This window comes from Schistocerca gregaria, chromosome 4, assembly GCF_023897955.1.
Source record: "Schistocerca gregaria isolate iqSchGreg1 chromosome 4, iqSchGreg1.2, whole genome shotgun sequence".
Lineage (NCBI taxonomy): Eukaryota > Metazoa > Arthropoda > Insecta > Orthoptera > Acrididae > Schistocerca > Schistocerca gregaria.
This window is the reverse complement of record NC_064923.1, coordinates 328,084,444-328,228,622: the sequence shown is the minus strand read 5'-3', so window position 1 is coordinate 328,228,622 and position 144,179 is coordinate 328,084,444. Positions and strand designations below refer to the sequence as shown.

The following is a 144,179-nucleotide window of genomic DNA, read 5'->3' as shown; positions in this document are numbered from 1 at the left end:
CTATAGTTGCAATGTAGTTTGCTAAAGAATGCTCAAGATTAGTATTAATGTTGTGATTAGGGCAGAGTAATAAGTAATATTTCACATGTCACTCTTTGAACAATATTAGAAGCCCTGTATAAAGTGTTCTGTTAAAGTGTAAAGGTAGAGCAAATAATTACTTGATGAAACTGGTCTATTACATGTAAACGTGACTAGTGCTTTACCCTTCACATAGCCACACCATACTCAGCATTATCTATATCTGAATGTTCCAATAAAAGTTTACTTGCACGAGTTATTTACAGAAGCATTCAATGTAACTAGAGCTTTGTCAGTTCAGTCCCTGTCATTTCCAACATTTTTATGAGGCATTTTCTAAAATAAGTATTTCTTTAAAATGATGAGTCAGTCAGTAATGATCAAAAACAACTTCCTCTGTGCCAACCAGTGTGGAGTCTGAAAACATTAATCGTGTGAAACTCAGCTTTCACTTTCCTTGCATTACATCCTGAAAGACATGAATCAAGGCAGTCACATAGGTATGGTATTTCTTGACTTCTCAAAAGCATTTGACTCAGTTCCACACATACAATTATTATAGAAAATATGATTGTATGCTATCAAGCAAAATTTGGAACTAAATTGAAAATGTCTTGGTAAGGAGGACACAGCATGGTATCTTGGATGGAGAGTCACTGACAAGTTTAGAAATAAGTTCAGGTGTGCTCCAGAACAATGTGTTGGAACCTTTGCTCGCAGACAATATTAATAGCAACCTCAGACTTTTCACAGATGTTGTTGTTATCTATAATGATATACTATCTGAGAAGGCTGCACAAATATTCAGTCACATGTCTGCTTGTGTCTGTGTATGTGAGGATGGATATGTGTGTGTGTGTGTGTGTGTGTGTGTGTGTGTGTGTGTGTGTGTGTGTGTGTGTGTGCGCGCGAGTGTACACCTGTCCTTTTTTTCCCCTAAGGGAAGTCTTTCCGCTCCCGGGATTGGAATGACTCCTTACCCTCTCCCTTAAAACCCACATCCTTTCGTCTTTCCCTCTCCTTCCTGAAGAAGCAATCATCTGTTGCGAAAGCTATAGTAATTCTGTGTGTGTGTGTGTGTGTGTGTGTGTGTGTGTGTGTGTGTGTGTGTGTGTGTGTGTGCGCGCGCGAGTGTACACCTGTCCTTTTTTTCCCCTAAGGGAAGTCTTTCCGCTCCCGGGATTGGAATGACTCCTTACCCTCTCCCTTAAAACCCACATCCTTTCGTCTTTCCCTCTCCTTCCTGAAGAAGCAACCATCGGTTGCGAAAGCTATAGTAATTCTGTGTGTGTGTGTGTGTGTGTGTGTGTGTGTGTGTGTGTGTGTGTGTGCGCGCGCGAGTGTACACCTGTCCTTTTTTTCCCCTAAGGGAAGTCTTTCCGCTCCCGGGATTGGAATGACTCCTTACCCTCTCCCTTAAAACCCACATCCTTTCGTCTTTCCCTCTCCTTCCTGAAGAAGCAACCATCGGTTGCGAAAGCTATAGTAATTCTGTGTGTGTGTGTGTGTGTGTGTGTGTGTGTGTGTGTGTGTGTGTTTTGTTCATGTGCCTGTCTGCCGGCGCTTTCCCGCTTGGTAAGTCTTGGAATCTTTGTTTATATATATAATATCAGACTGTGAATGTGGCTCTCCAGCAGGGATATGACTTCCTAAAATCCTACCCCGAAATGAGATCCATCCTTCATGAAATCCTCCCCACTCCACCAAGTGTGTCTTCCCACCGTCCACCTAACCTTTGTAACCTCTTGGTTCATCCCTATGAAATCCCCAAACCACCTTCCCTACCCTCTGGCTCCTACCCTTGTAACCGCCCCCGGTGTAAAACCTGTCCTATGCACCCTCCCACCACCACCTACTCCAGTCCTGTAACCCGGAAGGTGTACACGATCAAAGGGAGAGCCACGTGTGAAAGCACCCACGTGATTTACCAACTGACCTGCCTACACTGTGACTCTTTCTATGTGGGAATGACCAGCAACAAACTGTCCATTCGCATGTATGGACACAGGCAGACAGTGTTTGTTGGTAATGAGGATCACCCTGTGGCTAAACATGCCTTGGTGCACGGCCAGCACATCTTGGCACAGTGTTACACCGTCCGGGTTATCTGGGTACTTCCCACCAACACCAACCTATTCGAACTCCGGAGATGGGAACTTGCCCTTCAGTATATCCACCAGGCCTCAATCTCCACTAATTTCAAGTTGCCGCCACTCATACCTCACCTGTCTTTCAACAACATCTTTGCCTCCACACTTCCGCCTCGACTTACATCTCTGCCCTTGCTCTTTGCCTTTAAATATGTCTGTGTGCGCGCGTGCGCGGATATACCTATCCTTTATTCCCCCTAAGGTAAGTCTTTCTGCTCCCAGGATTGGAATGACTCCTTACCCTCTCCCTTAAAACCCACATCCTTTCATCTTTCCTTTTCCTTCCCTCTTTCCTGACGAAGCAGTCGCTGGTTGCGAAAGCTCGAAACTCTGTGTGTGTGTTTGTGTGTTTTATTCATTGTGCCTATCTACCGGCACTTTCCCGCTTGGTAAGTCTTGGAATCTTTGTTTTTAATATATTTTTCCCATGTGGAAGTTTCTTTTTATTATATATATATATATATATATATATATATATATATATATATATATATATATATATATATATATCACACGCACAACAATGATTAATGTGCCCCAACCTATGTTGTATATGGAGCCACCATATGTATTCCCAAAACAAAACCTAACCTTTATTAAAAATGCATTGAATTTAACTTTGCTATAATCCCTAACAAATTATTAACATCTGAAAAGAACAAATTTAAGTCAATCATATTGTGGGTAGAGCGAACCAAAGACTGCGATTCAGTGGCAGAACACTTACAAGGTGCAACAGGTCTACTAAAGAGACTGCTTACACCACCCTTGTCCACCAGTATTGCTGTGTGGGGGGAGGATCCGCATCAGGTGGGACTGACAGATGACATCAAAAAAGTACAAAGAAGGACAGCTCGTTTTGTATTATCATGAAATAGGGGAGATAGTGTCACAGACATGATATGTGGAATGGAGTGGCAATCATTAAAACAAAGGCGTTTTTCATTGCGACGAGGTCTTCTCATGAAATTTAAATCACCAGTTTTCTCCTCTGATTGCGAAAAAATTCTGTTGACACCCACCTACATAGGGAGAAATCATCATCACAATGAAGTAAGAGAAATCAGGGCTTGCACGGAAAAATTAAAGTGCTCATTTTTCCTACGTGCTGCTCCAGAGTGGAACGGTAGAGAGACAGCTTGAAGGTGGTTGATTGAACCCTCTGCCAGGCACTTTATTGTGAATAGCAGAGTAATTACATAGATTTTATTTTATTTATTTATTATTTACATGTCAAGTTCTGTAGGACCCAATTGAGGAGCAAATCTCCAAGGTCATGGAACGTGGCAGTACATGAACTTACAACATAAAAGTAATAACAGATAAAAATAAATGTTCATGAACCTGAAAGAAAACCAGTCCTTAAGTTTAAGCAAACGCTGTCAGCAATACAATGAGAATCAGCTTAATTTTTCAAGGAACTCCGACAGAATAGAAGGTGTGACCCATGAGGAAACTCTTCAGTTTTGATTTGAAAGCACGTGGATTACTGCTAAGATTTTTGAATTCGAGTGGCAGCTTATTGAAAATGGATGCAGCAGTGTACTGCACACCTTTTTGCACAAGAGTTAAGGAAGTCTGATCCGAATGTAAATTTGATTTCTGTCAAGTATTAACTGAGTGAAAGCTGCTTATTGTTGGAAATAAACTAGTATTGGTAACGAGAAACGACAATAAGGAATATCCATATTGAGAGGCCAATGTCAAAATACGCAGACTCGTGAACAGAGGTCGACAAGAGGTTCATGAACTCACACCACTTACTGCCCGAACTGCCTGCTTCTGAGCCAAAAATATCCTTCTAGAATGGGATGTAGATGTAGAATCAAATAACACATTACGAGATACAATATTGCGAGAAATTTAGACAAAATACAGTTATTTTTAGTGTATCACTGATGAATATAATCTTAGTTCTAGTGTTTATTTGTGCAATTTGCTTTTGTGTTAAGCATAGGTTATCTCATTCAAAAGAGGTCATCATCGATCATATATCTATGGAATGGATACGAACTAGCAGTAAGTATTGTAAGTAGAAAGTGTAAACAGTGTGTTCAATCAGTACAGAATGACAAAGTAGATTAATTAAGCAAACTAACATTCAAGACTTAGGTTGAAAAGTAACCCAGAAAACATTTTTAGAGTACCATTTTTTAAATGCAAGGCAGCTATAGACTAACTAGTGATAAGTGAAAGAAAAGTAAAATTTGAGACAAATCTTTTAAAGAGGAGGGATGTGTTACAGCACAGAATGGTAAGGGGTAGAAATTAGAAAAAAAAATGTTAAAATTCACTCAAATTGCCTCAGGCAAATTCAAATCACCCCAGAAAGAGAGGCAGAAGCAGGAAGCAAGGCATTATGTTGTAAGTGGGTCAGGCTGACAACACTGTTTGCTGAGTAAGGCATAAGCATTCAGTAGAAAAGGACATAAAATCAGAGGATTTGAGACAAGCACATTTTTTGGCTCATGAGGCATGTTGCAAGAAACTATCAATTTCATAAGGGCACATAGCAAGGGACTGACACAGCTGTTAAGGGTCTGTCAAGTGAATAAAACAGAATAAGGAAGATATATTCAGTCATTACAAACTGAGATTTGCTTGAAAGCCTCAAGCTATCTCCATTTAAATACTCTAGCTCTCCTGTTCTTGTTGTGAGTTGATGATTGGAATCAATGGCATTCACAGTAATAACACTGGATTCCATGATTACGGTATTGTAGTGAATCTATGTCCAAGATGCTGCAGCAAAGTCTATGAACTAGCCAAAAGTCTACTCAAGATAATGACCTTCACTGGATAAATGTCATGCTACTCATCACCTACCATCCAAAAAGTAATGGAGAAACTGACTGCCTTATAACAACACCAATTCACAGATTGCTGCCAATACCGGCCTTCAATACAGAAGCCAGTACAGGGCCTCTTGGGGGTCCACATTCCTGATTAACCCTCACGTGCCTTTGGGCACTGAAACCAACCAGGGATAGGGAGGAGATCAAACAACCATGACTACTGACATATTAGAATCATCTTAGAATTCAGAGTGGGACCAAGTAAGTTCCGCAACCAGCCTGAGAACGACTTTGTTCTGGGCAGCCACTCTGCCACTCACTGGTAGCCATCATGCTGCCAGGGTTGCTGACATCACCTCCTGAATGTGTAGATGCGGAGCTGACTTGACAGATGTCAGCTAGAATCCAGATGCAGGTGAATTAGCAGTAGACAAGGCTGCTGCAGAAGAAAGATAACTAAGTAAACATTGTGAATAAATAATTGACACACACACACACACATACACACAAAACTTATGCAAGCTTTTGGAGCCAATGTCTCCTCCTTTTGGCAGAAGAGTTGAAGGGGAAAGAAGACTGGTGAATGAAAAGGACTGGAGAGGTTTAGGAAAACCTGAGTCAGGGGAGGCTTACCAGACAGGATGAAAAGGAAACACTGATCGTTGGCGACTCCACCAGATGCGATTTGAAAACCTTAGAGCTTAAACATAGAAGACAAAGTAATATGCAAGATACAACGTGCATGAGTTAATAAGAATGAAAATCTAAGAGCATTGTATGTAACAGAGGTTGGGACAGTAAAAAATAGACGGATCAGGAAATGAAAGATGTAGAAAACTAAAATGGAGCGAAGAAAATAGTAGGTACTCTGAAGAAATGCTGAGACCGAAGGAATTAATGTAAATTAAAGCCAGGAGGGAGATGAGAACCAAGGACATGTAGTGCTAGTTTCCACCTGCAGAGTTCTGAGAAGCCAGAGTCTGGGAGAAGAATCTAGCTGGCACATGTGATGAAACAGGCACCAAGGTCACATCTATTATGTATGTTTTGCCAGTTAGAGCGCTGGTGTAGGTGGTGGTAGGAGGGTGCATAGGGTAAGCCTTGCAGCAGAAACAATCATAGGGGTAGGAGTCAAAGGGTAGGGAGATGACTACAGGAAGAGCTATTCTTGGTGTGGTGGGCAACATCTCAGATGGAATGGAGCTCATTTCAGAGCATTATTTTAGGAAGTAATGGCCTTGCCCCCACCCCATGAACCATGGACCTTGCCGTTGGTGGGGAGGCAGTTCCTGAAGAGGGGCAGCAGCCTTTTCAGTAGTTGCAAAGGCAACAGGCTGGATGATTGACTGATCTGGCCTTGTAACAATAACCAAAATGGCCTTGCTGTGTTGGTACTGCGAACGGCTGAAAGCAAGGGGGAAACTACAGCCGTAATTTTTCCCAAGGGCATGTAGCTTTACTGTATGATTAAATGATGATGGCGTCCTCTTGGGTAAAATATTCCAGACGTAAAATAGTCCCCCATTTGGATCTCCGAGCAGGGACTACTCAAGAGGATGTCGTTATCAGGAGAAAGAAAATTGGCGTTCTACGGATCGGAGCGTGGAATGTCAGATCCCTTAATCAGGCAGGTAGGTTAGAAAATTTAAAAAGGAAAATGGATAGGTTAAAGTTAGATATAGTGGGAATTAGTGAAGTTTGGTGGCAGGAGGAACAAGACTTCTGGTCAGGTGACTACAGGGTTATAAACACAAAATCAAAGAGAGGTAATGCAGGAATAGGTTTAATAATGAATAGGAAAATAGGAATGCTGGTAAGCTACTACAAACAGCATAGTGAACGCATTATTGTGGCCAAGATAGATACGAAGCCCACACCTACTACAGTAGTACAAGTTTATATGCCAACTAGCTCTGCAGATGACGAAGAAATTGAAGAAATGTATGATGAAATAAAAGAAATTATTCAGATAGTGAAGGGAGATGAAAATTTAATAGTCATGCGTGATTGGAATTCAAGTGTAGGAAAAGGGAGAGAAGGAAACATAGTAGGTGAATATGGACTGGGGCTAAGAAATGAAAGAGGAAGCTGCCTGGTATAATTTTGCACACAGCACAACTTAATCATAGCAAACACTTGGTTTAAGAACCATGAAAGAAGGTTGTATACATGGATGAACCCTGGAGATACTAAAAGGTATCAGATAGATTACATAATGGTAAGACAGAGATTTAGGAACCAGGTTTTAAATTGTAAGACATTTCCAGGGGCAGACGTCGACTCCGACCACAATCTATTGGTTATGACCTGTAGATTAAAACTGAAGAAACTGCAAAAAGGTGGGAATTTAAGGAGATGGGAACTGGATAAACTGAAAGAACCAGTGGTTGTACAGAGCTTCAGAGAGAGCATACGGGAACAATTGACAGGAATGGGGGAAATAAATACAGTAAAAGAAGAATGGGTAGCTTTGAGGGATGAAGTAGTGAAGGCAGCAGAGGATCAAGTAGGTAAAAAGACAAGGGCTAGTAGAAATCATTGGGTAACAGAAAAATATTGAATTTAATTGATGAAAGGAGAAAATACAAAAATGCAGTAAATGAAGAAGGCAAAAAGGAATACAAATGTCTCAAAAATGAGATAGACAGGAAGTGCAAAATGCCTAAGCAGGGATGGCTAGAGAACAAATGTAAGGATGTAGAGGCTTATCTCACTAGGGGTAAGATAGATACTGCCTACAGGAAAATTAAAGACACATTTGGAGAAAAGAGAACCACTTGTATGAATATCAAGAGCTCAGATGGAAACCCAGTTATAACCAAAGAAGGGAAAGCAGAAAGGTGGAAGGAGTATATAGAGGGTCTATACAAGGGTGATGTACTTCAGGACAATATTATGGAAATGGAAGAGGATGTAGATGAAGATGAAATGGGAGACACGATACTGCGTGTAGAGTTTGACAGAGCACTGAAAGACCTGAGTCGAAACAAGGCCCCCGGAGTAGACAACGTTCCATTAGAACTACTGACGGCCTTGGGAGAGCCAGTCCTGACAAAACTCTACCATCTGGTGAGCAAGATGTATGAGACAGGCAAAATACCCTCAGACTTCAAGAACAATATAATAATTCCAATCGCAAAGAAAGCAGGTGTTGACAGATGTGAAAATTACCGAACAATCAATTTAATAAGCCACAGCTGCAAAATACTAACATGAATTCTTTACAGACGAATGGAAGAACTAGTAGAAGCCGACCTCGGGGAAGATCAGTTTGGATTCCGTAGAAATACTGGAACACGTGATGCGACTTATCTTAGAAGCTAGATTAAGAAAAGGCAAACCTACGTTTCTAGCATTTGTAGACATAGAGAAAGCTTTTGACAATGTTGACTGGAATACGCTCTTTCAAATTCTAGAGGTGGCGGGGGAAAATTCAGGGAGCGAAAGGCTATTTACAATTTGTACAGAAACCAGATGGCAGTTATAGGAGTCGAGGGACGTGATAGAGAAGCAGTGGTTGGGAAGGGAGTAAGACAGGGTTGTAGCCTCTCCCTGATGTTATTTAATCTGTATATTAAGCAAGCAGTAAAGGAAACAAAAGAAAAATTCAGAGTAGGTATTAAAATCCATGGAGAAGAAATAAAAACTTTGAGGTTCGCCAATGACATCGTAATTCTGTTGGAGACAGCAAAGGACTTGGAAGAGCAGTTGAACGGAATGGACAGTGTCTTGAAAGGAGGATATAAGATGAACATCAACAAAAGCAAAACGAGGATAATGGAATGTAGACGAATTAAGTTGGGTCATGCTGAGGGAATTAGATTAGGAAATGAGACACTTAAAGTAGTAAAGGAGTTTTGCTATTTGGGGAGCACAATAACTGATGGTGGTTGAAGTAGAGAGGATATCAAATGTAGACTGGCAATGGCAAGGAAAGAGTTTCTGAAGAAGAGAAATTTGTTAACATCGAGTATAGATTTAGGTGTCAGGAAGTCATTTCTGAAAGTATTTGTATGGAGTGTAGCCATGTATGGAAGTGAAACATGGACGATAAAAAGTTTAGAGAAGAAGAGATTAGAAGCTTTCGAAATGTGGTGCTACAGAAGAATGCTGAAGATTAGATGGGTAGATCACACAACTAATGAGGAAGTATTGAATAGGATTGGGGAGAAGAGAAGTTTGTGGCACAACTTGATCAGAAGAAGGGATCGGTAGGTAGGACATGTTCTGAGGCATCAAGGGATCACCAGTTTAGTATTGGAGGGCAGTGTGGAGGCTAAAAATTGTAGAGGGAGACCAAGAGCTGAATACGCTAAGCAGATTCAGAAGGATGTAGGTTGCAGTAGGTACTGGGAGATGAAGAAGCTTGCACAGGATAGAGTAGCATGGAGAGCTGCATCAAACCAGTCTCAGGACTGTAGACCACAACAACAATAATGGCCTTGTCACAGTGGATGATTGATATATTCAAGACCATGATAGTACTGAGTGACAAGTGGTGTGGTCCAAAGTTAGTTGTTGGAGGGATCAGCAGTACCAAGACTGAATATGATGGCCTGGAAATCTGCTTTGAACTGGGCTGCTGGAGTAATAACGTCTGATGAAGGCTGAGACAAGAACACTTGTGTGCTGCTGTAAAGAGTCTGCATCCAAACAAATTTGTTTCCCTTGAATACCAAGGCAGGGATGTTTGGCACAGAAATGATGTGAACTGTCAAAATGTAATTACTGCTGTTTGTTAGTAGGATTAATGTGGACCGAAGTGTGCAGCTGGCCTCCAGTGAAGATGAGATCAACATCAGAGAAAGTTGTATAGGATTTGGAATAGGACCATGAGAAATTTAATTGGGAGAAGGTATTCAGAGATTCCATGAACTTTAACAGGTCAGCATTGCCATGACTCCATATTGCAAAGATGTCATCAATTTATCTAAACCAAACCATGGGCTGAAGGCTTATGAATCCCATGAAAGCCTCATTACCAACAAACACTGTCTGCCTGTGTCCATTCATGCGAATGGACAGTTTGTTGCTGGTCATTCCCACATAGAAAGCATCACAGTGCAGGATCACCCTGTGGCTAAACATGCCTTGATGCACGGCCAGCACATCTTGGCACAGTGTTACACCGTCCGAGTTATCTGGATACTTCCCACCAACACCAACCTATCCGAACTCCGGAGATGGGAACTCGCCCTTCAGTATATCCTCTCTTCTCGATATCCGCCAGGCCTCAACCTCCGCTAATTTCAAGTTGCCGCCGCTCATACCTCAACTGTCTTTCAACAACTTCTTTGCCTCTGTACTTCCGCCTCGACTGACATCTCTGACCTTAACTCTTTGCCTTTAAATATGTCTGCTTGTGTCTGTGTATGTGCGGATGGATATGTGTGTGTGTGTGTGTGTGTGCGAGTGTACACCTGTCCTTTTTTTCCCCTAAGGGAAGTCTTTCCGCTCCCGGGATTGGAATGACTCCTTACCCTCTCCCTTAAAACCCACATCCTTTCATTTTTCCCTCTCCCTCCCTCTTTCCTGACGAAGCAACTGCCAGTTGCGAAAGCTCGTAATTCTGTGTGTGTGTTTGTGTGTTTTGTTCATGTGCCTGTCTGCCGGCGCTTTCCCGCTTGGTAAGTCTTGGAATCTTTGTTTTTAATATATTTTTCCCATGTGGAAGTTTCTTTCTGTTTTATTTACATCGTCATTAATTTGAACCCAACAATTACGTTTGTTATTGTCTCTGTTGCATTTCGAAATCTTCTCTATCGTCTTACTTTCTCTTTTCGTTTGTACAAGAAGTTCCACTTTGTATTCATCTTCCATTTTTCCGTAATCTACCATACATTTTATCCTGCCTAATTATACTCAATTCTACATCTACTTACATACACCACAGGCCACATGGCCTGGTGCATGGCAGAGGATACCTTGTATCACTACTGGCCATTTCCTTTCCTGTTCCACTCGCAAACAGAGGAAGTGGATAACTGCCATAGCCAGAAGAATTACTGATTTCTGTAATTTCCAACAGCTGGTTTTGCAAAAGTGATGTCTGCTGATGAAGTGTGCAATGTGCTAAATAAACTGCTTGGGTTAAGGACGAATTTTATTAATGTCTCAGTAAATACTTGCTTTCAGGTATCCACTCTTTTTGCCCAATACTTTCAGTTACTATCAGAAAGAATTCTTTGAATTTAGTGGCTAAATGATCTGGATCTAACTTAATATCTTGCTGATACTGTATTCAAGCAATTGAGTATCTGTGTCTTATGGAATTTCTATTTTTCGTGCCTAATAATACAAAAGCAATTGCCTTGACCTTGTTCACATATTTTTGAACCTACTGTGCATAGTGCATGGGTTACAGACAATGCAATGAAGAATTTTGCAATATTCTACATGGCTTATCTTTTTACTAACATCCTGGTATATTTTGCATTGCTGGTGGTAACAGAATTTTGGCTCATTCTCTAGATTAGATAGAATATGCTCACCCCAAAACAAGCTAGTTTAATCCTGGGCTTTGTATGTTCTTGGCTTTTTGCTTTTATTTGATTTAACATTGGCATGTTGCAAGAGAAAGAAAGACTTACAGTGCTGTAATACTTTTAGGACAAAGTCAAATTTTCTGTTCATGCAATCTGCTTTCCTTCTACATCTACATCCATACTCTGCAAATCACTATGAATGGTATCACATATTAAGGTTTCTGCCCACTCCATTCACACAAGATTGCAAGAAGAATGACTGCTTACATGCCTCTGAGAATTGTATAACTATTAATAACTAATCTAACAGTCTTGATACCTTCCAATCCTTCCACCCAGGTCAGGTCATGGTGCTGTACCACCAGTGCTGGCGGTATGGCACTACTCAGGTGACCATTAGCTCTCACCCTCCAATCAGATCATGTGAAGTTTATTTACAGTGGGCCTGGGAGGCTGCTTTCGCACATTGTTCCCAGCCTTGGCCCATGATGGACTGATCCACAATCTTGACATTCAAGAGACTGTAGTCTTCCATTATACCTCCCCATATGTGGACCCATGTACACCTTTCTGAATAAACCATGGACATATTCTTATTAACCCTAAATTCTCCTCCTAACTCAGACTTCCACTGCCTAGTGTGGCCATTCTGCATGTGTGATCCGACCTGTAAACTTTTAGCCTATTCATGGCTGCTATAAGACTTCTAGAATGGTACTTTTAAACAAAACACACTGTTTCCCTATGGCACAAAAGCTTGCTGGGCAGCCCTGGCATGCCATACTTTCATATGTATTCTGATTTCACTAGAGCATGCATATTGGTGTGCACACTCGGAGGCAGCAAACAGTTTCTTGTTTTTGCATGGTTGGGTGCCACTTGGTGGGCATGTGTTGCCTTCCATTCAAATTGTCTAGATGTGTCACTGATGTATGGGCACGCCATGTGTGCATGCCTTGTGCATGAGAGTATCTGACTACCTCGACAGCTGCCTGCTTGCCCATCCAGCACGTAGAGGGTCTTGAGACCGGCTGCTGCTTCACCACGTCACCCACGCATCATCAAGCAGCAGTGCTCTGCTGCTTTTGCCATGAGATTGTCCTCATTTGTAGCCTCAAGATGCCAAATGTGGGCATTGAACTGTTGTTATTCTAGGCCACTGTAATGATTGCTGAGCTAGAAAATGGAACAAGACCACCCAAGAATATCTATTGTTTTAAAACATAGCTTTATTTACAGCTTCACATTGTCAAAAGAAGATGCCTGGCTATATCCACTTCTATTGAAACAGAATTTGCTTGACACTATTTATTTCTTACTGCCCATTTGTTGCTTTTTTTAACTGAAGTGTCCTGCTATGCCATTTATTTTATGTAGTTGTTTACTCATGAGGAAAACAAGGATTTGTTGAGGGAAGATATTTTCTTGGTGGACCCATTAACAAGAAATGAACATCTGGAATGGACCCCAGAGATGCCACTCATGTAACATAGTAAGGATGAGGTGACACCATGCCGTGTCATATGATGATGATATTTATTATTATTATTATTATTATTAGAGGTGAGGGGCACTCAACATCCAGGTCATCAGTGCCCTGATGAAAAATCAGCATCTCATGGGTGTGGATGGGACCTGATAGTTCACAAAATTACACCACTCTTGTAACACTGAAATCAGTATTGGCAAGGACGGTGGGCAGATTTCCACAGAGACTGCCCTGCTTTTCACAATATATATATATATATATATATATATATATATATATATATATATATATATATATATATATATTAAAAATAAAGATTCCAAGACTTACCAAGCGGGAAAGCGCTGGCAGACAGGCACATGAACAAAACACACAAACACACACACAGAATTACAAGCTTTCGCAACTGGCAGTTGCTTCGTCAGGAAGGAAGGAAGGAGAGGGAAAAATGAAAGGGTGTGGGTTTTAAGGGAGAGGGTAAGGAGTCATTCCAATCCCGGGAGCGGAAAGACTTCCCTTAGGGGAAAAAAAGGACAGGTGTACACTCGCACACACACACACACATATCCATCCGCACATACACAGACACAAGCAGACATATTTAAAGGCAAAGAGTTAAGGGCAGAGATGTCAGTCGAGGCGGAAGTACAGAGGCAAAGAAGTTGTTGAAAGACAGGTGAGGTATGAGCGGCGGCAACTTGAAATTAGCGGAGGTTGAGGCCTGGCGGATATCGAGAAGAGAGGATATACTGAAGGGCGAGTTCCCATCTCCGGAGTTCGGATAGGTTGGTGTTGGTGGGAAGTATCCAGATAACTCGGACGGTGTAACACTGTGCCAAGATGTGCTGGCCGTGCATCAAGGCATGTTTAGCCACAGGGTGATCCTCATTACCAACAAACACTGTCTGCCTGTGTCCATTCATGCGAATGGACAGTTTGTTGCTGGTCATTCCCACATAGAAAGCATCACAGTGCAGGCAGGTCAGTTGGTAAATCACGTGGGTGCTTTCACATGTGGCTCTCCCTTTGATTGTGTACACCTTCCGGGTTACAGGACTGGAGTAGGTGGTGGTGGGAGGGTGCATAGGACAGGTTTTACACCGGGGGCGGTTGCAAGGGTAGGAGCCAGAGGGTAGGGGAGGTGGTTTGGGGATTTCATAGGGATGAACCAAGAGGTTACGAAGGTTAGGTGGACGGCGGAAAGACACTCTTGGTGGAGTGGGGAGGATTTCATGAAGGATGGATCTCATTTCGGGCCCCGAAATGAGATCCATCCTTCATGAAATCCTCCCCACTCCACCAAGAGTGTCTTTCCGCCGTCCACCTAACCTTCGTAACCTCTTGGTTCATCCCTATGAAATCCCCAAACCACCTCCCCTACCCTCTGGCTCCTACCCTTGCAACCGCCCCCGGTGTAAAACCTGTCCTATGCACCCTCCCACCACCACCTACTCCAGTCCTGTAACCCGGAAGGTGTACACAATCAAAGGGAGAGCCACATGTGAAAGCACCCACGTGATTTACCAACTGACCTGCCTGCACTGTGATGCTTTCTATGTGGGAATGACCAGCAACAAACTGTCCATTCGCATGAATGGACACAGGCAGACAGTGTTTGTTGGTAATGAGGATCACCCTGTGGCTAAACATGCCTTGATGCACGGCCAGCACATCTTGGCACAGTGTTACACCGTCCGAGTTATCTGGATACTTCCCACCAACACCAACCTATCCGAACTCCGGAGATGGGAACTCGCCCTTCAGTATATCCTCTCTTCTCGATATCCGCCAGGCCTCAACCTCCGCTAATTTCAAGTTGCCGCCGCTCATACCTCACCTGTCTTTCAACAACTTCTTTGCCTCTGTACTTCCGCCTCGACTGACATCTCTGCCCTTAACTCTTTGCCTTTAAATATGTCTGCTTGTGTCTGTGTATGTGCGGATGGATATGTGTGTGTGTGTGTGCGAGTGTACACCTGTCCTTTTTTTCCCCTAAGGGAAGTCTTTCCGCTCCCGGGATTGGAATGACTCCTTACCCTCTCCCTTAAAACCCACACCCTTTCATTTTTCCCTCTCCTTCCTTCCTTCCTGACGAAGCAACTGCCAGTTGCGAAAGCTTGTAATTCTGTGTGTGTGTTTGTGTGTTTTGTTCATGTGCCTGTCTGCCAGCGCTTTCCCGCTTGGTAAGTCTTGGAATCTTTATTTTTAATATATTTTTCCCATGTGGAAGTTTCTTTCTGTTTTATTTATATATATATATATATATATATATATATATATATATATATATATATATTGTGAAAAGCAATGGTCACACATAACACTCCCCTGTGGCACGCCAGAGGTTACTTTAACGCCTGTAGATGTCTCTCCATTGATAACAACATGCTGTGTTCTGTTTGCTAAAAACTCTTCAATCCAGCCACACAGCCGGTCTGATATTCCGTAGGCTCTTACTTTGTTTATCAGGCAACAGCGCGGAACTGTATCGAACGCCTTCCGGAAGTCAAGAAAAATAGCATCTACCTCTGAGCCTGTATCTAATATTTTCTGGGCCTCATCAACAAATAAAGGAAGTTGGGTCTCACACGATCGCTGTTTCCGGAATCCATGTTGATTCCTACAGAGTAGATTCTGGGTTTCCAAAAACGACATGGTACTCGAGCAAAAAACATGTTCTAAAATTCTACAACAGATCGACGTCAGAGATATAGGTCTATAGTTTTGCACATCTGCTCAACGACCCTTCTTGAAAACAGGGACGACCTGTGCTCTTTTCCGATCATTTGGAACCTTCCGTTCCTCTAGAGACTTGCGGTACACGGCTGTTAGGAGGGGGGCAAGTTCTTTCACATACTCTTTGTAGAATCGAATTGGTATCCCGTCAGGTTCAGTGAACTTTCCTCTGTTGAGTGATTTCAGTTGCTTTTCTATTCCTTGGACACTTATTTCAATGTCAGCCATTTTTTCATTTCTGTGAGGATTTAGAGAAGGAACTGCAGTGCGGTCTTCCTCTGTGAAACAGCTTTGGAAAAAAGGTGTTTAGTATTTCAGCTTTACGCGTGTCATCCTCTGTTTCAATGCCATCATCATCCCAGAGTGTCTGGATATGCTGTTTCGAGCCACTTACTGATTTAACATAAGACCAGAACTTCCTAGGATCTTCTGTCAAGTCGGTACACAGAACTTTACTTTCAAATTCACTGAACGCTTCACGCATAGCCCTCCTTGTGCTAACTTTGACATCGTTTAGCTCCTGTTTGTCCGAGAGGTTTTGGCTGCATTTAAACTTGGAGTGAAGCTCTCTTTGCTTTTGCAGTAGTATCACAGTGGGTTTTTCCTGTCCCTCAAAGTTTTACTCGGCACGTAACTGTCTAAAACGCATTTTACGATTGCCTTGAACTTTTTCCATAAACACTCAACATTGTCAGTGTCTGAACAGAAATTTTCGTTTTGATCTGTTAGGTAGTCTGAAATCTGCCTTCTATTACTCTTGCTAAACAGATAAACCTTCGTCCCTTTTTTTATATTCCTATTAACTTTCATATTCAGGGATGCTGCAACACCCTTATGATCACTGATTCCCTGTTCTGCACTTACAGAGTCAAAAAGTTTGGCTCTGTTTGCCATCACTAGGTCCAAGATGCTATCTCCACGAGTCGATTCTTTGTTTAATTGCTCGAGGTAATTTTGAGATAGTGCACTCAGTACAATGTCACTCAATGCTCTGTCCCTACCACCCGTCCTAAAAATCTGAGTGTCCCAGTCTGTATCTGGTAAATTAAAATCTCCACCTAAGACCATAACATGCTGAGATAATTTATGTGAAATGTATTCCAAATATTCTCTCAGTTGTTCTGCCACTAATGCTGCTGAGTCGGGAGGTCAGTAAAAGGAGACAATTATTAACCTACCTCGGTTCTTGAGTGTAACCACCACCCATAATAACTCACAGGAACTATCCACTTCTACTTCACTACAGGATAAACTACTACTAACAGTGACAAACACTTCACCACCAGTTGCATGCAATCTATCCTTTCCAAACACTGTTTGTACCTTTATAAAAATTTCGGCAGAATTTATCTCTGGCTTCAGCCAGCTTTCTATACCTATAATGACTTTAGCCTCAGTGCTTTCTACCAGCGCTTGAAATTTCAGTACTTTACCAATGCAGCTTCGACAGTTTACAATTACAATACCGATTGCTGCATGGTCCCCGCATGTCCTGACTTTGCCCCGCACCCTTTGAGGCTGTTGCTCTTTCTGTACTTGCCCGAGGCCATGTAACCTAAAAAACCACCCAGCCCACGCCACACAACCCCTGCTACCCGTGTAGCCGCTTGTTGCATTTAGTGGACTCCTGACCTATCCAGCGGAACCCAAAACCCCACCACCCTATGGCGCAAGTCGAGGAATCTGCAGTCCACACTGTCGCAGAACTTTCTCAGCCTCTGATTCAGACCCTCCACTCGGCTCTGTACCAAAGGTCCGCAGTCAGTCCTGTCGACAATGCTGCAGATGGTGAGCGCTGCTTTCATCCCACTAGCGAGACTGGCAGTCTTCACCAAATCAGATAGCCGCCGGAAGCCAGAGAGGATTTCCTCCGATCCATAGCGACACATCTTTGGTGCAGACATGACCGACCACCTGCAGATGGGTGCACCTTGTACCCTTCATGGCATCCGGAAGGACCCTTTCCACATCTGGAATGACCCCCCCCCCCCCCCCCCCCCCCCCCCCGGTATGCACACGGAGTGCACATTGGTTTTCTTCTCCTCTCTTGCTGCCATATCCCTAAGGGGCCCCATTACACACCTGACGTTGGAGCTCCCAACTACCAGTAAGCCCACCCTCTGCGACCGCCTGGATCTTGCAGACTGAGGGGCAACCTCTGGAACAGGAAAAGCAGCCATGTCAGGCCGAAGATCAGTATCAGCCCAAGACAGAGCCTGAAACCGGTTTGTCAGACAAACTGGAGAGGCCTTCCGTTCGTTCAGCCCTCCGGAATGTCTTTCGCCCCCTGCCACACCTTGAGACGACCTCCCACTCTACCACAGGTGAGGGATCAGCCTCAATGTGGGCAGTATCCTGGGCAACTACAGTCTTAGTCCGATAGGGGGATGCATGGGACAAGCTGGCTGTACCCGACAAACCCCCATCCAGACCCCCACAGTGATGCCCATTGGCAACAGCCTCAAGCTGTGTGGCCGAAGCCAACACAGCCTGAAGCTGGGAGCGAAGGGATGCCAACTCAGCCTGCATCCAAACACAGCAGTTGCAGTCCCTATCCATGCTAAAAACTGTTATGCAAAGAATGTCTGAACTAATCTCCAGAGAGCGCAAACAAATCGACACAAAATTTAAATGGTTATTAAAATACAAGATTGCCTAGTAAATGCAGTAATGCTCCTACTTGCGCACTGCTGACACACTGCTCGGTGGCAGAAGGAGACTACGCGATTTTACACTATTCAGGTACTAAAATGTGGTGCTACAACTCTCAAATACTATAATACGCCTGAAATTTATGAATTAAACAATGCAAGTACTAAAAACACACAAAGAAATTAAGAATTAAACTATGTAGCAAATGAGTGAGCTAGGAGTATACGACTTGCTGCTGCAGCTGCTTATCCAACGGTGGCAGGGAGCACACATCGGATGAAGTGAACACCTTATTGCTCTAAGTTGGTCCGCAGCTCGTCGTCAGATTGCAAAAGAAGATGACAGTGAAAGATGATGTCCTGGGTAACATCGAGACTCTTGTGGGGAGTGACAATCATGGGAATGTCACCCAACTTTTCCCAAGAGAGCAGCACCTGTGACTGGGCAGGAGATAACATTTTAATCGGGGGGGGGGGGGGGGGGGGGGAATCACTCTTCGTGTTCGAGATGGCTGCAGCTTCTCTGTATTTGTATTCAATGTGTTCAACAAAAAATAAAATATGGATGATGATAATAACAATAAAATAAAGATTTTGTTGATCCTTGTCATCTAGTCCTGTGTTTTTCCCAAGGCACGATCGGGGAAAGCAATCTGATGGGATCATACTTTATTGCATCATATAAGACCTTAAATTCGAAGAGTCTGCTGGGGCCATGTGACCACCAGTGGGAGAAAGTAAGTCACTTCCAGTGTGAACTGTCCACCATAGTGCCACTCACTCTGACCGGGGAGGGGGGGGGGCTCTCCTTATGGGCACCACCCAGCCACAGCAACAGCTACCTGGCCAGTAATCCATTGCTGAAAGTCCCTGTGTCCTAGTTGTGATGGGTACACACTCCAAGGCACACATGGAGTATGCAGTGCAGTCACCAACAGTGCGATCCCTGTGTGCTCAAGGGGGGTCTACCACCATCCAGGTACCTAATGACCCCTGCCACCCCCAACAACGGTATGGCTATCAGGCTGGGTTTTGGGTTTACTATGACAACAGGAAGGAAGGGTGTCAGGGTGGAAGGGCACAGAGGCAGAGAATATATCAGAGTGGGTGACTTTCCCTGCGCAACACGCATTTCTGCAAAATTTGGAAAATATGGCAGGTCAAACCCAATAATTGAGACCATATAATTGTTAGGCTAATGGAAGTTGGAGATAGGGCCAGGAGTTAAATTGGAAATCATGAGCAAAATTGTGAACTAAGTCCAGATAGGGTCTGAACCAAAAGGACCATCAAGCAGAAAGTCAGAGGTGTAAAGAGATAGTCAAAGTGTAAGTTTGTACCTCAGAAAGAGGAAGTAGTGCTGCAAAGCTGGGGCCCTGTGGTAGACAACCACGTACTCACCAAAGAGTGGTGAGGTCTCTTGGGGGTGTTTAATAGTGCCAAAGTCTATCTGTAATACTGCAACAATGTCACGATAGCAAACAGGCATGTCATAATGGGATAAGCACAATGCATGCACATGTCGCGGACCATTATTGGTAACCAAAATTAAAGAAAGACGTCTAAGATCATGTTCAAAATTATCTTCTGTGCACTGGGAGAGCAAAGAGCAAATTTACCTCTTCAAACATTTTCTGAGACAGTAGGGCCTTTTCTAATCTTATCACTCGATTTAATCACAGCATTATCTGTAATGGTCCAAAATAACTTCTGTTTTATGTATCATTGACCATTTCTCTTCCTATCTTATTATAACACATATTGTAGACATGGCTGCTGAAAGAGTTGTGAAAGCATTCATCAGTCATTTGGTACTACAATTAGGAAGTCTAGAGGCTACTATAATAGATGAACTTTATGTCCAGTCTTAAGGTATAGGTATGTCAACGTCATAGAAGGAAGTAGCGATGTATGCCATTTCATTTTGAGCAATGACAGAGTTGAATGCATTCGGGAAGCAGTTCTTAAAATGTTGTCTTATTACATGAACAGCTCATGCTCAGAGTGGGGGAGCATATTGCCACTTTTAATTTCATTGTGCTATGGGTTGACTCCCTTTGAGATTATTTGGACACAAAATGTTTTCCTCATTCAAGATAGAGAAGCTGCTGCCTGGAATAAATTCCAGTGAAGTCAAGCACCTGGCTGAAAGATTAAACTTCATTTTTAGGAGTGTTCAGCAGAACAATGCAGCTGTAACATGGAGGCAACAGCTCAGTAGTTAGTTAAAAGAATGCTAGGATGTCGCTGTACCAAGTAGGAGATTATGTATGGCAAACTGCCATGAAACTGAATCGAACTTAGACATTTACAAGCCCCTGGGATGGACTATTTCAGAAATTGTGTTTCACATTGACTGTCAGTGCTGAATTACAGCTCCCAGATTGAAGGATTGTAGTTCATTTAGATCAGTTAACCAAAGGACTGCATCCTCTTGGGCAAAATATTCCAGAGGTAGAATAGCACCCCATTCAGATCTATGGGTGAAGCCCGCTCAGGAGGAGTCATCACCAAGAGAACCAAAATTGGTTTTCTACAGATCAGAGAATGGAATGTTAGGTTCCTTAATTGCACAGGTAGGTTAGAAAATTTAAAAAGAGAAATGCATAAGTTGAAGTTAAATATAGTGAAAATTAATGAAGTTCAGTGGCAGGAGGAACAGGACATCTAGTAAGGTGAATATATAGTTATAAAAACAAAAACAAATAGGAGTAATGGAGGAGTAGGTTTAATACTGAATAAGAAAATAGGAATGCTGGTAAGCTAATATGAACAGCACAGTAGATGCATTATTTTAGCGAAGATAGACAAAGCCAACAATCACAAAGTAGTACAAGTTTATATGCCAACTAGCTCCACAGATTATGAAGAGATTGAAGAAATTTATGAGGAGATAAAAGAAATTATTCAGATAACACTGTTCGACATGGGTTCTATTTCTGATATTAAAGTGTGTGCTTCTAGGCCACTTGACCGTGGGAAATTCAAATATGTAAACAAAATATCGTTGTTAGGGATACTTTTTATGTAATTCACAATTCATGGCAAACACAGAGACGTTATAGAGATATACGGGTATGTTGCCGCATCCAGTAGTGATACAACGTGATAATTTCTTGTGCAACAGCAGATGGAAAGAATCAGACATCATTAGGTTATCCCCCTCCACACCTAGGTCATTAAGACCACCTGAAACATCTCATTATCTTGAACTGCGACAGCCGGTCGCTGTCTCGGCATAAAGCTTCATGCCTCCTAGGGGCAGGTGCATCGAGTTTACAATAGTGGTGTTAGCCGCAATTTGTGTCAGTCTTAACGAGTGGGTGTTTTGGCTGACAAGTAACTGTCTGTCATATTTCTGAGCACGGTAGAATTTTTTTGTTCCTGTGTGTAAACTGATTGAGCCTGGTGCTTGTTTTTAGACATCAGCGTTCCTCTAGTTCCCTACTATTAATTTAATACAGTTTTATTACCAAAGTGGTATTTTTAAATTTGCAGAAATGCCACATCATCAGGGATGTCGATATAAGCCGGACAATTTCTGCTACATCTGTGGGAAGTTCACTTTTGCCAGAAATAGGAAAAAAATTTCTTCAGTTGTAAAGAAAGCATACAAACATTACTTTAGAGTAGAGGTAGGAGACCAAGATAAAGAATGGGTACCAGATTTCTGTTGTGCTACATGTTACTGCAAACTAATTCAGTGGTGGAAAGGTAAAGAGAATGTGGCGTTGTTTGCTGTTCCCATGGTGTGGAGGGAGCCTAAGGACCATGCTACTGATTGTTATTTCTGTCTAACAAAAATTCAGGGTTGTACAAACAAAAAGTCGAAGAGGCACATTGTTTACCCAGATCTTCCTTCAGCGAGAATACCAGTGCAGCATTCCGTCAACATTCCAGTACCTTCAAGAGCTCAAGGTCAAATTCCGAGTGACAGTGAAATAAGTAGTACTGAAGAAATCACAGACGATGATTCTTTATATCACTGCACAAGTAAGTCATCGCCACATTTGTTAACACAAGCCAATTTAAATGATTTAGTACGCGATCTAGGACTAAGTAAACAAAAGGCACAGCTGCTTGGTTCAAGATTACAAAAGTATAATCTACTGTACCAAAGTACTAAAATCAGTGTGTTCAGGCACAGAGAACATGCCTTTATTTCTTATTTTTCAACTGACAAGCACTGACATTTTGCAATGATGTTGCTGGCCTGATGAAAGTGCTGAACTTATATTTCACAGGAGTGGAGATTTCTCATAGATGCATCGAAAACAAGTCTGAAGGGTGTTTTGCTCCATAACGGAAATAAAATACCCTCTGTTCCAGTAGCTTATGCTAGTTTGACAAAAGAGAATTACGAATTCATACAAAGGACACTAAATTCATTAAAATACAATGAACACAAATGGAAAATATGTGCAGATTTCAAGGTAATTGCTATGCTACTGTGAATGCAACAAGGCTACACAAAGTATGCCTGCTTTCTTTGCGAGTGGGATAGTCGAGACCGAAATTCTAACTACGTGAAAAAGAAATGGCCTAGGCGAAGATTGAAAGTTAGTGAAAAGAATGTACAACGTGAAAGTCTGATAGCTCCTAAATATATACTACTTCCACCGCTTCACGTCAAACTTGGCCTGATGAAACAATTCGTGAAGGCCATGGATCAAACAGGCTGTGAGTTTGCATATCTAGTTACCAAATTCCCCCATCTTCAGCTGCAAAAATAAAGGAAGGTGTATTTGTGAGCCCACAAATCAGGGAGCTGCAGAGAGATGCAAATTTTGAAGCATGTTTAACTGATAAAGAAAAAATCGCATCGGACTGTTTCATGATGGTGTCGGAAAACTATCAAAGCATATCAGGATTTGGGGTGCAATATGTCTTTGAAGGTACAAATGATGGGCTCTCATCTGGACTACTTCACAGAGTTGTAGTGACGTATCGGATGAACATGGGGAAAGATTCCATAAAGACATTTCTACCATAGAAAGGCGCTATGAAGGGAAGTGGGTACCTTGTATGTTAGCAGATTATTGCTGGAATATCATTCGAGAGAAGAAAGATTCACAATTCAAGAGAAAAAAGTATTTGTCAATTTTCTGTAATTTCTCATGCAAATAAATGCTTCAAAGTGTATACACAAAGGTGACTGTGTTATATGTTAGATCCATTAATGTGGTGAACTTATAACATCATAAAGATGTGCATTTATTTGTCGAATTTCACCTCACGTTTGCTGCACTATATCAGAAACTGAAAAGAGAGATAAAATTGCGATAACTCAAACTATCCCTGACAGAAAAAAACTAAAAACAATTTTCAATTCAGCACTCAAAATACAACTAGGATCACAATATTTTTTATCAGAAATAGAAAAAAAAAGGTTTTTTGTGTAGAACAGTGTAATTAAGTGAGATGAAAATTTAATTGTGATCAGGGACCAAAATTCAATAAAAGGAAAAGGAAGAGAAGGAGAAATAGTAGGTGAATATGGAACTGGGGAATGGAATGACAGAGGAAGCCACCTGGTTGAATTTTGCACAGAGGATAATTTAATCATCACAGATACATGGTTTAAGAATCATGAAAGCAGGCTGTATACATGGAAGAGGCCTGGAGACACCTGCAGATTTCAGATTGATTATATAACGGCAAAATAGAGATTTCAGAAACAGATTTTAAACTATATTCCAGGGGCAGATGTGGACTCTGACGCAATTTATTGGTTCGGAATTGTAGAGTAAAACTGAAGAAACTGCAAAAAGTTAGGAAATGAAGAGGATGGATAAATTGAAAGAACCAGAGGTTGCAGAAAGTTTCAGAGGGAGCATTAGGAAACAGATGTTGAGAACAGGGGGAAAGTAACACAGAAGATGATGAATGGTTAGCTTTAACATATGGAATCGTGAAGGCAGCAGAGTACCAAATAGGTAAGAAGACCAGGCCTAGTAGAAATTTGAAAATGAAACAAATGAAGAAGGTGAAAGGGAACACAAACATCTAAAAAATGAGATTGAAGTGCAAAATGGCTAAGCGAAAATGGCTAGAGGAGAAATGTAAGGATTTAGAAGTATATTTCACTTGGGGGAAAAATAGATATGACCTACAGGAAAACTAAAGAGACTTTTGGAAAAAAGAGAAGCAGCTGCATGAGTATCAAGAGTTCAGATGGAAAATCGGTCCTAACCAAATAAGGGAAAGCTGAAAGGTGTAGGAAGATGAACTTGTAAGCAATATTATAGAAATGGAAGAGGACATAGATGAGGATGAAATGAAAGATGTGATACCGCAAGAAGAATTTGTCACAGTGCTTAAAGACCCAAGTCAAGACAAGGCTCTGGAAGTAGACTACATATGTCACAACTACTGGTAGCCTTGGGAGTGTCAGCCATGACAAAATTATTCCATCTGGTGTGCAAGATGCATGAGACATTCTAAATACCCTCAGACTTCAGGGAGGATTTAATAACTGCAAGAAATCAGGTGCTAACAGGTATTAAAATTACCAAACTATTACTTTAATTAGTCATAGTGTCAAAATACTAACAAAAACTCTTTACAGAAGAAGAGAAAAACTGGTAGAAGCTGACCTCGGGAAAGTTCAGTTTGGATTTCAGAGAAATGTAGGAACATATGAAGTTATACTGACCGTAAGAAAGAGTTAGAGAAAGCTTCTGACAAAGTTAACTGGGATACTCTCTTTGAAATTCTAAAGGTAGAAGGGGTAAAATACAGGGAGCAAAAGGTTACTTACAAATTGTGCAGAAACCAGATGGCAGTTCATAAATTGAGGGGCATGGAAGGGAAGAAGTAGTTGAGAAGGGAGTGAGACAGGGTTGTGGTCTATCCCTTATGTTATTCAATCAGCAAATTGCAGTAAAGGAAACTAAATAAAAATTTGGACTAGGAATTAAAGTTCCAGAAGAAGAACTAAAAACTTTGAGGTTTCCTGATGACATTGTAATTCTGTCAGAGACAGCCAAGGACTTGGAAGAGCAGTTAAATGGAACGGACACTGCCTTGAAAGGAGGATATAACAAGATCATCAATAAAAGCACAATAAGGAGAAATGTATGAGAGAGAGAGAGAGAGAGAGAGAGAGAGAGAGAGAGAGAGAGAGAGAGAGGTTTCTGTAGTCATTCTAAGATGATGAGGCTCACACAGGATAGAGTAGAGAAGAGAGCTGCTTCAAACGAGTCCTCAGACTGAATACCACAATCACAACCAAGCATAAAGGAAGCAATGAAATCTTTCATTTTGGATCCCTCAAAACCCAGAAATGATCATTCAGAGCAAAAGCCAATGTCCACTAAAACTGTTATATAGCAACTGGCAAGTTCATGTCATTAAAATTTACATTCTGCTCCTCCATCAACTTACAGTCTAGGGATTGAGCACAAATTTTATCCTAAGTCTTAGGTGGGAAGTAGAGTTAATATTTTCTATATCAATCTACTGTTTATCCATACTGATTATTCTGTTGTCTTTTCACATCAATCAGGCCTTCGTAGATAGAATTTTTTGCTTAAGTGTTGCATTTATGACATTCTTGTAAAGTTGCCTCTGGGCCTTACAGTTTTTAAACACGTTATTTTGCTAGCGGTACTGCCTGTGCACAACCGCTTCCCCAGAGGGTTGTTGCTGTCTGTTGTCAACATCTGGACTTATCAAATAGTGTCAGCCACTCAGCTGATGCCTTTTGTCCACAGCACAACACTGTGTGTTCAAATGATGAGGCATTACACATAGCTGTTTCAACACCACCAACTGATGAGACTTCGGTGCCAGTTGAAATAGCTGTGTATAATGCCTCATGTTCTAATATGGTTTGTTCCTTTGTTCCGTAGGATCACTGCTTTTACATTTGTATGTCCACACTCCTCATTATTCCAAAATTAACTGGTATGCTTTTTCAGCCTCATTTCACATTTTTACTTATTTCTTTATATTTTATTATCTACCTCTTATTTCTGCAGATTCCTTAAAAACAACAAGGCAGCCTTCTCCATGATAATGGCTCATGATCTTTAGTAATCCAAATCTTCAAATTCCATAACACAGAATATAACTCCGCCATACCAGACAATGGAAAAAACTATGTAGCAACAGTGTCTCAATATAGCAAAACAATGCAAAAATATGACAAAACCATTCAACAGCACTCCTATTGCATGGTTTTATCATATGTTTGTATTATTTAACTATCCAGAATGAGATTTTCACTCTGCAGCAGAGTGTGTGCTGATACTGGCAGAAGTAAAGCTGTGAGAACCGGGCACGAGTCTTGCTTCGGTAGCTCAGATGGTAGAGCACTTGCCCGTGAAAGGCAAAGGTCCCGAGTTGAAGTCTCGGTCGGGCACACAGTTTTAATCTGCCAGGAAGTTTCTTATTTAACTATGTTGAGACACTGCTGCTACATAGTTTTGACCTTTGTCTGGCATGCTAAAATTATGCTCAAAGTTTAAAGAATTTTAAAACTTGATGTACAGAAATGCAGATCACAAGCCATTATCACAGAGAAGGCTGTCACGTTGTTTTGAAGGAATCTACAGAAATAAGATACCACTTTTTGCTGAACCTATCTGTTGCTCAACCTCCATTGACATAGCACAACCTAGCACTGCTCCATGTGCCTGGTCTCTGAGCAGACACTGGCACCACAATTCACCATCTTTTGTGGCTTCTGCTTGGAACATACTGAAGGCAGTTTGTCTTGATGCAACAAATTCAATTGGTACTCAACTGGTAGTCAAATTAATATAACCTTTGTTCTGCAGCATTAGAATCTGCTAGTTATACATCGTCCCACACCCCATTCTGTTTTAACTGTGTGTTTTCCCACTGGAATTCTGATCCACATACATACCAAGTAACGGACTTCTTCAAAGCATTCCATTGCTATATCCTGGGACCTGCATTTCGGTTCTCTGCACTGTTGAAAGAAACTGACTGACACTATCAAACTATTCCCATTATTCACTCTCTTAGTAAAGATCCTGCCTTACTTTTGGATGCCAACAACACTGAATTGTTTGGTTCTTTTGATTAGTTGATGGCACATAAGCACCAACAAATCTTACTAGATTGAGCTGTTGCCCATATTACAGCATTCTATCATAATTGACTTAATACAACTGTTCCTACAGTGACTTCCACCCTGCTTGCCATACTAAGCATGACTATATACTGATATTTAACATGCAGTTTATATATTAGAACACACACAATCACTCCACCTGACCACTTGCTTTAGCCAAGTTCCAGTGCAAAAGTTACTGGTGATTTATTCTTCTATTATTATACGAAATATTAATTTGGTGATCTCACTTGGGATTGATTGTTTCCTTTTAATAAAAACTATTATTTTGGATTTGTCTTATGAATCACTTACTGTAGTCACATTATTATGCTTATTTGTTCATCCGATATTGTTTTATTTCTACAATCTTTCTATTAAGCGTAACTGAACTTATTCACTTTGTCCTTGCAATCATGTAAATTTGGGTTAAAAGAATGATCCTTCAGGTGTCCTTTGCAAATGATTATTATTTTTTTACAACATGCATCAATACAATGAGAAGCTTCACATTTTGTAGTTGTCAATAGAGGTGTGCACTGAGCCTGCACACCCTGCCTAAGACCGCAGCCATGACTGCCATGCTAGTGTCGACTTGCGCCGCTGAGTCAGCCAGGCATGCCACACTGGGGCCTGCCACACCAAGCAGTGCCCCACCAGAACCTGAGTCCGCCCGGACACCTGTACGTCTCAGCTGCTGCTCACATCACATGCCCAACAGCCACCACACTTCTGCGGCCCATATGCATGCAGTTTTTTACTTCACACAGTATTTACTGACACACTGATTAACCTCCAGCGTTACATTAAAATAACTGATGGCTGTAACATCAGGAACAAGATGGATACTTAAATCTCCACCATTGCTTGTAATTATTATATCAACTTATTGTTGAATACATGCAAAAAATTCTATACCTCATGATGCAGTTAGCTTTATCAATTGTCACCCTACTAATTACCAAATTTTTGTAATCCTATATGAGGAATAATAAAGTAGTGAAGGCAGCAGAGGATCAAGTAGGTAAAAAGACTAGGGCTAGTAGAAATCCTTGGGTAACAGAAGAAATATTGAATTTAATTGATGAAAGGAGAAAATATAAAAATGCAGTAATAGAAGCAGGCAAAAGGGAACACAAATGTCTCAAAAATGAGATCGACAGGAAGGGCAAAATGGCTAAGCAGGGATGGCTAGAGACAAATGTAAGGATGCTGCCTACAGGAAAATTAAAGAGACCTTTGGAGATAAGAGAACCGCTTGTATGAATATCAAGAGCTCAGATGGAAACCCAGTTCTAAGCAGAGAAGGGAAAGCAGAAAGGTGGAAGGAGTATATAGGGGTTCTATACAAGGGTGATGTACTTGAGGAAAATATTATGGAAATGAAAGAGGATGTAGATGAAGATGAAATGGGAGATACGATACTGCGTGAAGAGTTTGACAGAGCACTGAAAGACCTGAGTTGAAACAAGGCCCCCAGAGTATACAACATTCCATTGGAACTACTGACGGCCTTGGAAGAGCCAGTCCTGACAGAACTCTACCATCTGGTGAGCAAGATGTATGAGACAGGCGAAATACCCTCAGACTTCAAGAAGAATATAATAATTCCAATCCCAAAGAAAGCAGGTGTTGACAGATGTGAAAATTACCGAACTATCAGTTTAATAAGCCACAGCTGCAAAATACTAACACGAATTCTTTACAGACGAATGGAAAAACTGGTAGAAGCTCATCTCGGGGAAGATTAGTTTGGATTCCGTAGAAATGTTGGAACACGTGAGGCAATACTGACCCTACGACTTATCTTAAGGAGAAAGATTAAGGAAAGGCAAACCTACATTTCTAACATTTGTAGACTTAGAGAAAGCTTTTGACAATGTTGACTGGAATACTCTCTTTCAAATTCTAAAGGTGCCAGGGATAAAATACAGGGAGCAAAAGGCTATTTACAATTTGTACAGAAACCAGATGGCAGTTATAAGAGTCGAGGGGCACGAAAGGGAAGCAGTGGTTGGGAAGGGAGTGAGACAGGGTTGTAGCCTGTCCCCGATGGTATTCAATTTGTATATTGAGCAAGCAGTAAAGGAAACAAAAGAAAAATTTGGAGTAGGTATTAAAGTCCATGGAGAAGAAATAAAAACTTTGAGGTTCGCCGATAACATTGTAATTCTGTCAGAGACAGCAAAGGACTTGGAAGAGCAGTTGAACGGAATGGATAGTGTCTTGAAAGGAGGATATGAGATGAACATCAACAAAAGCAAAATGAGGATAATGGAACGTAGTCGAATTAAGTCCAGTGATGCTGAGGGAATTAGATTGGTAAATGAGACACTTAAAGTAGTAGAGGAGTTTTGCTATTTGGGGAGCAAAATAATTGATAATGGTCAAAGTAGAGATGATATAAAATGTAGATTGGCAATGGTAAGGAAAGCGTTTCTGAAGAAGAGAAATTTGTTAGCATCGAGTATAGATTTAAGTGTCAGGAAGTCATTTCTGAAAGTATTTGTATGGAGTGTAGCCACGTATGGAAGTGAAACATGGACGATAAATAGTTTGGACAAGAAGAGAATAGAAGCTTTCAAAATGTGGTGCTACAGAAGAATGCTGAAGATTAGATGGGTAGACCACATAACTAATGAGGAAGTATTGAATAGGATTGGAGAGAAGAGAAGTTTGTGGCACAACTTAACAAGAAGAAGGGACCGATTGATAGGACATGTTCTGTGGCATCAAGGGATCACCAATTTAGCATTGGAGGGCAGCGTGAAGGGTAAAAATCGTAGAGGGAGACCAAGAGATGAATACACTAAGCAGATTCAGAAGAATGTAGGTTGCAGTAAGTACTGGGAGATGAAGAAGCTTGCACAGGATAGAGTAGTATGGAGAGCTGCATCAAACCAGTTTCAGGACTGAAGACAACAACAACAACAACGAGGAAATAGCAAGTGTTTAAAAGTTTGTTGAGGACACACTGAAATTAGTTTATACTACAGCAGAACTGTTCTCCCACATTTTGAAGGTGTCAATGACGAGGCCTTGTTCTCTGTATGTTGTTTTGCAAATAATGCAACTGTTCACATAAATTTATGACTTTTCACTACTATATGATAAAACACCGAGGACACTAGTGTTGATAAAATAGAGCATAGCTAATTAACATTGCATTTACCTCAAAGGGCAGCACATCTGGAAGATGCTGGGCAAAAAATTTCCTCTTTTTTTTTTTTGGTTGAGAGGTTTTGAAGCACTTTCTTTCAGTAGTGCTGCTTCCCGCATATGTTTGACAATATTGAAGCACACAGTCTTCTTTAATAACTGCTTCATTAAATAAATATACAGGAGTACTTACCTTACTATCAGTTACATTCTCAACACAGTGTTCCTGTAGCTGGTACACCCATGGAAGGAGCAATAGCAGTATCAAATTACTATCAGCTTCCATAACCTTGGCACCCCCTTGAAATACTTTGCGAAAATAAATTAATTTGCACTTGTTTGAGAACTTGGATTATCGGGTGACCGATTTTTTCGAAATTCATTTTAAACTTCAGGAATTTGTTACTCTGTATAAACATGGATTTTAGCATGATACACAATGTATTCCAGCGAGTCTCAGCGTAATGCTTCACGGTAAACTACAACCATTCTTCTTTTAAGTAAATTGCAACATTTTTGTCAATTCCAATGATGTGTGGACATTATGGCAATGTCCCTGCAACCATTTTTCCTCAACAGTGTAGCATAGAACAGTGTTGAAGTAGTGATTGTTGTATGGAAGCTTTTTAGGGATTTTTTTCACATTTGCCTCCTGATCAGTAACAAACATGACCTTGAAGAGATGGCTTATAAATCCCCTACCTTGCTTATATTAGTTACAGTTTCATCCCATATATTTGTACAACTTTTCTCCAACAAGCAAGAACTCTGCTACAAACAAGGCCTGATTTTCACACTGCAACTCTCAAAATAATGAATGCATGATAAGAGTAAAATAATGCCTTTTAGTGTATGCATCTATCCACATGTCCATTGTACATGTGCCTGCACCATCCTCCACGTCCACAGTCACATGGTGTGCTGCTGCTATTTCCTCTTCATGGTGAGAAATTGTTGGTGTGTGAGGAAGCACATCCCGTGCACTTGCAGCGTTTCTGTTTTTGGCAGTGTCTGTGAAAGTTGTGGAAAGTCTTCTCATGCCCCTTCGATGAAGGGCCACAGAGCTCTTGTGCACATTGTCACATATTTCTCCAGGACAATGGATTTTGCTGACACCAGAAGATTGCCATACTATTGATCTATTAGGAGAAGCTTTGCAAATATTCAAGTGTCACAACAGGGTCCATGAGTTTTCCTGCATGTGACAGCAAGTTCTAGTTGCTTTCAGTATGGTGAAGAAGTACACCACTGATGGCATAAAAGACTTATAAAACTGTACTGCAAAAGACCTTCTTTGAGGAAAATAACCCAGGAATGTCACATGAAGAAATATATAAAAAATATGGTATACAAAGAGATTGTTGAAACATTTCTAGATGTAAAATGTAGACCAAAGCATAATAAAACCTAACTACTAAATTTGAAATAAAGTTTCATAAGAGAGCTCAGAAAGGCAGAGGCTTTAGAGCAAAGTGGAAAAGAGAAAGGATGAATTGTATAAGACAATAAAAAGTTGGTTGTGCAATGTTCATTATTGTAACATGCATTACTGTGTTGCATTCATTATTTTATACACTGGAGTGCCAAAGAAACTCGTATAGACATGCATATTCAAATACAGAGATATGCAACAGGCAGCATGTAGCACTTTGGTCGGCAACGCCTATATAAGACAATTATCTGGCGTAGTTGTTAGATCGGTTACTGCTGCTACAATGGCAGGTTATCAAGATTAAGTGAGTTTGAGCAAGGTGTTATAGTCAATGCGTGAGTGATGGGACACAGCACCTCCAAGGTAGTGATGAAGTTGGGATTTTCCCATATGACCATACCGCGAATATCAGGAATCCCGCAAAACATCAAATCTACAACATCACTGCAGCCGGAACAAGATCTTGTAAGAATGGGCCCAATGACAACTAAGAGAATCATTCAGCATGACAGAAGTGCAACCTTTCTGCAGATTTCAATGCTGGGCCTTTAACAAGTGTCATTGCGCAAACTGTTCAACAAAAGATCATTGATATCGTCTTTCGGAGCCGAAGGCCCACTTGTGTACCATTGATGAGTGCATGACACAAAGCTTCACACCTCGCCTGGGCTCAACAGCATCAACATTGTACTGTTGATAACTGGAAACATGTTGCCTTGTTGGACGAGTGTCATTTGAAATTGTATCCAATGGATAGATGTGTATGGGTAGGGGGACAACCTCATGAGCCCATGGACAATGTATATCAGCAGGGGACTGTTCAAGCTGATGGTGGCTCTGTAATGGTGTGATATGGAACCCCTGATACATCTAAATATACACAAGTATCCTGTTTAATCATTTGTGTCCATTGATGTCCATTATGCATTCCGATGGACTTGGCCAGTTCCACCTGTACAATGCGACACTCCACATGGCCTGGATTGCTACAGAGGGGCTCCAGGAACACTGTTCTGAGTTTAAACACTTCCGCTGGCCACAAACCTCCCCAGACAGATTTATGGACAGCCCTGCAAGATTCATGGTGTCAATTCCCTCCAGCAGTACTTCAGACTTGAGTCGAGTCCATGCCATATGATGTTGCAGAACTTCTGCATGCTCACAGGGCCCTACACGATATTAGGCAGCTGTGCGAATTTATTTGGTTCTTCAGTGTAAATCACTCTTCAATTGATTAAATTGCTAGTCGATAATCCAATGTAAGTGTTGACGGGCCCAGGCAAGGTGTAGAGCTTTGTGTCGTGCAGTCATCAACAGTACATAGTGGGCCTTAAGGTCCAAAACCCCATACTGATGGTGTTCTGTTGAATGGTTCTCACATTTGTTGATGGCCCAGCATTGAAATCTCCAGCAATTTGCAGTAAGGTTGCACTTCTGTCACATTGAACGATTCTCTTTAGTTGTTGTTGGTCCTGTTCTTGCAGAATCTTTTTCCGGCTGCAGCACTGTTGGAGATTTGATGTTTTACGGGATTCCTGATATTCACTGTACACTCACGAAATGGTCATATAGGAAAATCCCCCACTACTTCACCATCTTGGAGATGCTGTGTCCCATCATTTGTGCGCTGACTATCACACCATTTTCAAACTTACTTAAATTTTGATAACCTGCCACTGAAGCAGCAGTAACCGATCTAACAACTGCAACATACACGTGTTGTCTTATATAAGCATTGCCGAGTGCAGTGCCATATTCTGCCTGTTTACATATCTCTCTCTATTTGAATACACATGTCTAGATCAGTGTATTTTAATTTTTGCAACTTTTCTTTGGTCAGTTAAATAGTTACAATGTTACTTGGAGGACATAACCAGTGGTGCTAACAAAGGATCTGAAAATAAATTTTACTTACAGTGCTTGCATCCTCCCTCATTATGCTTAAAACAAATGGTTGTCTTTCAAAATTCTGTTCCGTGTTTTCAATCTGCCTTATCACCACGTTGGTAACAAACTGGTGTCACCATAAGATGTTGGACACTGAGTTCACATCATTCTAAGGGAATAAAAAATTATTTCCTTTATTAATTTAAAACACTAGACATGTATTGATTTTTTCAGTTCTATCCTAATCCTTGTAGTACAAGTGTTCCAGTTGATTGTACTCCTGAATCTAGCTTTGGCCACCTTTGCAGTGTCGTCACTGTCAAAGTCCTGTGTCCATAACTGTAGTTACTGTATGATGGTGTAACAATTACACTCACATTCTAAGAATAAAACTGTTAAAAGAAATAAAAATACAGCATTGTAAAATGGAAATCAAATGAAGTTACCACCATACATAAGGCCCTATCGAGATTGTTGAACTCCCATGTGATGAACTCTGTCAGGAAGGAGATGTACAAGGCCCCAAATGCATGTATTTTTTATTATGTAAATTTTACAAAGCAGCCACCTTTTTCGCCCATCACCTTTTAGCTGGCGCAATAAGACTCAATTGACCCATGCTGGAGTAGGCAAAATTGGTGTCAGCAAAGCTGCCTTGCCAATCAAAGCATATCACAGGATCATCTGACTTGTGAAACTGAGGCCTCCTGGAGCTGCAACCAAAAACATCTCTTTTATTAAGTCACTTATGTGTTATGCAGCTTTTGATATTTCAGCACAAGTAAAGTGATGCAGTACAGCAGATTAGTGTTCTAGACTTGAACACAATCAGTCCAGTTCCACCATTCACACCCACCTTTGAAGCTATGCTGTGGATGTGTGGTAAGTAGCTCTATTCAGTAAAGCCCCTCTACATGTGTCAGCAGTTCCCAAATGGAAGAGATTTATGGAATCTGCCAGTAACACAATTAAAGGTGAGCGAAATGCAGTAAATTTCTGGTCATTATCAATTCACCAACAAATGACAACACAATTATAAGCCATTACAATATGCTGTCAGTGATAGACAGCAGCAAGGTGTCATATTTGCCAATCCAATCTTTATCCCAACAACATTACACACTTATAAATTATACAGTTTTCAGCCATTGTTTCTAGGACTGTGTTTTGCATGAAACTTCACTTAACAACTGCAAATAAGTAATCATTTAATACACTGAAAATAGCTCCACTATATAAAAACATTTCACTAAAGTTATTTTGTCTAATCACATAAAATAACTGGACAGAAATGCTGAGGAGGTATGGTCTGTGCAAAATGAAAAAAAGCCAGCAGCACCTATGCCTTTTCTGGAATAACGTTACTGCTGTCATGTAGAATGATTAGGAATCAATTTCCCCTGTAACAGTGTGCAGAGATTTATGTACATTCTGTCCATATCTGCTTCTTGTATTAGTATTATTAGTAACTCATGTCTGAATTCCGTGTAGGGCGAATGCAATTTGTGGAAAATAAAACATCCCTCGGGCATGTCTGTGCACTATGTGACCATTGATTCATAAGGTGTTCTGGGGAGGGTTGGCATAAATTTTGTGAAACACAATGTAGTTGATTCTTATGACATAGTGGGGTAGATAGAATGGGGGAATCACCTGCTCACTCTTCAGTTTGCATACCTGTGTAGGGGAAAGTGGATGATCACAATCTGGTGACTCACCTTCCTTAGTTGCACTTCTGCCCTACACTCTTGTGCACTCTCTCCCTCCCCCCCAGAACAGAATATGTCCCATAATATGGTTCTACTGCACTTAGGAGTGGTATACAAAATTTAATGTTTGTTCTTAATCCACTTCATTTAACATTAATTTTATAGGATTAAAATACTATTTTAATAACCCACTGTTCTTCCATCCCCTGAAACACAGACACACTTAGTTCTAGAGAAAAAATGAATATGACTTTTTTGTAGGAAATGTAGTTTAATTTTGTCAGGGGAGACATATATGTTGGGAGTCGTAGTTTTTAAGTTATTCAACAAAAATATAAAAAGCGACCTTTAAACCCCCCACCCCTACTAGCAGGTATTTACAGTATGCTGTTCATGACACTCCTTCCTACTACTGTGGAAAAATTCATGACTGCATGACATTTTTCCCCTAATTTTCCTTCGTTGACTAGTCTACAGTAGTTGGTCTAGGGGGGGGGGGGGGTTTAAGGGGAGGCAGTGACCAGGGGGAACTCAGTGTACTACATCCATCTGCCTAACCAACAAGTTTGAGTTGCTGTCTCCCAGCGAAACAAACTGATCACCAGTCATTGTGATAAACTTCAGCTGTTGAGAATCATGCTGCAACCCATGCCTCAGGGAAGCATGTACAAAAGGGTGGAGCCTGGTAATCACTGGCAGTTTGAAAGTGTAGTGAATAATAATATCCCTTTGCAAAATGCTAGCAAGTGACAAGGAAAATCACTTTGTTCACTCAAGATCTATGTCCAGTGGCCTCATTCAACATACTGAAGAGGTTGTACTGACAACCACAAAGGAAAGAGAGTGCAGTCAGCTGCAGATTATGGTGCATGTTTTGATAACAGTTGTTCTCTGGGCTGTCAAGTCATACTTTAATCATTTTAGTGACTGGCACAGAAGGTTGAGGCTACCAGCGTTGCTCACGGAATTTCAACTAAGCTCACAATCTGCAGCATTGTAGCCAGAATTGATTGTGACTCCATAGTTCTAAGTCAAGAAGAAGAGTGGTTATGAGTGGTGGGCTCCATATGGTTCCCAAGTTGCGCAGCAACCATAAACCATAAAATTACCAAATAAGTAGCAACCAGTCGCAAAAGGACTGCGACTGGTTGCTGCTTATTTGGCAATTTTAAGAGTGGTTATGTCACAAGCTAGGCTGCAACTTATTAGGTTTGTACTGTAAGTTTTGGAACTATAGAGTCAAGTGTGCATTACATCATCAGGGCTGTTACCCATGTAGATGACTTCGTGAGGTCCACAAAGGGTTCATTTTAGATTGTGCAAGTCTCCTATTGGTCTCAATAAGGAAAGCTGTAGAGACCCTGAAGCATTAGTGTACGATTGAAGAAATTCCCTCAAAGATGATAATGTCAATATGCTGTGGATGAACTGCCAAAGAATTTGCAATTAAGTGCCATAGTTGGAAGTACTCTCAAAAGCAATGGTCTTCACATAGTACTACGTACAGACAGGAGGCTAAAGTTTGCAATTGCCAACAGTAACATTTTTTAGGTAAAGCTTAATGCATACCAAAAGGGTAGATCAATGGAAAATGGAGGTGGTGTATGTCATAGTAGACAAGAAATTCAAATCCTTCAAGATAGAAATTGAAGCTGCATTTGAAATTGCTTGGGCAAGACACACAGTTGAAGGTTAGAATGAACTTTTAATTGGGCCCTTCTATCAACCAGCAGATTAACCTCCGGATGTAACTGAAAACCTCAGCTCACTGTATGTATGTTCCTCAATTATACTGTCAACATCAGAGAAATTTGAATCGTCCATCAATCAGTTGTTGTGATTAGGGCTTTATAAGTGGTGAGTGTGACAAGGCATCCTGCAAAACAATACTAAATGCTTTGTCTCTAAAATGGCTAGAAAAGATAGTTCGGAAGGCAACATGTGATGAAAACATACAAGATTTAATGGCCACAGACAGACTTGACTGCTCTGAGAATATACATATTAAAACTACTATCACTGACCATGATTCAGTCACTGAAATGATGATCAGCAAAGGACAAAAGGCAGTAAAACAAGTACAATGATTTCCACATACTTTAAACTAGACAAAGAGGCAATAGAGTCATAGCTCAATGAGGAATTTGAAAATGATCACCTCTGGGCATAAGCCTATATTGGTATTGTGGCTCTGGACAACACGGGAGCTTTGTAAACAGTTTACAGTTTTTATATCTTCAATTAATAGAACCGTTTTAATGGGAGAGACCACTCCATCACATGCAGTCTCTGCCAAGGGAAAACAATGACTGTACACAATGAGTATAAAACACGAGAGAGAAGGCGGTGGGCGAGAGAGAAGGCAGTGGGCGAGGAAATGAAGTACATTTGGTTTCCAGAAAGGTGATGCATAAAGTCTTCAATGACTACTGTACAAGAATCTTACTAAAATATCTCTCATAAAATTCACAGAAATTCTAGTCATATGTAGGGGCCACTAGTTGCACCAAAGTTAGTGTCCACACACTCATATACGATAGAAACTGAAATTAAGGGTGGCAAAACAAAAGCAGAACTCAGAAATTCCATTTCAAAATGTTCCTTTACAAACAAGGCTCCAAGAGAACTCTCCTAGTTAATTCTTGCACCATTGCAAAGACGAGTGATGCAGATATTATTGTCAATGGTTTTGAGAAAAGTCGAAACTATTAGAAGTGAATTGGTGTACACAAATCAGGGCCTGCACATGAACGGAAAAGGGGGGAGGGGCATTATCACAGAAGAATAAATCCCTGTGATTACTAGAGTAAACGAGACACATTTTTTAAGGTTACAGTCAGGTTATAGAAAGGTGCTACAGAAAGAAATTGGAGTGGAACAGGACCATAACATACGTAATAGTTTGCAGAAAAATAAATGGAGAAGGTAAATTTGTGTGTAAATTTCAAACAGAAAAAGGAGTTGCAACATGTATAAAAGTTGACACAAAGTCAAAAATGTTCAAAAAATAGTTTTTGTGATGGTCAAAACCTACAAACACATGCTTGTAAGTCATTGCTGCAGAATACTTCTCTGATAATTGTCTACAGCTCCTCTCTAAGAAACTTTCAGCTATTTATGAGAAATCGCTGTGTGTTATTGACCTATCTGTCAGACAAGAAGAAACAATAGCTTGTGGAGATTTCAGTGTAAACACAGACAGGGAAATTAATTAGAATTATTATTTGAGTGCTTCAATCTGATATCAGTGGTCAGTTTTCCAACTTGTATGTAGCAAGATGATAGGACACTGATAACACTTTTATAAGCAGTGCTGAGGTTGAAACAATTAATGCACACCCAGTTGTTATTCATGATACGCAATTTAGAGAAATAAACAATATGGCACCTTACAGTGCTGAGACAGGTTCATACAAAAAAAAGTGAGGCTTATTAATGAGAACAGGATACAATTTTTTACAGAAAGTAAAAGAGGTGGTATGAGATGAGGTGTACATAGAGATGCCAGTGCCAAATTCAATTTATTCCATAGTAAATGTGTGTTGACATTTGAAAGCTGCTTTTGTTAAAAAGCAAGATCCATTAAAAAGAAAAAAAAGTCATGGATAATTAAGGAAATTAAAGTATCATGTAAGAGGAAGCGGGAACTACATCTAGACTGCATCAAGTCAAGATTCAACATTACTTGCATCCTACAAAACATACTGCAGTGCAGGGTGTGGCACATAAAACCAGCCCCATCATATGTAATGATAGTGTTGCAGTACATGTGCATGAACTAACCATTTCCACTGATGTACCAACATTGCATGGAACTTTCTTAAGTAAGGCAGCTGCAGCCACATCCGATGAAACTTGTCAAAAGCAACTGAGGAAAAGGACACACTATATGAAGTGAGGTTAGCGAGAGAATGAGATAAAACCTTATTCGTTACTCGAGCTTGTTGACACTGTTGAAGTGTTCTTTCACACTGGACCTTTCGTAAACACAAAGAATTTGTTTCAGAAGAAATTTACAGGGCATTCTGTACCAGCAAAAAGCATCATACAGGAATTGATTGAAAAATGGTGGCACACAGGATCAGTCAAAATGCTCCCAGGAACAGACCATCACCTGTTGCACACCTAAATTAGAGTGTGAGGTGCCAGGAGATAATGACAAAAATTGAGTCAACAGATTCGAGAGAGAGAGAGAGAGAGAGAGAGAGAGAGAGAGAGAGAGAGAGAGAGAGAGGTTGAAGCTGTGTTTGTGAAGTTAAACCGTATCGGATAAGTGTTGTGCAATAACTGAAGGAGCCTGACCTGCAGAAGAGTGTGCTTTTCTGTTCATGGCTGTTAAGAAATGTTGCTAGTGGAGTCTTGGACCCACTAAGACTCATTGTGAGTTATGAGGCATGGTTCCACCTGCCTGGGTACATAAATACCCAAAACAACCGGTACTGGTAAACAGAAAATCCACACACAATCCACGAGGTACGTTTGCATGACGAGAAGATTGGTAAGCCATTTCTGCCACATGTGTTATGAGACCGATATTCTTTGAGACAACAATGAAAAGTGACATGTATTTTTGAATCCTGGAGGAGCTTTATTCAAACTTGACAGAAGAGGAGTGTCAGTTATGCTACTTATGGAAAGGGATAACTATGCTGTCTTGCTATAGTAAGGGGAGCCATCTGTGAGCCAAATGCAGTTGAAGGCCCTGAGTACATGTTGCCTCTGGATAATGTCCAACTGTTTAACTGTTGGATCATCTGGTTGTGGATGGAATATGACACTGGGGCTGTCATGTGAGATGGTAAGAACCTGCATGAATTTCCATTCAGTGATGGGTTCCTTATATTCTTCAGCTTAGTTTAGGTTGAAACAGAGGGGGTTCCTTCAACTCATTTATGTTGGTTATAAAGGTAGCAGGATAGGAAGATGATGCTGATACTGTTGCAATGTGTGTCACGAGGTGTTCTGCAAGGACCGATGGATCAGTCCTTTAAGACCCCGGACAGGTGATTGTCGTTGGCAGCCCAGAAGGTTATGAAGCTTGGACCAAACCTGCAATGAAGAGGCGTACATCCTCAGGGATAAAACACAGTGCCCCATCGTTCTTTTTTCTCTGTTTAATAAGGTAGTGGGCCTTAGCACTGATATATTTAAAAGGAATTAGGTGGATCTGCGGAGAATGTCATTTAAATCGTTGCAGCGCCCATCAGGGGTCCTGAATAGCGACTGCGATGTCTATTGTCCATCATGGTACTGATCGATGATGAGGGGGACCTGTGGAAAGGGTTATAGCAGTGCCAGTGGTATGAAGGATAGTATCAGAGACGTCCTGAATGACCGCATCAATGCAATCTGAGAGAGAGATGTTAAAGTGCACAGGTGACACCAATTGGCTCTGCGGAATGGCCAGCATGGGGAACAGTCTGCCTGGCGGCTGCAGGGTAATCATAGACTCGCCAGAAATTAGTCACTGTCCAAAGATCATCATGGGGTGACCACTGTACAGGAACCACGAGAGTAGGTGAGGACATCATGAGGTCGATAGCAGAAAAGGGGCCATGAGTGGCACTGATGAGGGTAGAAGAACCATAATTGAGCAGATAAATTGAAGTCTGTAATAATTTGGTCAATTAGAAGACTCCTACCCATCGAAGTGGCACTCCACCAGGGGGGGTTGGTGTGCACTGAAGTTTCCAAGGAGGAGATGTGGGGGATGGGAGCTGCTGTTTAAGGTAAGCAGTTCAACATAAGGATGTGGCCTACCTGTAGGGAGGTAGACATTGCAAATGGTGATGGCTAAGATTGTTCGCATTTATACCACTATTGCTTCCAGGTTGGTATGAAGAGGGTTCAGTCACTAATGACATAGGTGCTATCCCAGAGCCCGTATGGCTCCGACAGAATGCCCAATAACCAAGAAACATGGGAGAGTGGTCATCATGAAAGCAAGTTTCTTGAAGATCAAGACAGAATGCAGAATAAGAGGTAACAAGGTGTTGCATTTCCGGTAGGTGACGACAATATCAACTGCAGTTCCACAGGATTAGCAAGTGCCGAGAGTCGAGGTTAGACATAAAGAATCCGAAGGGAGGTCATGTCACTCCATCATGGTAATTACTGACAAGGATGGGGTGACATCCATAAGTAAGATGTAAGATGTCAGACTCAGGGTGTGAGGGGAGAGAGATGGCACCTCCGGGGGGAACCAGGGATGAGGAGTGGCACCCTGAGGGGAGTGTGTGGGAACTGCAGGGGATGGGGAGGGGAGTGAGGGTGTGTCTGGAGTAAGGAAGAGTGAGGAGGGGAAAGGATGTAACATAGGCAAAAGTTGAAGAAAGTGACATTGGATGGAGTCTGTCATATTTTTGGCAAGCCTCAGCAGAAGATAGGCAATCCAGGGACTTTACTCATGGATCTTCTTTTCTCTTTTGCAAGGTGGGCAATCTGGTGAGCTTGGAGAGTGGTGGTCAAGACAGGAGTGGTTGTCCACAGTCACCACACAGGGGATCTGCTGAACAGTGGGGAGACATATGCTCAAAACGCAAGCACCCAAAGCACTTCATGGGTGGTGGGACGTATAGCTTCACGTCACAGTGTAACACATGACCTTGACCACCTCTGGAAAGGAATCCCCTCAAAAGCCAGAATAAAGGCACTGGTATCAGTGTGGTTGATGATCCTTCTGCATACATCGAACAAGTGAATACCTTGTTGCTTCAGAACCCCTTAGTTCCGCATCAGTTTCCAGGATGAGTTCCCGATGAAAAATCACTCCCTGGACCTGACCAACAACAAGAAGCCCAACTGCATTTTACTGGGAGACTCCACTTTGCCAAACTTATCTTTTCTCCACAAAAACAATGGCTTTGTGGCAGAGAAAGTGTTCCCATTCGTTCTAGCACAGACCAGGTAGTGAGGAAGTGTTCAATCCCAAGATGGCGAGCGTGGCCCTCCTACATAGGTGTAGCCAGGGAAAGAAAGGCTGCAGGTTCATACGAAGCAGCATTCAATGAACATTTACCACTCTGAGAGATGGAATTTTGAGAATGGCCAGATTTTTGCATCTAGATGCTTCATGCACCAAGTATCTGCACTTATATTGCCCACTCTGATCAGGGGCTCTCCCCACGGGCACCAATCAACATTAGCAAGTGCTGCCTGACACAGTGGCCATTGCTGGGAGTTCCGATGCTTTGGAATGACAAGTAACCACTCTTCGCACTCCTTGGCATACATGGGAAGGTAACAGCTCAAGTATCAGTAGTGTGATGCCTGTGTTGTCAGGGGACACACTGCCAGATGGGTATATAACAGTCCCACCACTCTGACTGGCTACATGTGCTTGTGACCTACATGATTACAGTGGGGAAGGAAGAGGGGAAGAAAGGGGAGGACAGGAATGTCCATGCTGTAGATGCTAGGGAGGAAGTTTTTCCCCAAATGGCTAAAAACAGAAAATTTAGAAGTGGAGGTCAAACACCAAATGGGGAGCAAAATGCCAAAAAGGATGCAAGAACAGCCAAGAGGAACAAAATTGCAAGCAATACAGGGAACAAGGTGGCTAGTCAGGCCAACATAAATCAGAACACAAAAAGAGGGGAGGGAGAGGGCAGTGGGGAAGGAGCAAGGATGGGGAGGGTGGTGCACAGTGAAGGAAATGAAGTCAGGGAAGGAAGAATGGGTTGCAATATCTCGAGGCCCTGTGTGTGTACCATGCCCATTATCATGAAAGAACTGAGAACTTGCTGAAGGCCTGAACACTGCTGAAATGTTCTCTCTCTTCAGGAACTAGCTAATCTTTCCCAAGACCGGACCACAGCAAGGCAAAAATGCAAGTTTCTTGCCGTCTTCTTCAATGGCAGTTTGTTGTGCATCTTACCAGAAACAGCCTGTGATACCTTGCCGTGACTTTAGTCATTCTCCTGGAAGACTTTTCATTGGTGGCTTAGTTCTTGTGGCAGGTTTTCAGCATCTAAGATGACTTTAGCATGATGGACAAAGGTGTTCAAAGTGCAACGTTTTTGTGGTGGATGGCAGTGGCCAAGAGCGTAGAGATATTGATACGTGTGTAGGTTCCCTGTAGACACTGTGGCTGGGGTTCCCATTGGTTTTCCAGTGAACAAAGAAGTCAAGGTAGGGTAATACATCATTTCTATTTCCATAACAAACCTAACGAGGCCGTGAATGTTGCTCAGGTCTTCTTAGAATTCTCACAGTCCATGGGGCCAGAAGATACAAGTGTCATTGGTGTCATGACAAAAGTGACTTGGTTTAATTGGGGCCATGTCCAATGTAACGGTTAGCAGAAAACTGAGAAGATTTTATTAACTGAGATCACTGTGAGACCATTATTAATGCTGTCAGTGACTCAGAAAGGAGTTCAATATGCGGCAACAAAATTCTTTGATGATTTGCCCAGTAACATGGGTCACAGACAGAAAGGAAAATTTTAAGTCTAATCTTAAGTCATTTCTCCTGAATAACTACTCCTATTCCATGGAAGAATTTCTATTTAAAGCTGGTAGCATATATATGTAACTAAGATTCGTTGCACAAATAGGAGCAACAAAAATGAATTGTTCGTTAATGTTAACACTAATCATCTATAAATATCCTGAAAACTGATTTGTTCCACATCATTTTGATAAGAGACTAATTAACTGACTAATGCTCCAGAGCCTTAACATAACCCTTATCAAATACTATATAGAACTTGCAGCTAGACTGGCACCTTTTTTTAAATACAACACCCCTGTAGGTCTCTCAAACAAAAACCTGTGTCAAAGTTGGAAGAAAGCACACCCTATACCTGCCTATGAGAAAAGAAGTAATGCACAAAGATACCTTCAGTAGCATAAATGAAGTATTTTGAATAGAGTAACTTTCTCCGGTCAACAATGTACAAGCCCAAAAAATGAGGGTCATACGAAACCCTATCTGCACTTTCTGAAACATGTCAGTCAAAGCAATTAGACAGATACAGTATTTATTGAGTTCCAATATTGTCTCAATACCATATCTACACCACTAATCTAAAGTATGATCATATAGAGTATTAAACAAAATTTGTGACTGGACTGCCCCAAAAAAGTTTGTTCAGATCTTTGCCGTTCATGTTTTATTTTACTGATCTGGTAGATGATGTTGATAATAGTAACCTCTGGCTTTTTTCAGATGATGTAATGAATTACCGGATGAGAAAAGCTGCACAAACATTTGTACCGATCTTCCCACATGGTACAAAGAGTGATAACTTGCTTCAACTATTCAGAAATGTGGACACCACAAAATGCAAAAACATAGCAGCCTTGACTACAATAGCAACGAGTCACAACTGGAATTAGTCAATCTGTACAAATACACGGGTGCAGGAATTTGTGAGAATATTAAATTGAATGATCACTTAGGCTGCCATAGGTAAAGCAGGAGGCAGATTATTCGTTCATTTTTCCTGTTATCCTACCAATGAATCAGTCAGTCAACAAACGAGATTGCTAATCCATCACAAAATATTGTTCCAGTGTGTGGGATCCGTATCATATAAGATTAAATGATGATATCCAAGGTAGAAGAACAACACAAATGGTCACATGTTTGTCTGATGCCTGGGCGCATGTCCAGAAATTCCGTAAAAGAAAACCTGAACTGGCAGACACTAAGACAGATGTCAACTTTCCTGTGGTCTACTTCAAGATTTGAAGAACCAGATTTAAGTGGGGAATCTAGGAATATACTATAACCCTCCACACTCCAATAGAGACTGTGAAGGCAAGATTAGATTAATTACAACACACAAACAGAAGTATTTATACAGTTATTCTTCCCAGACTCTATATGTGAATGGAACGAGAGGAAATTGTAACATGTAGCACCAACAGTTGGTATGGTGTTCCCACGCATTTCAAAGTGGATTTCAGAGTGTTGATGAGAAAGTAAACTCTCGAATTGTCAAAATTTGCAGTTCCTTGTTTATGGATAAAGGATTATCAAAAACAGAAATTACAGAATGGAGCAGAGTTGACATTCCCTTCAATACCCAGATTTCTCTTTCTAGGAAAGAAATAGCTTTTTGATAAACAATACATTTCAAACAAGTGTCCATCTTTTGTATAACTGTTGGGATTCTTCAGTAAAGAGAGAGACCGCTGATGAACGCAAATTGTTAAATCAAATTTTGTGCACCCTCTGGTTGAAGTCATATTTTTTTTTTTGATTAATGTCACATTAAATTTTATACCCCCCCCCCCCACCCCCCACCCCACCCATGAACCATGGACCTTATCGTCGGAGGGGAGGATTGCGTGCCTCAGCGATACAGATAGCCATACCGTAGGTACAACCGCAACGGAGGGGTATCTGTTGATAGGCCAGACAAACGTGTGGTTCCTGAAGAGGGGCAGCAGCCTTTTCAGTAGTTGCAGGGGCAACAGTCTGGACGATTTACTGATCTGGCCTTGTAACAATAACCAAAACGGTCTTGCTGTGCTGGTACTGCGAACGGCTGAAAGCAAGGGGAAACTACGGCCGTAATTTTTCCCGAGGGCATGCAGCTTTATTGTATGATTAAATGATGATGGCGTCCTCTTGGGTAAAATATTCCGGAGGTAAAATAGTCCCCTATTCGGATCTCCGGACGGGGACTACTCAAACGGATGCCGTTATCAGGAGAAAGAAAACTGACATTCTACAGATCGGAGCGTAGAATGTCAGATCCCTTAATCGGGCAGGAAGGTTAGAAAATTTAAAAAGGGAAATGGATAGGTTAAAATTAGATATAGTGGGAATTAGTGAAGTTCGGTGGCAGGAGGAACAAGACTTCTAGTCAGGTGACTACAGGGTTATAAACACAAAATCAAATAGAGGTAATGCAGGAGTAGGTTTAATAATGCATAGGAAAATAGGAATGCAGGTAAGCTACTACAAACAGCATAGTGAACGCATTATTGTGGCCAAGATAGATACGAAGCTCACACCTACTACAGTAGTACAAGTTTATATGCCAACTACCTCTGCAGATGACGAAGAAATTGAAGAAATGTATGCTGAAATAAAAGAAATTATTCAGATAGTGAAGGGAGACGAAAATTTAATAGTCATGCGTGATTGGAATTCAAGTGTAGGAAAAGGGAGAGAAGGAAACATAGTAGGTGAATATGGACTGGGGCTAAGAAATGAAAGAGGAAGCTGCCTGGTATAATTTTGCACACAGCACAACTTAATCATAGCAAACACTTGGTTTAAGAACCATGAAAGAAGGTTGTATACATGGATGAACCCTGGAGATACTAAAAGGTATCAGATAGATTATATAATGGTAAGACAGAGATTTAGGAACCAGGTTTTAAATTGTAAGACATTTCCAGGGCAGATGTGGACTCAGACCACAACCTATTGGTTATGAACTGTAGATTAAAACTGAAGAAACTGCAAGAAGGTGGGAATTTAAGGAGATGGGACCTGGATAAACTGAAAGAACCAGAGGTTGTACAGAGTTTCAAGGAGAGCATAAGGGAACAATTGACAGAAACAGGTGAAAGAAATACAGTAGAAGAAGAATGGGTAGCTTTGAGGGATGAAGTAGTGAAGGCAGCAGAGGATCGAGTAGGTAAAAAGACAAGGGCTATTAGAAATCCTTTGGTAACAGAAGAAATATTGAATTTAATTGATGAAAGGAGAAAATATAAAAATGCAGTAAATGAAGCAGGCAAAAAGGAATACAAACGTCTCAAAAATGAGATCGACAGGAAGTGCAAAATGGCTAAGCAGGGATGGCTAGAGGACAAATGTAAGGATGTAGAGGCGTATCTCATTAGGGGTAAGATAGATACTGCCTACAGGAAAATTAAAGAGACCTTTGGAGAGAAGAGAACCACGTGTATGAAAATCAAGAGCTCAGATGGAAACCCAGTTCTAAGCAAAGAAGGGAAAGCAGAAAGGTGGAAGGAGTATATAGAGGGTCTATACAAGGGTGATGTACTTCAGGACAATATTATGGAAATGGAAGAGAATGTAAATGAAGATGAAATGGGAGATACGATACTGCGTGAAGAGTTTGACAGAGCACTGAAAGACCTGAGTTGAAACAAGGCCCCCAGAGTAGACAACATTCTATTGGAACTACTGACAGCCTTGGGAGAGCCAGTTCTGACAAAACTCTACCATCTGGTGAGCAAGATGTATGAAACAGGCGAAATACCCTCAGACTTCAAGAAGAATATAATAATTCCAATCCCAAAGAAAGCAGGTGTTGACAGATGTGAAAATTACCGAACAATCAATTTAACGAATTGAAAAACTAGTAGAAGCCGACCTCAGGGAAGATCAGTTTGGATTCCGTAGAAATGTTTGAACATGTGAGGCAATACTGACCTTACAACTTATCTTAGAAGAAAGATTAAGGAAAGGCAAACCTACATTTCTGACATTTGTAGACTTAGAGATAGCTTTTGATAATGTTGACTGGAATACTCTCTTTCAAATTCTAAAGGTGCCAGGGGTAAAATACAGGGAGCGAAAGGCTATTTACAATTTGTACAGAAACCAGATGGCAGTCATAAGAGTCAAGGGGCAGGAAAGGGAAGCAGCGGTTGGGAAGGGAGTGAGACAGGGTTGTAGCCTGTCCCCAATTGTATTCAATTTGTATATTGAGCAAGCAGTAAAGGAAACAAAAGAAAAAATTGGAGTAGGTATTAGGTCCATGGAGAAGAAATAAAAACGTTGAGGTTCGCCAATGACATCGTAATTCTGTCAGAGGCAGCAAAGGACTTGGAAGAGCAGTTGAGTGGAATGGACAGTGTCTTGAAAGGAGGAAATAAGATGAACATCAACAAAAGCAAAACGAGAATAATGGAATGTAGTCGAATTAAATCAGGTGATGCTGAGGGAATTAGACACTTAAAGTAGTAAAGGAGTTTTGCTATTTGGGGAGCACAATAACTGATGATGGTCGAAGTAGAGAGGATATAAAATGTAGACTGGCAATGGCAAGGAAAGAGTTTCTGAAGAAGAGAAATTTGTTAACATCGAGTATAGATTTAAGTGTCAGGAAGTCATTTCTGAAAGTATTTGTATGGAGTGTAGCCATGTATGGAAGTGAAACATGGACGATAAATAGTTTGGACAAGAAGAGAATAGAAGCTTTCGAAATGTGGTGCTACAGAAGAATGCTGAAGATTAGATGGGTAGATCACATAACTAATGAGGAAGTATTGAATAGGATTGGGGAGAAGAGAAGTTTGTGGCACAACTTACCAGAAGGAGGGATCGGTACGTAGGACATGTTCTGAGGCATCAAGGGATCACCAGTTCAGTACTGGAGGGCAGCGTGGAGAGTAAAAATCGTAGAGGGAGACCAAGAGATGAATACACTGAGCAGATTCAGAAGGATGTAGGTTGCAGTAGGTACTGGGAGATGAAGAAGCTTGCACAGGATAGAGTAGCACGGAGAGCTGCATCAAACCAGTCTTAGGACTGAAGACAACAACAACAACAACAAAATTTATACTCAAACACTTTGGATTTTTTTATTTTTAATAGCTGAAGCATTCAAAGCACAAATTAAAGGTTGTACTTCGCTATATGGCACGTTTTATTTCTGAGCACTTAAACATAAAATAAAAATGCGGTAAATACTATGTAAAAAGTTTCTTACATTCATGAAACTATAATGGGATTTGTGCACCTATGGAATAATGTTGAGTGTCTCTGAAACACATTTTTGCAAGTCGAACAATAAAGGTCTTTTCCTGATAACAACAAGCTGCATTTGTTGACATTCTCTCACTGTTGTATGGCCTAGTGTTTTGCAGTGAGGATTTGAAGATGTTAGTGTTTATTTTTATTTAAGAAAATAATCTCTGAACAATAACAGATATATAAAACAGTAACAATAGGTAAACCAACCCTCATAATGCCAAGGAGACCAATTCATGTTTAGATACTTTTGCATGAAAACTGATCATAAGACTATAGCAGGACATTTATCTAGTGTCGGGGGTAGTACATGTTCACCATTAACTACCAATTAATCAGTAACATAATTTAAGAAAATAAGTAACAACTCTCACAAATAACACTACTTGAATCATTTAATTACTATCCGAATGGCTTTCTCTGTTTTACTGTTCTTGATACTTCACATTATCATGTTTTATTTCGTAACATGGAAGAGAGTTTTGATATTATATTGCCTCCAAAGCCACTTTCAGTATTTGACCAAGAAATGCCTCTTACTGTTTAGTGAAATACATTGAAAAGGTTTTTGTACTAAGTTATGTGCAATTTAGTGCTAACCATTCATGTCTTGAACGACACTTTTCAGTCATTAATTATTAATTCAAAATTAAGAAGTCTCCATCAGAGCACATGCACACAATCTGTTCTTTGACTGATAACATATGTACTTCATTGGACCCATTATGAGAGTCAAATTCTTTTTTCTCATTTTAAATACAAATGATTTCTCTCTCATCATAGCACATAACTGACAGAAAGGAATATGAGGGAAAGTAGTGACAAGAAGTGTTTTTGACAGATATCAGTCACATAAATTGGGGAAACATCGCAATTTATGTTTCAGTGTAAAATGCAAAATCGGCATTAAACAAGGAATTTGAATTCAAGAGAACAGTAATCAGTAGTCAGTTACTATAAAGGTTAGTTAAGGCCTGTTGGCAGGATAATAAGCGTCAACTAAAACTTTCTGCAAATACAGAATATATTTACAAATTCACGCACTCTCTAAACTCACCCACAATCGTGGAGAAATTGTGCACCACATTGATGTGAGCATTGGTTCTCAACTTTGTGATACAGTGTCTGTATGTCACACACTATAGAATTCAAGTTTTTCAACAACGGAGGCCATGCCAGAAATAGTCCGTCCTACACCATTAACCACTTTTTCTTGCACTTGTAAACTACAGCCTCTCTTCTCTTCCTATACCATTCGTCCTGATAATTTCTTTCTTCTGTCTGCTTGTACCTTCGACTCTACAATTACATTATTTTATTTTATTTCACCAGGTCTTTACATTCATTACTTCTGTCATGCCAGTTTGTCATTGTCTTTCAACTATTACCGTACTTCCAGAATGAGATTTCCACTCTGGAGCGGAGTGTGCTCTGATATGAAACTTCCTGGCAGATTAAAACTGTGTGCCCGACCGAGACTCGAACTCGGGACCTTTGCCTTTCGTGGGCAAGTGCTCTACCATCTGAGCTACCGAAGCACGACTCATGCCCGGTACCCACAGCTTTACTTCTGCCAGTATCTCGTCTCCTACCTTCCAAACTTTACAGAAGCGCTCCTGTGAACCGTGCTGTTCTCATTTCACAGATCTAAGCCCGATCCGTGTTTTTCCCTTTTGACATGCATGCTGCATATGTTAATAATGAGAAGGGGAACTTACTTTTTCCTTAAGGACGTCACTCATGTTTTCACTAATGAAATCATTACACTAGCATAAAAAAGTGTGTGTATGCTCCTGAATTTGAAAACAGGGAGCACCACACAAAAAGGATAGACTGTAATGTATCAATTCAGGATGTTAAATGGAATCTTACATCTCCAGCAGCATAATCAGTGCTGTCTGGAATCTTCTGATGCTTTTCCCCCCCTTTGTTGGAGAATACCATAATGGTAGCATTTCTTTGCTTATGTTATTAGAACTTGCTTCAAATTGCTCAGTAAAATTCCTTGTCTGCAGCACTTACATTGCTCTTGCCAATTTCATCTATATTTTTACCTTCAAGATTTTCCTTGCCTTCACAGATTACCTGTATATAGCTTTTGCAATGCTTAACACTTGGTTCTATAGTTCTTTTACTAGTCATCTGTTTCTCACCTATGCTTATACCTTCTATTAACTTTTAATTTTTAGGCATTTTTCACATTGTGGAAGTTAATAAATAAATTGCAAAAGATTCATGTCTGTCATAGTACACTATAGTTGTTACACTGATCACTATTAGGGCAAGACAGGATCACATACCTTTTCCACACTCTTATGTAAACTGTTATACACATTATTTCATAGATGTGGGCTGAAAAAAGAATATGCTTACATAGAAACACACACTCACAAATAGACTGCCTTCAATAAAATTTTTTGAGCATAGTTATCTGTTGCAGAATAGTTTGGTACTAGAGATCATATTAAATATAATAATCTTGTTTAATCTTGAGACACATCTGAATTCAATGACAACAGTAGTTAACACAAGGGACTAAAATTTGAAAGAAATTATGATTTACACTTCATACATATAAGTGATATACAATGTGTACAAGGAAGTGTTGCCTTGTACTAAGCACAAATGTGTGTACATCTTTATCAGCCCATTCATAAAGATAAGGCGACTTCTCCAGTGTAGATTAACAATTTTTACATTTTACATCCAAGCAACTGTTCCACTTCCAGTCGTGGAACTCTACACTCACACATGTTATACAGGAACAAACAGTTACACAATCAAATGCATTTAAGGCATGTATCATGTAAATGAGCACATTAGACAACCTAAGAAACTGCAGTACTTCCACCACAACAGCCTGACTTAGTCTGCTCTACTTCTTCATCATCCACAACAACCACATTTCGGCGCACACTGCCAGAACGCCCCAATGAGCCTGCTTTCTGTATGTCCTGTTCATTAGCGCGTTCCATCATTCGCTGACTTAAGTCCAAAAACATTTCTTCGATTCCTCGATTCAGTTTTGCTGATGTACTGAAATGTTTTGCTCCAACTGACTGTGCATACCTGAAATCAATTAGGCAATCATCATCATGATTCACACTTCAAAATAAGATTACCAAAAGGTGCATTGGCCTTTACAAAACAGTGCATTTTTCTTATGGGCAAATGTCAAAAAACCCAACAAGTTCTTTTCAACCAAGAATGGCACTGAATGTCATTTTACAGCTTCTGCAGTAAAAAAATGTGTATTTCACTTGTTTCTTCTCATCTAATAAGTCTCATCCTGTTACACAAGGACTTACCACCGTGATACAACCCCCTTATATTTCAGTTTAATGACAAAATATATATGAACACACAGGACTGTGGCTGTACCCCTCCAGTCACAACTATACAAGTTTAAGTACTGTACATTGAAAAAAGAGTGTAAATATAAAAATTTCATAGTGACTGAAGTACATAGCATAAGCAGTCTCATATACTCAGAACTGGACACTAGCAGAAATCTATCTGTAACTTAAAGAAATGAAAAAAAAAACCTGTTTAGACTATGGAAAATGCTTTCCTCTTTTGACTTCTCATGTTAACTGACTTGTATATTGGTTCTTACTGTCAACAATCAACAAGAGTGGTCCACAAGGGGTACTAGATCTGCGAGAATGACAAAACTTACTGCATTCTGTGGCACAAATTATAAAAAAAAAAGTATCTTACATTGCTTCATTCTTGACATTTATGGGAGTGGGCAAACAACTAGAGAGCTTATTGACTGGGCCTGGCCCATTTGTGTGCAGAAGCACATTTTACTGCTAAAATAATGTGAAAATAACAACTGTTCTCACATCACTAAACTGTTTTTATGATTTGACTGTGCTGTGCAGATTTTTGTGCTGTTGTTATTTTGTGGTATGTGGCCACACTGAACACACTTATAAAGTGACAGATGGGAACACGTAATGCACCCAGAAGCACTGTCAAACATGTTAGTTTTGGTGCTCGGGGGTTATGGTGTGAGGAGTTAATAGTGCTGCATGCACTGACTGACCTTCAAATCTTTGTACACTCACCAATCAACATTATTGTGGCACTGTGGGGAGAGACACAGTAACACGTCCACATCCACCAATGACTATCCATCAGTTATCAACGAACTGGCGAGGCAATGGAATGCCACACCGAAAGGGCTGTTTACTAACCTTGTGGCTAGCATGGGAGCACACTGCAGAGCATGCACTGCTGTCCATGGTGAACACACATCCTATTAAGAACCATGTCCTGCTTTTGTAAAGTCCAGTGGACCATGATGAATTGGGTAACATGTGTAATAACTGTCTCTGAATGAATGTTCCATTTCTGTTCATCTCATGTATTTCCTTCAGTTACCTTCTGTATTATACTGTATCAGTTCTTTCTGTGAATGGTCCAAGTTCCATTCAATTACAGTACTTGTCAGTGACATCATGCAGAAGTTACTTTCTTCCTTAAGTTTTCCACAACAGTGTACAAAAAATATCTTGTGATCATGTGAATCAACCACAATTAGTTTGACAATCAACTATAATGTACCTCAAGTTATCAATTTTGATAACAATTTCAATATTTTCAGCAAAAAAGATTAGAACAAGAAATATTAAAGCCATATGTTGGAATCACCTATCAATAAAAAGATCTTTCATTATTTTACTGCTCCATTAACAATCAAATTGTTTTATTTATAAAAATCACATCACTTGTTTCAAACATAAAAACTGTGTATGAAATGGTTAACATTATATTTTACTTATTTAACTGTTTGTATAAAAAATTGCTTCCCCAAGAAACCGTATTTTTTTTTGGAGTTGGGAGGGATGGAGTGGGATTGAGACAAGTTAAAACTACACACTGGTTGCCAAACTACCTAGTTACACTGCTGTCCACAAGTTCTGCACAGCATGGGTGCTTAAGCAAGATAAAAGCAAACGGCAACAAAATGTGAGGTAACAGCATCATGGAGAAGGAGAAACTCATTTCTTGACAATAACGTCACTTATGATCAAAATTGGAAGGAATCCCACATTTTCAAGTTTCCCAATAAATGCTCTGAGGCTTAGCTAAACATGAATACGAAACTGGTAGCTTTTGGAGCACTCCTCCTTTGAACAACACACACACACACACACACACACACACACACACACACACACACACACACACACACACACAACCTATGCCCCTATGTGGTGCAGGCTGGACAAACAGTGCCAGTTCTGCATTTTGGCAGGTGAACTAGGTTGTGGTTGAGAGTGTGTGTGGTAAGGTGAGTAGAGGATGAGGTGGGAGATAGGAAGAGTGATTTAGGATTAGCTGTTAGTGGCTCAGAGGGAGGCAACTGGTATGCCAGCAGGGAATGCAAGAGGGAGGAGTGGCAGGTACAAGGATTAGGCATGTGATGCATGGTTGTCAGAGCCAGAGAGTGGGAAACACTGAATGTCACATGGGGCATGAATTGGGAGTGGCTGACGGGGCAGAGGATGAGGAAACTATACGGTGGAGGCTGTAGGGACAGCTAGTTACCAGAGAGTGTGGCCATGGCGATTATGAGAGCAAAGGATGTATTGCAGGACTGACTTCCATCTGTGTAGTTCAGAGAAGCTGGTGGTGGAGGGAAGGATCCTGACGGCCCATGTTGTGAAACAGCTACTGCAATTGAGCATGTTGTGCCACCATGTGGTCAACTTTGTTCTTGGCATCAGTTTGGCAGTGGTCATTTATTTTGGTAGACTACTGGTTGGTAGTCATACCAACATAAAGACATAGTCCATCTGCTGAAATGCACTAGTGACACTGTTCGTCCAGATGAGACTGTGTAAGGGCATGGGCATGTACATGTTCTGTTCCACGAGTATTATACTCTAGCTCAAAAAAGGATTACTCTGAAACCTATCAAGAGTTCTTTCCTTTTGTGTATGCCTGCCAATGACTCAACATTTTTGCTTCTTGGCACATGATCTCCTTTAATCCAAAAGTATTTAAATTTTACCAGAACTTTCCTACAATATTTAAAATAAAATTTTCTTATCCGACATCTGATTCCCACAATGGCTTACATAGTTGAAATACGAGTTTTCTGTTTCACTATATTCTTTATAGACACCACAATATCAGTCATTTTTGTTAATGCGATGTAATATTTTTGTTAGCATCATCTTAATTTCAGTATTATAAATTGAATAATAATTTATTTAATGGGAAGCTCATAAATAAAATTTCTTTTATCACTATTATTCCTCCACAAAATTCCTTAACATTAACACATAATTAAAGTAAGTGTTACACATAAATTGTACAATATGACTTACAAGTTTCATACTCTTTAAAAATTACATCAACCTGGTACTCCTTAAAGTAAGTGCTTTCACTTTTTTTGCATCACAAAATAGGTGAGTAATGTGATCATACACAAATACAAAACAATTTGAACATCCTTACCAACTTTCTAAAACCCGTCTTACTAGTCCAAATATTGCACTTCCACCCCTTTTCTGCTTGTTATTGGCTGGTTGATAAAAAGTTTATTACACAGTATAGGTGCTACTAGATGCATTAAGTCACTGAGAGACGAATATGAGTAAAACACCTAAGTAAAGCAAAAGCATTAGAACTATGGGCAGTCAGCGTAAGAATATATGCTTTAACAACTGCCCCAGAATCTTCCAATCCAACATTTGGACTGACAAGTGTGCAACCAGTTCTCAGATGGAGGCACAACTCTGGGTTGGAAGACTCTTGCAAGAACTATGTGCTACCAATACCTGAGAACTTTTAACAGCTGTCAGCTGTGTTATTTTTCTTCCACAATAATTTTTTTTTTTCACTTTTACCCATTGCTTCTCTCATAGAATGTCCAACCAATTAGAGAGGATAGAAATTGAAGTGCATCAGCTAATTTGCTTCACAGAATTTGCAGCGTTAATTTTTTCTTATTCTTTCGACACAAGGCTCTGTACCTTTTTAATCACTAAATGTGCAATACTTCCTGCAGAATATTGGGAATAAGGGCACAGAAACAATACTGCATGCAGAACTTAAGAGCTGCTGTATAATTTCTTTATTGACAACCAGTTTCAGCCCATGGACCATCATCAGGTTCAAAAAATATTTACAACATCAAACTAAACAATATAAAATCAGTGGCCTGGTAGGATAGCATAAATATCTTATGAACTTGATGATGATTTGTGAACCAAAATTGGTTTTCCAATAAAGAAATTTTACTGCAGCTCTTGGTGGTAAATAATGATGTTCTTCAAATATTTATGAGCTGCGACACTACATTTTTTTAAATATCTTATGAATTTGAAGTCTTGCCCAGTACTGTAATCCATTTTGTAAAAAAATTCTGAACTAATCATAAGCAATAATTTCTCAGTGCTACAAACATCTGTTCATTAACTTTTTGTATTCAGTTTCCTGTACTGATTAAACATATTCCTAAAATAAATTACAGCACAAAGTTCATACAGTGCTGTACATATGAATTAAACAGATCTTAATGTGCAAAAAGGGTATAAATATTTCCTGGCAATGAAGCAAAGTCATGTCCTTTTTAACTTGTCTTGATGCAGAATGCTGTATTATGACATATGGATTCCTCATAAGTGAAGTACACTGACAAGTATGACATGCCTTTGGCATAATCATAAGTGAAGTACACTGACAAGTATGACATGCCTTTGGCATAATGCATTCAAAGCAGCAATAATGTATATATCGTACTCTGCATAATTGGCAGCCAACAGTCTGTCTTGCAATTCTTTTTAAAATGCTCATATCTTAAAACTGTATCACACTCAAACTGTGTTTGTATTAAGAATGAGATTTTCACTCTGCAGCGGAGTGTGCACTGATATGAAACTTCCTGGCAGATAAAAACTGTGTGCCAGACCGAGACTTGAACTTGGGACCTTTGCCTTCGATAAGTGATCAGTTCTTTATGCTATACACTAAATGCATTTCACTGAAAGACAATGTCAAATTTAAACTTGTATGCATTTCAATATAAATGTGTGTGTGTGTGTGTGTGTGTGTGTGTGTGTGTGTTTGGTCCACTAGGCTGTGTGTCTCAGCATGTTCCGTACTGTGCTCTTAGTCAAGCTGCAAAGCATCTCTCACAACCTTATAATTTTGCAAAGACTTTCTTCTAATCACCAGAAGATTTTACTGTGTGTAATGAAAGATGCTTGTCAACTGCTGTGAATTCCTCAGTAGTGACCAGGAAAATGTGTGGCCTTAAAATGCCATCAGAAAGAACAAGATTTGCTTATTTCATTCCATAAACTTGTCAAACATGTCTCGAACCATCATTAAAGTTACAATACATTGCAGAGATAATGTATAAGTAAAGTCAAACAAATATGGTTAAATTACTATTACGGTATATGAGGAGGGAAGACAAGGGGCGAGTGGAACTTTGAAGTAGTTCTCGATTACATAACACACAGATGTAAATGCATACTTTTACAATCAGAAACAGGTGATTTAAGATGCACCATTCAGTGGTAGGATCATCTGAGCTAATCTAAGATTGCTATATTAATACTCAAATTTGGTTCAACAGTTACAGCATTCATATTATTCATACCACTGAACAGTACAACATCCCTGAAGACACATCTACATTTGGACTGAAAAGGTCTGTGCTACTTATATTGAATAAAAATTCATATATTCCATATTAGGCAACATAATAAAGCAGCTTACACAAGAAATACAATAATAACATGAGACTGCAAACTACTTTGCTGGTGAAAAAAGGGAAAAAGAGGCTCTTAATATGAACCAATTAGGGTGATGATAACAGAAAGAGTTTTAATTTTTCCTAAATTTAGCATGTTCTTGTGTAAATTACGGCACAGTTTCTTCACGACACACACACACACACACACACACACACACACACACACACACACACACACACACACTCTGGATGGCCACAGTTTCCATTGCCATTATTGTTCTCATAATCTGTACTTGGGGTGTATGATGTAGACAGTAAAATGTTTCAAGTCTACCTCTATTATCAGCTCTCTACATTTTCCTAAGAAAGCATCTTAAAAATATTTCTACCTTTCTTCTAATGGTTCTCATTTAAGTTCCTCAGCATATGTTATGCACCTATATGGGTTGTATCAATCTATTATGATTGTATCAGTGCACCAGTGAACCCTTTCAATATGAAGCTCACTTGAAACAGACTCCAAACTTGGTCAAACTACCTTGTTACAAGGTTTCTTTAACAGATATACGTCATCCAATTCCCTCTCCTTACTTGTGAAGTGTAGTGCTAGCTTAATTTCATTTGAGATCACAGTATTGTTTGTAATATCCATTTCTTTTTTGTTATATGAGCTTCATTTTTGACTAAAGGTAAATGTGTAATAATCTTACAAGTTCTTCTTCTAACATTTCTATGATATTTACTTTTCCTCCATTAGCTATTGCACCTTTTCCTACAAGAAATACGTCATCTCTAATTACTTCTTCCTCTGATTCCTATTTATCATTTTGAGGGACGAGGGGGGGGGGGGGGAGGGACGAGGGGGGGGGGGGGGAGGGACGAGGGGGGGGGGGGGACGGACGGGGGGGGGGACGGACGGGGGGGGGGACGGACGGGGGGGGGACGGACGGGGGGGGGGACGGACGGGGGGGGGGACGGACGGGGGGGGGGGACGGACGAGGGGGGGGACGGACGAGGGGGGGGGGACGGACGAGGGGGGGGGACGGACGAGGGGGGGGGACGGACGAGGGGGGGGGACGGACGAGGGGGGGGACGGACGAGGGGGGGGACGGACGAGGGGGGGGACGGACGAGGGGGGGGACGGACGAGGGGGGGACGGACGAGGGGGGGGACGGACGAGGGGGGGACGGACGAGGGGGGGACGGACGAGGGGGGGACGGACGAGGGGGGGCGGACGAGGGGGGGGCGGACGAGGGGGGGGCGGACGAGGGGGGGGCGGACGAGGGGGGGGCGGACGAGGGGGGGCGGACGAGGGGGGGCGGACGAGGGGGGGGCGGACGAGGGGGGGGCGGACGAGGGGGGGGCGGACGAGGGGGGGGCGGACGAGGGGGGGGCGGACGAGGGGGGGGCGGACGAGGGGGGGGCGGACGAGGGGGGGGCGGACGAGGGGGGGGCGGACGAGGGGGGGCGGACGAGGGGGGGCGGACGAGGGGGGGGCGGACGAGGGGGGGGCGGACGAGGGGGGGCGGACGAGGGGGGGGGGCGGACGAGGGGGGGGGGGCGGACGAGGGGGGGGGGCGGACGAGGGGGGGGCGGACGAGGGGGGGGGCGGACGAGGGGGGGGCGGACGAGGGGGGGCGGACGAGGGGGGGCGGACGAGGGGGGGGCGGACGAGGGGGGGGCGGACGAGGGGGGGGCGGACGAGGGGGGGGCGGACGAGGGGGGGGCGGACGATGGGGGGGCGGACGAGGGGGGGGCGGACGAGGGGGGGACGGACGAGGGGGGGACGGACGAGGGGGGGACGGACGAGGGGGGGACGGACGAGGGGGGGACGGACGAGGGGGGGACGGACGAGGGGGGGACGGACGAGGGGGGGACGGACGAGGGGGGGACGGACGAGGGGGGGACGGACGAGGGGGGGACGGACGAGGGGGGGACGGACGAGGGGGGGACGGACGAGGGGGGGGGGACGAGGGGGGGGGGACGAGGGGGGGGGGACGAGGGGGGGACGGACGAGGGGGGGACGGACGAGGGGGGGACGGACGAGGGGGGGACGGACGAGGGGGGGACGGACGAGGGGGGGACGGACGAGGGGGGACGGACGAGGGGGGACGGACGAGGGGGGACGGACGAGGGGGGACGGACGAGGGGGGGACGGACGAGGGGGGGACGGACGAGGGGGGACGGACGAGGGGGGACGGACGAGGGGGGACGGACGAGGGGGGGACGGACGAGGGGGGGACGGACGAGGGGGGGACGGACGAGGGGGGGAGGGACGAGGGGGGGAGGGACGAGGGGGGGAGGGACGATGGGGGGGAGGGACGATGGGGGGAGGGACGATGGGGGGGAGGGACGATGGGGGGGAGGGACGATGGGGGGGAGGGACGATGGGGGGGAGGGACGATGGGGGGGAGGGACGATGGGGGGGAGGGACGATGGGGGGAGGGACGATGGGGGGGAGGGACGAGGTGGGGGAGGGACGAGGGGGGGAGGGACGAGGGGGGGAGGGACGAGGGGGGGAGGGACGAGGGGGGGAGGGACGAGGGGGGGAGGGACGAGGGGGGGAGGGACGAGGGGGGAGGGACGAGGGGGGAGGGACGAGGGGGGGAGGGACGAGGGGGGGAGGGACGAGGGGGGGAGGGACGAGGGGGGGAGGGACGAGGGGGGGAGGGACGAGGGGGGGAGGGACGAGGGGGGGAGGGACGAGGGGGGGAGGGACGAGGGGGGGAGGGACGAGGGGGGGAGGGACGAGGGGGGTAGGGACGAGGGGGGTAGGGACGAGGGGGGTAGGGACGAGGGGGGGTAGGGACGAGGGGGGGTGAGGGACGAGGGGGGGTGAGGGACGAGGGGGGGTGAGGGACGAGGGGGGGGTGAGGGACGAGGGGGGGTGAGGGACGAGGGGGGGTGAGGGACGAGGGGGGGTGAGGGACGAGGGGGGGTGAGGGACGAGGGGGGGGTGAGGGACGAGGGGGGGGTGAGGGACGAGGGGGGGTGAGGGACGAGGGGGGGTGAGGGACGAGGGGGGGTGAGGGACGAGGGGGGGTGAGGGACGAGGGGGGGACAAGGGGGGGGAGGGACGAGGGGGGGGAGGGACGAGGGGGAGGTTATGGTTTAGTGTTCAATCCATGATGGGATAATTAGAGACTGGAAAAGACTTTGGTGTGCCTTTTCAAAGGTAACCTGGCACTTGCTTTGTTAGATTTAGTGAAGATTGTGAAACATATGAATCTGGATGGCAGGATGAGGATTAATGCTGCAGTCTCCACAAATACAATCATATTAGCAAATAAATTCTATTCACTCTTCTATCAATAAATGAGTCATGAAATCACATACCCTCATATCAAATAAAGGAAAAATCAATAGCGGAAGAACAACAACATGAAATAGAATAGATTCCTATTCTGTGTGTCATAGAAGGGGCATTGAACAGCAGACAGGCACAATAACAGAAGACTGTACATCTGAAGGAGCTGTCTGATACACTATAACATTCTTCTTTCAACTTATTTAGCTCTCACTAACAAAAAAACAATGATCAATTCAATTCTCACAGGTGCTGCACTGATTCAAATGGAACTTTAGTTTTATAATCTTTCCACATTCACACACAGATTGGACACCAGATCGACAAACATTTTCCTTGAGGTAACCAAACATGTACGATATACTGGTGTCACTACAATTGCATCCTTGTCCTGGTGTCTGAATGACCTGCCTATCTTTTTAACTTTCCCCAAACTATCCCTCTCTCCTCCCAATTTGTTTTTATGTGTGTATCAACAATACAACAGATTTCATATCAAGAAGTTAAGTATTGGCCAACAATGGTGCATTAGAATTTATTTAATAAATATCACACAGTGAAGACCCTGATCTATAAACAGAAAACCCCATTGTGTTGCCGGCACATCCATTAAGTGTGTTTAAAAGGAGAAATTACAGGTAACAGCAGGACAGAACCACATCACAGGGGAAATTCAGTTAATTGTATCAAAGACTTAATTGATTTAGTGATTAATTACTGTAGCATTTGATGTCTCATTGGAAAGAATTATGATATTCCTTAGAATAATGGGGAACTTCTAATTTTATGGGGTGCAGTGAAAAGGCCTTCAACTAGTTTAGGATACACATGTAGATAAATGGAAGGCCAGCAGGAACTTTGAATCTAAAGTAAGACGATTACTGTGTTTTAGATACTCCAAAAATAACATTTCATTTCTCTCACTGTAACAATGTAAGTTAATAAATGGCTTCATTAGAAAGAAAGAATATTTAGGAACAATTTGCCAGGTACAAACTGCAATAGCATGTTTCAGTACTGATGCCAAAAAGCAATATCTGAATCAGTCAGGTGATGCACTTCCATTACTTAGTAATGGTTTTAGGTTAAGTTTGTGCACAGTTCTGTGAGCAGATGGTACTGTGACTCCAACTTGAACTGCTACATGGTGCAGAAGATTTTTAAGACTTCTTTCTGAAACCATTCCCAACTCATCTGGCTTATTCTCAGTTAAAACCAATACATCAAACTGCCCCATTGTATGGGCTGGAGCAATAGGCAATGATTGGAGCCAGCCTAAGAGGGTATTGGTTCTCATGTAATGCCAGACAACACTTGCATCATACATTAAACACCCTGTATTTAATTATCGTCACAATGAAACTACCTGGTCAGAGGAAAAACACGCACTTATCAAGTAGCAAATAAAATAAATAAACACACACACACACAAGCTTTATTTAAGCATGGAAACATCTCTGCTCTTCTCCTCTCACTTACGATTTCAGCAATAACAGTAGAGTTAGCAAATGTTGTACACTCATTTCAGTCAGTGGTTGTAGGATTCTATTTGGAACTACTTATTTATTACTTGCATATTAAAGAAAAATAATGAAAATGTTTAGGCTGAGATCAAATGGTGTTTATGTTCACCAATATGTCATTGGTAGCATACATACACAGCTGGTCACCATAGCTTATTGGAAAGGGAAGTAAATATTTTTCTGAATGAACTTACTCTTCAGCAACTTCAATAGGAACTGTTCTCTGTTTCTCCAAATCGATTTTGTTTCCACAAATTATTAAACATATGTCACTTCCAAGCATCTTCTTCAGTTCCTTCACCCAGTTTTTCACCTACAGAAAATACAGCATAATTAGAATTCCCATTATTTTTGGGTACACAGAATCAGACCAAACTTAATACACATATCTGTGCGCGCCCACGTACACACACACACACACACACACACACACACACACACACGGGGAAGGGGGGGGGGGTGAGACCCCTTGTGCAACTTGACATTTTTTATATTCGTAAGCCCCTGACAAAGATGAAATAAGCTTTCAGCTGTTACTTTTTTTATTTTGTTTCTCAAAAGCAGCTACACTTCGTAGTCGTGTTGTTAAAATGTGTGTGTCTGAATTCACTTCACTCAGATTCATGATGCACAAAACCACAGCATACAAGTTTTAAGACAAGATTCTTGCTAGCCCACTTCATATGTAAGCATTTGCCCCATTTATTTAGCACCAATTTTCTATTCAGATGTTTGTTGCTTTATGGCTTAAGTAAAGAGTAAATTTATTCATAATAAATAGTTCTATTAGGGGAGACTGGAAAGTAATGCCGTTTCTGTGCACATTGATATTCATCTTATCATCTACCAGCTCACTGTACACTTAAAAGTCATGCCGAAGGCATTTTAAGGCCAGAGTGACTTGTTTACTAATAAATAATTTTTTTTTTAATTCAAAGTGAAATGGCCAGCAAAATACCAGAAGACATGCATATGCAGCATTGTATGCTTTTTGAGTTTCGCAAGGTTAGTAGCACAATATTTGCTACCAAAAACATTTGTATTGTTTATCAAAGTGCATTAGATGTTCATAAATGCCAAAGATTGTTTTCAAGGTTCAAATAGGGTAATTCTGATCTTTCCAAATGATGTTGATCAGGAAGGCCAATAACTTTAGACAATGGCATGTTAAGGGCAGAAGTGGAAACAAATCTGTGTCAGACAATCAAGGAACAGTCAAACATAGTTAACCAACCTTGGTTAAGCATCCATGAATATTTGCAGCAGATTGGTAAAGACAAACAAAGCTAACCAATCTATCACATGCAGATTATTGGTTCAACGGCACAATACAGAATCATTTTTTGATCACTAGAGATGAAAAATGGGCCCTCTAATCCAAATCACTAACAGTAGTGACTCAAGGCACTTTTGTGTCTTTGTGGAGTATTCACATGCTCTTTCCTTTTGATATGCCGAAACCTGGAGAACCTTCAAATGCAGATCTTTATTGCTAACAACTGGATTGGGTAAAATGCTCTTTAATTGAAAAGTGCCCAGTGATGGCCAACAGAGACAGCGTTATTCTGTAACACAATAATACAGGACCACACTGTGCAAGACAAAGCCTGGAAAAGGTTAATGAATTGGGGTGGGCGACACTGACTCACCAACTGCGGTTATCTATTATTGCACCATTGGACTTCCATTTATTCTGATCATTACAACACTTTCTAAGTGGTAAAAAATGTGAAAATGCTGATATCCAAAATGCTACCTGCACATATTTTGTTCAAAAACCATTTAGTTTGTATTGATTGGACACTGAAAATTTGCACGCTAGATGAAAAAGTTGTCAATAATGAGGATGATTACATCATTGATTACAAATAAAAAATTATTTATTTATCTGTTTGAAATTAACGTAAACAGACATTACTTTCTGGTCCCCCTAATATGTCCATTGTTATCAGTCACAATGTTAATGTATTATTAATTTTATGATAAATATATTAAAACAAAGATTCCAAGACTTACCAAGCGGGAAAGCGCCGGTAGACAGGCACAATAAAATAACACACAAACACACACACAAAATTACGAGCTTTCGCAACCAGCGGTTGCTTCGTCAGGAAAGAGGGAAGGAAAAGGAAAGATGAAAGGATGTGGGTTTTAAGGGAGAGGGTAAGGAGTCATTCAAATCCCAGGAGCGGAAAGAGTTACCTCAGGGGGGAAAAAAGGATAGGTATGCAAACGCGCGGGGCACTCGCGGGCGGGCGCGCACGCACGCACGCACGCACGCACGCACACACACACACACATCCATCCGCACAGACACAGACACAAGCACACGTATTTGAAGGCAAAGAGCAAGAGCAGAGATGTTAGTCAAGGCAGAAGTGCTGAGGCAAAGATGATGTTGAATGACAGGTGAGGTATGAGTGGCGGCAACTTGAAATTAGCGGAGTTTGAGGCCTGGAGGACAATGAGAAGAGAGAATATATTGAAGGGCAAGTTCCCATCTCCGGAGTTCGGATAGGTTGGTGTTTGTGGGAAGTATCCAGATAACCCGGACGGTGTAACACTGTGCCAAGATGTGCTGGCCGTGTACCAAGGCATGTTTAGCCACAGGGTGATCCTCATTACCAACTAACACTGTCTGCCTGTGTCCATTCATGTGAATGGACAGTTTGTTGCTGGTCATTCCCACATAGAAAGAGTCACAGTGTAGGCAGGTCAGTTGGTAAATCACGTGGGTGCTTTCACACGTGGCTCTGCCTTTGATCGTGTACACCTTCCGGGTTACAGGACTGGAGTAGGTGGTGGTGGGAGGCTGCATAGGACAGGTTTTACACCGGGGGCGGTTACAAGGGTAGGAGCCAGAGGGTAGGGAAGGTGGTTTGGGGATTTCATAGGGATGAACCAAGAGGTTACGAAGGTTAGGTGGACGGCGGAAAGACACTCTTGGTGGAGTAGGGAGGATTTCATGAAGGATGGATCTCATTTCGGAGCAGGATTTTAGGAAGTCGTATCCCTGCTGGAGAGCCACATTCAGAGTCTGATCCAGTCCCGGGAAGTATCCTGTCACAAGTGGGGCACTTTTGGGGTGGTTCTGTGAGAGGTTCTGGGTTTGAGGGGATGAGGAAGTGGCTCTGGTTATTTGCTTCTGTACCAGGTCTGGGAGGGTAGTTGCAGGATGCGAAAGCTGTTTTCAGGTTGTTGGTGTAATGGTTCAGTGATTCAGGACTGGAGCAGATTCGTTTGCCAAGAAGGCCTAGGCTGTAGGGAAGGGACCGTTTGATATGGAATGGGTGGCAGCTGTCATAATGCAGGTACTGTTGCTTGTTATGATAATTTATCTGTGACCCATTGCAAAACACTGGTGTTCATCTCCAGGCATCAATGAATACAAACCACTTAAATACTATTCACATTACTGACAAAATTCATTATAACATAAGGCAAAATGAGTACTGCTAAGTAAGGTAAATGAACATTCTTACTATTTACCTAGATCATCTTTGACAGCTAATACACATACATACACCACTGCTTTTTTTCTAAACTTACAAAATTAATGTGGTTTACACATTGGCTGGTTGTCAAAATACATAGCAAATAATTATCGTTATTATTGCCTTATCATGACACTGCACACACCATGTACACAGATGGGATCAGAGGTACCATTACTAACATTCATAATGACCCCCTCAGCTACGAAATAATTGTTGTAACAAAATTGTTATACATGCCGATTTGACTGTCTTCCTTCCCGTACCCTTTTATCTTTCTTACTGAGTTTTCTTTACTTATCTACAACTCACTGTTCATTCTTTATTCCTTAGTAAATATACACTTTCATCTCCTTTACAACATGTGCCTTCAAAAATCACTATAAAAAGAGCAGGAGCTGGAAAGCTACTATGAGTACTGTTTTCTGTTATGTGTTTGTACACTCCATACATCAGTCCACTACAGGCGAGTGATTGCCTTCCCTTTAACTTACATAAATATTTTGTTATTTCTGTTACACCACTAGCAGCACAAGAATATAGTTGCTTGTTGTCTCTGACATGAACTAAAATCTGTGTGTAATCTGTCACTGTATGGGAATTCCATTTTGATACACACAGCCAATAAACGAGACCTGGGTGATACATCTTGTGTTGGGGATCAGCAATTTATAATGTTATTATCTGTTTTATATGTCAGTTCCCTACACTGCTTAAGATTTTTCAGGTATCTAATTCACATGCAGGCATAGCACTGTTTGATTGGTTGATCTCGCACAAACGAAAAAATGGCTGACATCGAAATAAGTGTCCAAGGAATATAAAAGCAACTGAAATCACTCAACAGAGGGAAGTCCACTGGACCTGAGGGGATACCAATTTGATTATACACAGAGTACATGAAAGAACTTGCCCCTTCTAACAGCCATGTACCGCAAGTCTCTAGATGAACAGAAGGTTCCAAATGATTTGAAAAGAGCACAGGTAGTCCCTGTTTTCAAGAAGGGTCGTCGAGCAGATGTGCAAAACCTTAGGCCTGTATCTCTGACATCGATCTGTTGTAGAATCTTAGAACATGTTTTTTGCTCGCGTATTATGTCATTTCTGAAAACCCAGAATCTTCTCTGTAGGAATCAACATGGATTCCGGAAACAGCAATCGTGTGTGACCCAACTTTCTTTATTTGTTCATGAGACCCAAAAAATATTAGATACAGGCTCAAAGGTAGATGTCATTTTCCTTGACTTCCAGAAGGCGTTTGATACAGTTCCGCGCTGTCACCTAATAAACAAAGTAAGAGCCTACGGAATATCAGACCAGCTGTGTGGCTGGATTGAAGAGTTTTTAGCAAACAGAACACAGCATGTTGTTCTCAATGGAGAGACGTATACAGACAAAGTGGCCTCTGATGTGCCACAGGGGAGTGTTATGGGACCATTGCTTTTCACTCTCTATATATATATATATATATATATATATATATATATATATATATATATATATATATATATAACCTAGTAGATAGTGTCGGAAGTTCCATGCAGCTTTTCGCAGAGGATGCTGTAATATACAGAGAAGTTGCATCATTAGAAAATTGAAGCAAAATGCAGGAAGATCTGCAGTGGATAGGCACTTAGTGCAGCGAGTGGCAACTGACCCTTACCATAGACAAATGTAATGTATTGCGGACACATAGAAAGAAGGATCCTTTACTGTATGATTATATGATAGTGGAACAAACACTGGTAGCAGTTACTTCTGTAAAATATCTGGGAGTATGAGTACGGAATGATTTGAAGTGGAATGATCATACAAAATTAATTGTTGGTAAGGCGGGTGCCAGGTTGAGATTATTGGGAGAGTCCTTGGAAAATTTAGTCCATCAACAAAGGAGGTGGCTTACAAAATACTCATTCGACCTATACTTTAGTATTGCTCATCAGTGTGGGATCCATACCAGGTCAGGCTGACAGAGGAGATAGAGAAGATCGAAAGAAGAGCGACGCGTTTCGTCACAGGGTTATTTGGTAAGCATGATAGCGTTACAGAGATGTTTAGCAAACTCAAGTGGCAGACTCTGCAAGAGAGGCACTCTGCATCACAGTGTAGCTTGCTGTCCAGGTCTAAGGAGTGCATTTCTGGATGAAGTACCGAATATATTGCTCCCCCCTACTTATACCTCCCGAGGAGATCACGAATGTACAAGTAGAGAAATTCGAGCGTGCACAAAGACTTTCCAGCAGTCGTCCTTCCCACGAACCATACGCGACTGGAACAGGAAAGGGAGGTGATGACAGTAGCACGTAAAGTGCCCTCCGCCACACACCACTGGGTGGCTTGGTGGCTTGCGGAGTATAAATGTAGATGTATATGTGAGGTTATTGGCCCCATCAGATTAGGGAAGGATGGGGAAGGGAGTTTGCCATGCCCTTTTGAAGGAATCATCCTGGTATTTCCCTGAAGCGATTTAGAGAAATTACAGAAAGATGGCCGGATGTGGATTTGAACCATCATCCTATTGAATGCGAATCGAATCCAATGAGCTAACCACTGTGCCACCTTGTTCGGTACCACTTTATGGAAGAATAAACAAAAATACTTCAGAGATTTCAATGAGATATGACCTCACATGGTTTTCTTGAAATTGCATGTCTTAAATTTAACAATACAGAAACAATAAAAGGGTGAAAATGCAAAACGTGAGGTGCAACAATACCAGAGAAAGAAAGTTGCTACTCACCATATAGTGGAGATGCTAAGTCGCGATAAGCGCAACGAAAAGATTCACACAATTATAGCTTTCAACCATGAAGGTCTTTGTCAGCAGTAGACATTCGCACCCGCAACCACACCCTCAACTCGCACACACATCTGCATTCTCAGAGAGATGAAACCACACACCAGTGTGGTTTCAACTCTGAGACAGCAGATGTGTGTGCAAGTTGCGTTTGCGTGTGAGTGCACACAACTACTGCTGACAATGGCCTTCACGGCCAAAAGCTATAATTGTGTGACTTTTTGTTGTGCGTATCATGACTCAGCATCTCCGCTATATGGTGAGTAGCAACTTTCCTTCTCTGGTATTGTTACATTCCATCCTGGATTTTCCATTGTTTGAAAACATGAGATGCATTACTTATAACACCTCAAGGCTCACTTTGCAATTTGTTGGTATTATACTGTATCTGAAACTCGTGGAACCATCCCTGATTTCTTGGCACAAGAATTCATATTTAAAGTTGAAAAACAAATAGTTCTATTAATATTTGTTGATTTCAAATCTGTTTTCAGCTAACTGGGCCACTATCACGAAACATCTGATCAGTGTCCACAAGGGACACTAGTGTATATGGAACAAAACATTAGAAACAAAGATATAATCAATACACACAGGCTAATATACGAATTAAAGTAATAAGTTTTTGAAAATATAATGTAAATAAAATATCTACTCACCAAGTAGCAGCAAGGGAAAACACACATAAAAAAGATATTACATACGCAAGGTTTCAGAGCCATTGCAGTCTCCTGGCAGAAGGATTTAAGGGGAAGGAAGGGCGGGGGAGGGGGGGGTGAAGGAAAAGGATTGGAGACACTATGTACCTTACTACTACTGCTTATACTAGCTCTGTAACTGGCAAAATATATACTATCAAACGGAGAGTCACCTATGAAACGGCACGTCATATACCACCTCTCATGTGAACACTATTTGGCCTTTTACATCGGCATGACTACCACCAAGTTATCAGTTAGGATGAATGGGCATAGACAGAGGGTGTATACTGGCAATGCGCAAAATCCTGTTGCAGAGCATACACTACAACAACATGACAGTCATGACTTCAGTGCCTGTTTCACCACACTTGCTGTCTGGATTCTTCCTCCAGACACCAGTTACTCAGAACTCCACAGGTAGGAACTGGTGCTATAACATGTCCTTGGCCACCCACTTGGCTTTAATTTATGTTAACTTCTTCAGTCTCAGCATTTCTTCACAGTGACTATTCACTTCCTCATTTTAGGTTTCTACATCTTTCATTTACTAGCCCCTCTATTTTTTGCTGCCACCCTCCCACTTGTGTCACGTACAATGCACTTAGCTTTTCACTCTTATTAACTTGTGCATGGTGTTTTAGCAGTAATCTCTGTCTTACATATTACCCAATTTTCCACCTTTAAGTTCTCAGGTTTTCAAGTCCTGTCCAGTGCAGTCCCCAACAATCCGTCTTTCCTTCTCATCCCGTCCAGCGAGTCTCCCCTGACCTGGGGTGCTGGGTGACTTTTCTGACCCCTACCCCTTTTGCTAAACCTCTTCAGACCTTTTCCTTAACCCCTCTTCCTTTCTCTTCAATCTCCCTGCCACATTACAGAGCCACTGGCTCTGGAAGTATGCATATGCAATACTTTTCTTAAGTGTGTGTTCTCCTGCTGCTGCTGCTTGGTGAGTAGATTTTTATCAATCCAACTACATTATATCAAGCGGGAAAGCGCCGGCAGACAGGCACATGAACAAAACACACAAACACACACACACACAGAATTACGAGCTTTCGCAACTGGCAGTTGCTTCGTCAGGAAAGAGGGAAGGAGAGGGAAAAAAGAAAGGATGTGTGTTTTAAGGGAGAGGGTAAGGAGTCATTCCAATCCCGGGAGCGGAAAGACTTCCCTTAGGGGAAAAAAAAGGACAGGTGTACACACGCGCACACACACACACACACACACACACACACACACACACACACACACATATCCATCCGCACATACACAGACACAAGCAGACATGTCTGCTTGTGTCTGTGTATGTGCGGATGGATATGTGTGTGTGTGTGTGTGTGTGTGTGTGTGTGTGTGTGTGTGTGTGTGTGTGCGAGTGTACACCTGTCCTTTTTTTTCCCCTAAGGGAAGTCTTTCCGCTCCCGGGATTGGAATGACTCCTTACCCTCTCCCTTAAAACACACATCCTTTCTTTTTTCCCTCTCCTTCCCTCTTTCCTGACAAAGCAACTGCCAGTTGCGAAAGCTCGTAATTCTGTGTGTGTGTGTTTGTGTGTTTTGTTCATGTGCCTGTCTGCCGGCGCTTTCCCGCTTGGTAAGTCTTGGAATCTTTGTTTTTAATATATTTTTCCCATGTGGAAGTTTCTTTCTATTTTATTTACAACTACATTATATTTTTAAAAATCAGTACGCAAAGATTCTTCACTCATAATATTAGGTGAGGAAAGTCAAATCGAGTGACCACCACTCATGCTGTGCACCCAACATGTTAAATTACAATATTGACAGTATCACACAGTACAGAATGAAAATACAGAATATTGAAGTATACAAGTAGTATGAATGTAGTGCTGAAGGCTGTAAGGAAAAACAGAGTAAAGTATAAACTATATTGTGACCCAAGTTTGTGTAGATGAATGCAACAGTTGGGATTTAGGTTATGGCGTGTGTGTCTAGTTGACTGGACCCTGAAAAGCTACTGAATGGGTATGTGCTCATTTAGAAGCTGGTAGTAGTAGTGGTTGTGGTGGTGGTGGTTGTGGTGGAGGAGGAGGACGGAGGTGCTAAATATCTATAGACTAAATTTCTAGAGACATGGACAAGGTGACAGAAACATAAGAAAACAGGGGAAGAACACCATGTCAGACAGAACACATGAGAAACAGCACAGGCAGCTGTTGCCCAGTCAGGACAATGAGTTTAACAGGGCATCCTATCAATCCCAAATGGGCTGAAAAGGCTGAGCCACCCTCCATTAGAGAGTGATAAAACCCCCTTCACAAATAAACCGTAGAAACAGGTCAGATGCTGAGACACTGTCCACCAACATCAGGGGTAAGGAATCTTAGAACCTGCCACAGGGCAGAGAGGTTAGAACGGTCTAGTAAAAAGTGGAGCACTATCAAACAGGCACCACAACAACAGTGTGGATCCTGATGATGGGGATAATGACCATGAGTCAGTCAACTATGGTTGATGCAGAGCTGCCAAATGAAGATGGAGTCCTTATTAGTGGTCCACATGAAGGACATCCACAAAATTGTAGTCTCCTTTATGACCCGTATTTTGTTCGGTAAGGCCAGGGTATGCCATTCTGTATTCAAAATCCTTAACACTTGACGGCACAGTACCAACTGAAGGTCCAATGTCAGAATACCAATCTCAAGAGACGGTTTGCCAGTAGTCAATTTGGCCAGCCTGTCAGTGAGTTCATACCCTGTGTCTCAATGTGACCTGGGGTCCAGACAGAGACCACTGCACATAAACATTGTTTGAGGGCAAAAAAGTACTTTTAGATAGTCAGGACCAAGGGACAGCAGAGTGACATTGGTCAAGAACTGTAAACTCCTCAAAGAGTCACTACAGTACAGAAACGGATGTGTTCTGGAGCATGAGAGATGGTTGCTAACTCTGCAGAGGAAACACTGCCACCATTCATCAAGGAACAGAGTTCACATAATCCCACATGAATGTAAGCCAAGTCAGTATGATCGGCAACCATTAAGCCATCAGTACCAACTACTACTGAAACCCAAAATCCACCAAAAATTGATAAGAATTGGCAGCAGAAGGCCTCAGGCAGAGCTGAGTCTTTTGGACCTTTTGACAGAGCTGTGGATGGGGAATGCAACATGGAGATGTATATGACTGGGCCAGAGGAGAGATGGTAGAGGGGAAAGTTCAAGTTCTGTAAAAAAAAAAGAGAGAGAGAGAGAGAGAGAGAGAGAGAGAGAGAGAGAGAGAGAGAGAGAGAAGGTGGCAACTGGATGCAGATGACAATAGTAGCCCCAGACCTGGGCTGCCATTGTGGGAGTGGTACGCTGCAGATGGAATGAGGAGACAGTAGTTCAGGTGCTCCAGAGAGCAGCAGGTGCATAATGCATAAGCGATCCACTGTTGTTGGCATAGAATTTGCGAGAGTGGAATCGTGCCTCTGCTAGAGAGCTGATCACCGGGCTAGTCTGAAAGGTGCCAGTTTTATCCCCTAATGATGTACCAGGTCCAGCATCTGTAATGTTAAAGATGATGCCAAACTGTATGCGGGACTCTGTACACTAGACAGGGCTGGACCAATGCTTCATATAGCTATATCAGAGTAAAGCAGTCCACACCCCAGTTGGTACTGTTGAGGCATCAAAGGGCGTTGAAGTGCAACCAACATGTCTGGTTTCGTTGATGAAGATGGGGAAGCCATGTCAACCATCAGCAGCCTAATTTGCTGGCAGATCGACATGACCAGAAACCCACAGAAACATCACTCTGGCTCCACAAAGAGTGAGCAAATGACAGTTTTTCTGGATCCACTGCACTAAGGGATGGATGCTGTACAGGACACAGAGGCTCTGAAGGTCATAGAGACTGAGCAGATGATGCAATTGAAAAGCCTGTGCCACCAGATGTACTGCGTGGCTTGGTACAGGGCAAAGAGCTCGGATGTAAATACTGAGCAGTGTGCTGGAAGCCGATATCAAAAGACATGGGTGCCAATGATGAAGGCACCCCCCCCCCCCCCCCCCCCCCCCACAGTCAGTCCGAGAGTCATCAGTGTATGCAAAGGTATAACGTGAAGTACCATACAAAGGTCATGAAACTGAAGGTGATTGACCGAGGCTGGAATAGTGTCCTTAGGAAGTGAATGAAGGCCAAGGTTAACATGAGCCACTTCACGCAGCCAAGCTGGCGAAGGGTTCACATCCACCGGGAAGTTGCAGGTAGTGTGAAGTTAAGCTGCCGTAACAAGTGCCAAAAGCGGACTCCAGGAGGTAACAGAGAAGAAGGATGCACCCCATACTGAGAATCAAAGGAATCATCAAACAAGGAGGCTTAGGATTGTTGGCCATGCATGGCAGACAAATGGCATGCATACCTGCTGAGGAGAAAGTCACGGCAGTAGGACAGGGTTAGTTCAGCAGCTTCAGCATACAGGTTCTCAACTGGGCTAGTGTAGAAGGTGCCCATGACCCAATGGAGATCTGGACAGGGATGCACTGTACGGCAATGACAAAACCATAATTTAGGTCTTGTCAACTGAAGATTGGAAGCCATGTGTAAGAGCCCAAGACTGCACTCTGTGTATTGTTCCTTACAGTCTACATTCAGCAGTGCCCATCATGGGCACACAAAAATAAATGCAAAAGTCATCAGCATACATAGAGAGCAACACGGTACGTCCCAGTCACCACTAGACCATTGATAGGCACAAAAAAGAGAGGGACACTCAAAACAGAGCCTTGCAGAACCCCATTATCCTGCAGATGGGAGGTACAGCCTGTATCCGAAAAGTGAGGCATGATAGATAACTGTGGATAAAAATCAGAAGCAGGCAATGGAGGCCCCACTCCTGTATAGTGGCAAGAATGTGGTACCACAAACTCTCTGCAGATCAAAGATGACTGCAATAAGGTGCTGATGCCACACAAAAGCCGTTTGGATAGCAGACTCCAAGTGAACTAAATTATCTGCAGTGGGACTGCCTTAGCGGAAACGACCCTGGGTTGAAGACAAAGGTCCCAGTATTCAAGGATCCAAACAGATTTCGACTTGCCATACTTTCAAGTCACTTGCAGAATGCATTGGTTAAACTGATCAGACAATAGCTACACATATGAAGAGGTGGCTACCTGATTTCAAAACTGGAATAACATAACTACCTCACCATAGGGAAGGGAATTCCCCCTAACTCCAGAGACAATTGAAAAGGACAAATAAATAATGTAGGCTAGCCATTGAAGAGTGAAAGCTTTTGGTTGTGTACCTGGTCCAGTCCAAGAGCTGTGTTGGGGCAGAGAGCAAGGGCAAATTCCCTCTCACTAAATGGGGCATTATAAGGATCCAGGTGATGGAGAACAAAAGGTAAAGGCAGTCGTCATAGATGCTGTTTGAGAAGATGGAATACTGAAGCCTTGACGAAATGCCGAGCAAAATGCTCAGTGAGGAGTCAAGGCTGATGAGGAAACACCATTCAGCGAAATTCTTGGGACGCCTACAGGATGAAGGCAGTGAAAAATGTATCTTATCTTTTCCCATACCTGTGAAGAGGGACTATTGCAGCCCTATGGCAGAGAGATGGATGCTGTTTGTAGTGTTGGAGGGCATGACAGTGGTCTTTAACAGCAACACCAACTTTGGGGGTCCACCGAGGGAGTCTTCCATCAGGGAGATCCCGAGAAAGAAAGAAATGCTAGAGCAGCTGCTGAAAGGATGTCATCGGTCAAACTCTGTACAGACTTATCAATACCGTTGTGTGGTGGAGCAGTTAGCATGGTAGACAAGGAAACGGCATCATAATCTGCATTAGTAGAGGACCATCTGGAATGGTTACCAGATGAGTGATGCTCAAGAAATGCTTAGACAATTGGAAAATGATCACTGTCACACTAATTGTCATGAATTCCCCATTGAAAGGAGGCGAGGAATCCAGGGCTACAGGTGGAAAGATCAATGGCTGAGAAAGTGCAGGTGCCACAGTAAAGTGCGTGGGGACTGAATGTTGAGGAGGAGGCAGTGATAAAGTCCTGCTAGTAGGTCTTCAAGAATCCTGCTCCAGTCAGTTGCCATGGTACCATCCCAGAAGGTTATGGGCATTACAATCCCAAAGGAGAAGGAAGGGAGGAGGGAGCTGTCTAAGGAGAGCAAGAACAGCAGAAAGTGTAGGAGGTCAGTCTGGGGGAGATAAATGTCACAGATAGTTACTGCATAGCCTAAATGGATCCAGACAGCCATCGCTTCCAGTGCTGTCTGAAGATGAACCCAGGAACTAAAAATGTCCTTGTGGACCAACGTATTGACACCACTGGAGGCTCACTAAGGGCTGACCTGGTTCTGGCAGAAGGCTTGGAAACCAGTAAGACTTTGTGAAAGATTATCCATGAAATGAGATTCCTGCAAGACAGCACAAGCTGCAGAGCAGAAAGAAAGAAAATGACTGCAATTCCAGAAGGTAAGAATAGTAAACATCACAATTCAATTGGAGGAAAGTAGGCAAGAGCCCAGATGGATGTTGAATGAGCATAACTGATCATTGTGTCGACCCAGTGTTCATCAGCAGTAAGGACTTAGTGACATCACAGAATGTAAGATTGGACCCTGATTGAAAGAGAGAGGGGTGACACCCCCTGAAATGGCAGTGGGGCCTCACCCTGAGACTTGAGCATCTTCTCCTTTGGAGGATGAGAGGAAGTATGGTTGGGAAGAGAAAGTCATAGCAATACCATGATCCGAAAGAGAATAAGTGGTCTTGAAGCCCACAGAGTACGGGTCCCACATCAGACTAAGTAATAGGTATCTTGTCCTGGAGACGCTCCTAGAGGGAGCCCCATCCCTGGCAGGTGCCATAGAAGTGGGTTTCTTCTCCAGCAGAGGAGGAGGAGGAGGAGGAGGAGGAGGAGCAGTTCCACGAAGGGAGGCTGTGGGAACTGCCATGGAGGAGGCATGGTAAGAGGGGCAGGATGGAGGTAGTATCAACATTTAGGACCTATCTGGACTTAACCAGACAAAATGAATGCCACACTGTGCCAGATTAATCCCAAGTTCCTCATCAGATTGGAAGTGGAGGTCCCTGTGGAAAATAATGCCCTACCCCATATTTAAGGATTGGGAGGTGTATTGCTCACTGGAATGTTTCCTAAGTGCTCACCAGCATAAATGGAAACCAATTGACTGGAAGAGGACATTTTAATAAGTGGGAACCAGACTGGTTTTTACTAAGTGAGTCAACTTCATCAAACTAATCTTCACCATGTTCTACAAAAAAGAGCAGTTTTGTAGCAGTGAAAGTCTCTCCACCTGTTCTGGAACAAACAAAGTAACAGGGAAAGGATTTTGTGCATGTTGGCTGGCCTGGCCCTCTGACCAAGGAGGGGAAGGCCAAGGAAGCAGAGAGAGAGAGAGAGAGAGAGAGAGAGAGAGAACCGTTCCTATTTGAAGAGATGGCTGCAGAAGAGCAGCGAGAAGTGTGGAGCTTATCATGCTTCACGTGCAGAGTGTCCGATCTGGTACCATCCACTCCAAACAGGAGCTCACCCAGTGGGCACCACCTGTCAGCAGCAAGGCCGTCTGGGACAGCAGTCATTGCTGGGAGTTCCAATGCCCAAAAAAGATGAGCAACCACTTCCAGGTATACAAAAGGTGGTGACAGCTCTGGTACCAGAAGTGTGATCCATGTGTTGACAAAGGGCTCAGCCAGATGGTTACACATTAGTCCCACAGACTGGTTACCATGCTCGTGACCTAGTGGGGGGAGGGGAGAGATGGAGACTATAGTGGGGAAGGAAGAGGAAGGAGGCAAGGAACAGAAAATTGTAATAGTCCTGTAGTCTTTTACATTCTCTCTCCCACCTTTTTTGCATAAATTGGAATTACCTCAGTGTCAATACATCAAGGAATGTATCCTGCTTGGAGTGAGGAGTTCGGTAAGTGTGGAAGTAGCTCAGTTAAGTTTAGAACACTCTTCTTTGAGACTGTTGCAGGAACATCACCAATGCCTGAAAAATCTTAGTTATTTAATCCTGTTATTGCTTTAGCTACTTATTAATGTCTGATGCAAAATGGCCAAGTAAATGTGCTGATTTTGTACTTATTGGACTGGGTATTCTGCTTTGAATTATCATATTATCTGCCAAATCTGTGAAAACTGTTAGATGTATTAAGCACTTCTAAGAGGTTTATAATTATTTTATTTTCTTGTGACAGTGTTATTTTTTTATACAATTCTCTGCTTTCATAAGTTTCTTCTTATAACACTTCACATGGCATTTGCTGTATTTTACACACATTATCATTATGGATTCCTTATGCTTCTCTTATTACTTTTCTTGGTATTTGGGAATATTTTTTATAATAATCTCAAACAATGTAAAATCCAGGAGGGAATGTAACAATATTGTGAAAAGGAAAATTGCTACTCGCCATACAGCAGAGATGGTAAGTCACAGATAGGCACAACAAAAAGACCGTCACAAATAATAGCTTTTGGCCAGTAAGTCCTTCTTCAGAATTAGACAGCAAACACACACATACACACTCAAGCAAATGCAACGCACACACCCATCTAATTCTGAAGAAGGCCTTACTGGTCGAAAGCTATTATTTTTGACATTTTTTGTTGTTGTGCTTATCTGTGACTCAGCATCTGCACTATATGTATTATAATAATGTGTATGCTTTAGGTGAGAAATTACTAAGTTTCACATTTTACTTTTTAGACCCTTCTAGTTGCAAGGAACTTTTATTCCCCTTATGAGCCATCTACTAATTCTAGTATTCCTTTTACGGTTACACCCTCCTGTAGAAATGAAATTTGAAAGTAATGTGTTAATGTATCAATGAAGATTTTAAAATTTTTACTTTGATCATTTAGTCATTAACTTGGGGTCATTTCTAATTTTTTTAGTAAAATGCTTAAGTAGTTTGTTATCCTGACTCTGGTACCTACATGGCATTCTTTTATATATGTTATACCCAAAACTGCATTTTACTTTCAAGCTTAGTATTTGAGCTAGATAGTCACTCAAGCTCACACTCAAAATATTTGGCGAGGTACTGTATAAACACTACTAGAAACTGACATAAAACTGTTTCAGAAGTGGCTGTTATCTGAGTAGCAACACTTATTTCAGCATTTAAATTCCAGTATGTGGGAAGATTCAAATGAGCCTCTCTTCTCCCTACTTTTTATAAGAAAGTCAATATTGAAGGCTCCACAAACTGACAAAGCATATTTCATTGTATTTACTTTGTTTGGCAATGATTCCAAATTATTTAAGAAAAGTTTAAAATTTCCAGACAGTGATTAGTAAATTGTAGCAATAGCTGAGTCGAACTTGGCAATTTTTATAGCTGCAGTCTCACTCCTTTATGACGTCGTTCAATTCATGTCATGTTGATGATTTTTACCCCCCAAATTTCCCTGCAGTACTAAATTGGTGATCCCTTTATGCCTCAGAATGTGTCCTACCAAATGATCCCTTTTTCTAGGCAGATTGTACCACAAATTTCTCTTCTCACCAATTCTATTCAGTACCTCCTCATTAGTTATGGGATGTACCCATCTGATCTTCAGCACCCTTCTGTAGCACCACTTCTTGTTGAAACTATTTTGTCCATGTGTAACTTCCATATATGTCTACACTTCATATAAACTCTCTTAGAAAGGGCTTTCCTGACACTCAAATCTATACTCAATGTTAACAAATTTCTCTTCTTAAGAAACACTTTTCTTGCCATTGCCAGTCTACATTTTATATCTTTCCTACTTTGACCATCATCAGTTATTTTGCTTCCCAAATCACAAAACTCATCAACTACATTAAGTTCCCCTTTCCTAATCTAATTCCCCTCAGCATCACCTGATTTAAACTACATTCCATTATTCTCATTTTGTTTTTGTTGCTGTTCCATTGTATATCCTCTTTTCAAGACTGTCTATTCCATTCAACTGCTCTTCCAAGTCCTTTGCCGTCTCTGGCAGAATTACTATGTCATCAGCAAATCCCAAAGGTTTTATTTCTCCACTATGGACTTTAATTCCTACTCCAAATCTTTCTTCTGTTTCCTTTACTGCTTGCTCAGTATACAGATTGAATAACATTGGTGATAGGCTACAGCCCCGTCTCACTCCCTTCTTTAGCACTGCTTCCTTTTCGTGCCCTCGGCTCTTATAACGGCCATCTACCTTCTGTACAAATTGTAAATAGCCCTTCACTCCCTGTATTTTACCCCTGCCACCTTTAGAATTTGAAAGAGTATTCCAGTCATCATCAAAAGCTTTTATTAAATCTACAAATGCTAGAATGGTAAAATATATTATTTCCTTTATATAAACTGGTTCCCCACCCCGCCAGCCATTACTTCTGCAATAGTGGGAGGACACTATAAAATTTGAATACTGTATTATTTCCAAGTTAAGCCATTGCTCTGAAATTCGTATTACAGATATATCCTTTTACTACCTCATCTTCTAGTAGAGTATATTAATTTCACCAAATTTATTTAGCAGGAATTTTACACTATAGTGGTAACTTTTCTAGAACAGCTTGTTCAGAACTTTGTAGTTTGATGCCATTTATAGCATTACATAACTTGAGTCTTAAGTCAGCTTGCCAATTGTATTGTTTTTTTCTTTCTCCTTTCTATTCAAACACTAGTTGGTAATTGTCTAACTGTTCTTACAATTCCACAGTCAGAAAAAAAGTGGAAGGAAGATGGATTCCCACACTCTAGAGTCCCAACAAACAGTGAAACACCTGAAGCTATTTAAGATGTTCACAGTCTTGAGTTATTTCCAGTGTGGTGTGGGTTTCTCACTGAAGGTGAGACCCAGGAACTTTGTAATTCTTGAAACTAAGAATGGTGCCCCCCCCCCTCCCCCCCTGCTCCCCCAGTTTATTCTAGAGACTACAAACAATCAAAAGATTGAAAACATAAAAGAGGCAGCATCACACTGGGTCCCGGACTGTAGATGTTTCACTGTTGCTGACTTTTCCAAAAAGGGTAACACTTCAAGACACTCACTCCAGTGACACCTTACCACTGATTATGCTGAGCTGAGAATGCTTTGCCATCTCAAACTAAAATCCCACTTTGAAAAACAGGATCACAGTATAAAGGGAAGATAACCTCAGAAGCTCAATTCGCGCAGTTGTATGAGCTGTAGCTTAGCCTTCGTCCCTTGACGGATGTCACATACAAAGTCAATGATTATAACCTTCATTAAGAAGGTGAAAGTGCAGTGGTGCCAATCTTGTTCTCCGTGTGAAGTACTCAACAACAGTCCAGGGGAACAGATCAAGAATGAGAGGTTCAAGGAAGACCCACTTGACAGTCGCGAACTTTGAGTAGAGGGGGCTACCTTCGATGCTCATCATAGTGAAGACAAGAATCCACCAGTGTCGCAATACAGAGGACCATTGACAAAATCTAGATCCAGAGAGCTGTAGTCGGCTCCACTGAAGACTTCTGAGGCACCGGGAAATTCTGCACACTTTGGTACATGTGTGGTTTAGTGGTTAGCACCATTGACTGGCATGCTCAAAGTTGCCAAGTCGAACCTGACAAATAGCAATTCCTTTTTATTTTGTATTAATCATATCTGGAAGTTTCTTGAAATATCCGATGTATCTAGTGTTTGTATATCTGGAATACATGATGATTGTATAAATACTATCATTCTGGAATACTGACTATTTGTATAAATAACTGCTCACTCCAGTTAGTATGTGCGTTGGTGTCAATAATAAACATGTTTTTAGTACTAAGTGTTTAAATTATTGATGACCTTGCCTTCAGACTTTGACTTGATTGTGGTTTAGTCATGACAATATATTATCACTGTGTTAAGGGTCCTTAAAGGCCAAAAATATTTCTATCAACTGTTGTAAACACATAAGGGCCTGTTGTATTGCTGGAACCATGAAAGTTATATTGTTGTGGGGAATGCAAACCAATGACTGCAATTTATTGACAGAACATGTAGAAAATGCAATAGGGCTACTAAAAAAGACAGCTTACACAATGCTTGTCTGCCCTCTGTACTGCTGTGTGTTGTGGAATCCACATCAGATAGGACTGACGGAAGGCATCAGAAAAGTGCAACAAAGGGCAGCTCATTTTATATTGTTGCGAAATAAGAGAAAGAGTGCCATGGGTATGATATGTGAATTTGGATGGCTATAATTAAAACAAAAGCGTTTACTTTGCAGCAAGGTCTTCTCAATTTCAATCACTAACTTTCTTCTCAGAGTGTGAAAATATTTTGCTGGTGCCCATCTACATAAGTAGAAATGATCATAGTAAAATAACCGAAATCAAAGCTCACACAGAAAGATTTAAGTGTTCATTTTTTCCATGTGCTGTTTGAGAGCTGAACAGTAGGTAAATAGCTTTAAGGTGGTTTGATGAACCCTTTGTTAGGCACTTAATTGTGTACTGCAGAGTAATCATATACATTGTTGAGTGTAGAATGGTACCTACAAAAACCACACTGTAGGTAACATCCGAGTTTCTGGCTTTAAGAGTCCATACTAAAATTATGCTGATATTACTTCTACTGTCTTCTCAGTGTACCTTGTTGCTGCAGCACTACACTAATTGCTTGGGTTGGTGTGATCTTTCCCAGATTTCAAGGTGGCTCATGACTGCTTCCTTCCAAGAATCGGAGTCATTCTCCAGACTAGATTCAGTTAAGAAGTATAAGGAGGTAGTTCTTGGACTCAATATTCAAATGTTGCAATATGTATTGCACTTTGTCTGGCCCTGGTGTTGTACAGTGAGCCACATACAGCACATGATCCAACATCTCCATACAATAGCTTTACTGGAGTTTAAGTTCAGTTAAGCTCTTGCAGTTAATTCCAATCCTTATTTGGGTGTTGGTTGTCTTGTTTGGTATTAAACATTATTTTACAGAAGTATTTCGCCATTGTGCGGGTTACTGATCAGAAGACCACTGTTCTAGCCATTGTGGTGCATTATCTTTCCCAATGTTCCTTCTCACTGACTTGCAAGCCTTTGCTGAAGGTGAGAGAAAGTTTATAGATTGTAAAAATTCTTTCTGTGACTATGTTTTACTCACACTGAGTTTTTACTCCAGTAATGTAGAAGGCTGTCAGCAAATGGATTATGATGAAACTTTCACAGTTCTATACATATGTAGGCTTCCACGGCAGGTGTTAAATTCATTAAAAGCCTACTAGGAGTACTGCCACATCATATTATAAAATACAAAATAACCTATGTTTTAACTGTTAGCGGTATTGTAGCAGGCTTCGTCAGGGCATTGACTAATTACCTGGGAAGTAGTATGCTTCAGTGTATTGCATTTCCAATCGTGTCGCTAGACCACCACTGTCACTTTTATTAAATTTTATTGGCCCTAAAACACATCTGGTGGGTGTTAAGAGAGGGGGAGGGGATATGTGGATTACATGGCTTGATGAGAAATAGTAACCTACAAACAATCAGTAAAAAACTTTTGGGAGCAGTTTTGCAATACTGGCTGCCTGCCACTGGTAGCTAAATGGCACTCCTTGCTCTACTAAAGGTACTGGCCATCTGAATCTCTATGGATGACAGCAGAATACATTCTGTCATATCCTCAAATGGTGCTCAAATATACAGGTTGCAGCAAGTGTCCAGCTAGCTCTGTTAAACATCCACTGAGGTGACAGGTACTGATGTATCTGGATCCAAATGGGAATGTTGTCAATATAGGTGTTCTGCCACTTCTCAAAGGACAGTATTGGCTAGTGTAGGAGAGCAAAGTAACAGATCAAAGGATGATGGTGATCATTTATAATACTGAAGTGTGCGAGTTTTCTCTGCAATTGAAAGGCACACATCATTCGACAACAAAAAACTGTCCACAATTCAACACCTGCGATAAGTGAATATAGACCCCCAATGTATGTGACATGTATTGGAATTCCTGAGGAGGAGAAAGGGATGAAAGAGTCTGTGGCTGAGATCCACAAGGACTTCATTGTTCAAAGGTTTATTCGATGGGAGGTAAAAGGAGGACAGTTATAATAGCAAACTTCCTGGCAAATTAAAACTGTATGCCTGACCGAGACTCGAACTCGGGACCTTTGCCTTTCGCGGGCAAGTGCTCTACCATCTGAGCTACCGAAGCACGACTCACGCCCGGTACTCACAGCTTTACTTCTGCCAGTATCTCGTCTCCTACTCCGCTGCAGAGTGAAAATCTCATTCTGGAGTTATAATAGCTGTTATTTGAAGGTGAGTGGTCAGGATTATTGGTTCAGAATGACATATACCATTGACTCTCAACATCTATAGCCTCCTCTCTATGGACAGTGCAACCTTCAAATGCACGTTGTCTGAATGTTTGAAGAGTTGCTCTCATATGCGTAGACACAAGATACTATCCTGTGTTACAAGTTCTGCTTTCTTCACTAATGTTCTTAATCTTTTCATATACATTGCAGTAAAGAAGTCGTTAATCAAAAGGGTTCTTTTATTGCTCAATCTCTCTTTTTGTGGTCATGTAGAACAGAGTGGAGAAGTAGCACATATTGCTATTTTATCAGGATATATTTGCAGTTCCATTTGAGCTATCTTCATAGCTCAATAGTCATCTCATATCTGATTGTTGTATATCAGGTTTCTTTGGATTTTTTGTGACGCAGGCTGTTTGGGAAGTGATAAACTACTTTGCACATCTAGCTTTGTGACAAATTGTCTTAGCAATTTGTTAGTGACTTCTGCTGGAACAGATTCAGAAATATCTGTAGTCTTACTGAGATAGAAACTGCTGTAGAACCATTTACACTAATGTCTGCTACCTGTGTCTGCATGACAGCACTGACGTACTACAGCTTCTCTCAGAACACTAGCAAAAAGACCAAGAAAAAAAGGAAGTATCTACATATGAAATTATCTTTGTCACTTTCAATGTTTGAAATTGTTTTCTTCTAAAAACACTGTACACTTCCTGCTTCAAGCACAATGATTACATGAGCAGTTTCCATAGGAGTCGGTGTTGAACATGCTGACCCTGCTTTGTTAGTGTCTTTCTTGCATGTCCTCTTGCTATTGCACCCAACTGTGAAGCAACCTTGCCTTGAGCATTTATAACATCCTTTCTGAAGTTTACAGTATTATGTTTCTCTACTGCAACAACAAACTGAGCAAAATTCTTACTGTGCAGAATTGTGGTAACTTTATACTTTCAACAGTGTTCTATCATTACGTCATTTCATAGATTTTTACAGTCCCAGAAGAAATTTCCAAAATTTGGTTCATGTAGAAAGGACACTTTCTTGAATGACACCTCTCTCTTTGTGTCACAACAAAGACAGTCTGACTCTAATATGCCCCGCTCCAATGATAAAGATTTCATTTTTGTAATGCAATTCCTTTCAGTGTTGGTGATCTCTTATGCCAAAACCCTACTCTCCAAAGTAACAATCCCACATCCAATGATTGTCTGGTGTTCACTAAAACATGCCCAGAGTTTACAACAACAGAGAACAAAGAATGCTGACACCACTGACCAGTCCACCCTCTAGAAACCCCTGGTTTGCTATTCCAGTACCTGGCCATCACTGACATATAATGGAAAGGGAGGGGGGGGGGGGGGGGTGTTATATTTATAACTTGGAAAGGGAAACCAGTACTGCCAACACTTGGGGCACCATGTTTTCAATAATAAGCTAATTAAAGAGTTTTAATTCTGCTGGAGGCTACAATGTACCAATGAATTGTTGGTACTCAACATCCCCTTTCTAAGTATGACACTCTGAATGTTTTAATAATGATATTTTCTGTTCAGCTGTTTCAACACGAAGAAAATTTGGTTTTACTTTGACTTCATTCAAACAAAACTGGTTATTAAGAAAAGAGAATGACATAGCCTGAATCAGTCTACAATATCTTCAACGATAATGTTCTATATTCCATTGAACAGATGTGCGCTCCATTTCCTTGAATTTTTGAATCATTTTTCTCATCTTTTTAATACCAGCCAACTATCAAGCATTCCACAATTATTTATGTATGCCTGTCTTCTACTGCAGGGGATAGGATCAGGTAACCTGATTGCAAAAATAGTCATGTACATATGTATGTACGTTTTTGAAAGTACAAATATCGAAAGAGATGCAGATAATCACTTGCCTATGGTAAAGGCATAGTGATCATTTCAATCTCATTTATGCACCTATTGACTGCTAAGTGCCTTAACTAATACTTACTTCTTCCACCCAGGACTTATTATTAGAATTTTTTGTGTGATTTGCAACCATTCAAGCAATAAGGGGTAAAACATACAACAAACTTTTTCCTTGTGTTTTATGATGTAGCACACAACTACCAGATCACTAGCACAAAGTGGGACTCATTTCCGTATATTCAAGCCCCTTCTATCTACTAGCGATTAGGGTAGTAAAGGGACCTACATGTTAATGAAAACACACATTGTATAATGACAAATTCAAGTAGCAGCAAATAGAATATGTCTTAAATCAAGCACTATTCATTCAAAACCTACCGAGAGAATGGCTTCAAACATATAATCTATCAAACTTCAGGAGTATTTTTCACAGGTTCAGATGGAATCCCTATCAGACACTATACCCAATATGCTGCTCAGTTAGCACCTCTGTAAACTGGAATCTGTCTTACAAGGAGACGGCACGACCGTGGTGTCGGGGATTTGTCCAAAATTTTGTGTGGTGAAAGAGAACCCCTAACACCACACGTGGTTAAAATAATAGGACGCACTACCTGAAAAATCCCGGGAAAAATCAATTCAGAGTTTCTTAGGTGGCTTATAAGTATAAAATGTTAGCCCGTTGCTGACCCACTGTCTGGCCTAGACGTTTAGGGCTCGGGTTCGATTCCTACTCTGGCACATTTTTTTTTTTGTTCATTTTCTTTTGTTATTCCACCAATTATTCAGAAAGTTTCCCAAACTTACATTATCTTTAACAAATCAGTTACATTATTGAACAAAAATTATTTTTTTTTGTCCAACAACACAATTCATGGCGGTGGGTTTACCATTTTTCATTGTAAAGTATATGAGGAGAAACATTGGTTTTTAATCAGAATAACAAAGTCAATTGGAAAACATTCAATTTTTATACGTATAATAATTATAAACAAGAACCGCAGTGGTAATTATCGTAAAAACAAACAAAGCAATAATTTTTGTGACATCTTGTCCAACATATAAAAGCGAATTTTTTTAAAAATCACAGGGCATTTGCAATAAATCTGTACAAAAATATGCCCATTAACATTTACGATAATGTTTTGAGTTTCTAATAATTTTGAGGCGAACCAGGCATATCGAATCATGTCTCAGAATATTGGTGTCAACCGATGGTGAATTATAGAATGAATTTTTATACAATCTTCCTGGGAATTAATTTCACGATTCTCCCGTAACAGTGCGCTGCAATTTTGCAAGCAACAGGGGGAGGGGGGGGGTAGGTAACGGGGAAGGAATTGAACCCGAGACATCTGGCGTAAAGGTTCGAGTGCTAACCATGTAGACCAGATGGCGACTCAACAAGGGAATAACATTTTATACTCTTAAGGCACCTAAGAAACTCTGGATTGATTTTTTTTTTTTTTTTTTTTTTTTTTTTCGGGATTTTTCGAGTAGTGCATCCTAATATTTTAACCATGTGAGGTGTTAGGGGTCCTTTCACCACACAAAATTATGGACAGATCCCACGATCGTGCCATCTCCTTGTTAGATTCCTTGAAGGAAAAATCAAGCCCGGTAGCTGGAAGAAAGCACAAGGTACAACTGTCTACAAGGAGGATAGCAAAAGTGATCCATAAAACTACCGTCCAATATCACTGACATTCATTTGTTGTAGACTCTTATAAAATAGTTTGAGCTCAAACGTAATGAGGTACATACAACAGAATGATTTCCTCCATGAAAACTGGCACGGATTTCGAAAACACAAATCTTGTGAAACTCAACTCGCACTTTTTTCATGACACCCTAAAAGCCATGGATCAAGGTGGTCAGGCAGATATAGTATTTCTGTAATTCCGAAAATCTATTGACTCTGTACCACACCTATATTTATTATCAAAAGTATGCTCATATGGGGTATCAGGTAAAGTTTGTGACTGGTTAGAGGATTCCTTTATAGGGAGTGTACAGCATATGTGGAGAGTCACCTACAGATGTAGAAGTAGCTTTGGGTATACGCCAAGGATTTTTGTTGGGTGTCTTGTTACTTGTGTTTTATGTAAATGACATTGTGAATAACATTAATAGGAATTACAAACATTTTGCAGATGATAGAGTTATCTAAAATGAAGTACAGTCTGAACAAATGGGCATAAATATTCAGTCAAACTACTTTAAATGTTCAGCAACTTACACACACACACACACACACACACACACACACACACACACACACACACACACACACACACACCTTGTACCCTATGAATATAAAAGTGATGAGTCACAATTGGAATCGGTAAACTCTTACAAATACCAGGCTGTAACAGTAGGAATGTGAATTAGGAAAATACATCAGTCTATAGACAGAACTATATAGAGACCGAAATTATCAGAAGAAAGTCTAACAAAGTTTCAAAAATCTGGTTTAAGTGGTGACTCTAGAAATATACCAAAACCTCCTACATATTGCTGCCATATGGATAGTGAGGGTGAGATTAGATTACAGTACATAATGGTGTCACAGAGGCATTTTAACAATCATATTTCCTGCATTCCATATGTGAATTGAATGGGAAAAAGCCCTAACAACTAGTACAGTGGGAGATACCCTCTGACTTACACTTTAAAGTCATTTGCATACTGCAGATAATATCTTGTGGCAGCATTTTGGGTCTAATACAAACGGGTTTTGTTTTACAGTATTGTGTCTTATAAACAGCTAAAAAAACTAAGAACCTACTGTCATTTTTTTTAAAATTCAGTTTTACAGCCAAATTGGGAAGACTGCCTATAAAAATATGGAAATAGATGGCCAATAGTCAAACTAATCTTCTCTACCTCTATAACTAGCATACGGGATGGAGTGCAAGCAATTCCATCCGAGTTATTACCCAGTGTGCCTATAAAACTGAAACCTATTACTAGCTTATATTAATGACAAACATTTTATAATACCGTGCAAAACTTTTCAAATGCTTAATAATCCACGTTAAAATCATTAAATGAACTTTAAGAGTACTTGCAAGTGTTTTCACACAAGTTAAGGTGGTGGTTGTTGTTGCAGTCTTCAGTCCTGAGACTGGTTTGATGCAGCTCTCCATGCTACTCTATCCTGTGCAAGCTTCTTCATCTCCCAGTACCTACTGCAACCTACATCCTTCTGAATCTGCTTAGTGTATTCATCTCTTGGCCTCCCTCTACGATTTTTACCCTCCACGCTGCCCTCCAATACCAAATTGGTGATCCCTTGATGCCTCAGAACATGTCCTACCAACCGATCCCTCCTTCTGATCAAGTTGTGCCACAAACTTCTCTTCTCCCCAATCCTATTCAATACTTCCTCATTAGTTATGTGATCTACCCATCTAATCTTCAGCATTCTTCTGTAGCACCACATTTCGAAAGCTTCTATTCTCTTCTTGTCCAAACTATTTATCGTCCATGTTTCACTTCCATACGTGGCTACACTCCATACAAATATTTTCAGAAATGACTTCCTGACACTTAAATCTATACTCGATGCTAACAAATTTCTCTTCTTCAGAAACGCTTTCCTTGCCATTGCCAGTCTACATTTTATATCCTCTCTACTTCGACCATCATCAGTTATTTTGCTCCCCAAATAGCAAAACTCCTTTACTACTTTAAGTGTCTAATTCCCTCAGTATAACCCGACTTAATTTGACTACATTCCATTATCCTCGTTTTGCTTTTGTTGGTGTTCATCTTGTATCCTCCTTTCAAGACACTGTCCATTCCACTCAACTGCTCTTCCAAGTCCTTTGCTGCCTCTGACAGAATTACGATGTCATCGGCGAACCACAAAGTTTTCATTTCTTCTCCGTGGATTTTAATGCCTACTCCAAATTTTTCTTTTGTTTCCTTTACTGCTTGCTCAATATAGAGATTGAATAACATCGGGGAGAGGCTACAACCCTGTCTCACTCCCTTCCCAACCGCTGCTTCCCTTTCCTGCCCCTTGACTCTTATGACTGCCATCTGGTTTCTGTAAAAATTGTAAATAGCCTTTCGCTCCCTGTATTTTACCCCTGCCAGCTTTAGAATTGGAAAGAGAGTATTCCAGTCAACATTGTCCAAAGCTTTCTCTAAGTCTACAAATGTTAGAAATGTAGGTTTTCCTTTCCTTAATCTTTCTTCTTAAGATAAGTCGTAGGGTCAGTATTGCCTCACGTGTTCCAACATTTCTACGGAATCCAAACTGATCTTCCCTGAGGTCGGCTTCTACTAGTTTTTCCATTCGTCTGTAAACAATTCGTGTTAGTATTTTGCAGCTGTGGCTTACTAAACTGATTGTTCAGTAATTTTCACATCTGTCAACACCTGCTTTTTTGGGATTGGAATTATTATATTCTTCTTGAAGTCTGAGGGTATTTCGCCAGTCTCATACATCTTGCTCACCAGATGGTAGAGTTTTGTCAGGACTGGCTCTCCCAAGGCCGTCAGTAGTTCCAATGGAATGTTGTATACTCCGGGGGCCTTGTTTCGACTCAGGTCTTTCAGTGCTCTGTCAAACTCTTCACGCAATATCTTATCTCCCATTTCATCTTCATCTACATCCTCTTCCATTTCCATAATATTGTCCTCAAGTGCATCGCCCTTGTATAGACCCTCTATATACTCCTTCCAGCTTTCTGCTTTCCCTTCTTTGTTTAGAACTGGGTTTCCATCTGAGCTCTTGATATTCATGCAAGTGGTTCTCTTATCTGCAAAGGTCTCTCTAATTTTTCTATAGGCAGCATCTATCTTACCCCTCATGAGATAAGCCTCTACATCCTTGCATTTGTCCTCTAGCCATCCCTGCTTAGCCATTTTGCACTTCCTGTCGATCTCATTTTTGAGACGTTTTTATTCCTTTTTGCCTGTTTCATTTACTGCATTTTTATATTTTCTCCTTTCATCAATTAATTTCAATATTTCTTCTGTTACCCAAGGATTTCTACTAGCCCTCGTCTTTTTACCTACTTGATCCTCTGCTGCCTTCACTACTTCATCCCTCAAAGCTACCCATTCTTGTTCTACTGTATTTCTTTCCCCCATTCCTGTCAATTGCTCCCTTATGCTCTCCCTGAAACTCTGTATAACCTCTGGTTCTTTTAGTTTATCCATGTCCCATCTACTTAAATTTCCACCTTTTTGCAGTTTCTTCAGTTTTAATCTGCAGGTCATAACCAATAGATTGTGGTCAGAGTCCACATCTGCCCCTGGAAATGTCTTACAATTTAAAACCTGGTTCCTAAATCTCTGTCTTACCATTATATAATCTATCTGAAAGCTGTCAGTATCTCCAGGCTTCTTCAATGTATACAGCCTCCTTTTATGGCTCTTGAACCAAGTGTTAGCTATGATTAAGTTGTGCTCTGCGCAAAATTCTACCAGGCGGCTTCCTCTTTCATTTCTTAGCCCCAATCCATATTCACCTACTATGTTTCCTTCTCTCCCTTTTCCTACACTCGAATTCCAGTCACCCATGACTATTAAATTTTTGTCTCCCTTCACTATCTGAATAATTTCTTTTATTTCATCATACATTTCTTCAATTTCTTCGTCATCTGCAGAGCTAGTTGGCATATATACTTGTACTACTGTAGTAGGTGTGGGCTTCGTATCTATCTTGGCCACAATAAGGCGTTCACTATGCTGTTTGTAGTAGCTTACCCGCATTCCTATTTTCCTATTCATTACTAAACCAACTCCTGCATTACCCCTATTTGATTTTGTGTTTATAACCCTGTAGTCACCTGACCAGAAGTCTTGTTCCTCCTGCCACTGAACTTCACTAATTCCCACTATATCCAACTTTAACCTATCCATTTCCCTTTTTAAATTTTCTAACCTTCCTGTCCGATTAAGGGATCTGACATTCCACACTCCAATCCGTAGAATGCCAGTTTTCTTTCTCCTGATAACGACATCCTCTTGAGTAGTCCCCGCCCGGAGATCCGAATGGGGGACTATTTTACCTCCGGAATATTTTACCCAAGAGGACGCCATCATCGTTTAATCATACAGTAAAGCTGCATGCCCTCGGGAAAAATTACGGACGTAGTTTCCCCTTGCTTTCAGCCGTTTGCAGTACCGGCACAGCAAAGCCCTTTTGGTTATTGTTACAAGGCCAGATCAGTCAATCATCCAGACTGTTGCCCTTGCAACTACTGAAAAGGCTGCTGCCCTTCTTCAGGAACCACACGTTTGTCTGGCCTCTCAACAGATACCCCTCCGTTGTGGGTGCACTTATGGTATGGCTATCTGTATCGCTGAGGCACGCAAGCCTCCCCCACCAACGGCAAGGTCCATGGTTCATGGGGGGGGGGGGGGGGTTATGCCAATATTAAGATAACTTTGTCAAGGACAGCTTACTTACTCAGATGGAATTAAGTATAAACTAGAAGATAAATTTACATATTGGACACCCTTCTCCTCCAACCTGACTTTTGCCAGTGTTGACAGACTGATCTGTAGTGCAGCCCATTGTCTAGGTTAGGTTAGAAAGCGACAATTTGGTTGAGAGTTGGTGAAGCCAACACATGTGAAAGCAGAAAATCTGGTTGCGGTGACAAACTGACTGGTAGTGAAGCCTAATATTTATGACCACACCATAATGGAAAATGCTGCAGTGGTCCAATATGTAACTTATCTACGGAAGTATAATGAAAAATATTTGTGTAAAATGACATTTCTCAAAGTGCTGTGTGAAACTGCTACATGTAAGATTATTAATTCATCACTGCACCATGAAAATCGACATCTCATGACAACAGAATGTTTGAAATTATTTGAGCTAATATATCACAAACTTAAAACAGACATTTAATAAACAAATTTCTTCTATTCCTTTCTCAGTTTGTCCTGGGTGTGGCAAGATTCTTTACTGAAGGGCACTTGCCTTTCAATGATTTGGCAATTGTTTTTATTCTATGGAAGGTTGCCTTTGTTGTTACTAGGTAAAAAAATTGTTGCAATAGTATATTATACATGTACTACTGTAATATTGTAATGAGTTACAGGTAAATAATAGGTGGGCGCATAGATTCTCTCCTCTCTTTTCTCGAAACCCAGGATAAAGCCTCTTCTTAAAAGTTTATTTTCCTCACATCCCCTGAATAAATGAATTACTGCATACCTAATAATGGAATACTGTAACATGTTAATTCTCCGGTTTTCAAATTATTTGCTCTGGGTTTATTCTGTTTTTATTTACTTATCCCTCCTCTGACCATTTGGCACAACAGTACAGGGCATGTCTGATACATTACTGAAGTAACATACAAAGTATGATAGAATAAGGCAAGGATAGGACAAAGTCTGCCGAGGCCTCATCAAAGGAATCATCGCAGCCTTCACCTTAGCATCTTGGACAAACTATGGATGACCCATGTCAGGATGACTGGATGGAGTACAAACCCCACTCCTTCTCAATGCGAGTCCAGGCATCAACAGTACCTTAGCCACCTCACTCGCTACATAAATAATGTAATCTTCAACTCCTATTATGATTACTTACTTAATATTCTATGCACATTAAGATGTATTTACATCTAAATTAAAGAAATTAGCAATGAAGTTTCAGTTAGCAGCTCTCTGAAAAAATATTTAATGACATTTTATGTTATAAAAGTACCACCGTCCGCAGCTGCAAGATAATTATGAACTTGTTATTACATACGTTTAGGAGCAATGGGCAAGTAATTGTCAATCTTGCAATTAATTACCTTTTGGAAAGAATCTTGGTCTGTTATGTCATACACCAGGATAGCACCATTTGACATCCGGTAATAAATTGGTCCCAGAGCGTGGAATCTTTCCTGTCCAGCTGTATCCCATATTGACAGATTAACTCTCTTACCAGCGATATTCAGCTTCTTCTTCAAGAAAGACGCCTGTAAAAGGAAAATTGAAATCGTTCTCAAGTATTGGATTCTTCCAATACTTCAGTATATGATTAAAAACATTCTATAACTAACTAACCTGCAAAGTAGTTAAGTGTTTGTCGTTGAATTTATCCTCAACATATCTCAAAATTACCGAAGTCTTTCCCACACAACCTTCCCCAAGAAGAACTACCTTAAAATTATAATTTCCCGAATTTGTTAAGTTTGCCATTGCAAAAAAAACATTGGAAGAAAATGTGAGAGACGAATATGTATTTCACATTACTCTAATTCTGCGGGGAGCATTCTCTTCCTCCTTGCGTTTACATAATACGCCTCTACATTTTGACAGCGAAAACGCAAACTACACAACTCTTGCAATCAGCTGTTCATTGATTAGCGTGTGGCTGTAGATATCTCGTTGTTGTAACTGTCATATTTCTTTATTTGATATTATTGAACAAACACTAATATGGAAGAAAGACACTCAGCAAACTAAAATAATTTAATAATACAGATGACATTAACTTATAATCCCAGGAATACTTCAAAAACACAAAAATTTGTAAAAGTTTCCTTGATTTGACATGAGCAAAAAGTCATAGAGATAGTTTACATACGTTACGCATCTACTTCAATATAATGCAGTGATGAATTCTGGGATCTACATCCGGTCGAGTCGTGCAAAAGCTGTAATTTGGTTGATTATAAAACAGTAACTAGGAGACCAAATAGAAGGAGGCTATAGTGTATTTTTAAACAATAAATGAATTTATACAAACTTTCTGATAATGTTTCATTTAACGGTAAGAGGAATTTTTTGTGAAGTAATCCTAATTTGACCAAACATGCGCCATAAATCTGCGCAGTCAAGCTCTTGAATCTTGCCGTCACCTGCGTTGAAAAGGTAAGTTGCTGTTTTAAATTTAAAGTTGTTTCAGTAGCTTACATTCGGAGTTGACATGTACAACGAATGAGTATACGTTAAGAAAATAAATGGAAGAGCTCTTAAAATCATTGTCATTGTAAATTGTTCATCTTATTTGATTATTTTACAAAAGAGAATTTCGGCGTCCTGGAGTCTCCATTGTGCGTACCTACAGTATGCCCATTTCAGAAAACGGGGTCAGAAAAGAACAGTAAAAATTGATGACTGAAAATTTTGTTTAATAATTGTTCTTTATACAAAAAATCGTAACTGAGATGCGCTGTTTCGTACCAACACTGACAGTAAGGCTGGTACTATCTATGACATTCCCCAATATGTAAGTAGCGTCCTCGGAAAATGTAACTGCAAATAAACGTAAATTTTAGTTAGTTCATTTTAAAAATTGAGCAAAGCGGTTAAACTGAGTACGGTTTTCAGCATCGTTGAGCGATATTTGTAAATCGCAAAGTAATTTCGCAGTGTAAATAATGAAAATCGCCACTGACATTCGTTTTACTCTACTTGTCAGTCCATAACTTGTAAAATACTTTGGCGACATTGAAGCATATATCACAAGTGTAGCGACATCGCACTGAAAAATATTAGTTTTGGAAAGTATAAACTAACTGTTCCCGTTAAAATTTTCGATCTGAGTGATCAAAGCAACCAAGTAAAAATTTCTGAGTCGCATGATCGGATGATCACTTCCCTTTTCTGCCGTAATTTTCGTGTCTGTCGGAATATTTCATCGATCTAGGGCTGCTTCAACTTCAAATGCATTTTTATAGTCTCCTGTGCGCTATTGCAGGAACGACTAAAAGGTAAAATTCATTTGCCGAGCATAGTACAAATAAGATTTGTTGTTTCACTGTGTTTGTTTTCAAATTCGTAATACTAAAATAATAGGGAATATCGGTGAATATATTTTTACTAATATTTATTCGCATATTATAAAAATAAATCTTCAGAACCATGCTGTTACAATTTTACTGCAAAGCTTTCATCATGAGATAAGAAACTGTATGATTTAATTATATCATTAATTGTTTACCTTTACAGCGTATATACTTTCAACGTTCTCAGAATACTCGCATTAAATTTCTACTTTGTGTTGCCTCGTATACTAGAAAGAGGACAATCTATAGTGCAATTTGCCATTTTCTTGACACTGTATTGATGAAGATTCCTGAATTACCAAACCTATTGTAATGTTGATCATTTCAAGCAAAAACCATTTAAAGAATTTCAAGAACAAGGACACAGTGAAACGTCAGACTACACTAAAGTTTCATACCTTCATGTACTGCTTGTTAAAAAAAAGGGGGTATACTGTAATGATAGACTGCAAAGAGACATTAGCAAGTCTTCAGCTTAAACACTGTGTGGGAATGAAATAGGAAGATTGCACAACATATAGCACAGGGAAAAGAACTATCTACGTTATTTAATATAGACAGCGGGACTTAATTGAGCAATTTAAGTATTAGATGAAGAACTAGCATTGTTTTTCAGTTAGTTCCACCAGTAGCAAGTCGATGTATATAATCACACATTGTCTAATAGTATTAATGCATATATTGCAGTGTGAAATTGAACTGCCACTCTCCAAAATCTGTAGCAGGTATTTTTATGATTACAGGTTTTACATTACACTAGTATTTCATCTTCTGCTTTATGTATCAGCTTTGGGATTATGAATGTAACTACATTACCTATTACTGTCCCATTTGTGACCTGCCTGTATAGCTATGCTCATCACCATACTGCTTTGGAAATTGAGGGAGGCATGCTGGCCCTGGATCGAATCTGTCCAGCAAATTAATCATGAGAGCTGATGTACCAACCAGTCCAAATGTGGCTTTAAGGCAGTTTCCCAACTATGTGACTACCAGGCTAGTGCCCATGTCCTGACTTGGTTACGCAATCGGCAAACATTTATAATATATTTGCATGTTTTCATTTAGGTAACACCAGATGCAGACAGATGAGGTACGTGAATTCCATGTGGTGGTGGAAGGTGGGGTTTAGGGTGGCGACAGGAAGGAGTATCCATCCACCCTCTAACACTAAAATTGTCAACTCCAGTAATTAACTTGCCAACCCCATGAAGATATGGTATAGAAGTCGGGGAAAAAGACGATATTCGATATTTCCCCAAACTCCAAATTTGAAGGATTTCACCTTTCGGAAGGCAAAAGAAAACAGTTTAAATAGTGATCCAGTTAGGCCTATAGAATTTTCTTTTAAAAATAAGGAGCTTACTCAAGCATAATGGATGAAGATGAAAAAAATTATCTACACCTGTCACTTAGGCCATGTACGTTGGAAATTGGAGCCAAAGAACATGAGAAAGATTATATTAAAATTTCTAAAATTAGAAATTGTGAATATTTTTTGGTATATGGTATCATAATCAGTCCTCGAAGATTTGCAAAATACAGTAATTTTTGTGTATGGGCGATTTGAGAAAACGGGGTCGTCTGCCTTTTCTTTTGCTGAAAATTGTTATCCTAGCATAAGCTATGTAGAATTCAATGGCTGTAAAACTAAGAAAGAGCCTTTCTCTCCATGCACCAGCTCTTGTTTTATTTCAATTTTTTTAGAAATCCAGATTAATTGCAAAATGTGTTTCTGACATTGCATTTTGAATCAAAGTTCAGGTTTGAGAAATTTCCATCTAATGTACAGTGAGCAGCTCACAGAAATAATAAATGTAGGGCTCATGCTGAGGCATATAGATAGTCATTTTTCCACTTTATTTGCTTTTGGATCAGGTAAGGAAATGACTAGTTGTGGTACAGGGTACCCCCTGCCACACACCATACGATGGCTTGCAGAGTATGTAAATGCTCGTATGATGGCCCTGCTCCAGTGGCCATATAAATGCTATCATGTTTTTTTTGTTTTGTTTTTGCCAAACTTTTTATTTTTCCAATTTATGGTTTCAACTTATCAGCAGGTGGATGAGCTAGACAGTGATCAAAGCTACTCAGTGTTTGCAAATTGTTTAGTTAATCCAAAAAGAGTAATTTACTGTTAATTTGTTCTACAGTTCCTCCTGTTGGGTAGTTTCTTTCCTTTATATTTTACTTGAAGAAAAATATAAACGAGAGGAACAACACAGTTATAACCATCAAGTAAAAATAATATATGTCAAGAAATAAATAAGCAAAAGGGATAAGAAAAACAGGTATTTAACTATGAAATATGCATTTTTTTTTCAATGTGTTGAAAATAAAGAAAACGGTCTTGTTTTCATACTGTCACAGCATATCCATTACTGAGGAGTAGGTGAGAAGTCTGATAATGACTCTGTGTGGGGAATGAGTTACTATGCAGAGGAGATGAGATGATTACTCTAGTCACTGTTTTTCTAGGGGGGGGGGAATATAACAACAACAACATTGTGTGCTAGTTGGGTTGATGGTAAAGAAATCGCAGGACCAACCAAATAAGAAACAAAGTTGAGGACAAGAGAGGTGACAAGTAAACATCAAGCAGATGGAGGTCAGTCAGGGAGTGGGCCTAAATATATGAGCAAGACAACAAGGTGGTTTCCCAACTTTTGTTGGGGAAAATCTGAGAAATTTGGTTGGAAAATCGCAGGAGTTGAAGTTTACAAAACATGAAGTCTTAAGGCTGATTAAATGTACTAATAATTTTAAATGCATTTGTGTTATGTGCCATTATTAACACTTGATAGTATGGAACTAGGCTGTCATTTGAGTGCAAAGGTTCGCAGAAGTAGAATTACCTCAGTTGAACTCTATGGTGCCAAGGAGGGGGAAAAGTGCTGATACTGAATGAAACCCATTGCTGGTTTGGAAGAATTTGTGATAAAAGCACTGATAAATGACATTCCAGCAATAGAACATTATTTTTCAGAAGGTTAGATATGTATTAACACAACTCAGTTGTGAAGAATGAGTGAGGGAAACCTGCGGGAAAGGTACATTAGGCCTAAAAACACAGCTTGTGTAGTACAGGGAACAGAGAAATTTGTGTTGCATACAGGAAACAAATTTGATCCTGTTGCCCATGAAGACAGTAAATATGAAGGAAAACAAATGATAAGAGAAAAATTGGTGATTAGGAGGATGGTGATAAATCTTGAACAGAGATGGATGAAAAAGTAGATAGTATGTATCACCATGTATCAAAGAAAAATGACAAAATTATGTTTTTGCAGATAGCCATGAAAGAGGAACAACCAAATTTTTTTGTAATACTTAGAGAGATTTGATGCAGCTGGCACTGCATCTGAAATTCTAAAGACCTGTCAAAGCTTTATACAGTCTGGAAGCCAATGTATCGTGATACGGGGTGTAAATAATATGTACTGTAATTAAAGTAGATGGGCAATGAGAGTTTTGAAAAATAAACTTTGAAATAATCCACATATTATCATTTTTGTTATGGCTATTAAATGGAGTCATGATGTAATAGAAAAATCTTGTTTTAGTATTGAAATCGGAAACACTAACAGGGGACTGCAAAAAAATTGTGAATTATTTTTCTTTGCAACTTTCATACCAGTTCTGTAAAAGAGCTCTCTACAAAACATGGTCTGCACAGAAATAGCACAGATAAATAACAGAAGAGTCTGTAGGAATGCTACCAAAACCTTCAGGTGCAGCAACAATGATCTTGTAGTCTTGAAATGCAGCCATGAAACTTATAACAACTGACCTGCATACATCAGTTGCTCAAAATCTTTCAGCAGTATTGGTCCCTCCACAATCTTCAGCAGTGCAAGACCTTTCACTACCTGATGTGCCTCTATCATCATCAACATCAACTACTACTACTACTACTACTACTACTACAGACACAGGCAGAAGCAGCACAAGAATAAGGAAACTCACTACCCTACAGGAGTTTTGGTCCCCTGCGTCAGTTCTGGAACTAACCTAAGTCAGATACTTGCGTGTACACTTTGTATAATCTCTAATTGCAATTTATGACAAAACAATGCCATCAGAAAGATAAACTTAGTATATTTCACCAGAATATAATGAGTCAAAGAAAAACACTGGACTGGTTGTCTCATATTGGTGTTAATGTCAGTGAGACAATAAACAATGCCCAAATACTATATTTTGCTTATCTTATTCCAGAACGAAATTTTTACCCTTGTTGAGAATTTAAGGAAGTACCAAACTGAGTGATTGTAGGATACAGTGGCTTACTAAGGGTAATCAAAACATCCTATAAGCAAAGAGAATGCTTTATACTTCACTCAGAAATCCTAATTAACTTCAGTATAGAGAACACTTTAAATTATATATTGTAGCATCCTAAAGAATGTGATTACAAATTCAAGAGCATACTTATTAAATTTGAAGTAGACAGTACAAATAATGAAAACAGTTTGGAAGGTGGCAAAGGAAAGGCTGAAAAAAGTCAGAGAATACAGACAGCTTAGAGTTTGTCACGATGGAAGCATGGTAAATGAAGGTAAAGTAGTTTCCAATATCTTTAACAACCATTTGTGGGCAGTGGTAGATCAAAATGGTTGCAAAGGATCTGTGGTTAAAGCCAAGAAGTTTCTAGAAAAATCAGCACAGAACAAAATTTGGCAGATATGTGTACCCTGGGATTGGTGGGGATCAAGCCCCACAGTTTTCTGACTTTCTAACGTGTGGCCAATGAGGCACAAATTTTCCTGTGATTTCAACATGCCAAATTCCAGCTCTGTGTAATCATTAATTATACAGAACTTTACAATTTTGCAAAAGAGATTGCAGGTCTTTGCTCCACTTGAGATAAAAATGGATAAAAAAGGTTGATTGCATAATAAAAACACTAATAAGACTTTATAACATTGTTATATTTGAACAAAGTTACTTAAAACAATACTAACCATGAATATATCGTAAATTCGAACATAATGCTTAAAAATATGTGTACAGAAATAATACTTTCTTCTCCATGATGGGAGGATTAGTAAGATAACCTGAAAGAGTTAAATTACTGTGGCCAAGCTGTCTAGATGCCCAGTAAACATTGTACTTTTTTTTTTTTTTTGAGGACCTGACAAAGTTATTCCATTGTTGAACCATGCCGTGTTCAAGGGTTTCGACAGTTTTAGTATCACATCGCCAGTGCCAATCAATGATTCTTGCTGTGTGTCAATAAATTTGTGGGCTCCAGGTTCCCCCCCCCCCCCCCCCCCACCACCACCACCACCACCACCACCACCACCACCACCACAGATTCATTGCCTTCCTATTGGTATTACCATGGCCAAAAAGAGCCAGAATGAGTTTTTGGTTTTTCCCTGCACTTTTACTACAGTAAAGTTCTTGAGTGATAGACAAATTTGGTTCTTCCTTGAAGTTCTAGACTGCTTCTTCTTCTTCAGATACTTCTTAACCAAGTAGTAATCCCATACCTATATTTGAGCTACTGTCGTGATGTGAGAGGTTTGATCTGACTCTGAAGAATAACCAACTGGCTTCTTGACCTGTTTTCTATCTTTTTTGGCATTGATGTAATGAAGTCTAGCTTATGTTGTTTGGTTTCTGTAGCAAGCTTTTTTTCTTTCTGTGGCACGTCTTTCTGTCTCAGCAACAAGCTTTTCTTATCCATGCATTCTTCTTCCACTCATTCTTTAATGTGTGTCAACATTAGAAACACAGATTTCAATGCATTGCAGAACATTTCCCCTTAATCATTAGACAGTGGAATTACATCTTCAAGTGATATAATCTTGCATAGTGTGTGTTGAGTGTCATCATCGGTGGGAATTATCATTGAAGAATTGTGACATTGCAGGAGCTGTGAGCATTTATCCCAGAACGCCTTTGGGGGTTTGGCTCATTTTTCCGTTTTCCGACAAATGCACCATTGTTGAGTTTGGGGACTAACTGGAACAATCATGTACACACAGAAGTGAAGCTTAAATGCAGTAGTATCAGTGAGTAAATGGTCAATTCTTCTTGTACTATGTGCAAGCAAACTGTCAGAAAAGATATAAAAACAACTACTTACCTCATTTTCTCACCTTTGGAGTGACCTGTCAGGAAGATCTTTCATGGAACACTAAGTTACAGTAAGATAAACCTGTCATATCGATGTCAACTTCTGAATTGGTGGTGGTCAGTTACGAAACTTAGTGTGGGACCCACATGGATCTTTACCCCATGTACCCTATATCACAACAGATGAGATTGAGAAGGCAATAAGCCAAATGAAAAACAAAAATTCCACTTGTGGATAGTATACCTATCTAATTACTGAAGAAACTGGAGAAAATATGTATAAAGGTATTGAAACTTGCAAGCTTTTGGAGCCAGTGGCTCTTTCATATGGAGGGAAAGGTTGAAGAGGAAGGAGGAGGGGCGAAGGAAAAGGACAGGTGAGATTTTAGGAAATTGGGAGGGTTTGGAAAAATTGCCCACAACCCAGGGCCAGGAGAGACTGAATTGGTCTTTCCTTCTCATCCCGTCCACTATGTCTCCCGTGTTTCAGGGTTGTTGGTGACTTTTCCAAACTCTCCCTATTTCCTAAACTTCGCCAATCCTTTTCCTTTGCCCCACTTTCTTCTCACTTCAACCTTCCGCTAGAAGGAGTAGTCACTGCTTCCAAAAGATTGCAAATTTCAATATCTTTATATGTTTTCTCCTACTTCCACTTGATTAGTTAATTCTACCTATGCATTTACATTATATTTTCAAAAACTGATTATTTTTGTTGATATATCGAAGTAGTGAAACACTACTGCCAGTTTGTTCTTAAAGTTCTTTGTTGCATATTTAGTGAGTCTGTAACCCGAGGTACTGTCCCTAATAGACTCAAATATGCAATCATTAAACTGCTGTCTTGCTGTCAAGAAAAGGTGATGAAGCTGCAGTTTCCAACTGCCAGCCTATTTCACTGCTAGCAAATCTTTCTAAAATCCCAGATAACTTATGTTCAAGAGAATTGTGGACCATCTTAATAAACATAATATACTTAATGAAAATCACGTTGGGTTCCAAAAGGGTATTTCAACTTAAAAGACATCTCTTTTGTCAACCAACTGCTTGAATCTATAAACAATAGGTTGTCACCAGATGGAGAATCTTGTGTGATCTGTCTGAAGCATTTGTATGTATGGATCACAAAATTCTGCCAAAGGAGGCTGAGCACTGTGGCATAAATAGCAAAATAAGGTAGTGTTGAAGACCCAGCACTGGGCCGTTTTTGCACTGATGGTGGCACAATGAAACGTGGTGTACTGCAGGGCTTGTATGTGGTCCCTTAGTTTTCTTAGTCGTTATCAATGACTTTCCATGATGTGTGAGCCAAAAAGCACACTTCACCCTATTTGTAGACAACACAACCATTATGACTGATGAAGTATCCAACTGCAGTCAAGGCCAGTATATTCAAACAGACTTTAAATTGGTTCACTTCAATTGGTCTGTTCCTAAGTGTCAACAAGACTTAGTTCATTCAGTTTCAACAAGACTTAGTTCATTCAGTTTCAAACCACAAATAAAAAACAGGGATTATATATTAATAACAACATAAACTCATCAGCTCACATCATCAGCTTATATAAAGACAGAATTCAGCAGCATATGCCATTTGTTCGATTGCATTTGTTTGTGTCTGGAAACAATCAGAGCTGCATACTGTGGATTTTTCTATTCTGTGTTCTCGGCTTCATATTCTAGGGTAACCAATATTTAAGTCTTAGTTGCACAGAAAAGGATTATCAGAATTGTGAGTAGAGTGCACCGTTGGATGCTTTTCCAGAAATTTATTCAGACAGCTGGGGATCCACACCATACTGTGGCAGTATTTTTTGCTAATGTAGTTTGTGAACAATAATCATTCAGTTTATAAAACAAACTGATATTATAACCGTGACACAAGAAGTAAGGGTGATCTCCACAAAAATATAAAAAAATCTCACCATGGTACAGAAAAAAGCAAATTATTCAGGCATAAAAGTATAAGGTTTCTACTCATATCTTGTGTATGTAATATCTTTTATCCTTAGAAAATTGCCATCCTTTCAGCTGAATTTTCAGTTGTGGAAACAAGCCAATCACATGGAGAAACATTGTGGTTATTGATGGAAAAAATCTGCAATTTGAAGCTAACTGCAAGTTGATAGTAATTATACAGTTTTGATTGCTGCACTGGAATATGTCATGGAGAAAGAACCAATTACAGTTGAATTATATATGCACCACTATCCAGTTCAATTCTGAAAATGTACAATATCATTTGGGCTTGTGTTATTTAGTTGTTAACCCCCATCCTGCAACCTCGATATTCTCTTCCCGACTGTTCAGTTTTTCTAGGTCATGAGAGGTGTGTACTCCTACTTAGTGACTTGCATCAAATAGTGTTGCAACTACATCAGATTCAGTGTATAACAGTGATGATGTTCACACAACCAGGTGCATTACTTTTTGATTTTTACAAATAAAGCTTTACACCATGAAACATGCGCCATTTGCTCCTCTATTGGAAGTGTGGTGCCCATTTAGAATAAAGCTTCCTCACTTTATGGTAGACAGCTCCTCACTCTGCCTATTGTGTCTATTAACTGATCAACAGCCATGCAAAATGGTTGGGAAGTGGCTAGATCTCTTGGTTGCAATGTCTGTATGGATATGTGTAATATACACAAAATAAAAACATTTTAGCTGATCACCACAACTCTGTTGTAGTTTGCACTAGACTAAGGCATTCTCACAAAAGTTCCATGGGATTAACCAAATGTGTCCACAAGATTCCTTTACTTAACGACTTCCCAGCTGTTCATGCAAAATTACAATTTTTATGGCACTGCGACAGATGAATTGTTACTGTGCCTGAAAATTACACATCTGCTTAGATTCACTCCATATATTTTGAGATAAATATAGAACATGTCCACACTAGCAAATGACCACTGGACCATCATGGAATATTTCTCCACCTGCGAAAGCTGAGGAAGATGGTTCAATTTCATTGGATGCCATGGCGCAAAAGTGGTACAGGCTGTCATAAGGTGTGCTCTCAATTTGTTGTCATGGCAGAGCAGGGTGTTATCTGTCCGTGGGATAGAGAGTTTGAAAACTTGAGTTGGCAAGCTGCAGTCAGTGAAGCCAATGAGCAGTCTTGCCCTTTCTCTTCCTGATCACTATGATGAGAAGTAATAATTTATAAAGCAATTCTGAATATGGCACTGCACTGTAATGTGTTAGTTTTTTCTTGGGTATGAATTTGGTAGGTGTCTCTAGATTTCATGTGACTACTGACCTGCATAAGCTATTGCATAGGAGATTTTAATATGTTTTTAAGGTGGCTGGTATATCTATATATTTGTTAAGTGATCAAACAGCCATAATATCCAGAGTTATAATTTTAATTTGTTATTCAATCAGGATTCCAGTAGTATGTTTTGACAGTATGCTATGTTAGTAAGTGCTGGTAACCTTGTTGTAGTGTGTCCTAAATCCTCATTGCTAATATCTCTCATGTTTGTGGTGGTGGGGACATGTAAGCACACACACGCATGCCCTTGGTTGCAACTAAAGATCTGACAGGGTTTCAGAATGTAGCCTTACCATGGCTGGTGAAAGGGGTAGGGTATTATGGAGGAAACCGGACATTTTATTGTAGAAGAATGGCAGAAGCCACCGAGGACACCAGGCCAAAAGAGAGGCAGCAGGGCAAAGAGCGTTTGGGGATAGGGATGTTATAGTCAGTGGAGGTGATATTTACCTTTATTAAAAATACCATTTGGCAGAAGTTAGGCACTAACTTTGGGATTTTGACCCAATTTGATGCATTTAGTGGACAATCTATGACAGGTCCACGGATGTGTTTGAGCTCAGAAATCACATGGCCACATCCAATTGTGTGACATATTGACGTTTCTTCCCATTCCATTCGTGTATGGAGAGCACCAACAATAATTGCACAAATACATGCTGACATAGTAATTAGCTTTAATATTATCTTCATGGACCCTGCATAGGGGCCTGTATTATTTTCCTAGATCTATCACGTAATATGTTCTTGAAATTTCATAGTTCAGTTTAGGGGCCTGCCAGTTCAAGTTTTTCAGTATTTCTGTGATTCTCTCCTGTGAGTCAAATACACCTTTGAGCATTTGTGCTGCTCTCCTTGTATACATTCAGTATTCCTCATTAGTTCTATTTGATAGGAGTCCCACAGTTATTTTGTTACTTACCTGAGTTGTAAATTATTGCCATTTCTCCTCATATTTAAGTTCTCGTTTTACCGTATGTGACATACTCGTTTACCCAGAGGCAATAAAATGTTTGGTCATTCTCTGTGAATTGCTGCATTCTTAATTGCTTCGTTCTTAATTTGAAAGTCACGGTTTTGTTGGTTGAGAACAGCCACTTGTTTGAGCACAGCACTGCTGCCAAAACCGTTGTCATGATATTGGTTACGTGTGATTATGTAGTGGTGTGGCCCAGTCTCGCAGTTGCCGGGCAGGCACAGCATCGCTCCGGTGGTGAGTGGGAGGATATGGGCGTTGTGGGAGCCATTGATCAGGGGGTGGCGAGCGCATCGATTAGTCCAGCGAGCCCGGGCGTGTGGGTGGTGGCGGGGGGGGGGGGGGGGGGGGGCGAGAGTGGGGTGGCTGGGCTGCAGCATCGATTGCGGCCGCCGCACGTGTCGTCTGGGAGGCTGCCCGCCGCTAACAGGTGTGCGCCGGTCGCCTCCTCTCCGATCTCCGTCCGGCGTCTCTCGCCGATCTCCGTTATCGCTGCCATCCAATGCCTACTGTCATAGTTGAATTTTGCCATTGATAGCTAATTTCGTATAACTCGGGAGAAAGTAGTGTTTGCCTGTCCGAAGTGCATTTTTAAATATATCCCAAGGCTTTCGCATGATGGCCAATTTGTCAGAATGCATGAAAAGAAAAATTTTTGAAGCATTTTTGAGCATACCTAGGAACCAATAAGTTACTGAAAAGGTTGGTAATGGAATAGTCGAAATAAAATTGTCAGGCGTACTATGACCCCAGATAGATGGGAAAAGTTAGTTTGATTCTGTAACGACGCTGCAGCACATAATAATGGGAAAAGTGTGTTTCGTGGTGTCGGTTAGCGAACATTTTTAACTTTTCTGAGACCCAAAATGTTGCTTTTTGTCGTTGAGTACTTCCGAACGCGCGCGCGTTGCCTTGTCAAACCATTTGTTTCTTATTCAGTTCCGTCCGAAAACTAACCAGTCGTGTCCCTTCATTTGCAAATAAGATGTGGAGTGGGAACTCAGTTTCGACATGAGGAAAATATGTTAGCAACTTAAAACTTGTACCTAACCCTCAGAAAAATGTTTAATCTAAAAACTAAACACATACAAGTGGCCAAAATACTTCCGCGAAAATATGCCGTAAAATACTTCCGCGAAAATATGCCGTCTCCGCATAATTCTTAAGTACGAGAAAATAAGAGGTTTGTGTGATACTTCAGTTCACATAGAATTTGTCGAAATTCCTTCATGTTTCAGATGTCAAACTGTATCACCTTTGTTTCACTTAACATTCTGGAACCCATGTCTGCATAACAGTTGTTCGCTACAGAGCGCGTTGTAATTCCGAGCAACACGTCTATAATTGACAGTTTTATTACGGTGTGTGCATTTCGAAATCCACCAGTGACTCCCGTTTTTGAAAGTTCTCTTTGATTGTCGCTAGATTTAGTTTGGTACTTTGAAGACGAATTTAGTGGCATATTTGACTCACACAGAAATGTCTAACAGTATCGCAACTAAGCACAATTTAATAAATCAGTAATTTACAGACTAATTACATTGATTCAAATGCATACATGTTTAAAAGTTATGCAGAGATTGAGAAGTTGCGCAGGATTTATTAGCTTGAACAAGTCTACGGACAGAATACTTCAGTGAGATTAAGTGTGCATATTATTTTCAGAAAAAAAACTTTCTATTGTGTAATTGTAGCATCATTTAGTTTCTGACTGAAGGAATAGAATTGCATCCAATTTTATTTCAGAATAAAGGTTACGGGATGTCTCCTCAGCCATCGGTCACATGCTATGTTCCCTTCCGCCAATTAGCAGTCCCGCGCAACTTTGTACAAGGAAATCAGTACCTTTTAGCACAGCTAAATAGAGAGGCAGATTGGAGTGGCTGTTGTTAAATATTCCAAAAAATGAAGCACCAGTAATTGACGTCGCCATTAAATTTTTATCCCTGTATTCCAGGATGATATTTTTTTTTCCCTACAGAACAGATCTTTATGAAGGGTACGGTAGGTGATTTTTAGAAACCAGCATAAACATCGACAATAGCCAAATTCATCACCAGCAGAAAAAAAGAGCGAAAGTAAACGATTCGTGTATTTCAGAAAGTAATACGTAAGGATGGACGTACTTACGACGCAATTGATCACGTAGCCAGCGGCGACGAAATATTGATGGCTGAATATACCGGATTATATCTAATATTGACGTGTCAAGCTGATGGCTGCACTACAGAGGCAATTTTCTAAATTTTGTATTCCATCTTGTCAATGGTAGTGTACAGATTTACAGCATTGGAACCTGATCAAGAAAAGTGAGCGTACGCATCGCAACGGATTCCCGCCTTGGGCTGTGTGTGCTGCAAGCGCACGGCTGCGTACGTGCTCGCGGCCAACGACGGCCGATGCCATGTTGCCATGTTAGTGGGCCCAAGGCCGGTCGACTGGTCGCCGGGGGTCAATGCGCGAGCAAACCGGCAACGCTGCCGCCGCCGCTGTCGCCGCCTGTATCAACAAAAGATTGCTCAAAACAACCACGGCGTCCTGCGGACATGACGATCTAGTGAATCTGTCCCAATGACCCGATAGTTTAGAGTACCTGCTTGGAACTGTGTTAGTTGATTTGTTATGTGCATGTAAAACTTCGCCGGTTGCCGGGAACCACCAGCGATGGAGCAGCATCGCCGATGAGCGCACAAGCTACAGACGCTAAGCAGCTTACTCTTGTGTGTTTTAGGTAACTGAGGGGAAAGAAGTATCGACAATGTTTAGCTTTCATAAACCGAAGGTATACAGGTCTTCCACGGGCTGTTGCATTTGCAGAGCAAAATCTAGCAGGTAAGTTGAACCACTAGATATCATTTAATAAACTTGACACTAGAACTGTTGCCACCATAAACATAAGCAGATGTTAGTTACTTAGTACAGTTGCATATAAAGCTATAGCTTACGTCGTCGTGAAGTGTTTCAATATTATGTTTTGACTCCGTAGCTCAAACATTTTCTTTTTGACGATAGCATCCAGGCAGTCAATTCAAGTCTTAACAATAAATGAAGCCAAAATACGTAAATTTTTATAGGTGCCTAGAATATACGCTGTAACATTTTCTGAAATTGTAGGACAGTTTGTATGAAAAGCTCTTAACAAGTCAGTCAGGTTCCTTTTAGTGCATAGTTATCTTGCTGGGAGAGACCCCCCACCCATTTTTTTGTTTGTATGTGTAAAACGTAACAAGTGGTGCTTCCAAAGGAATGTGTGTAGCGTTTATAGTGTTGTTGAAAATTTATACCTAAGTGATAATTGTTAATTCCTATTGTTTCAGTTCACGGTTTACAGATAGCAAAAAATATGAAGATGATTTTATGGACTGTTTCCAACTCCATGAGCGTCGCTCAGGAGAGATATGCAATGCATGTGTGTTATTGGTTAAGAGATGGAAGAAATTACCACCTGGCAGTGAACGGAACTGGAGACATGTAAGCTTATTGAAAATGACCTGATTTGTCTGTTATTGTTTGCCGGTACCTAACTTTGTTTTTAAATGAGCTAAGTTTATTTGTATGCTATAATTATTATTCGAGTAAACCTAATTTGCTGCCATACTAAGAGAAGTGACATAACAGGAGCAACTCTGAAAGTTGGTTTCTCTCACCAGTGAGTGTTTTAAACTAAACAAGTGGTTGACTTTTTACTGAACGAAGTGGCACAGTGGTTAGCACACTTGACTCACCTTCAGGACGCTGATGGTGCAAATATCTGTCTACCCATCGAGATGTAGGTTTCTTGCAATTTCTCTAAATCGCGCCAGGCAAGTAGTTCCTTTGAAAAGGGCATGGCCAATTTCATTCTCATCCTTGTGTAATCAGAGCTTGTGCGTGTTGTGTGATGACCGTACTGTCGACAGGACAGTATTTGGGATGTAATCAGTTAACATACTCAACTCTGTTGCATGAAAGTGGCATGTGTATTTGGATTGGAACAGAAATATTACTACATCTAAGTACTGCCAGTTCTCATTGCCCATTTTCTTCTCTTGTCTTGTAGCTGCAAGCAGTTATCCAAACTTGAGTTATCCCTTCCTTATGTGTTGTTTATAGAGTAAAGTAATTTTATTCTCTGGAACTGGGGTTGTGTTAATCAGGCATTTTATATTGCGTGCACAAAGAATTTTTGAAGTGTCACCTCTTTTCAGCTCATGACCAGCATAGTGACACTTTTTGTTTTCAGATACTGGTGTGAAATGCTAAGACCATACCCCTGTGCCACCAACACATCCTGGACTTTATTTTCAGTTCGTGAATTCATAGCAGTTTTCCTGTAGGGACATTGTGATGGGCAGTGGTGGTGTCTGTTGTTTTAGCTGCTAATTTTGATTAGTTGTGGACATTAAATTTCTGTGCTTGCACACACATAGTTATTCAGAATTTACTATACTCACCTGTGTTTGGTTTTAAAGATGCGTTACTAAGTGCTTAATTTTTTTGTTCCATTTAAATTCAGCAATTCTAGTCACATCATGGATTGTATATAAAAATGATAGTCATGGATTTGGCGTAATGTCACAGCGAATAAAGACAACGCTTCTCATGACAGTCACTGAACATTGTTGTAATAATTCAGAAAGATAGAGTTGATATTTATATATGCAGCGGTAAAGTCTTTGTAAGCAATCAAGAATCATTCTTTTAGAGCATCACATTGTATAAAGATATATCTAAATCGTGTTCTTCTACTCTCTGAAGGAAGTTTCATTTTGCAAAATCTCAATGCAGGAACTATGTCTATGGCCGTGCTCTTATACGAATCATTACATAAGCTTCAAAGCTGATGCTAAAGCTGCCAACAGATTAGTTAATATATGTGTTTAGTATATAAGTAGGTGAACTGGTTAAAAGCTTGACAAACTCATTATGTTGTTCTAAAAACCACTTCCAGGCTATGTTAACCATTCCTGTCAGTAGTTTGTGGCCACAATTGGTGTTGTACAGATCGGAGGTTGGAATGCCCGATCCCTTAATCAAGCAGGCAGGTTAGAAAATTTAGAAAAGGAAATGGATAGGTTAACGTTAGATATAGTGGGAATTAGTGAAGATTGGTGGCAGGAGCACGACTTCTGGTCAGGTGAATAAAGTATTATAAGTACAAAATGCATATGGACTGCAGAAAGAGGAACCCGCAGGATAGAATTTTGCACAGAGCGTTAGTCAATCATCGCTAACACATGGTTAAAGAATCATGAAAGAAGGTTGCATATGTGGAAGAGACCTGGAGACATGGGAAGGTTTCATATTGATTATATAATGGTAAGACAGGTTTCAGAACCAGGTTTTAAATTGAAATTTTTAGGGGTGGATGTTTACTCTGACCACAATTTATTGGTTATAATCTGCAGATTAAAACTGAATAAGCTGCAAAAAGGCCGGATTTTTAAGGAGATGGGACCTGGATAAACTGAAGATCCAGTGTGTTTCAGAGAGAGCATTAGAGAACAATTGATAAGAACAGGGGAAAGAAATACAGTAGAAGAATGGGTAGCTTTGAGAGATGAAATAGTGAAGGCAGAGGAGGACCCAGTGGGTAAAAAGATTGGGGCTAGCAGAAATCCTTGGATAACACAAGAGGTATTGAATTTGACCAATGAAAGGAAAATATAAAAGCACAGTAAATGAAACAGATGAAAGGCAATACAAACATCTAAAAAAGAAGATTGACAGGTAGTGCAAAATGGCTAAGCAAGAGGACAAATTTAAGGATATAGAAGCATATATCACTAGAGGTAAGATAGGTACTGCCTACAGAAAAGTTAGAGACTTTTGGAGAAAAGAGAACCTTCTGTGTGAATATAAAGAACATAGATGGAAGACCAGTCCTAACCAAAGAAGAGCAGAAAGGTGGAAGGAGTATATAGAGGACCTATACAAGGGTGATGTACTTGAGGGCAAAATTATGGGAAGAGGATTTAGGTGAAGATGAGAAGGGAGATATGAAACTGGAGAATTGAGAAAGCACTGAAAGACTTAGTAGAAACAAGGCCCCAGGGGTAGATGACATTCTGTAAGAGTTACTGATAGCCTTGGGAGAGCAAGCCACGAGAAAATTCTTCCATCTGTTGAGCAAGGTGTATGAGACAGGCAGTATACCATCAGACTTCATGAAGAATATAATAATTTTAATTCCAAGAAAGCAGGTGCTGACAGATGTGAAAATTACTGAACTATCAGTTTTATTGCAAAATACTAACACCGATTCTTTATAAAAGAATGGCAAAATTGGTAGAAACCAATGTTGGAGAAATCAGTATGCATTCTGGAGAAACGTAGGAACACATGAAGCAATACAAGACCCTACATTTTCTCATAGAAGATAGGTTAAGGTAAGGCAAATCTAAGTTTAAAGTGTTTGTAAACTTACAGAAAGCTTCTGATGGCATTGACTGGTATGCTCTTTCAAATTCTGAAGGTGGCAGGGGTAAAATACAGGGAGCGAAGGCTGTTTACAATTTGTACAGAAACCAGATGGCAGTTACAAGAGTCGAAGAGCACGAAAGGGAGCAGCGGTTGAGAAGGGAGTGAGACAAGGTTGTAGCCTATCCCCAGTGTTATTCAATCTGATGTTGAGCAAGCAGTAAAGGAAACAGAAGAAAAATTTTGAGATCTGCCGATGACCTTACAATCCTGTGAGAGACAGCAAAATACTTAGAAGAGCAGTTGAATGGAATGGACAGTGTCTTGAAAAGAGGATATAAGATGGAACAGCAACAAAAACATAATGAGGGTAATGGAATGTAGTTTAGTTAAATCAGGTGATGCTGGGGGAATCAGATAAGTAGTAAATATTGCTATTTGGGGATCAAAATAACTGATGATGGTCGAAATAGAGAGGATGTAAAATGTAGGCTGGCTGTGGCAAGAAAATTGTTTCTGAAGAAGAGAAATTTGTTAACAGAGAGTTTAGATTTGTCAGGAAGCCCTTTCTGAAAGTATTTGTGTGGAAGGGAAACAGACGATAAACAGTATAGACAAGAAGTGAATGGAAGCTTTTGAAATGTGGTGTTACAGAAGAATGCTGAATATTAGATGGGTAGATCAAATAACTAATGAAGAGGTACTGAATAGAATTGGGAAGAAGAGAAATTTGTGGCACAACCTGGCTAGATGAAGGGATCGGTTGGTAGAACACATTCTGAGGCATCAAGGGGTCGGCAATTGACTACTGGAGGGAGGGAAGGGGGGGGGAATTGTAGATGGTGACCAAGAGACGAATGCAGAAGCAGTTTCAGAAGGATGCAGGTTGCAACAGTTACTTGTAGATGAAGAGGCTTGCACAGGATAGAGCAGCATGAAGAGCTGCATCAAAGCATTCTTTGGACTGAAGGCCACAGCAACAACTCTTTTAAATGTTTTTGTTTATCAACTTGCACCTGTTCATCTTTGCAAGAGGACTGTTAGTAGTTACTGAGTTTAAGCCTTCCAACAAAGAGCTCTACTTTGTCAGCACAGGAAATCAAAGGATTTGAAGCGAGCTCATCAAGATTGTAGGAAAGCAGTCAAGGATCTGTTTTGTAAGAAATATGTGGTATGGACCACGAGAAATGATCAGTATTCAGGAACATGTCAACAACAATCATTTGAAGCAAAACAGCGTATTAAAAGTAGGCTCTAAAATGTGTATTGTAAGGGTTAAGAGCACTTCAATTCCAATGCTGTGGAACACATTTTTTCTACTGCAGTCTCTTTGTTTTCCATAGTTTGAGAGGTAGTAATATGGACAATACAAGAAAAAAAGTCCAGTAAACATGGGCTCTTAAAGTGCATAGCTTAGAAATCTGAGCACCTGTTCATCTTCTATGCATTTGAGAGCCCATGTTCACATTTTTTCTTGTTTTCATCCATATTGCCACCTCCCTAAACATGGAAGGCAAAGAGCTTGTAGTAGAAGAGATTTGTTTCACAGTATCTAAGCCAAAGTAATTCTCGTAGCTCTAAAGGTACTCATTTTAGAGCTTGTGTTGAATAGACTTTTTGCTTTGAAAGATCATTTCTTTAATATACCTGAATATTGGCTGTTCTTCAGGGGATACCCTGTATTTTCAAACCACCTTGGGTGATATTTAATTGAAAACACATATCTTTAGCACTCACTTTAAATGGTAACTTGGGGATGCAATAGTTTAGATTCTTTCTGCCCCAGACTTAAAATTTTACTGACTGACTTGTTCGTGGGGGGGGGGGGGGGGGTGGACACGACATTAAAGATGAATAGTATATTGATATTAGTGATCTAATTATTTATCCTGGGTTTTACTTGGTGAATATGCTAAAAGTTACCTGTCTGCTCTGACAGGTATCCAATTGACAATTTTTCAGCCCTTGATTGGGTCTGCAAAATGTTGTCGGTTTCAGTTAATAGGAACCCCAACTGCGCAAATATGTGTCTTGTGACTGGTTTCAGGCCATCTTCAAGTGACCAGTAACTAGTTTGCCTGAAAACAAGGCCATGTAACATTAAAACAAGATAGCAGCTACATAACATTGTTTAAAAAATTTGGTGTTCGTGTAAAGTGCATATAGTGGTCAGCAGTGCTTAACTTGTATAAAAAAAAGTGACCTGGGGGGGGGGGGGGGGTGGAATTCAGAGGTACCAGTGCGTGGTACTGTCACCGGAGGTCAGCATATAAATGGTAAATACCATTAGGTCCCTGGTTTCCAGCTCTGAGTTTGTCAGTCTTGTCAGTGTTTCTAAGAGTGTCAGAATCATAGTCGTCTAAAAGTGGGTATGGTTTGTTGAAATGTCTTGCTGTTTTGATGAACTCACCCAACTAAAACCCAAGAACTTTTTACTAGTTGAAGTAACAGTGAAAGCAACAAGACATAGAAATCATTTTTTTTTAAATTTGCCAGTGTCAAGGCCAAGGTGAAGTACAATGAACTGTTGAGTTTATAGGGAGGGTGAGTAAAAGAGAGCCAGAGGGGGCAGGGAAAACAGTCTAAATACCATCTGAGTGGAAATAAAATCCTGTAGACTGTTTGGAAATCAAATGAAATTACATGTAATGTCCAGCAGAGAAGATAAAGTTCACCAACAAAAATTTAAAAGAAACAGTAAGGCCGTGCGGATGTGTTTCGAAGAGTATAACTGTCTCAGAACAAATAAATTTAACCACAAGGGAGCAAATATATATAACTCATGTTGTGTATGTTTAATTTTCCCTGACCTTATTTGACTCGTTTATCACCTTATGATATGTTGGTGAGTAAACAAATAATAATTTCAGAGTAGTTACTCCTTTAATTTGTACATATACTGTGCAAAGCTTCTATGACCTTGTTTTGAGTCTTGTCCTTACGCAGACTAATTAGTAATCATTTGAGAATGGGTTAGGAGTCAGAACTGGAAGCAAGTTACATAAAACTGTAACTGCTTTTATTGAACCTGATAAAAGCTGCACATACCATGTGTCCAATATATGGGAATGCTTAAAAATTAATAAAATGTTCTCACTTTGTTAGTGATTGCACTGTGAATCATAACCTGACCATCTACAGGATGTTTTGAAGTTCTGAGGTCCATGGTTGAGTTGTTTTCAAATTTCTGTTTTTTCCATTTAAATGTTATTCATATTTTTTTGGACAAAAATTTCTTTGTAGGCTGCTCTCTCATTTGTAGTGTTATCAAATGCTTTTCAATCATGCCGTGCTGTGACTAACAACAAAGGAAATAAACTTAAGGTAAAAATGCACTCACAATTTCTGCAGCCTTTCATTTGCATGCTGCTGTTCTTAATGGTGCTCGTTATAGTGGCAAGTGAATGTGGTAAATCTTTATCAAAAGTGGTAAGATAGTCACTTTGATTGTTCATAATATCCTGTGCTTCGTAAATGAAGTTTGCTGGTAATTTGTTTCACTCTCAGTAGTTTAATCTGTGCTATTAGGTCCCATACTAACCACAACCTCAGAAATTGTGATACCTTTTGGAATAACAGCCAGGTATTTGTGAGAAATATACAAGTACAATTAAAAATGACCATTAGGTCACAAACTTGAAAACTGACACATTTAGGGGAAAATGATTAAATTTCTCTCATTGGCTGCTGTACACTAATATCTGATTGGTTACAACCAATGACAATGAAAAGCAAACAGCAATATGACACATTAGTCGTGGACACTGTAAGTGCGCGTTAGACCGTACTTGTTCTCTTAGTGCCACATTGCTTCTGCCATTCTTTTGTGTGGAAGCCACCACTCTCTTTCCAAAAGAAGTGGTGAAACGGTTGAGGCACTGAACCTGAATGACTATTCACATTAATTTTCCCTTTTCCATAAATTATGTCATAGTGATTTCTTTTAAAATTACATTACTGGCATCTTCTGCCCGTCGTAGCTTGATTGCCATCTCTGACATCATCATTGCTCCTTTCTTCCTGTTATTGTTATCCTGCATAAGTTTCACAATGCGGATATCAACCTACATTTGCAAAAGAGTAATTTGGTGGTCATATATACACTGGTTACTGTCAAAGTTAGTTACTTCTTAATTACCATTATTTTCTACAGGAAGCTGTTATCTTCTTTAAGATTGCACATCATCTTGGATATTCTAGCTGTGTAACATGTGCAAATCCATCACATCCTATATCAGACGTAGTTTTAACTTTCATTGCTGTTCAGTTGATACATTAAAATATATACAGTAAAACCTCGTATTTACGAACCCATTTTTAAGGAATACTTTCGGTGGTCCCGGCGATAACACCATAAAAACACTGTTCCTGAAATTCTGTTTTAATGACTCACGCTTCTTTTAAATCCCGCTTTTAAGGAATAAGTGTGTTACAGTTCACAAATTAAAATATGGTCTGCAGCTGCACTTCTTGTTTTCGGACATTAAATCATAACGTTAGGCTTTCATCATTTGCATTCTTAAAATCGATGTCCACATTAGCGTTCGGATATTGGTCTAGTATGGATAGTTGTGAAGTTATTAAGATTGGTGATTGTTATCATTTGAAAACACAATTCTTCCACACACCCACTAAGGACATGAGTGAGCTGTTTGCTGCTGATATTGGTGAAAAAACTGAAATTGGTGGTGAGTGGGGGTGACGAGGATGGTGGTGATGAATATGTGGACTCACCAACACCAAGTTTTCTGCAGCTGTGGAAGGGCTTGAGACTGTTAGAAGGTATTTCTCATCCTTCGTTGTGGATAAGTCAGTTCTTAACAGTATTAACCAGCTGGAACAACTACTTCTAGGAGTACGCTGTGCTGGAAGGAAGCAGCAGACTAATCTTCTAGATTTTTTTCAGAAATAAAGAAAGTATAGCAGTTTTATTCATTATTGTAATATCTAATTCATTGAGTGCCATTAGCTAAATAAAATTTTCTCCTTTTAAATCAAGATACCAGTTTTGAGTTTTGATGTGACCTAACATCCAGAATATCTTGAAATTAAAAAAAAAAAGAGTAGTTTTAAATTTGCCAAGAAACATTTTCGTGTTCACTGTATTTTTGTATGCAGCACAAGGTGAGTCTGTGATTATGGAGTATTTATATGGCCTAAATAGCCTAGGTTCTGATTCTGGATCACTTATCTAGTGCATTTTGACCTAAATCTAAGGAAAACCCTCTTTTAAGGAACAAATTTTTTGGTCACCCGAAATTCGTTAAAAAGGATTTAACTGTAAATCTTCTCCCATTTGAAGAGAAGTGTATGTAAGCACATGATTGAGATTTGATCCCAGTGAAACAAATTGTCAACATCTTACTAATCATCGTTTTCTGTTTCTCATTGTTCAAATGTTGCGTGCTTGATTAGAGTTAAAGTTTCTCAAGGCAAGTGGGAAGTTATATTTGAGTTATAAAACCATCAAGTAAATACTTCTTTGAAAATACAGCAGTGTCTCTTTGATATTTTATGATTGCCACCACTTTCTTTTTTTTATGACAGGTTGTAGATGCCAGAGCTGGACCCGGTACAAAATCGCTTACAAAATTCAAATCAAAAAATAAAAAGAAACTGAAACAAAAAGGAGATACATCCCAAAAATTAGAAAAACTCATCAAGAAGAAACACATCTACTTAAAGAATGATCGTTCGGCTCGTGAACAAAGTCCAGGAAGTTTGAGTGATGATGCCACAGGTATTTCAAACTTTATTTCATTTAAACAGAGTACTCCAAATATTGTCACATGTTATTTTTTGGTGTTGAACATTATCTTCATGTTACTGCAGATTTATAGTGCAAGTTGGATGGGATAGTAATTGGAATTTGCTAATAAAAGAAAAATAATTTTTCTGTGGTATGTGTCTCACTCAAGTTTAAATAACTTTTCAACAGTGTCCATTATCATCTCGTGTCCCTCCTTTTGAGCAATAAATCTTTCCGTTTGAAATAACACTAATGCTTCAGTGATGTTGCATGAATTTTTCTGACAGTGCCTTACTATTCTAATAAAACAAAAGTGAAGGGATATATATCGTCCAATCTTGTTCATCACAGGTGACGATTTCATAACAGATCTCAGCACACTCAGTAGAGCTCAAAGTCTGGCACCAAGCCCAACTCCAAGCGAAGAGATTGTGACAACAACTAAGCATCGCAACAAGGCTCATTCTCCCCACCGACGTGAGAAGGCTGCCAAACGTCGATCGGCACTTTCACCAACTATCAGCAGTTTCCTTGACATGACATTTTGGAAAAGGTCAGTATAAAGACTTCCCTAGTTTCTAGTCCATAAAATAGGAACCACAATAGACTACATACTGCATTATGCTGAAGACTAAATCTGAAAGTTGTGGCTGTGCTAGGAATCTTTGTTCTTACAAATTAGCCACATTAGTGTAATATAAAAGTCACAAATTACTTCAAAGCAGTTTAGAGTTTAACTTACCGTACTTGATATTTCAGGGAGAAAGTATGCTGTGGCACAATTTTCAAAGGGCCTTATGGTGAAGTCATTGTTGATCCTCGATTTCTGAAGCCGTGCCATGGCTGCAAACCAAAGCAGCGTGCAGAAGTACAATCAGTAGCAGGAAAAGAACCTGGATCTTCTGGTGCCCCAGAATGCAGTAAGAACACTGGTGGTCCCAATAAGCTCACCAAATCCTACAGTGATTCTTCATCAGATTCAGGGTATGATGAGTCATCAAACCAGGGACCTGAAGCAGTGCGGTCCCGTAGAACTGCTTCCCGTGAAGATGCTGGAGTTCCAAGCAATCCTCTGGCGGAGTTTGCCATTCATGCTGCAAGCCGCTGTCAACAGAATGTGGCAAGCTCAGCTAATTAACGAAAATTTTGTTTATAGTTTAAACTTAATTTATTGAAATATTGATGTTGTATGTACTTGTCTAAGAGTGAAACTGTCGTTCCACATGCCATTTTGCATTGGGTCCAAAATGAAAACCACAATCTCAAACTTCCACATGAGAAAGTTAGGTATAATTTCTGTGACTTGAATACAAACAGCCACATTATTTTAAGCTACTAAGAGCAATAACAGCCTTGACCGATTACCTGTCCATAAATTCACAGCATATCATTAATTACCCTCTATGTAAGAGGAAATAAAATGTGTCTTCATAAGAATACTGCCATCATCTACTATCTGTACTTTGGTAAAATTTTACAGGAAGAAAATTGACTTTTTTATAAGCAGTTCCTAAATGGAAAAAATTAAAATGTTGATACCATGACAATGTTATATAACAAATATTTGATCTATAGCTTTGCATCATTGTCCTCAAAGAGGAAAGTGAAACTATTGGTGTAAATTTGCTGTTCAGTATATCGGTGAGGAAAAGTTTGTTTGCAGTATAATTTTTATGAGTGAAATGGCATTTGACAGACGAAACAGAATTTTATATGAGAAAATTGTATTTAAACTTGACATTTTATGCATTTAAATTTTATAGGTGTGCAGTGTCCCTTTTAATGTAGCTTCTGTTGTTTAAAACTGGTTTTAGTTAACTACACTATGGCAGCAGAAAGTTTCCTTTCTATAATAGTGTTCAATACTCAACAATTTTTTTACTGACAATCCAACATCTAGTCTGAAGAGCACTTATCTTTTTTTATATATAAATGTCATTTTATTGTTGTGTAATAAAATATAATTCCTATATGTTCAGATTTGAGACTGAAGTGTTTCAATGTTTGGTGTCTGGGAATGAAATTTTTGAATCTCTTAATCACTGATTCTTTGATTTTTTTCTGAAACTGAATGTTTTTCTCTGTTATCTGTTGTGTGCGTGTATGTGTGTGTACACGAGTGCGCGTGACTGTATGTAACTGGCTCTTTGTTTTCGCTCTTTGATTATTCAGTTATTTATATTTGACATTTTTAATAATTTAGAGACTGATGACAAATGAAGGTTAATGAACTAGTAATCAAACTGTTGGTTACTGCTGAACTACTGCCATAGGTTATAAATGTGAGAGTCCTGAGAACTCTTCCAATATTTTTTCATGTTGTGATCTCATCTTATTAAATATGGATAGTATTCAGAATCTTAATTTACTTGTCCCGCATTTTGAGGTGCAAAGAATTGTGGTGTTTGCACAACATTGATACCAGAATGTGCAAATAATTATAAAAGTGATTTATTAAGTATTATTAAAATGTTTGGAACAGGTTGCCTGTGTTCCAGCCAGCAGAGTATTAGTAGCTATTGACTATTAAATACTTTAGACTTTATTTTTGTTTTTTCTCCACATTTTATGTTCAATAAATTGTATTCAGCATATAATTATGCTCATTGTTGAATGCAGTGCTATTATTCTTTAAAAAGTTATGTATGCATATATTCTCTGATCTTTATATTTCAGTAATGACTTAATGTGTGAAAGTGCAATTCAAAATCTATGGTGCCACATGCTGTTGATTTGTGTGTATTTCTACCAAGAAATCTGTGCATTACCTTCACCTGTTTAAGGAATTAATCAGGAATATCTTACTGTTACAAACAGAAATACTCATAAATCACCAGTCACCTTGCAGGCTGATGTAGATTGTTCTATGAATATTTAGTAAAAAGCAATCTTATGTTAAATGAGGTTAATATTTTTTGTCTATTAGTAGTATGGATTGTAATGTGTAAATATGTGTTGAAAGAGTAATGTGTGCATTTGTTTGTAACCTATATTGTGAAACATTGTTCAAGATTTTCAAATTATATGAGGTGAGTTTAAAGTTTACACCTCAGCTCATTTTAATGAGTAAATGTAAGAAGAAAAATAAAATTCTGAATGTTGTGATGGCTATTAGTGACTTTTTGACAAACCATAGGTTGATTTATGCACACTGATCTCAGGGTTGCATGTAAAATGTGTTAAACAGTTTGTTTTTTACAGTTTGCAAAAAGCAACAGTTTTTGACTATGCCAATTTTTGCATGTATATTGGAGATAGAAGTTGTAATAAAATTAGGAAACCAATTTTTGTGTACAAACTGAACTTTAATGTGTAGTGTAAATTGAATCCCTTGCCAAATACTGGATGACTTTATATCATGTAGATTGCTAACACTATTCATTATATTAAATCTTGAATTGGATTTATCCATAGTTTAAACAAATTTATGTGTTGATATAAATATACTGTTCTGTATATTACAAAAGAAAAAGCATTTAAAATAGAGCTAAATTTAAACAAAGTGAGTTATTGATTTCATGTAGTTATATTTGTGATCAGTTCCCATTGTTTCATTAATCACCCACCAGAAAAATCTTGTTTTGCTACTAGTGCTTATATTTTTTCATCATACACATCTCCTGCATTCACACTGTGAGTGTGTGGTCCATAACAAAAATTCTGATTTAGAATAAATCAGTGTCATAACCACTGAAGAAGCTATGCATTATGACCTTTGAAAGTGCTGAATATCTCGTATCTTAAACAGGAATTAATGATCATTTTGGTAAGTTGTTATAATATACAACAAATGTATTGTGCTCCATTTTGGCAGCCAGTCAAATGATTTAGTATCCCAGATTCATTATTTTTGTGCTGAATTAAATTAAAATTGTCATGTTCTTGCCATATATACATAAAAATACTGCAGATGATATGTCATTAATTACTGCAAGGATGCAATTACCTACTTCATTATTGGATATGGAGATTGTGCAATTAAAAAATTGCCAGCAACTGCCTTTTAATTGTGTTTTTATTCAATTTTGTTCTTGTTTTTCTGTGGATATATCTGTTGTTTCATGAAACACACAATTTGCTTTTAAGAAGTTCCACATGTGTATGCTAATATATACTGTGGATATATTTTGAGTGGATACTGAGTAGTCATTTTGATTTTGCAGTGAAAATATTATTTTGTAAAGCCTTAAATTTTTTATCATGATAAATATTGTCATGGAAATATATTTCACGGTGTTAATTGAAGCATCTGTGAAAGTGAACAATCATTATTTTCAAATTGGCAGTTTAAGACTTTTGTTTTCAGTTCTTACTTACATCTTTCACATACATCTAATTAGTGTTTTGGTTAATAGTAGCACAAAATAAGAGGATTCTTTTTACACATCTAGTACATATTTTCAGTTTGAACTTAACATAAAACATGCTATCCAACACACTGTAAAAATGAGTTGCACTTTGCTATTATGTTGCATCTGTATCTTGAAAACTGTTCTAATTTTGCAGTAAAATTTTTCTCGGTGTTTAAATGTATAATCAGTGCATGAGTAGATATTTGCAAAGTTAGTCAAAAATTTACCTTCTGTCATCAATCTACCCCTGCAGTACAAGTTAGCATTTCTTTCCCACAGTTTCTATTTCCAGGGTCAACTAAATGATTAAAATTTTTGTTCAACAACACATTGTTATTATATAACAAAATCAATTCATAAGACATAAAATGAACATTACAATTTTATAGGAATGTGATGAATGCTGGAGTTGCTAGTTCTCTTGGCATTCATATGTAACCTCTCTTCAGTTATTGCTTATCTGATCTAACTAGTAAATGGTTGTTCATAGACTTAGGGGCTACACACATTTGTACCTGACCATCAAGAAATCTGCATGTATAATACTTTATCCAGAACCTATGCACCCAGTGTTGGTAATTGGAAGTGGCCAAACTTTGTTCTTGAAAGCACTTCTCTTGTTCACCATATAAAAATTGTTTTCTTCAATTAATTGAAACTTGATTGAAGTATTACCAATTACAGCTACTGAATCAGTCCAAAGAACCAGAAATATGGAAAGTACAACTTAACACTGCCTTTAAGATTTGACTGTGTGTTGGATGCTTTCCATTTTCCGAGAAATTGCTGTGACTGGCTTTCGTACTTCCTGGTTCTATATAAACTTACCTTCATAAACATCTAATCAAATCATCACATGTATTTTGTGGCAATAGCAGCAACAGAACTGCTCGAACTTTAAAACTAATTTTGAAACCTTGAGTAAATTGATATTTGTGAGATTTTTTCCTCAAGGTTGTTTCAGCCATTGTTTATTTATGCTTAGCACAAATTTCTAATGTTTAGCAGGGTAAAAACAATAATCTCGAAAATACCTTTCCGTAAAAATACAAAAAAATGCAGTGCATGTTCAGAGTTTAATGCTTTTGTTAAGGTATCACATTACTAAATTCACTTTTGGGAAAACAATTTTGTGATGTGAAAATGCATGTATTTTAATTTTGGTGATTTTTGACCACTTTAAAAATTCAGTCAATTAATGATTTTAGACTGCAGGTTAACGCTGCACTTTAATTTCTTTGTGTTGCTTGTACAAGGACATCAGTACATGGGTACGTTTTTCTTGTGTTTATTTCACTTGGCTCATGCACACAGAAAATTGGTGCTGTGAATAACTTTTTAATTATTGATAGATTCGATAAACAAGAAACAGCTGTATTCTGTGAGAGGCCCAACATTTATTTCTGGAGTAGGGTGCAGTGGTCTGTTACTGTGGGTAAACCTTCTAAGAATTTTTTGTCATTATGGTCTTGTAGATAGCATTTCTATTTCTTCTGTACATGTTGTACTTCAGTATTAGAAATTCATCAGTACTGTAAAGTCTCCTTAGTTCAGTGTGTCCCTCCAACAATAAGCAGATAAAAATACTGACTAATTTAATAATGTGACTGATAAATATTCATTTGTATGGCTGTCATGTAAGAAACTGTGTTCCATTGGTAAATTAAATGCTGACATGTTCTTGCTCACTGTTTTGTACCTCACATTTTATAATTAAATAATGGGAATATAGTATGTATATAGTAATTTAAGAAAAAATATCCGATCAGTTGCAGATCAGAAAGATTGAAATTCTAATGTGTTCCATTGAAGTTACCAATGGAATATTCATAACAACCTAAGCAAACTTAATTTTAAATAAAAAATAGTATTCTTCAGTGGGTATTGATACTGGAAAACTGAGTTAAATTGTGATTGTTTGCTTTACATGTAACTTATAACTTAATTTGTGAGTGAGGGAATTACTTGATATTCTTCCAGAATTTCTGTAGTCCACATCTCCTAAAACTTTTAGTGAGTGTTATGTTGCTCCCTGATCCTCCCTCCCTCACTCTTTGGCCAACAATACGTGCTCTGCTGATTCTTTGTTCTTGGTCATTGTCGGAAGACGGGTTCCCTTCTCTCTCTCTCTCTCTCTCTCTCTCTCTCTCTCTCTCTCTCTCTCTCTCTCTCTCTCTCTGACTCTGACTGAAATACTGTGCTGTCATTCATAATTTTAACTTAAGTAAAAATTAAAAGGCTGTTCACTTACAGTGTGATCTAAAGTGTTTACAGTTATGAACTCTTAATTATTCACTCATGTCATGAACAAGCTGTTAACATTCATTTATGAAGTTGTTTTCTCTTAGAGATTTAAAATACTCACATGCCACAATTTAGTCAAATGTAGTGCTCTTTCCCTTCCTATATGAGACAGGCACAACCATAGGTATTCACATTTGGTACAAATTGAAAAGTCTGTTGATGAAATATTTTTCATCGTTCTTATTTTTAACAGCATCATCCATACAGCTGGTTTATAACAGCAGGACTTTGGAGCCAGCAGTTACATAATCAAAACAAAATCAGTATTATGTGTGTGTCTGAGAAACTGCCTTTTGTAGTTGCTGTACTTTGGTGTTAGATTTCATATCTTGAAAGTGTCTGTGTAGAGTAATGTAGTAACTCAGTATATTTTTTTCTGTGCTCATAAAGCTAAAGATGTTTGTGATAATTTAATGATTTTCAAGACCAATATTGGAATGAAATACATGTAAAACTGAAAGACTAAATGGGTAACAGTGTTTTGAAATTTTGTACATCTTCTAGTATAGTTGCCCATGATTTTATGTGAAAGTGTGTACACTGGTGATTCTGTGAATGTTTTATTGTCCAAACACTGTGTAACTGATGCAATATATTTATAGTACTTTAAACAATGTGTCATAGGATGTTTTTATTATCCTTCAATCCTGTTAAAAATTCAAGTACAACTTTCAATTCCCATTTTACCTTTATTATATCCAAGTAACTGAGCCTTGGATGCTGCAAATACCTATGTGATGACAAGATATATAGTTATTTTTTTTAAAAAAAATATGTATTACCTGTTTTCTAAAATGTCACTGACAAAAGAAGGCTCAATGTAAATCTGCAGTACCATAAACAGAAAACTTCACAATATGATGAAGGGGAAACTGGTAGGTTGGGAAATCTTTGATGTCTTCGAACATCTAATCACCTAGGCTTTTCCCCTTGCATGAGTGATATTACAAACCTGGACCACATTCTGAATTGTATTATAAAAATTGTCTGGAAGAATGCTGTCTCCAATGCTTTCATGTCCTTAATTCTTATACATTACAGGTAGGTGCAAGATTTGCATTCTGTTGGATAGGGTTCAAAAATGTATCCAGGTACTGTGATTTAGACTTCCTGCGGTTTCTATAAATTATACTGGATATTTCCAAATGTTGTTAAATTCTTTGTCCTACTTGTCCGACTGAGTTGTTTAATCATTCTTTACTATTTTGTGGCTAAGGAAGGAAATGAAAAGTACTTTTTCCTCCATTAAATGTATGCTGTCATTGACAAAATGTATTTGTAAGACTGCTATTTTATCTATGAATCACATCATTAGTTGTAACAGATGTATACTCTATGGTACGACTGCCATTCTTTACGTTGTGCAGTGTTTCCTTTGCATGGACACAGAAGGCAGTGGTATATTGCATCCTGTTCAATATGTTACTTCTAGTAAGGCCACTTGGAGTGTATTGATTCTTGTACAGAAAGGAGCCCTAGCAAATTTTTTATGTCTCAAACGCTTATCTGACAATTTGAAGTTATGGTGTGGAATATTTGCTCGAGATTTCAAAGGGCATATAGAGGAACTTTGTGTGTAACTGCAACACACCGAGGTGACAAATTGCACATGTACAGATGGCAGTAGTATTGCCTATGGAAGGTATAAAAGTACAGGACATTGCAGAGGCATCATCTGTACTGAGGTCATTCATGTGAAAAGGCTTCCAACATTATTATGGCTGAACATGGTAAGTAAGTCTTTAAATGTGGAATGGTAGTTGAGCTAGATGCATGGGGCATTCCATTTCAGATATCATTTGAGAAATCAGTATTCTGAGATAAGCAGCATCGAGAACACGAGATTTCAGGCATTACCTCTCGCTATGGGCAATGCAGTGGGCAGCGGCCTTCACTTAAATGACCAAAAGCAGCAGTGTTTGCACAGAGTTTTCAGTGCTAAGAGGCAAGCAACATTGTGAAATAACCACAGAAATCAATGCGGGACTTAAAATGAACATATCCCTTAGAATAGTGCACTGAAATTTGGCTATGGCGCCATTTTTTTGTGCGATGGCTGGGGTTCTAGCTCCTTGGGAGCTTGGTCCCCCGTGTGTGCAGGATAGGGGTTTACTTGATTGGGGCACCATTTATTTATTGGAAAACAAATAATTGGGTCTCCATGTTTGACGCTTTGGGACTCACTATGGGCACTTCCGCCCTTTAGTGGTCCTAATTTGCTGGTAGTTAGTGGGGTTTGCGTTGATTGGTTTTCTACTGGTTTCTATTATTGCTTGTTATGTTTTTTGATTTTTGTTGTGTGGCCTACTTTTCGTCGTCTTCTTTCTTCCCTATTGCTTATCTCTTCGATTCTTCCTGCCTGTTCCTACGTTGGTGTTGCCTATTGGTAGTTCCTGATGATTGATAAAGGTACTCTGACTTTGTGCCAGGCGGTTGGTTCCACCGTGGCGATGTTTCCAAGCCTGTTGTTTGTAGGTCTGAGTCTCTCGATTTTGGTCACCAGTTTCATGGTGGCTTCTGTGACCTGCTCTTCTATGTCTGGCATTTCCAGCTCCCTGTGGATTACTTCTGTGTTAGTCCATGGAGGTGCTCGTAGGATGAGTTTTAGGCATCTGTTCTGTAATATCTGCAGCGTCTTGATATTTGATTTGCACGTGATGCCCCATGAGGAGCAACCGTACAAGATGGCAGGCTGTATTGTCGATTTGTAAATCTGCATCTTAGTCCGGATTGCCATCTCTTTGCTTGTTAATAGTGGGTATATCGCGTGGATAGCTTTTGTAATTCTCATCTTCTTTTCTTTGACGTGGTCAGTAAATAACATTTTCTTATCTAGGGTGACTCCTAGGTATTTAACCTTGTTTGTCCATTCGATTCTATGTCCATTTAGTACTATTCTGTCTTGGACATCGGGTCGGCGTCTTGTGAACAGGATGGCTTTCGTTTTTTCTGCATTTATTTTTATTTTGTTCAGCTTTGCCCATCTTTCAGTTTGATCTGTCTGTTCTTGTAATCTTCTTATCGTGGTGTCTAGTCTTCTGTGGCTTGTGAGGATTGCTGTGTCATCGGCGAATTGGGCCAATACTGTGTCCTCTGTTTTCGGTATGTCATTCACATACACTGTGAAGAGGGTGGGAGACAGTACCGACCCTTGTGGAATTCCTTCCTCCAAGATCTTGGTTTCTGATCTGTGCCCATTTACTGTTACGTAACATCTTCTGTCTGTCATGAAGCTGTTGATCATTCGGAGGTAACATCTAGGTATGTCTGTGTCTTCTTTTAGTTTCACTAGCAGATTGCTTCTCCACACCTTGTCGTATGCTTTTTCTACGTCCAACATTAGTGCTGCAGTGTACCTTGCCAGGTTCATTGCTTTTGTAATCTCCTCCGTGATTCTCAGGAGTTGGAGCTCTGCTGACAGTGTTTGTTGGTACGCAAATTGCTCTCGCCTTATGACGTTTCCGTCCAGGAGAGGTTGCCTAATTCGTGGAAGTAGGACCCTTTCTAGTAGCTTTGACATGGTGCAGAGTAAGCTAATCGGCCGGTGGTTCTCGGGCTTCTTCAGATCTTTGTCTGCCTTGGGTATCGGTACAATTTTGCTGATTTTCCACGCCACTGGAAAGTAGTTGAAAATCATGCACGCATTTATGATTCGTGTTAGAAGCACCAGCGGTCGCCGCGGGATGTGTTTTAATTCATCGTTTGAGATGTTGTCCGGTCCAGGGGCTGAGCTTGTTCCTAATCTTGATATTATTCTTCGGACCTCTGTCGGTGTCGTCAGTTCTGGTCTGTCATCTGCTGGCGTGTTTTTGATTGCATCAGCTTCCTGGTTGATGTGTCTGGCGAATTCTGTCTCTTCTTGTGTCGGGTTGCCCTCCTCTTCTATCTTGTTCTGCTCCTCGTAGGTTTGGGCGAAAAGCTCTGCTTGTCTTAGAGCGTCAAATACCAGGGTGTTTCCATCCACTAGTGCAGACTTCCTCGGTTTCGGATTCTTCAGGCTTCTGATCAGCTTCCAGTCGTCTCTTCCTCTAAGTGTGAGCTCGCTCATTCGGTCTTCCCACTTCTCAACCTTCCATTCTAGTGCTCTTTTGTGTATCTCTCGTGAGAGTCTGTTTACCTCTCTTCTGTCTTGTGGGTTTCTGTATCGGATCCATCGCTTTCTCGCTCTGTTTTTGAGGAACTTGAGGTCTTGAATCAATGGTGGGAGCTCGTTGTACTTTTCTTCCGCGAATGTCGTTCTAATTGTGGCACTTCTTTGAGCTTTTTTGATTTTTTCCGATAGGGTACCTATAGCCTCCTCTATTTGTTGTTCGTTGTTGAGTGGGGCGGTGGGGTTGACATTATTGTTCAGCCAGCGGCTGTATTGGTCCCAGTCTGTTGTTATTTTTTGTCTTGGTGGTGGGGGTTTTATTGTCTCCCCTATTTGTGCGATTACCGGTAGGTGATCTGATGTAAGTCTGTTCCTTACTTGCATATCCATTTCTGGGTCCATGTTCTTGACGATGAATATGTCCAAGACGTCTGGTTGTTGTCTGCTATTGAAGGGTACATATGTCGCTTCTAGGGGCGCTGTGACGACGGCTTGGAGTCTTTCTTCTAGGTTTTGTAGTGCTTCTCCTCGTGCATTGCTCCTGTGGGCGTTCCATGCTCCGTTTTTTGCATTTAGGTCGCCTGCCAGTAGGATGCGGTCGTGATTGTCGAAAATCTGTGTTAGGTCGTTTTCTTCCAGGTTTGCTCTTGGGCTGAGGTACGCTGCCACTAGTAGTAGTTTGCCATTGGACGTCTCTATGTTAACCATTGTTGCCTCAAGTGCTGTCATTGGCGGGGTTGGCTCTGGGTGGTGCATTATGTTTTGCCTGAGGAATATGGCAGTTCCTCCTCCCATCCTGTTAACTCTATCTGTGCGGTGGCATATCATGTTCCTCAGTTTGCAGCTTTGGGATGGTCGTAGGTGGGTCTCTGTGACCATGAGCACGTCTATTTTGTTCTGCTCTATGAACTCGTTTAGGAGGTCCCTTTTGTTCTTGATTCCACATGCATTAAAATTGCAGATGCGTAGTAGTTTTTGCCCTCTCCTGTTAATTTCCATTAAAGATTCCGAATATTTTCATCGCTCCTCCAGCGAGAGCCATCAATTTTGACATGGCGTCAGGTGCAGAGTTGACTTCTTGTAGTGTTGTTCGTGCTGTGTTTAGGACTTGCCTCCAGTTGAACGATGCCCAGATGGATTTTACTTCGTCAATGAAGCCCTTGACTCCTTCCATCATTCCTTGTTGTTGGTTGCTTGTTGTTGGTTCTGTTCCTTGCGTGTTTATGTTGCCCCATGCTCTTCTTCTCCCTCTTTGGTGTACCTCTGCCGGTGTTGGCATCGCTGTTGGTCTTATCTGTTGATGTTGACTTGCTTGTCTTTGTTGGTGTTGCTGGTTTTCCGTTCTGTAAGCTTCTGCTGCTTCCTGGTAAGCCCTGCACCCTCTGTGGGACGCCGCATGCCCGTCTTCTCCGCAGTTGATACAGTGTGGGATGGCGTTTGTTGGTAGTTGGCAATCTTTTGCTCTGTGATCCCCTCCACATCTTGCACATCTGATGGGCATGCCACAGTATCCGGCTGTGTGAAAGTATCCCTGGCACCTCTTACACTGTGGCGGTCCATCTCTGTTTTTGTAGGTCTTTTGTATCAAGTAGATACCTCAAGTTGTAAATGTTCTGACTTTCGGGTTTTTTATCTAGTGATATGCAGAACACATCCATGGGTTTGAGTTCTTTCGTTTCAGGGTTCCTTTTCTTGTACTGGTGTACATTATTTGGGTGGAAGTTGTTGTATCTCAGGTCTTCTTCAAGTTCCTCTTCTGTGACTGTGTCAGGCAGTCCTTTGATGACTACTTTGAGCTGTCTGTCTTCTTGGAGCTGGTGGGTGTAATTTCCGATTTGATGGCGTTTGAAGAAGGCCAGTGCCGTTCTTTGATCTCTGACCGAATCAAAGTGGTATTTTATTGTCTTCCCTTTGTGTATTACCCTAATGGGTCCTTCCATTTCCTTTTTCAGTGCTGCGTTCAATGTCAGGTAGTGGCCTGCATACTGCACGGTTATAGGGGGCACCCTGGGCTTTTTTGGCGCCATTTTCTGCGGTGTTGTCGTGTTTTGGCTCTGTTGAGGCAACCCTTGTGGTGTACCATTCCCTATTTGTAGATTCTGCAGGGCATCAAATTTATTCCTTGTTTCGATCGTGAACTGCTTGTTTTGGGTGTCGATTTCTGTGGAGTTTTTCCTTTTAATGGTTTTTCTCGGCACTCTGAAGCCTTGGTCATCTTCGTTTAGCTCCATTTGTCGCATTCTGAGCGTGTTTTGATCAATTTGTGGCGTGTCTTGTTCCATTTCTTCGTCTTCGCTCGAGGACTCGTAGTGTACAGTTTTTCCTCCTTCCGCTCCCAGTAAATGGTTTGTTTCCTGCTGGATGTATTGGTTAGAGCTATTTATGTCTCTGATATCAATTTGGTGTCGTTCGGTTGGTTCTGTAGCGCCGGTGGCCATCTTGGTTTCTTCTGCGGCGGCGGCAGCTGCGGCGGCCATCTTGCGTTTTTCCGCATCCAAGGCGGCGGCTACGGCTTCAGCGGTCACCGTGGTGGTTTTCTCCCTGTTAAGGGCTGTTTCCAGGGTTTTCGGGCGTTCCGAACTTTCCCTTCGCAGTTTTTCTATGGTTTGGAGCATTGCCTGCTCCATGGTGGACGTCGTTCTTCTTATCTCTTCCCTCTCTGCGCTCGTGTGGTGGTGTCTCTCGGCGTTGCGATGATGCTGGTGGGGAGACTCAGACCTACTCGCGGCTTTAGGCCTTGCCCTGCTTCTTGATCTTTGCCTGAAGGCGCGCGGACGTACCCCGCCCAGGGAGTTGGCCACCTGTCGGTCGACTGCCTGGTGAGGAGGCCCTGGTGCCTCTTCGTTCCCTGTGCTAAACATCCCTAGCCCATCCGGCTATCCCGGAGGATCTCGCCTATCACTAGTAAAAACGGCCCTATCAGGACGACAGTTGCTTTTTCACCCACGGTGGGAGCGCTTCAAACTTAAAAGTTCGCAGCGCACCCTCCCGCGTGTGCACACAGCTCGGCTGCTCGGAGACCGATGTATGGCACCATACGATTGACGCAAGTGCCCTAACGAACAGCACATCAACCACAGTGCCTCTCCTAGGTTTCTGAAAATATAGATTGGACCCTAAATGACTGGAAAATGGTGGCTTGATGAGACGAGTCCAGATTTCAGTTGGCAGGAGCTGATAATAGGGTTAGATTGTGGTGCAGGCCCCATGGACCCAACTTGTCAAAGGCACTGTGCAAGCTTGTGGTGTTTCCTTAATGATTGGGCTGTTTTTACATGGAATGGGTCCTCTGCTCAAACTGAACTGATCATTGATTGGAAATGGTTGTTCAACTTCTTGGAGATCATTTGCAGCCATTCAAAAACTGAATTTTTGTCTATGACGAATCATTTGCAATTGGTGTGAAGAATGTTCTGCACAATTTGAACAAATGATTTGTAACCCAGATCACACGATATAAATCCCAATGTAAATCTCATCAAACGTTCATGCGACATAATTGAGAGGTCAGTTTGTGCACAAAATCTGTGTCCGCAACACTTTTACAGTCATGGACAGCTATAGACTATTTCTGCAGGGACTTCAAATGACTTGTTAAGTTGATGACATGTCACATTGCTGCGCTATGCTGGTCAAAAGGAGGTCCAACACTATATTAGGAGGTATCCCATGACTTGTCACCTCAGTGTATAATAACCAGCTGTAAGGTAAAAATACAGTGCATAGGTGGATCAGAATCTTACTATATCTGATACTTGCCACTGAATAGATAGTACCAAACAACATTGTGAGTGTCAATAGAATAACATTACCTGAAAGGTCTACTACTCGATTAAAAAACAGCTAAGGAAATAAACATAGGTATCATAGAAATAACTCTTAACAGCTACTGCTGGAGATATGGCAGGAATGTCTAGAACCACGACACCACAAAATGTGGGAAAATATAGAAAACAGTTCACTGTGTATTGTCAGGAGCACAATACGCAAAAAGTTCAGTACTTACCAGGGATGAGAATTTAAGCAACACCATTAATTCTAACAAGATGATAGCAAGTTCTTAGACAGAGAAACCTTCAGTAGAATAGATAATCGTGGAGAAGCACATTTGTCACTTAAAAACTGGAACATCTACCCTATGAAGGAGCTAGACAGACCAGACTTGAGACTTCTGGTTAAGAGGACAAATATACCAGGTGGTTATAATAAAAATTATTTCCAATTTTGGCCACCAGGTGCAAGTCTGCACTGTGAGTGCAGTGAATATACAGAACAGCCAAAATTGGGGCACTGTTAAACTGCATGTTGTACTCACCATATGTTACTCTGGTATGGATTTACAAGTACCTCTATTCTTGATCTGTTCTTTGAAGAGGGTACACCCAAAGGACCTGTCAGGTGTGCCGTGATCTCTGCATGGTATCGAAATCTACTACAGGATGTGATTTGTGCTTTAGAAGAGCATAAACATGTGGAAACAACCGTCTTTATGCAACATGGGGCAACACATCTTACTGTTTAGCACATGACAGCTTGGCCTAAGGTATTCTTCCATGAATGTGTTATCTCCAGACATTTTCCAGATGCATGGGCCACAAGATCCCCCAAGTTGAATCCATGTGATTTTTGGCTCGGGGGGATATTTAAAAGGACATGTTTACCAGGGACTTACTCAGTCTCAGCCTGATCTGAAGGCTGTTGTGTAGGAACATGTTGCTTGGATTCAGTCAGAACTCCTGCAAGGGATGCAGCATCTTGTCAATGTTTCCGAAGCTCATATTGAACAATTTGTGTGAGCTGTAGTCAATAATAAAATCAACATTATGCTTTTCTCACTTGTTTTATCTTGTCTGCCCATGTCCCGTCCCATTCCTAATCTATTACACACAGAAACATTTCTATATGTCTTTCATGCATTCACAGTGTTATCTATATGTGCACCTGATGCCCAAAATTGGCATTAATTTTTTTCTAGCATAAATCAGTTCTGCATTACCATTTTCAAAATTTTGTTGCTACACGATTACTACAGTCCACACTGGACCTCTGTAATGTCTTTTAGGGAGCACGAAGACTTTTGACAGGTCAGACCCATCCAAAAGGAGAAACAATTTGTTCCCAAGAGAAGTTTGTGAATTGCTTGGTCTAGGATGAATACGCTGATCTGTAGGTCTGGATCTTAACAAGATCCACAGAGATCTAGTTAGCATCAATGGAAGCATGTTCAACACCTTCAAGCAACTTCAAAATGCTGTGGTTTTACAAGAAACTGTTACAGCTAAACACAGTGAGATGCACACTGGTGGCTGCAGAGGTGGGGGATTTTTAAAGGAGCTGAGAGTCGACTCTGTGTACAGTGTGTATTCTGCCTAATACTAGGGTCATAGTTGGGCCTCGTAACACCATGGCAGCAGTCATAATAACCAAACCAAAGTAGACTATAGTGAAGGTATCTTCACTCTTTACAAAATTGTCACACTGAAACTAGCAGGAGGCCACAATACATGGATACTATCATCAATGTATGTCCTATACTCGCATAAAACAGGAATTTATCGAGACGATATTTGTGGACTTGCTGACTGTGGAAGGTGGTGTAGTTTATTAATAATGAAATGGAAATGCACAATCAGTGGTCTGCCTCTGTGATGAGTGATGAACAGCTAAGGTGGTACAAGATATGCTGAGGAAAATGACCTGTGTATTGATCAACAACCAACCTATGAAGGAAGGTTGGGAGTGCCAAGCAACATCAATTCACTGTGCCAATGAGATTTGTTTGTAGCAGAGCACTAGACAGATTGTGTCAGGGTTAAGGAAGTAATGTTAAACCTGAAAGAAGCCAACTTATCCCAAATATGTCACTTGATATCAGTCTTGCATTCAGTGGAAGACAGCATGGACTATGAAATTCACATATTTACGCAACAGGAGATTGTCTCCACTAATAAAATGGCAGACCACCCCATGGACACCACCAGTTGACAAAACTGACCAGAATTGATAGAAGGTTGTAACTATGCTCCTTATGGCAAAGGGTAGATAACTTAGGCTAGACCAGTACAGAACAGCTAAAGACTACAAGTGTCCTGGGAAATTCATCTGCTTACAATTTCGAGTAGATACCTGTGGCACACACTACAAACTCGTGGCCAAGTGTGTCAAAACAACTGTGGTCCTGGTAATGCTGTGGACGAAGGATAGAAATTATTCAAGAGAATCTGGATATATGGTGAAATAATTGTTCCATCAACTCCTTCCCAACAGTGATGCAGATACAGATCAACACAAACATTCAAAAATCAGGTCCGTACTAGTCAAGGATTAAGACACTGATATCATGACGTATCTGTATATTCAAGAAGAGGTTGTCATGGCAATAGTCAAGTAAAAGAGAAGGAAAATACGTGAAGCTGATTATCCACGCAGAAGTCCTGCAGCACCAGAGAAAATTCAGGTCACACACAAAATCACTAAGTGGGTCAAAGGCTTTTATCTAGTCACTCATTGATCAGTCTGGTGTGACAATAGAGATAGCAAAAAGAGAAGTGGAGTTTTAAATTTCGCATTTAAAAAATAATTCATGCAAAAGTATTGTACATACATATTGTCATTTACTCAATGGACGACAGAAATAGACATCCTTGGTGTAGAAATACAATAAGTCACCAGATGCAGGTGGAATATCATTTCAGTTTTCCTGAGTGTTCTCTGTGGCATATGTCCTTTACTTAGACTGCATTTATCATGAAACCCTTGCCCAACTTTAAGTCCCAAGTGACTGGGAAAAAGTGCAGGTGGCCCCTTTATGAAAGAAGGGTAAATGAAGGTATCTGCAAAGTTACAGACCAATATCCATAATGTTAGTTTGCTGCAGAGTTCTTGAACATATTCGGAGTTTGAATATAATGAATTTCCTTAAGACATGAAAGGTCTGTCCATTCACCACAGGTTTGGAAAGTATCGCTTATGTGAAACACAGCTTGCCCTTTTCTGATATAATATCCTGCAAACCATGGATGAAGAACAACAGGCAGATTCCATATTCTTAGATTCCCTAAGCGTTTGACTCTGCAGACTGTTCACGAAGGGCTAGACATACAGATTATGTCCTCAGACATGCGAGTGGCTCGAAGATATCATAAGTAATAGAACCCAGAACACTGTCCTTGACAGCCAATGTTCATCGGGAGCAAGGGTATCATCAGGAATGCCCTACAGAAGTGGTATCATCTCTCAGTCTCCATATACATAAATGATGCTGCCAATTCTGTGGTGTACATGAAGATGTGACTGTAGGAGGATACAGGATGATTTAGAATTTCTAGTTGATGTAGTGAAAGGCAGCTTGCTCTAGATGTAGAAAAATGTAAGTTAATGTGGATGGGTAGAAAATACAATCTTGTAACATTTGAATACAGCATTAGTGGTGTGATGTTTTACACAGTCATAGTGATTAAGTATCTAAGCATAACACTGCAAAGTGATATGAAATGGAATGAGCACATCAGGTTCATAGTAGGGAAGGTGAATGGTAAAGTTAAGTTTTTGGAGGAGAATTTTGGGAAAGTGTAGCTCATCTATAAAGGAGAAGGCATATAGAACATTAGTGCGACCCATTCTTGAGTACTACTTGAGTGGTTAAGATTCCCACCATGTTGGATGAAAGTAAGTCATTGAGGAAATTCAGATGGATGCTGGTAGATTTGTTGCCAGTAGCTTTGATCAACACACATGTATTCCAGTAGTGGTTTGTGTACTCAAATGGGAATTCCTGAGGAAAAATTACTTCCTTTTTGCAAGACGATACTGAGAAACTGGCATTTGAGGCTGACTGCAGAACGGTTCTACTGCTGCCAATGTACATTTCATGTAAGGACCCCAAAGGTAAGGTGAGAGAAATTAGGGCTTGTACAGAGGTTTATGCCAATGGCCTTGCTGCGGTGGTAACACCAGTTCCCTTCAGATCACCTAAGTTAAGTGATGCCAGGTTGGGCTAGCACTTGGATGGGTGACCATCTGGTCTGCTGGCCACTATTGGCAAGCAGGGTGCACTCCGTCCTTGTGAGGCAAACTGAGGAGTTACTTGATGGAGAAGTAGTGGCTCCAGTCTCATAAACTAACATAGGAGAGCTGTGTGCTGACGACATGCTTCCCAATTTCCGCATCCAGTGACACCTGTGCGCTGAGGATGACATGGCGGCATAATGAGTAACATATGCAGTACCTCCTATTAATGATACATGTTTTGTTATTGTCTTCCAATGTTTTTTTATGATACTGGTTCAAATCCCAGTCCGGCACAAATTTTCATTGTCGCCATTCCATTTTACAGCTGATGGTTGTCATTCGCAATTTTTAATACATTTAATGTAATGGTTTTATGGTGTGTCAGAGACAATATTATAATGATTGCACACTGATGTACGGTGTTTTTAAGTAACTTTATATGGTTAAACCGTAGTTTCTTGGTGTATACTTGACTTCTCATACCCTAGACATCCCTCTCCCAACTTTGTAAAACATTTACATTTACATATTTGTTAACTGCTGACATGAGCATCTACCTTGGCATCCTCTAGAATGATTCCACATGCCTGTTGCAAACTATTATGATTATCTATAGTAATATGGCATCGGTGATACCATGGATGCAATAGTTTTACATGTCTCACACCTCTACCTCCCCTCACACCCCTTTTTACAATTTTACTTTTCAATGATGCAGAAATGTTTTATCTACTTTTAATATGTATCTTGCATTTGTCTTTAGGGACCTAATATTATGAGTCTGCACACATGTTATAATTATTAAATAATATACATATCAGGGGATTGGCCATGGAGACAGAGCATATTTTATTCACACCTCTGCTCCTTCCCCCCACCCTTTTTAAACACTTTTATGAAACAGGCGTTACCCTACAGCTGGATATGATAACAGATATGTACATATTTTTGGATAATTAATGATATGAATATAATAGAGGGAAACATTCCACATGGGAAAAATATATCTAAAAACAAAGATGATGGGACTTACCAAACAAAAGCGCTGGCAGGTCAACTATCGACCTGCCAGCGCTTTTGTTTGGTAAGTCCCATTATCTTTGTTTTTAGATATTTTTGGATAATTAAATTCATACTGATGCTGTTGGATAATATATGGTATAATGGGTGTATGCCAGGTTCAGATAACTGGTAAATTAGTTTAATAAAACTGGTTAGTGATGGTAGGTTCACACATGTTGTAAGAATATGAATAATTATAGTTTCTCTATGACACTGTTAGAAGTGATTTTAGCCTGTGTGTCTCAATTGGTTACTTTTGTTTATCGCTGAACTTATGATATAGGAGATGTCACTGGAATTGTTTTGGTTGTTGTTTGGTTTTTATGCTCTCTGTTTTTAGTGGTACTGCTATTTAAAATATTTCAGCATTATATGTCTCTGGATATTTTTTATTCTGGTGTTGTTCTCACCAAATCATTGGTTTGTTATGTGGAATAGTGATGCGGAAATTGGGAAGCATGACGTCAGCACACAGCTCTCCTATGTTAGTTTATGAGACTGGAGCCACTACTTCTCCATCAAGTAACTCCTCAGTTTGCCTCACAAGGACGGAGTGCACCCTGCTTGCCAATAGTGGCCAGCAGACCAGATGGTGATATACTGGATTTTTTAATAGAGTCATGTAATTATTATATTACATAGTGCTTATGCAGTTCCTTATTTGGTTATACTATTGGTATCATCGAACCTCTGATATGGATTTGACATTTGAATTGTTTTGCTACTGCCAGTCTGAATGAGTCATGGTAGTTGGATTGCATAACATAATTGTTAAACATCACATACTTATGCACATTTTCAATGATGCAGGTCTTATCAAATGGTCTTTTGCATTTTCGTAGTATTATGTGACATTGGAATAGCACTCTGGGAGATCAGATACCTGAGGTGTGATATCAGAATAGTGACACTTCATAGAGATACAGTTTCCACACTATTTATTGCTAAGCACAATATACATAATAAACTCTCCTTGCCTGCCAAGGCAGCAATCTTCCTTTTCTTCCATCAGAGATGTTATGCTGTCACAGAGCCCCCCGCCTACCTCCAGCGCAGTTCAGAGGTACCTGAGGAGAGTCTGAGGTGGTGCATTGTTTGTCATAAGTGATGTAGCCAGCTGTGTGAAGGTTGGCGTGATGGAAGACATGTCATAGTCAGCAAGGTGCGCCGGGGGGGCCATAGGTCACACCCAAAGTGCGATGTTGGTGGTGCGACTAACGGGTTCCTGCTGGCTGTGTTAGAAGATAAGGTGTCTTTAATTGTTGCTGGCTTGTTGACAGTATTTGAAGAGGGAGGCATGTTGGCAGCATTGTCTTGGCTTGTTGCATCCACAGGAGGTATTGCAGGGCCTGCAGTTGTGTAAGCCAGGGCAACGATGGTGAGTGTTCGGTCTACTGGAAAATGAGCGCTGAGTTGTGCTGCATCAACTCCTGAGTGGTGTGTACAAAACTGTGTGTGTGATGGTGCTTGCACCCGACTGCTTGCCCAGGTAGGTAGAAGTAATTATGAGGTCGGTATTGTGACAGATATGTTGGCAGGCGGAAATCATGGAGATTCACATGCACTTGGAAATTGACTAATGAGTGCATAGGTGGCGGAGGGGTGGGGAATACCCATTGTGACAGGTCCGCTGAAGTCCACACTGCTTTAAGTTGGTTCACTGACACTGCTGTATATTTGCCAGCAATTTCAATATCAAAAGTGTTGGTACTTCATTTCAGCACTAAGTAGGGTTACTTAAAAGTTGGTTGTAGGATGGGTTTCACTGCACCTGTGCATAGTATCACATGAGCACATTAAATAAAATTCATTGTGTCAAGTGATAGAAGGGGGCTGGCACACAGATGTTTTGTATATGTGTGTGCATACACATGGCTATGTTTGGTAAGTCCTGGTCTGTGGGGACTGATTCATGCACTACGAATTCGGCGGGTAGGATGAGTGGCTCACCGCATAGTATTTTGGAGAGAAAAACATCGAGGTCATCTTTATGCAAATGCCCAGGAGAACCTATGGAAGGCTCTTCACCCACAATTCTGAGTAGCACATGAGAGAAGCTTTCATTGTCTAATGCCACCGTTCCATGAGGCCATTGGATTGAGGGTGGAAGGATGTTTTGCGGAACGAGCAACATCTGCTAAGGAAGTGTAAGTCATTGAATAGTTGGGATTCGAACTGCTGACCCTGGAATGATGTTAAGGAGGCTGGGCATCTGAATCTGGCAATCCGAATGTTGTTGATAGTTTTTGCTACTGTCTCTGCTGTACGAACAGCAACTAAGATAATAAAGAAGAAGCAGATCCTGAATAGCACCAACATCATTGTCTTCAAAATGGGACACTATTTACCAAACAAATGGGAAACATTTTATAGGGCAGTGCTGAAGCATTTTGACTGCTGCTGCACTGTCAAAGAAATAACCAGGATAGGAACCAACTCTCATCTTGAAAGTGATACTACGCTGAAACTTACACCCAGATTGATTACATTAAGGCAGAATATATATGATCTTGACTGTTTATGTAAGGAAACAAAGCTATATATATTGAAGGAAAAGTAAAATCCGGCCAAAAAACTTTAAGACAGACCTTTTACACTAGAGGAAACAGATAAACAATGATGCAATAGAGCGTTCAGCCAACATAGGTAAGGCATCGTGGAGACATATCAATAAACATCATAAAGCCACCAGCAAAGCACAGAGTGGAACCAGTTACCAGTAGAAAAGAGGGAAATCTAGTGCAAGATCCAAATGAAATATATAATTTATTCAATAAGCATTTTATCTCTCCTTCTGACCAACCAGCCCCTATTATAGATCTACAGGCTGGCACATCAAATGATGTCATGGATGGTATAGAGCTCAAATTTATGGGGGTGAATCAACAGGAAATATTTAAGCTAAAGAACAAGCAGTCATCTGGATGGGATGGTATCTCAAGTGTGGTGTTAAAGAAATGTGCTAATGAAACAACTAAACCCCTTACTATCTTATCAACTGTAGTATTAATGAAATTCCAGCCATTCCATGAGAAGGGAAGTAAAGAAGAAGTTTCAAATTATAGAGCGATATCACTAATCCCTACCTTCAGTAAAATACACTCCTGGAAATTGAAATAAGAACACCGTGAATTCATTGTCCCAGGAAGGGGAAACTTTATTGACACATTCCTGGGGTCAGATACATCACATGATCACACTGACAGAACCACAGGCACATAGACACAGGCAACAGAGCATGCACAATGGGTGACACGGGATACATGCGGACGTGCATTGTCCTGTTGGAACAGCAAGTTCCCTTGCCGGTGTAGGAATGGTAGAACGATGGGTTCGATGACGGTTTGGATGTACCGTGCACTATTCAGTGTCCCCTCGACGATCACCAGAGGTGTACGGCCAGTGTAGGAGATCGCTCCCCACACCATGATGCCGGGTGTTGGCCCTGTGTGCCTCGATCGTATGCAGTCCTGATTGTGGCGCTCACCTGCACGCCGCCAAACATGCATACGGCCATCATTGGCCCCAAGGCAGAAGTGACTCTCATCGCTGAAGACGACACGTCTCCATTCGTCCCTCCATTCACGCCTGTCGCGACACCACTGGAGGCGGGCTGCACGATGTTGGGGAGTGAGTGGAAGACGGCCAAACGGTGTGCGGGACCGTAGCCCAGCTTCATGGAGACGGTTGCGAATGGTCCTCGCCGATACCCCAGGAGCAACAGTGTCCCTAATTTGCTGGGAAGTGGCGGTGCGGTCCCCTACGGCACTGCATAGGATCCTACGGTCTTGGCGTGCATCCGTGCGTCGCTGCGGTCCGGTCCCAGGTCGACGGGCACGTGCACCTTCCGCCGACCACTGGCGACAACATCAATGTACTGTGGAGACCTCACGCCCCACGTGTTGAGCAATTCGGCGGTACGTCCACCCGGCCTCCCGCATGCCCACTATACGCCCTCGCTCAAAGTCCATCAACTGCACATACAGTTTACGTCCACGCTGTCGCGGCCTGCTACCAGTGTTAAAGACTGTGATGGAGCTCCGTATGCCACGGCAAACTGGCTGACACAGACGGTGGCGGTGCACAAATTCTGCACAGCTAGCGCCATTCGACGGCCAACACCGCAGTTCCTGGTGTGTCCGCTGTGCCGTGCGTGTGATCATTGCTTGTACAGCCCTCTCGCAGTGTCCGGAGCAAGTATGGTGGGTCTGACACACCGGTGTCAATGTGCTCTTTTTTCCATTTCCAGGAGTGTATTTGAAACAGTTATCCTATCACAGCTCATGACATTTTTCTCAAGACACAAAATGCTTACCAAATCACAGCATGGGTTTAGGAAAGACCTAAGCGCAGCCACTTCTGTTACCAGTTTCTTCCATGAACTTTACAGCAATATAGAATTGGGATACACACAGCCGGAATATTCCTTGACCTGAGCAAAGCTTTTGACTCAGTAAACCATCAGCTTCTTCTAAAAAACTGTGGGCATAAAATACCAGTGATACACCAACGTTGATGACACCTCAGTTTCATTTCATGGTAAAGATTGCGAGGAAGTGAAATTTTCAGTAAGAAATGGGACAGGAATGAAGTTCATATTTTCATGCACAAGGATTAAAGGTCAATGTAAATAAATCCCAAATGCTAATATTTACAACTCGCATCTCACATCACGCATGCCTAAATGAGGTATGTGGCATAGTGGCAGAGGAGGCAAAGGAGTGCAAATTTCTAGGGGTCCATGTGAACTCAAACCTCCAGTGGATTAGCCACATTAATGCTGTATGTAAAAATGTCAGCAATGGGCTGTATCTTCTTAGCCAACTGTCCAAAATGGTGACCACCCACATGCTTAAAACTGTGCAATATGAAGTTGTGCTGCAGACATTCACCTTAACAGAGTACTATTGCTACAAAAAAGGGGGTTAAGGATTATACTTTTTCTAGATTATAAAGACTCTTGCAATCATGTTTTCAGACAACACAGGTACTTCACCATATACTCATTGTATCTGTATAAATTAATTACTCTTTTTCTCTAAATATAGTGATATACATGACCACAACACCCGTTCCAAAGAGAATTACTATAGACAAAGAACAAGATTAAAAATGACAGACCAGGGCCCATATACTAATGGACTGATATGGTATAATAAACTGCCAGCGTCCATGAAAAACAGTAATAAAAAGCATGTCAAATCAAAAATAAAAGAATTCTTAATTGAAAAGTGTCTCTACTGACTCAACAAATTTTAACTGGTGAAGTTTAAGAGCGGTTAATAATGTATTAAAAAATAATTGGCTGTATTGATATGTGTAAGATGTAATGTTTTTTGACAAGCATCAATTTACTGTTTAATTACTACCTGTAAGGCTAAGATCTAAATGTATTTTATGTTTTTAACTGTACTTGATACTTGCAAAAGCCATATTATTGATGACTCTACGCAAAAAAATAAAAAAAAAATGTCAGAAATAGTTGTGGTGACATGGTAATCATTGACATAATGTAACAGTAACAACGTGACTCGGGGAGTTGCCCTACAATATCAGTGTGGACATGTTGGAACTGCCCCTTTGGAATTGGGAATTTACCAAAGGGTGGCCGTGCATGATGGGCAATTTTTGAGTGCTGGCATGGACTGCAATTCCTGACCCACATGGCACAATCCTTTTTAATGTTAGGAAAGACAAACCATTCCATGATGAAGCGTATGGTAGGCTACATGCCCAATGTGCAAGGCTGTTGGAGAAGGTCAAAATGTATCCTGTGATACAGCTCTGGAATGAATGGTCAGACCTGTCCATTTGAAACTTCACACCAAACATGTTTGGCAATGCTGGGTAGCATGCATTATTGCAATTGGAGTCCAGTGTCCGGTTTATTAAACAAGCTGTGGAGTTTGGCGTCTGTCCGTTGTGCATCTTTGATCCTATCCAAGTCCATCCAGGCGGAGGCAGCTGCGATATGGGAAAGATAGTCTGCCACAATATTGTCATTGCCTTTGATGTATCACACATCAGTAGTGAACTGTGTTATGAAATATAGGTGGCAGAATCTCCTGGGTGCAGAATCCGCTGACAGGTTTCGGAGTGCATCTGCCAGTGGGCAATGGTCTGGATATGTGGTAAGAGGTCTCCCCTCAACATCATCT

At 40.6% G+C, this 144,179-nt stretch overlaps 2 protein-coding genes across 4 annotated transcripts; one reads left to right on the top strand and one right to left on the bottom strand.

The window, feature by feature from the left end:
- Window positions 1-51,749: 51,749 nt before the first annotated feature.
- LOC126365839 (ras-related protein Rab-21) lies at window positions 51,750-94,530 on the bottom strand. Its single transcript, XM_050008473.1, has 4 exons — window positions 93,989-94,530; window positions 93,733-93,900; window positions 63,032-63,150; window positions 51,750-52,354 (listed from the first exon to the last, which is right to left on the bottom strand). Exons 1-4 carry the CDS (start codon window positions 94,121-94,123, stop codon window positions 52,114-52,116), a joined length of 663 nt encoding a protein of 220 aa, XP_049864430.1. The 5' UTR covers window positions 94,124-94,530; the 3' UTR covers window positions 51,750-52,113.
- Window positions 94,531-94,592: 62 nt separating this feature from the next.
- On the top strand, window positions 94,593-125,473 carry LOC126365837 (SIN3-HDAC complex-associated factor). 3 transcript variants are annotated; one of them, XM_050008471.1, is made up of 6 exons: window positions 94,593-94,798; window positions 108,787-108,887; window positions 109,373-109,526; window positions 118,002-118,194; window positions 118,555-118,756; window positions 118,963-125,473. In XM_050008471.1, exons 2-6 carry the CDS (start codon window positions 108,814-108,816, stop codon window positions 119,339-119,341), a joined length of 1,002 nt encoding a protein of 333 aa, XP_049864428.1. In that variant the 5' UTR covers window positions 94,593-94,798; window positions 108,787-108,813; the 3' UTR covers window positions 119,342-125,473. The 3 variants fall into 3 exon arrangements, with proteins under 3 accessions (XP_049864428.1, XP_049864427.1, XP_049864429.1); XM_050008472.1 differs by lacking the exon at window positions 94,593-94,798 and adding an exon at window positions 108,526-108,662; XM_050008470.1 differs by lacking the exon at window positions 94,593-94,798 and having other exon boundaries at window positions 102,801-108,887.
- The last annotated feature ends 18,706 nt before the right edge of the window (window positions 125,474-144,179 follow it).

Bases quoted from the DNA above. Each gene is read 5' to 3' on its own strand.
- LOC126365837 (XM_050008471.1), top strand. From the start codon at position 108,814: ATGTTTAGCTTTCATAAACCGAAGGTATACAGGTCTTCCACGGGCTGT. The intron at 109,527-118,001 runs GTAAGCTTATTG...TTTTTATGACAG, and splicing joins GTGAACGGAACTGGAGACAT to GTTGTAGATGCCAGAGCTGG. The intron at 118,757-118,962 runs GTCAGTATAAAG...TTGATATTTCAG, and splicing joins GACATGACATTTTGGAAAAG to GGAGAAAGTATGCTGTGGCA.
- LOC126365839 (XM_050008473.1), bottom strand. From the start codon at position 94,123: ATGGCAAACTTAACAAATTCGGGAAATTATAATTTTAAGGTAGTTCTT. The intron at 93,901-93,988 runs GTTAGTTAGTTA...TTCCTTTTACAG, and splicing joins AACACTTAACTACTTTGCAG to GCGTCTTTCTTGAAGAAGAA. The intron at 52,355-63,031 runs GTAAGTTCATTC...AATTGATTTCAG, and splicing joins CCTATTGAAGTTGCTGAAGA to GTATGCACAGTCAGTTGGAG.